General features: G+C 39.5%; 2 protein-coding genes across 7 annotated transcripts; one reads left to right on the forward strand and one right to left on the reverse strand.

Moving 5' to 3' along the window:
- Positions 1–19749: 19749 nt before the first annotated feature.
- ALDH1A2 (aldehyde dehydrogenase 1 family member A2) lies at positions 19750–84047 on the reverse strand. 5 transcript variants are annotated; one of them, XM_035553950.2, is made up of 16 exons: positions 83990–84047; positions 82271–82296; positions 80424–80496; positions 76598–76696; positions 50705–50809; positions 50331–50471; positions 48719–48848; positions 42934–42995; positions 40134–40262; positions 39890–40003; positions 30502–30604; positions 27352–27536; positions 26477–26641; positions 25904–26061; positions 25030–25104; positions 19750–20364 (listed from the first exon to the last, which is right to left on the reverse strand). In XM_035553950.2, exons 6-16 carry the CDS (start codon positions 50403–50405, stop codon positions 20292–20294), a joined length of 1269 nt encoding a protein of 422 aa, XP_035409843.1. In that variant the 5' UTR covers positions 50406–50471; positions 50705–50809; positions 76598–76696; positions 80424–80496; positions 82271–82296; positions 83990–84047; the 3' UTR covers positions 19750–20291. The 5 variants fall into 5 exon arrangements, with proteins under 5 accessions (XP_035409843.1, XP_035409842.1, XP_050568964.1 ...); XM_035553949.1 differs by lacking the exons at positions 76598–76696; positions 80424–80496; positions 82271–82296; positions 83990–84047 and adding an exon at positions 75223–75344; XM_050713007.1 differs by lacking the exons at positions 76598–76696; positions 80424–80496; positions 82271–82296; positions 83990–84047 and adding an exon at positions 74713–74786.
- Positions 84048–84253: 206 nt separating this feature from the next.
- AQP9 (aquaporin 9) lies at positions 84254–113693 on the forward strand. 2 transcript variants are annotated; one of them, XM_035553953.2, is made up of 6 exons: positions 84254–84505; positions 97678–97804; positions 101406–101543; positions 103211–103329; positions 105001–105218; positions 109985–113693. In XM_035553953.2, the coding sequence occupies exons 1-6, from the start codon at positions 84404–84406 to the stop codon at positions 110142–110144; spliced, it is 864 nt and encodes a 287-aa protein (XP_035409846.1). In that variant the 5' UTR covers positions 84254–84403; the 3' UTR covers positions 110145–113693. The 2 variants fall into 2 exon arrangements, with proteins under 2 accessions (XP_035409846.1, XP_035409847.1); XM_035553954.2 differs by lacking the exon at positions 84254–84505 and adding an exon at positions 84598–84656.
- Positions 113694–121896: the final 8203 nt, after the last annotated feature.

Genomic DNA, 121896 nt, shown 5'->3' on the forward strand with positions numbered 1-121896 from the left:
GTGAGACAGTGTGGTGGGAATGTTAAGGGTCAGCCTAGCAAACAGTGAGCACGGAGTAAATTGTATCTGTGTATACAGAAAAGGGTTCCCTCACTGTGGATGGGAGAGCCTATGGAATTTTTACATTTTGAAACAATAAACTTAATAGTATACACCATATTCCCAGTTTCTGCCTATTCAACTGCTTGCTGCTACAATAGGATGGGAGCTCTCTTACTGACCTGCTCTGTGACTCAGTTTGAGCCATTTCACTTCTCTTTATCTCTGTTTTTCCTTAACTTCTTGCTCATCTTATCCATTAGGCTGTAAGTTTTTAAAACAGGAACTTTCTCTTCCTGTGCATATTTATCTTGTGCCTAACACAACGGCCTTAATCTTGGTTGAAGCCTCTTGGTGATACCAGAATACAAATAACAATAGCAGGAGCAGCAGAAGCAGTAACAAAGTAGGTGGTTTAACCTTTGATGTTCCTTTCCTGAGACATCTCTAGATACTGGAATACAGTCACTCATCCATTTATTTATCACTGTGGTGACTTTGGCTTGGCATACTGTCACACTACAATGACATGTCACCAGCAGTCCATGCATTGACTGGCTCTTTCCATCACTGATCATTTTTTATTCCATGTAATTGCCTTTCATTTGCAGTTGTTATTTTAAAGGTGACCCCTAACCCTGCTCAGGGAATGAAATAATGGATAGATTGAGATCTGAGGCTTTCTTATTATTACAACTCAGAGCAAGTGAATATTAGCAGGGGCTGGTACTGCTGCTCATCTGCACCTGCATGGAAGGAAAACTTGAAAGCTAGGGTGTGGTGTTGGTGGGTGTATTTTTTTTTTCCAGTTCTCCCCCCCACCCTCATCCAGCTGGTCCCTCATCCTACTTCTCTCTTGTACTGCAGTTCCTCCTGTACTGTTTCTGTTGTGTGGAATTTGAGGTTTCTCAATGCACATTCCCTGCCCCCAGCCCGCACGCTCCCCACGGACCCAGCTTCCTCTCGCACATTCCACACTGGAGCGTACCACTCTGGAGGCAAAGTGGGCTCAGGGAAGAGTCCATCCAAAGCTGCTGTGTCCCAGGCTTGCTCCGTCACCGTCCTCACCGTGCGAGAGCACTTTCACTAGTGAAAATGCAAAGATAACAGTTCTCATGGCACTGTGAATTAGAAATTCCTGAAATATTTCCAACATCAGCCAGCAAAAAAGCAGGGTGATAGAAAACAAATGGTGACAGGAAGGCAACAGGGAAATAGGGAAGGGAAATTCAGGGCTGTAGAGGCTAGGGCAAAAAAAGGGAGAGAGAGAAACAATAAAGTCAGGAGACAAGGAAAAAAAACAGAAAGAGATGAAAAGCTGAGAAAATGTGAAGGAAAATCAAAGAATGAACAAATGAACCATGCAGACTGTAAAATGAAATTAAGTGCATGGAACAAATATTCGGGTAGTGATCAAGGACAGAGAGCAGATGCTGAGTATGAGTGAGAGCCAGAAACACAACAGGGATTAAAAAAAACTGTCAGAAGATTTGGGTAAAATTCTTGTTCAGTTCGTATTTGGTTTGATTTGAGTAACCCATCCCTCATTTTCATTTGAGCTTGTCCTCTAGGAATCTGGTTTATCCCACAGCAGATTATTTTATCGAGGGCTGTTGCTGATGTTTTGCTTCTTACTGCTTTTTTAACCAGTACTAATTGGGCCTGTCATCTGGGTAGGTCCAGGATGTAAGTGTTGTGACCTTTGTGGGAGAGGGTTTCTTCTATCACTTAATGTGTTTATGTTTGAAATCTATGCTCAAACACACGGTCATCCGAACCTGCCCGCATCTCAGAGTACACTCTGTTTCTGGGAAGTCTTGTTGCTGAGTATCTCACAGTCATTCCCTGTAGCCACCCTGTGAGGGGGGAAGCCCAAAGCAAAAGGAATCGGTGTGCTCCTGTGTGTAATCCTGCATTAGGAAAAGTTGTTATACAACAGCTCAGAGTGGCACAACGAGCAGCAGAATGAAGCAGGCAGAAAGGAACTGAGCCAAACAGAAGAGTGTCTCCCGCACAGACTTAAAGACAGATACCATATAAAACTTCATTTATGAGCTGCCCCCAGTTACATACCATCTCTAGATTGGCAGCAGCACCTTTACCATACTGCTTTTAATAGAAGCTGTCTTCCCTTGGTACTGAACTTTTCCATACAAGCTTGAGGGGAAAGTAATTTAGTTTAATAGAAGCCACCCTCATTTTGAAACAGGCCTTGATTTAAAGCCGGAAGTAATTAAATGTAATGAAGCCTTTAGCTTCTGCACTAGGATCAGAGCCATGTTATTACTTAGACGTCCCTGTTGCTAATGTGTCACTAGTCTGTTTTTTCCAATCGTGGTCGATTGTGTTTTTAATTCCTGCTGGCCAGATTGTGATACAGTATCTGTAAAGGTTAGCAGCTTTACAGTAATGGTCTAAAAACAGAGGAAAGGCTCAGCTCCGGGCTGAGAAGTTTATGAGATTTCTGCTTATGATCTAAATGAGGCATTTTGTGTTCTATTTCTTTTATTGCCTCATGTAGCAGTGCATTGTCAGTTCCCAACTCTAAGCAAAAGCCTCTGAGACAATCATTCCCAAATTTCCCTTTCAACAGCAAAATGTAAAACAACAACAAAACAACAAAAACAGACAAACAAAAAAACACTCGTATTTTAAAGCAATTGGCATACTACTATTTCTTCTCTTCCACCAGCTCAGTAATTTCATCAGATTTTTCTGGGTGTTCCTTGGGCCTCAGCTCAGCTTGGTATCTACAGGGCTCCTTCTTTGTGGCTTGTTAGCGCTTTGGGGCAGGGAGTCTGGAAACTTCCTGAAGTCACTGGGAATTGTGCCATTGGCTTGAACAGGGACAGGCTTTTTAACCTTGTGTTAACACACTGGTAACAGTAATTAAACAAATCTCTCACTGTCCCTTTCAACTTCCCAAGATCCAAATATCAGATGTAATGTGTGACAGAATCCCAAAAAGAGGGTCATCAAAACAAGCGAATCAAGCAGGAATGCTCTGGGATCCACCCGCCAGTGTAAATAACTCTGTGACCTCAGTTCCATTATTCTTCCTTTCTGATGTCAATAACTTCCCACCATAAAAGTGTACCATGAAATGGAATACATTTGAGAAGTCTGCCTGCCAGCATAGCTCTATATATTCAGAGGTTAAGTAAAAATGTATCTTTCAATAACGCGCATGTATGCATGCATGTGCATTTCTATGCAGTGAGGCTGCATATGGACTTTAATAAACTGTTGATTTCAATTTTTAGAATTTTCTATTAAAAACAGTGTCATAACATGGGGCTCTTACTGCAGACATTCAGGAGAGCAACCTGACCTATCTCCCCATTCCTTCACCCAGCAGACCTTGCCTAGTTAGTCCTAGGAAGAGACTTCTTTCCTTATTGTAACCATTAGTAAGGCAAAAATAGAACAGTGCCACAAACTCAAATCTCAATGCTCATCTACATTGATTGTGTTGATTTGTTTCCCCTTACCAGGCTATCCTGTAAAGAGCACTATGAGTTTCTTCACGCAATTACTCGAAAAGCCTGGTCCCAATATTTTTAACAAGCAACTTAACCAAAACTACTCCATCAGGCTGAGGATCTGGCTTAGCAATGTGTTACACTGTCAGGATCAGAAGCATATTATGAGTGGCCAGTACTCCATTTTGGTGTCAAGTGACAAAGTGGGTATTTCCTTCCAAAGTTAGAGGTGAAGCATGCAAGTAGATCAGAGATCACTGCTACACCTTTCTTTTATCGAGGCAGCGCTTCCAGCTCCTGCTGATTTCCAGATGCGCCAGCTGATGGATGGCACAGCAACTCCACACGGAGCTGAATTCATGGCAGCTGGAAGCTGCTTCTTTCCATGGATACCTTTCTTCAGTTTTTGTGACTTTAGCTCTCAGCCACACCCTGGCCTTCCTATATGGTATTCAGTATTCATCCATGTGCTGACATTTTGACAAATGCTTTTGGTTATTAATACCTATTTTTATTCATGTAATTGTTTTTGCATGCTAATTGGCAGGACAGTGTGCATATTCTAGTGTCTCTTTTGAAAGCATTGACTTTTCAGAGCAGTGTCAGTGTGGGTTGATATTCATGTAGATTGCCTGTTATGCTGCAGGTTAATTTAGCAGTCTCCTTGCTACCAACCTGCATGCCTTACCTTGTGCCAAAACAGGTCGATCTCTTAGTCGCCATCTGAGAGCAAAGCTGATCAAATGGTACTTCTTTGTTCAGATGCTGATGGATAGCCAAGATCTTCCCCTTCACAGTAACAGGGTACTAGGTCAATTTCAGGCCAAAGATCTGCAATTATTGCACAATGAGCCACATGTAAATAAGCCTGTCTCATTTCTCTTGTGCCTGCTTAAGATTACAGTTCTCATAATGCAGCACTGAAAAGATGGCATAACTCTGTAAGGCATACATATAGTCTGTGATGCATATTCCACAGTATTTCTCACAGCACAATAAGGAGAGTGTAATACTATTCTATTTAGATCTATTCTAGCAAGAGCATTCTTTCTTCCTAGGTTTGGAATACATTCATACATGCAGAACAATTGAATTTCAAGGAAAGTGCTCTAGTATGGCCCTGTTACTTGACAGGTCTTCTTATTGTTTCTTCCACCATATGCAGAGATGCCTTTCCATTTCAGTTGATCTTGAAAGATCATTCAGAGGAATAACATCAAAGCATACCTTGCATAGCAGTAGAGACCCTTGTCTTTGAGACATACTTTGCATCTCCCAAGAAGTGACAGCTATGCTCTCTCCACAAGAACACACGTAATTGCTTATCTGACCTCCTGCAAACTCTGTGTCTGCTCCAGCCTGCTCTCTCCAACCCTGCTAAACACGGTAAGGCCCTGCCGGCCAGCCCGCAGCTCCCAGCAGCGCACAGCAAGCCGCTCCTCCTTCACTGAGCACGGGGCGCACACACGGCCAGAAGCACTCTCCATCTTTCCTCATGCTGACACAGCAGAGCCTGTTGAAAAATTAGGGTTACAGGAACCATGCCTGAGCCATCGGGGGAAAACACCAGGCTCTGGCACACCGTGGCAGGCATCAGATAGGCTGCACAGCCAGAGGCATGTGTGCTGGCAGTTTTTGAGGTTGTGGGTAGTGTTGAGTTTTCAATATAATGTGCACACTTTCCTTGGTTGTATGAATTTCTTGTTCCCATGTTTGCACATTATGTAAAAATTTCTGTAAGAAAAAAAAATAACCCCCTATGGATTTTTTAATACAATGTAGTGATACAGAGTCTAGGAAGGTATGGTTCCTGTAATGTATTCCTAAAATCCCTGCATTTTCATTAAGTATACACAGAAAATGGATATAAACATACAGGAACGTAACAGCATATCCAGTCAAATCTTGTCTTACCTGAATTTAAGTGAAAAAGTGTTTATTCGGAAGTTATAAGTTACTATAAATGTTCAATTTAACAGCAATATTTGTGTATATAGACTATTTGTTATATAATTGTGGTGATGTTATTAGCTACAATCTATTAAATGAAGCATTGCAAGTTGAACTTAATCTGGTAAAATTAAGTTTACTATATATAAAAAGTTCTTAAAAATGAATGTATTGTCATCATATTTCACAGTTACCACGAGCATCTATCTTTATTTTTCCAAGCTGGAAAGCAGAAATGAAACACAAACCAAGTAAGGCAAACTAAAACCCAAGCAGCTCCCGTTCTCAAGGCAGCAACACAAAGCACCTAAAAATACTCCTCCATATGAGCAGTTTTTTTTCTCAGTTTGGGGAAGAGTCATCTCCCTCAGCCCTCGTGGTGCTTGCGGAGGTCTCTGCAGTTCTCGCTTGCTGCAGAGCTTCCGACAGGGGTGGGGATGTGTGCGGGGGGTTAGTTTTTGCTGCTTTATCGCCCACAGCCCCGCAGGGTGATTTCATGTCCGCCTTCCGCTGGAGCGCTGAGGCCCAGAGCCAGGGGCCCTTGGGGCGCCTTCCCGAGAGAGCGGCGGCAGTGCGCGGCCGCGAAGGTTCCAGAAGGGCCCCGAAGGTTCGAGAATCCCCCCGCCGTCCCCACACGCCTCGCCTCGCCCCACCGCCTGCCTGCCCTGTGCGCGGCTGCCAGGCAGGCGCCGGCCGGGCTGCGGGCTGTGGCAGGGGCCGGCAGGGAGCCGGGGCGGCCTGGTAGCGCTGCTCCTCGCCCAGGTGGCCCTCCTGAGAGGAGTGCCTGGCCAGCCTGTGGGGGGGCACCCGGCACAGGGCTCTGCAGCACAGGACGTGCGGGTGGGGACCGTAGCGTTGCTGATCAGCAGCTGGAAGGCCGCTTCCGTCAGGGCGGGCACGGCCTCAGGGGAGGCCCAGCCCCGGCGGGAGAAGGCCTGGTGCGGTGGGAGCTCCGAAACCCGCGAGGGCTGTGCGAGTCGGGCACCGGGGAGCTCAGGGCAGCTGGAACCTGTCGCCGGGGCAGCTCATCCTTTTCCTGAGCGGGCTACAGCCAGAGCGGGGTCTTAACAGGAGAACAGCGTGGCAGTGTTGGTAGGGGTGGGATGAGATAGGTGTATAGAGGGGGCAGGAGGGATGTGTTTTCTCCGACTATGGAATTTTTCTGGTTATAGAAGTGCAAAGGCTGAGGAAGCTTTCTGCGAGAGGCCCCCAGGGGGCTCCTCGCTGCCGTTCTTGGAAACGGTACCAGGGCGCAGGGCGCTCGCAGGCAGCAGGGCAGGCAGGCCGAGCAGGTGCCTGACACCTGATCAGGCACAGGGGCTGCGCGAGGTACACGGTGACAGCAGTGGTGATCCGTTCCAGCACTGGAAAGAAACCCTGCAGGTCATGTATTCTCTGACTGCGTGTGTTTCCTGAAAGCAAGATAAATCATACACGGGTCTGCTTTATTTTTTTAAAGCATGCACTGAGTGGTTAAATTTCTTAATAGCAACTACACACAGCCTGACAGCTGATATTTTAATGATGATACAGGGGTGGCAGACCTGTTAAATCTGATAGTCTAATCCCCGTAATAAGTTATTAAAATCATATAAGTACATGATGCAAACATTGTAGTTGTTTTCCCTGTTTATAGCAATTTTACAGCTGTTGCTTTGCTGGGATTAATTTGTCTCCACGGGGTTTCAACACTATCCTCCCAAGTGCATTTTGAGAGCCTGTAATGTCATGTAATCGGGACCATATTATTTTTGTCGAAATCTCTGGGAGTGATGTAAGAGGAAAAAGGAAACTAGCTAACTCCCAACCATTTGACCAAAGGTTAAATTAGTCTTGGCCTTCTCCCAGCTAGACCTGAAGCTTTTCAGTCAAACATTTGTTCTGCCCTGCTCAAAAAAATTGAATTCATATCATTTCTTGTCTTTTCTCCTGCCTTCCCCCCTCCTCATGTTTTTTATTTGTTATTTACCCATGTCACATGTTTTCTTTAATATTATGTCCTTACTTTTAAGGGAACATGTCTTTGGGACAATAGATATCACCTATTAGAGGGGTTGACCTTTGGTTCATAATTCCTATATATTCTATGGAATGAAATGGGCAAAATACACATTGTGATTGAAATTTAAGTAGGACATGTTACACTGTACAAGAAAACTTATTGTTTATAGTAGCTGCAGAATTTCTGTCCTGTCCAGTGCAAGTTGCCCCAAGCATGGCCCGTCATAACACTGCAGATGCTGTTTGTCTGCTTTGTGTGATGCTAGAAAATCTTGCAGCCGCTGTGCTTTGCTGGTGGTGTGAAAGTCTCCCTGCAGACTGTTTCAGACCATGTAGTTTGAGAAGCTTCCAGTAGTGAAAAACAGCTAGCATCTGTTGTGTGTATTCTCATGTCTACTTGTACGTACAGTGATGTATTCTGGTTTGGAATTTATTTATATTTGTGTGTACACATAAAGGGCAAAAGATTATGAAGTTTGTGAAGTTCTTTGCGTTGTTCGGAAAGAACTTTGATTTCATTGCAAAAGGCTGGTATTACAGTACTTTGTGCCATGAGCAAGTGATGTGTGAAAGGATCAGAAACAACATTGGCCTGGTCATTAAGAAGTCTGGTAGCTTATCGCCGTTCTTTGGTGTGGAGAGTGGGTTATGCTGCCAGAAGAACAGATTTCTAACCAGAGTCAGCTGGACTGAGACAGGCATGACAAGAAAAAGTTACTTGGTGTGCTGAACTATGAAACAGATTCAAAACGTGAATGAAATGGGAATTAACAGGAAAAGATATGTATTTGGACATTAAGCCTTGATGAGAGTTCAGCGATACTCAACTTTTTGGAAAAGTTCAAACTATTTCTTAATGTTTTCTAACTGCTTTTCTGCTTATGCCTAGTTATATATTTTAAATATGTATTGACTTTTGTTTGCGTAATCTATCCTTAAAATCCACACTATTTTGAAAAACTGCAGAAAGCCTAAATCCTCTTGGTGGCCGACAAAGACATAGTTTGGCTGTTCAAAGAAGAGAGTTGTCATCAAAAAACGCTATTTATATAAATCAGAGCAGCAAATGTAGATACTAGGTGGTCACACGGTGATGGTCATACAAATAAACCTTATCAATAACTACTCTGAAGAATTGCTACAATACTAATCCTGTCAAATCTTTTGTTGCACTACATCTATTCTAGTGTTCTCTATTTCCATAATACTTTAAAGAGCAAAAATTATGGAAGTTATAATCTGTTTAGGGAGTGTGTTTTTCTTTTAGTTAAGCCAGTTTCTGGATGATAGATTTGCATGGGACTCATCAGCAACTCTTCTAGAAACAACAAGAAAATAATTGAGGCTCATGCACTTGGAAATGGTACCTGACTTATACATTGATATGCCAGCATTTAATTCAAACTTCCAAATAAAGTCACATGAGTTCAGTACTAGTTGTGTACCTTTTCAGATTATTTAGGAGAATCTTTCAATCCTTGCAAGTGAAGCTGCAATTAATTAGTGTTATGTATCACTATATGTGCTAGTTCTTGTACTTGTTATATGAACAAAGACCAGAGACTCATTTTCTGTTCCCTTAGCTCTGCTGGGCAGACTGTGGCCACCTCATGGGAAGTAAAGGTTCAAGACTGACCTTGCAAATTGTTCTCCTTGGGAAGAAACAAGTTGCAAGCCTGTCTGGGGGATGCTTCCCACCCTTAGGAAAAGCACAGCTTGCCTTGCATCACTTATTTGCACTGGCTCAGATACATTATTGTAGTTGTGAAGGCAGCTGAATTGTCTGTTGTGCCTGCTACCTTCTAGGATAACAACTGTACTACAAAAAGAAAATACCAGGAACTAATTGCAAGATCAAGCAGCTGGTGTGACTATATGCAGTATTGTTCAGTATTAGGCAGCAAAACCAGTACTGAGATTAGTGATAAAAGAGCAGGGAAGAACAGCATAACTCGAAAGGACTTTGGTTGTGACTACGTAAGTTTGTTTTCTCTATATACATTTTTTTTTCTAAAATTACAGCTTTCTTTTACTTCATGCTTTCCTAATTTTTTAAATAGTTTTGACATTGTCAAAGCCCTGTTGTGCCTGTGTTACAGTGCAGTTGTATATTGCCACCCTGATGTTGTGAATCCCCTGAACTCCACAACAAAATTAGTAAGAGGTTCTAATTCAGGTTTCAGCAGGGTAACCCAGCAAGTTGCATACATAGTTACGTAACTTTGATACCAAATCATCAATAGTTTTGAGATTAAAAAGTGAAACATTGAATAAAATTTCTATTGATCTAGATAAGGATGTAGTTTTCTAGTAAGATTCTTAAGTTAGGAAACTGGGCAAGATGAATCACACCGTAAGTTGAAATGTCTGTGCCAGAGGTATTGGCATCTGATCTATGGGCCCAATCTTCCATTGTGTCTCTAGAGAGCTGGTCAAAAGGGTCAGCAGGCTAGATATAGAGAAAATTCATCTCAGCCTAGAGCTCTGTCCTGAATGCCACCACTTGTGCTGGCTGGACCTCTGTTAGAGATCTCACCCAATGACTCTAGACTCAACCTCTCTAGACTCAACTTTTCAAAGGTTTCTAGATGGGCAAATTGTTGTCAAGCATAGCCAGACACAAATTGATACCTAATGCTTAATTGCTTCCCTGAGCTAAAGCCCTGCAAATGCCATAATGCCCTAGGTTTTCAGAGGTGCTGAACGTTGTCAGTTCCCAGTGAGCTCAGAAGGGACAAAGCAACACTTATGTCCTCTGCAAGCTCACCTCCTTGTAGTGGTGAGCAAATGCAGAAATGGGGAGAGAAGGGGAAGGCAAGGGATTGAACTGCGTGCATCCAAAGGAAGAAAATGCAGCCTGAGCATGTGTGTGTGTGTGTGTGTATAAATAAATAAATAACTTACCATCGCATCTAAGTATTGAACTTGCCACATGGCTGTGGAGAAATGGGAAACAATACACCAAAACTGCAGTAAACTGATACAAGCACTGAGAAAGCTCATTTGTCTACAGTCAAGCCCTGGTGAAAGTTGACGGTATTATTTATTAGCTGAGAGATCCTGCACTGAGTATAAATGTGTATAAATGAATGGCTGGTGTGGCTATTTGTAACAAGAAAAATCAGACCCCATACTTAAGGTCTTAAAAGATCATTAGTTCCTAAGAATTTCAAGTGCTTTCTCCAGCTCAAGCATGTCAGAAGTGAAAAATTTTTCAATTCTTCTCCTGCAGATTTTTAGGCAAACAGAATTCTTCTTGTAAAAGTCTTATCAGTCCTCAGTGTATGCGTTTGCATGTATTATTTGTTTTCTTTATAGTAGTATGGTTACAGTGTTTATATGCAAGAAACATGGCTCAGGAAAGGAGGACAACTGAGCCGGGAGTCAGGAGATCTTTGTTTGGTTCCAGCCTTTGAGGCGGATTTTCCTCTGTAATCTTGGGATGAGTTGCTGCATTTGTTTTTCTCAGGGAGATCCTTGTCTGCAAAATGGCAATAATAATAATTTTCTTTTTTTTCCTGTCTTTTCATTTTACTTGCAAAACCTTCAAGGCCCAGGCTAAGTCCACAATGTTTGTAGAGGACAGTGGGGCCATGGTTTTGATTGACTGTGTATAAATAATCAGGTGATCAATTAACCCCCTTTTTTTTTTTTGCCATGATGTGCACAGAACATTGACAAAGATGATGCAAAAGAAAACAAATATTGTTGTCCCTGCAGGCCACTGCAGCTGAAACAACTTAATTTTATTAGAACTGTCAAAAATGAATGCTTACCTTGCAACTCTAATTCTCACTCCTTGTAACGTTGGTTTGTTACCATCCAAAACCTATTTGTACTGTAAATATGTTTCATAAGGAGTGTCCATATCTGTACTTCTATGAAGAGAGGACAAGTTTCTCTCCAGATCTGAATTCTGTGAGCATCCCTGACCTAAATGAGCAGCTGAACCAAATCTGTGGATTTTGATTCTGTCTGGATTCTGGAAGTTTTGAATATTATGTGAGGTTTATGTAGCTTGATTTGTTATACATAGAGGAGCCTTTCCATCTAGATTTCTAACGTTAAGATGTCTTAAAAGAAACTCACAGCAGGTTGTAGAAGAGCCACGCAGGAGGTATAACCAAGTGCATGACCAGAATCTAGGCACGAGGCCACACGAGGTATGCCAAGGACTGGGGGGAAAAGAGGAGGTGAAAGCCTATTTAAGCCACCCGTTCCTGCTTCCTTTCCCCTTCCGTAATTTATCCTGGTTTATCAGTTGTTCTCTCTGCTCAGGAATACCTGCAGCTACTAATTAGCCCATGACGGTAATGGGAGATGGATTGTGACTCAAGCTAAGGTAAGCAAGCATGTCTTCCAGAGCTTTAGTAACCTTCAGCAGGGAAATTCTAAATTATGGATGGAAACCTAGGATGTCTTTGTGGTTATTTATTTAATAATTTAAAGGTTATAAAAACATGTTTGAACAATGAGTTCTGGCCATATAGTACCTTTGCTGCTGCTTACTTTCCTGATAAAAACAGATTACAGAATCACTTGCTGTAAAAGGTATGTTGTACTGGTCATTTCCAGTTCTTTAACATAGTTTTTTGCAGGCGAGACTAATTCTGATTTACTGAGCACTGCCCACTGTGACCGAGTCCTGAAGGTCAGTTATGTTTGCTGCCTTGGGCTCTGCAGTCAAAATTACCCAGGAGCACAGTGTGATGAGGAGCTGCTGCTCAGCTTGCCCAGTGTTTAATGGCAGAGGTGGAAAATACTAGCAGAGACTATATGCACAGTAAAGTTAAACATCCAATGCTTTACACAGTTAGAACCTCTGAAGAGGCACCAGTTACTCCAAGAGGAGTAAAAATTAAGAAAAAAAAAAGTCAGCTAGGGAGAATAATGAGGAAGAAAAATTGATTGTCCTGTATAAAAAGAAGACAAATTGGAAGAATCCCATCAGTTTATTCTCCTTTGTCAGGCTGGTGGTTCAACATGCTGTACTGCTCTGTGCAACGTGGTTCTTGCTGCTGAGCACAACTTTCACAACTAAAGCATGAAATCTACCTTCTGTCTTCTGAGCTTTGTGTAGAAAATGCTGAGAACAGCATTTGGAGTGACCTTGGTGTGGTGACTTAAATTGCTCCTCCAAAAAAAGGCTAATAACAATACAGAGCAAAGCATGTTTTTTTCCTACTTGGGTTTTCAAAGTTCTAGAAGCACCATGAAATCTCTTGCCCATAATCTTAAACTTTTAGAAACTTACAGCAAAGTGCCCATACCCAAGCAGATTCTGCAGTCCACAGTATGAATTTTGCATGAGAAAGAATGGGGGGCCCCAAATGTTTGAAACTGTATGCTAGAAGGCTAGCTGGTAATTAGTCTTCCTAGAGTGGACATTGTAAAAACAAATCATCAAGCCATTTGTTGCTGTTCTACCTAAGAACACAGTTAAAAGTCTCTACTCCAAAACCCTGAGAAAGAGCTCAGAATGTTCTTTGTGTTTTTAAAACAGAAATCATCCAGCAACTCTGTATTTTAGCAAATCTGTGCTCCAGCCGTTCTATAATACATTTGCAGATCACTGTGGGGGAGAAATCAGGTTGAGAAGCAGTATTTGTGGTGATTTTATCGTGTTTTTATGTCTATTGGAATATGAAATTAACTTAAAACATTTGGCCCAGAGCCTTGGCTATAAAACTGCTACAGATGCAGGAGATGGGAGCATATTTCTGGGCCTTTATGAAAGGCATTGGGGCAGCTGGAGTCTACTGTCATTTTCCCAGCAGAGCAATCTGAAGTGGTGGTATCAGAGAGGTTCACAAAAAGGAATCTAATGACAGTTGTGGAGAGGGTCAAATGTACAGCGTTCCCCAAGGAAACTCCTTTAAAAGTCCATTTTACCAGTGGCATTTCCTTGGCATTTTTTCCCATAAATATTTGGCAAATGGTGTTTGTCCTTGGAAGGCAAATGCTGTAAGACTTGTAGAGAGCCAGGACTGCGGCAAAGACAGAGCAGGGACTGCAGAGGGTTCTGCTGCAGTTTCATTTATGGGAGCAGGTAGTTCTGTCTATGTTGATGGGGTCACAGAGTTGGCCAATTTATCAGCCCCCAGGAGCTCTCTAGCAGTGGCTCCCTGTGGCCTCAGGTGTGCGTACACACCGTGGAGAAACCTGGGATGGATTCTCAGAGCAGAGTCCATTGCCCCAGCTAGGTTTGATGCCAGGACAGAAGGGACATAGTGCTCTCAGCAGCCTCACCAGACTTACCCCCTCCCCTGCACTGGATGTTTGCAGGCCCCTGTGAAGAGGCAGGCCTGCTGCAGTGTGGCATCCTACGGCATCTTAGCGTACGGCTCAGGAGCTTTGGGCTGCTCAGCAGCCATAGGTTGGTAGCTCTAGAAATGTGTGGTTCTTTGCAGACAAGGTGTTCTTCTCCTGAGTTTAACAGCCAGGTTGTCTTTAAAAGAGAATATGCATGTGACACTGGAATAATAAGGCCAAAGAGTATTTGGTGACTTTCATGGACTTTTTCGAATGCTTGATTTGAATAAAGGCTGTCTGGTTAGTCCCCACAGCAGTACAGCCTGGGAATAGGGCATCCCACTGTCCAGCCCCGTGTGAGAGCCATCCTTACACTGTGAATGAAGAAGCTGGGAGTTGTGTCTATCAAGATGCAAGGGGAATGCTTTAGCAATCATTCCTATTCTGCAGTTTCTTGGTGAGGGCGAGGAGTACCTTTCCATTCAAAGTCCCAGAAACCTAAGTACTTGTGAAGTTCTGAATTAAAAACTTGAAGGAGGCTTCTCTTGCCAGGCACAGACTGTGCTTTGGAATTGTATGTCACGTGCCAAAGACTGGGCGAGGTTTTGGACCAATAGAAAGCAGGAAACAGCAGAAAGAGAGCAGAGAGCAGAAATAGAGCAGAAGAGATCCTGCTCTATGTCCCATCTTGTGGTCCCAGGAGAGTCTGAGAAAACCAGTGGACTGAGAGCTGGAACCCTTTTGCCAGGGGAGGCAGTGCAAACATTTGATTTTTGTTTGGCAGTGACAGTGAGCTGCATACAAATGTCTCACTGCTGTAGGAAATAGGAACTCAGCCATGCATACAAAGAGCGGGGAAAAACCCCAAATGAAACAAGTTAATATTTGTAGAAGTTACACCAAACTCATCATAAGGAGAAAGAGAGTGGCTAAATAAGGTCGCTAAAAATGATCGAATTGCGTGTGTGTATGTGCCTGAGTTCTCTGACAAAAGCTAGCCATGGATTGTTGAGAGGCCAATGTAGCTAAGTTCTTGCTTTCTTACATAGATAAATTGCCAAAGGAAACATTATCCAAACAGTTCCACTTCAAAGGCAAGACGACAAGCTTTGGGGAACTTGCAGTACTTTCAATCTGGACAATAACCAAGTGTAAAATGTAAAATATACATGTTTAGGAAGTAGGACACATGCCGTTCAAGACAGGCCTTTCCCATGCTCTCAGACCAGTGCAGCTTCATTTGATGTGCAAATGCATGATGTGTGATCTGTCCTGGCAATGTGCTGCCTGCCAGCAGCACAAACATTTCACAAGCACCCTTTTGGGTTACTTCAGCATGCTGTGTGCACAGCCTCCTTGGCAACCTCTGCAACTTGAGCTTTTCTTACAGTGGATTGCTGTGGTGGTTGCACAATCCAGGTTTATTTAGCAGGTCTCACCAAGAGACACCAGGCAAATAAAACCACCTCAAAACTAGCGTGGAATTGTAATAGTGGATGACAGATACTGGGATTAAATGTCAGTAGAATTAATGTTAAGCCAGGTTCTCACAACAGATGTCCCAGCCTTCCTGTGTGTTGGAAACTTCTGGGCATTACATCTGATGGCAAGGGTCCTCCATCACATGTTCATAAATGTCACCTGAAATTGGGCAAAACAATGTTCTCTGGAGCGCTTCCTGGAACTGCAGGTGCGGTCGTAAATAGACGTACTGTATGCAGTGCGGGGCAGCCTCTTACTGTTTGATGGAACTCATCCTATAAGACTGTGGAAATGCTCACTGTGCAGAAGCAGTGGCTCATGGGTGCAGTCCTTGTCAGTACTGGCTTGAGTGGTTTTAAATTTGTTGATACCAGAAAAAGGTAGTTGGGGTCTTTACAGTGCGAACAGGCTCTGTTGTACCTGTGCTGGAGGCAGGGGAGAGCTTGGCTTTTATGAGGGTTCAGGATTTAAACTCAGCTGGCTGAACTGCTTAAGAGTTAACCATTCTTAGGAAGCAGCAGTATGTGGATGCGCTTTTTCTGTTCCTCTGACAGTAAACTAAGGGGATTAGGGACACCAGGCAACAGCTCTGGTGTCTTCAGCCAGCTGTACGAACAGGCGAGTCATCTTTGTGCCTCTGTTCCCTGACAATACGTTCTTTGGGGCAACTTCTCAGTCATAGGTGTGTGTAGCCTCTAGGTCTCGGTCTTACCTAACCAAGCATGTGGTGCTAAGCAGTGCCCCGACAGAGCAGCTCTGGCTGCACAGACGGTTCGACCTGCTCTTCACCACTAAAACAGCTGAGCTTGCACTGTAGCCAGATGTAATAATCCGTTGCTTATGTTACCCTTGAATTCCAGTGTGTCAGTTCTGGTCCTCTGTAAAAAATCAGGTAAGTGCTTATGGAAACCAGCATCCTAGCACTCCACATTGTGCTGTTTGGAAGACGAAAGTGGGACTGCAAAACCTAGTAGTAGCATATTCTAGTTGCACCTTAGTCCCATCAAATAGTACCACTACTCTCACATCACCCTAGCTCATTCTTCCAAATGGCCCAACTTCAAAAACGCTGCAGTCCCCTGCTTTGCTTCAGAATTCTCCAAGCTTTCTGGCAGAGCCACACACAGTTCTTTGGTACCTGTGTGCTGTCAGTGGACAAAGAAGATACAGTGAAGATACAGAGAGAGTTAATAAACTACGTTTAACAAGGAAAAGGAAAAAAGATGCATTTTATGCAGCTATAGCGTGATGTGCTCATAGAAGTCTGTCTGAATTGGTTGGCAATGCTTATGGCATCTAATAGCTACAGAGGCTTTTCCTGCTTCCTGCTACAGAGCGCTCTAGTTGTACAGCACTGTGAGTGTCAGTCTTTGTGGTATAAAGATGTTACAAGAAAAACCACTTCCTGTGTTGATAGACTTCGCATGCAGTAAATGGAAGTATATGGATACAAATGAAACGTGGTTGTAAATGCAGCTCTCCAGAGCTTGTGGTGTAACCATGTGGAGAGCTATGTTGGTGTCCTGAATTCAGTGTTGTTCTGTTTTTTTGTTTTGTTTTGTTTTTTCCAGGAGGAGGAGTGCTCTTTGTAAATGGGAACAAATAAATATGTTAGTGCTATTCAGGTAGTATCCGTATCCATCACTTTGTCTGAAGGCCACGAAACTAAAATTCTGTTTGCCTTTGTTCATAGCCTTTTTCCAGAAGCAATGCACAATTATTTCTGAACTCTCACTTTACTACACCTGTATACACATTTGTTGATACATTTATTCTCACTGGTTGGGGGTCCATGGGTTACTTATTCACTATGGAGTGAGTTTTGCTTCCTTCCTAAGATGACAAAACTGTGTTTTCAGTGGGTTCCAGAACAACCTTTCTTCCTTCAGTTTTCTTTTAGAAAAGTATTCCATTGCATGTGCTTCTGTAACTGCGTGGGGTGGTGAGATGGCTTGCAACTAGGTCAGAGAGACAGAAGGTAGGGGATATGGAAAGTGCTCATTGTCCACTCGCAGTCCCACGACAGTGTTGTGCATGCCGCTAGTTATGGCAAGTAGAAGAGAAATTTTGCTTAATATATTCCTGACAACCCAGACTTTCTGGAATAGTACTCCTTTTTGAGAATGCAATTTCACTCCTATTGTTAATTTTTGTTCTCTGCTGTCCAATCTGTTTTAGTCAAGTTACTTTATCTTCAGTGATTGCCTGTAGAGTGTTGATTAAACCAACAGCATTATTCTGTGACACTGAGGTATAACCAATGCTTGCCATACAATGAAGTAGCTCGGAGCTATTAACTGAGTAGTTACTTTATCTAAGTAGGCACCACTTCAAAAGAGGAATTCTGTTCCTAGCAGTGAAAGTAACCCTGGAATTAAGGGATTGCTAGAGGGGGAGTTGTGTAGTATCTGGCCGTGTGAATTTTACCGGCTGTCAAATTAGCATTTGGTCTGTTCTTTTCCCCTGTTTCGGCATTTTGAAATTAACATAAAAAAGATCTGAGTGTTAATTTAATCATCTCTGTGACTCATGTACTGGAGGAAGAAAAGACATGGTAATTTTTTTTTAAACATTATCCAAAACTCAAGCTGTGATGCAGCAGTTTGCAAGTGTGTCCCACTGGTTCTGGTGATTTCAGACCTTCCCCAATAGCTAAACTTTACGACCACGAGGGTGAGGATGAACTCTGGCTATGACCTAGATCTGCAATTCACAAGTGTTTTTCATACAGCTGCAATAATATTCCAGAAAATGTAATTGGCCTTTTACTTCATTCACTTCTGCAAATGAAAATAAAGCTACTGTGAGAGCAGATCTTTTGCTAAGAAAATATTTTTTTTAATATTTTTATAGCTCTGTCAACAATAAAGGAGTCTCACAGTCTAAAGTCTTTCTCTAAACCTTTTTAATGGAAAAAACTTCATAGAAAATATCCTTTTACTTTTTTAATAACATAACTATATACATGATTAAAAACTGTAACAAAAAGCTGCAGGGACAGGAAGAATGTTTTGTTGGATCCATGCAGATGGTACATTTAAAAAAGGATTTTACAAATCCATGTACATCAAATGGAGCTGCAGTGACAAGGTTGAAAAAATGGCAACTCTATATTATTTACCTGAATGTACAGGGAATAGAGCACAGACATACAAAAGACACAGAAAGAATACAAAAGAGTACACAGTATAAATGCTGTTACCACAGGAAATCTCTTTTTTTTTTTTTAAGTAAATAGGAGAAAGGAAATAAAATCTCCTTTTTCACATTTTATATTGCAGTTTAAAAGGTAACTAATTTCTTTATTTGCTGTATTTTGTTTTTCTTAACTCTGACACACACAGTAGAAGTATATGGCATCTGCATTTAACAACTCAGGTATATTTTGATTCATTTCCATGTCTGTGAATGTACTGTCATTTCTGAATAACATCGTGTATACAATATTACTTTGAAAACACATGATACATAGATTGACACGAGTTAGAAAATATTGAGGGCTACAACACTACAAAGTGCTGTATACCATTGTCCTGATCCTGCAGTGTATTTAAGGGCACACACAAGTTCAAATCTACGAGGAATTGCTCAGAGAGTAAAGAAAGTTAAGTACGTGCAGAAACGATTTGCTAAATCAGGTCTGGAGTTTTCAACAGTTCGTAGTATACACTCTGCAGCCAGGAGAACTGTTACACCTGAGGCCATAACTCTGTCCTTACACCCCACAGAATGTAGCTACAGTAGATGATTTACTGTACTTCTAAAATACATTGTCTTAATTCTAAGTTAAAATGTAAAGTGAAACCTTAAAAAAAAGTCTGGGGAGCTCTACATCTAGAAAGAAGGGGATAATGTTTAGTTCGTTAATTGCAAGTTGGAAGAGATTCTGTAGGCAGCAGGAAATAGTGTGTCAGGTTTTAAACATCTTACTTCTAAAAGATCATGTTCATATTTTTGTCCTGGGCTCAACAAAAAAGAGACAACAATGAAAATACAGTACTAGCCAGGAAGTACACCTAAGGCTCACAAGCATGGCGAGGATGGCAAAGCATAATTTAATAAGAAAATAAAATCAAGCTAACTTCTTGACAGGTGGGCTTTCACTAGGTTCTTCCTGTGGTAATGAATACTTAATGATTCTCAGTGTAATCACAAGCAGTTTACTAGCAGACAAATAAATGGAGTCTGTGTGTGCATATACTTGTTTAAAAAAAGTGAAAACAACAACAGTGACAGCAACAACAACAACAAAACTAAGCAGGCAATGAAAGTTGAAATATTCTGTGAAGCCTTGGGATCTGTTCCTGTTCTTAGCACTCTTCCACCCTGTCTGGCCATGCTCTTTTGGCAGGCAGGTAAAACCTTTTAAGTCCCTGTAAGTGAGGGAGGATTTCTGCTTGTAACAAGCCATAAAATAATTATTAAAATAAGCTTTGAAAACCAAAACACTCTGGGTCATGAAAGCCAAATCTCATGGTATTTGGATTTCATTGTCCATATAATGATTTAGTACCTTCCCCAGTTTAACCTCTTTATGTGAGCATGCTAATTGGAAAGTTGCCAATATACCAATTTTGGGCTGGTACAGTTCACAGTCTTACATTTTTTTCAAAACATGAATGGTACTTTATTATGTTGTTTTTTATTATGTTTTTTGCTCCTAGCATTTTGGGTAAATCTGGCTTGTAAAGCCCTGTATGAAACAAGAATGTCAGAAGAAGGCAGGTCTGTTTGAGAAGGCAACTTGAAAGCAGTAAGACTTATTTTGTTTATTTAAAGAAGAGATAAATGTGTGTATGCATGCATTTGCATTTAACAGTTTTATAGCTAGAACTGTTATTAAATGATGTCCAATAGCAACTTTATCTTGTAAGTTTTATAAAGATGTAACTCTCAAGAGAGTTTCATGAAAGCATGCAGAGTTGGTTTGCATTCCTTATGCAATTATGTGCCCAGTATATATGCTGCAACTTAATTTCTTAAATACATTTTGTGTAACGATTTTTATTCCTGAGTGCTGGTCTCCATAAAGAATAGAGAGGGTGGCATCATGTGCTCTTCTGCACAACATGGTCTTCCATCATTTTAGGAATTCTTCTGAGGGATCTTTATTGTCACAGTTTTAACTTCAGAATATTCTCTCAATCCACTTTCACCCCTAAAAAACAAATTGCAGGTTCATCTTAGACCAGAAATTAATTCCGTATTGAGCAAAACCTTGTGAAGTGATTCCTTGATGAAGTTAAGATATAACCTACGTTTCTAGGCATAGGTTTCTGTTGTACATTGATTTTGTACTGGTTTTCTTTTCATGCTATCTTTCAGAAAACCTGAATATGAAGTTGCAGGCTATCATGAGATCAGTGGATGGTTCCAGCATTTGATAAGGAGATACAGAATGATATTAAATGCAGAAATAGTTACTGTCCCTTGATGGAACTATTGGAAGTGAACTGATGCACTCTGTCTTTTCCAGATCCTGAAAATGTTCAAATACCAAGACCTACACTACTGACCAGTGAATTTACTGCTTGTATTTGCACCCAAGAAAGAGAAGGTCCAAACAGTACTATGGAAAATGAACTGCTCACAACTGTGGATAAAGGTAACAATGACTCCTAACCCACTGGTCTTTTTTCCCTGACAAAATGTTCAGCAGCAGAAATCAACATTTGCACTTACTGTGAAAGAGAATTCAGCCTGCTCATATTTCCACTAGGTAACTAGAAAACCTGTTTTTGTCCTGGCACAGCATCTTACCTAAGATCCTACATACTTTTAGAAGCTAGTCACTTACTAGGTCCCCGTCATCTGACACAAGACTCTGTGGGATACATGTTCTCCTTTGCGTAAGTGATGCTCAAGAAATGTGTTTCTGAATGCTTTGTAGATTTTATTGTAGTCAGCTCTGGCCTGGCTCATCTCGTAGACAACTCTGCTGAGGTGTAGAGCAGCAATGGCATGGCTTCTTGGACGTTTTGCCTGTCTCCTCTTAGGTACAGATACTTGCACTTTGCTGTGCATATTTTGGGTGATGGAGAAGTGTGTTCTAGTCAAGTCAAAAGTTATGTTCTGCTGGCTGCTGTGTATGTAAAGCAAACAAAGTCCCCACCTCAAAACATCCACAGTCCAAGTCCATGAATGGAGGTTCTCTTCTATATGAACTTATATGAGGATTCTTTTGCACAAGCACTTACAATCATTTGCTTCTTGGTTAAATTCTTATCCCCACCCCTAAAACACACCCAATACTGCTCCCGTATATTAAAACTAAAAAGTGCTGACACATGCATATCATATTAGCATGTTTAGTGTTTGACACTGCCTTCCCCCTGGATCCAGCTATGCAGAATTTAAAATCCCAGCTATACCATAAAGAATATTTCAGGGGAATTCCTCAGAATCCCAGTCTAGTAAATGTTGCTTTCAGAATGGAGTGAGGTGCCACTGTTCAAAGCAATTAAACCCTTCAGTCAGCCCCCAGTGTTGCATAGCCTGCTTTGTGTTTCCTTCTATACGGTATGTTTTACACAAAACATAATGTTGGGGAAGGAGTCCTGTGACCTTCCCTGGAAAGTTAATGAATTTGTGCAGAAATACAGTATTTACCATCCCATTTCACACTACATGCAGTTTTGAAAAGTTTCCAACACGCTTCAACTTGGTAAGCCTTACACGTAGTTGATATCTAACTCACTAAGGCTGGTGTTTTACTAGGCATTTTAAGATTCACCAGAGCCTAAGTACAAGCAAGGAAACGTATTAGTAAAGATACTTTAGCATGAGAAGGGTTCCGATTGAGTTGGACCACCTCACCCTCAGCTTTCAGGGGAACATCTTAGATTTGTTTCCAAAAGAATGACCAAAACACTTAGTTATTTATCAGACTTACCTGAGACACAAAACCATTCCTTTATGGCATAGTAGAAGCTATCACCAGGAGCTGCATGGAACCCAAAAACTAAAACTAGTAAGTCCCTCTGCATAAAAGTTTCTGCTTGATTTGGTAGTGATGCAGCTTGGCTCCAGACATCTGTTGAATGCATTTTTGCAAATCAATATATAACCTGCCTAACAGTATCCAGTGCCTCTGTGTATGTTCCAACTGTCACTTTTTGTTTTGTTTTGTTTTTTCACCTTGGTCTGGCAAACAAAATTAGTTGTATTTATTGGTCTAATTCTTCATCTCAAGGCTTCAGGGCCTTATGCATTTGTATTCTATCTGAAAGTCTGGAAGCAGGCAGTTGTGATGAATTTTAAGCCAAGTATTTTTCTAAAGTTAAAAAGGTTTTTGTGCTGAATAGGATGAAGGTTAATTCCAGACCATCAGAGCAGATGAGTCAGTGCATGTTCAAACAAAGGGCTTGGTTGTCCCCACAGCCTAATACAGGGAGGCAGGGAGCAATAACATCCTGTTCTATGGCAACTTGGTGTCTGTTTGAATTGCAGTTTGGTATCAGGGTGAGAACAAGGTTTATGTCTGTGAGAGGGAGGAGCCCATAGGTCAAGTTTGCATGATGCTATCCTTTGGTTGTAGAGGTGTGAGGGAAGGGGAACAAATTGCTCTCCAAAAAGAAATTATATTACATACCCTCCTCCCTCCCTCAGGCAAAGAGAAGAATGGTAGAAAAAAAGAATTACAACTCCAAGGCCTTCTCCTACTTGCACTTCTTTTTGGAAATGCAACTATGCACTGCTGTAGCTCAGAGTCATACAGAGAATAATAATTCCCATGACAGTAAATGATAAGTCTGAGGTAGAATGGCACCTCCTTCCCTTGAAGATACTTGGACAGAGACCAGAATTCTGGGGGACTTGCCTGATTTTCAGTTCAATTTTACACGACTCAGTTACTGATAAGGAGCTTTAAAGAAGTGTAAATGTAAATGAATCACTCCTTAAAACTCCTTTGAGAATAAAATAATATTATACTTCTTTAAGAATAAAAGAATATTGTAGCCTTAAGGTAAACAGAAATCAGTTCCATTCTGTACAAGAGTTTGGGTTCTCTTTTGGTATGCACATACTCTGGTACATTTTGTGGGGAGTATAAAATGAGCGTAGCACATCTCAACTTTCTGAGTTCCTATTTTCCCAACGTGTGATAAAAATCTGTGAATTTTAATGCAGGAACAAAGTAAGTCCCAGCTAATACATTGCTAGCACAAATATCACAGTGGCAGAATTACAATCTGGCTAAAACATCATATTAGCTTAGCAACGGCACAGATATGTATGAACACTTTCTTGTCTTATTTTTTGTTCTTTAATTACCAGACTCAATATTATTTATGCTGTAAAATGTATCACTTAAAAACAGGGATCTAAGAAACCTTGGCATTTTAATAAAACATATGCAGATATAAATCTGGGGGTGAATTAGAAGGTGGTATCTGATCAAAGAGGTTGTGAAGTGGGTAAAATAATTACTCATAAGCAGGTTTTCAGGCATCTTGGTGTGAGAGAGATGATTGCCATTCCAAACATTGCCTGTTTACGTTGAGTATTGTCAAAGCTGTGGATGAGAATCAAGTGTACAGCTATCACAGATTTTTCATTGGGAGCTGGGGTGCTGCCTGATTCCACCTCTCCTTCCCCCCCACTTTCTTTTGCAAAACTCTACAGTACTAATATGTGAGTATTTTGCTTGCACAGTTAACCTCCCTGAAGTCAGTGGGGTCACTCTTGGGTGTCAGGTTACTCATGTGCTCTTTCGAGCTTAGTAGTTTTAGAATATTTTCACAATGATAAGAGTTAGATGAGCTGACATATTTATGCCAGTGTGAGATCACCTCATAACTCATGAATGTGGAGAATAGTATGAATGTGTTATTCAAAGTACTCCCTAATGAGGGAAAATATTTCAGACTACATAGAGCTCATTTTATAGATCAAGTTGTATACTTCAACATATTTAAAGCTTTAAAGAGTTTGACCTTACTTTAGTTTTACTGCTGAGTTTGCCATTAGCCATAAGCTATTTTGAAATCTTAGGTGAGACATATCTGGTATACATGCCTCCTGCACAGAAATTAATTGAATCCTTTGTATGCACAACCAATCTGGGGCTGACGCAATTGCTAAACATGTTTGTGATTGTAATGAGAACTAAAAACTGCTAAGACTTTCAGTGAGGTACATGGGACAGTATTTGGGAAGGGAGCTCCGTTTCAAAATATTTGTAACTTTGTTTTAAACGGAATAAGAAAAGACAGAAAGCTTTGTAATGGAAGGTGATTCTTTCTAAGGAATATAAACACATTGGTGTATTGTTCTGTAGGCCTGATTTCATCTAACATTGTTGATAATTCTGGAAAAGACAGACACCTTTTTAATTAAATTCAGATGATCCTATACTAATAAATGTAGCAAAAGGAACAGAAAGGAAAAAAATTGCAAGAAAGCAAAATACATGGCAAAACAACTCTGAAACAAGTACGACAAATGAGTCAACAAGCATAAAGCAAGATATGAAAAAGAATCTTTCTGCAAAATTGCTGATTAATACAGAGAAGGAAAACTTGGAAAACACAGGTTTCAGTTTAAAAAAATACTCAGAAATTTTCAGTGTCTTTCAGAATAAGAAAGGACTCCTTGTAACTCATTTTGTTGTGTCTAAATAAATAAATAAATAAGTAAAGAAATGGTTTTACCATATAAATCGTTTGCATTTAGAGCTGGCAGTGGTTATGAGTCATCTTATACTATGCCCTGATCCTCTGATGGGACTATGTCCTGATCTTAATTTGCATGGAAGAATTCACTAATGTTTGTTAAGTTGTAGAGCTCAAAATAGTTTAGAAGACAGCCGTGTAATACTTACATCTCTCTCCCATTGCCAGACATTTTGAATCCTCCAAAAGGACTTTGGGCATTTAAGGCATTGTAGCAGTTTATCCTGTAACAGGAAAAGGCATTAAGTCCAATTGCACTGTCAGACATTTGGACAACTCAGGAGATACTGAAACTCATGGAGCTAAGGATACTGTATAGCTCTTAGTAATAACAAAATGGTCTCTTGTTGAAAAGAAAGGAGGGACTTATGCCACAAAAGCAATGTTCTACTCCTTGCTTTAAAGAGAGTGGGATTTAGCTTGTGAGGACTGGAGGAAGGCACTGAACACCTGGATACAGCTTCAGTAATGGACTGTTAATCTGCTGACAAATTTTAGTGCCAGTTTATAACACAGAGCTATTAGGTTTGAATTTGTCCTTTTTCCACCTGATTTCTCTCGGATCTTTAGTTTATCCAGGCTTGACATATCAAATTGCAAGCTATTAAACGTTAGAAGTGGCACTTCCTACACCTAAATACAAGACAGAAATAGGTGTCCCTTTGGTTCCTTAAGGTTGTAGAAAATACACGATTTCTTATGCCTTCAGCAGAAACCTCACAGGCTTCCGCTGCTCCACAGGAGCATTTACACTCTGTTTTGTTTTCGGCAATGCTGTTCAGCAGTGTAACTGGAAGGTCATGCTAACAGAAAGCAAGGCACTTTTCCACTTTCAATAGCATTCAGCTGCAGTGAGCAGACTGACTACATTCTCCAACAGCTGTTCTGTATCTTGGTTAGTGATTCACCACTAGGATGGTCTAGATAAACACAAAGACAAAGGGTGCAAAACCAAGGTAACGTAATGATAATGAGCTAAACTCTTTATCTCTGAGAGCAGGAGTGTGATAACTTCTGCCTTACCAGACTGTCCCAGCCTGCATTGCTGAAGAGACTGTCAGGGCTTTGTTTATGTCATTTGTAAAGACAGCAGCTACCAGCCCAAAGTCAGAATTGTTGGCTCTCTCTATAACTTCATCCATGGTTTTAAATCTCAGTATTTCTTGAACAGGCCCAAAAATCTGCAACAAAGATTAATCATTAATTTGAAAAACAGCTCACTCAGAGGCATTATATTCCTGTTGTTCTGCTTTTTAAATGGCCTGCCCTCTCCTGTTTTACTCTTTACAGATTTTATTAGTAGTAATAGCTGTCTGTAAAAAAGCATGAATTTCCCAAAGCAGTCATCATAGTGAAACATAATTCATTTCTTCCTTTATCTTGTCTTTCAAGTCTGAGACTCTACAGCAAATGACAAAAATTAAGCTTCTTGACCGAAACTGATGCTGTCAGTTGCTCTATGAATAAGTTCTGAGAAGATTTTACTCTTTTTTTTTGGTATAGTGGTCATTTTCACTCTAAAGCTTTTGTCTCAAGAAGTAAACAAAAGAAACAAAATCATGTTTAGGACATTCTAAAATGATCTTGCCCATGTACCTCCTCCTTGGCAATCCGCATGTCATCTGTTACATTGGAAAACACCGTAGGTTCAATGAAGAAGCCCTTTCTTCCTAGCCCTTTACCCCCACATTCAAGTTTTGCTCCTTCAGTAATGCCACTTTGAATCAGTTCCAAGATCTTGTTGTATTGTTTTTTATCAATCTGAAAGAGAGAAGAAGGTGTTTGACTTGCAGGCCATGCACTTTAGATAATCAAGCCAAAATAATTTTTTTAGGCAAGTCATGTCCCAGAGAGTAGCCTCATGCATATTTTCACTGTTTGAGCTTGAGAGGCCAAAGATCTACAGATAGCTGCTGACTGTAACCTGGGGCTCAGTCTTCTTAAGGATGTGTCCCTGTATGTATGTGTCTCAACCCACATTGTTGCTAAGGGAGATGGTTTATAAGAACAAACAAACCAGGGCATTATTTTTTTTGTCCAAAATTAACTTCTTGACAGTGGTATAAGCCCAGCTGGTTATTAGTATCAGGAACATCTTTTAAAGATATATTTGTAATTCTGACCATCTTTTGCTTACAGTTCTTTCTTCTGTAGCGCTCTACAAGCACAGTTACAGTTGTAGACAATTCTTGACAATAAGTGCCTGCAAAAAGACTTTTGTGAGCCTTTCTCCTATGAATGGTAGCACTATGCAATTCGCAGCTGTGTCTTGGGGGCTGAAGAGCACAACCTTGCTGTTAAAACTGTGGGGTGAACTTACTGATATTTAGGATGAGAGTTTTCTGTAAAACATCTCTGATCTAGGATTTCAAGTGAATATGCACTGACTGAACTTTGTTGTGCTAGAGTTTAAATGCTTCTGGGCACCTGGGCGCCTTCTGGGCTCCAGAGCTGAAGCACTGTTCATTTACCTGTGGACCTTGTTCTGTAGTTGGGTCAAAAGGACTCCCCACTACTCTCCTCTTTGCACGTTCTACACTTTTTCTTACAAACTCTTCATAGATTGATTCTTCCACATATATCCGTGAGCCTGCAGTGCAGCATTGACCTTGATTGAAGAAGACTCCTTGGTGAGCTTGTTCCACAGCATAGTCCACTACAAAACCAAGACAACATGCGTTGCTCTGAAACATCATAGACACATCTGCTGTTGCACCAATGTTATGGGTATGACATAGTGTCACATTCCCAAAACTTCAAAGCAGAAGTAGAATTTGGTTAAAAACACCAAAACACTGAACAATACATTATTGTTGTGCCAGGCCATAAGTGAAGATGATTAATTTTATTTTTTGTTTTAATCCTTGTGAAAATAGGAAGTTTTAATACATTTTAACATGTCTGAATTTGATTTTTTTTTTTGGTCATTTATGCCAGCCTGGACTGAGCTATACTAGGGGGATATTAGGAGCATTACAACTGTTTCAAAAGCACCAGATTGCAAAGGACCACTTGGGAGTTCAAACACCATCAAGTTAAAGAAGTGTCCATAGATAATACATTCTACATGCCATCCCCTGACACAAGCCACAAAATACAGCTTAAGATCCCACTGCAAAAGTTAAATCAAGCTACAGTTGTAGCAGTCAATAGAAGTAGGACATGCAAAATAGCTTCAGCAATCTCTTGCACATTAACAACATGTAATTTATTAACGAAAACTCTTAAGAGGACCCTAGGAAGTGGATTGTGCCCCATGCTATAGAAGTCTGTCTGACTTAAAGTCAGTAGGGGAGAGGAAAATTTCTTTCTCATCTTATACTTGCAGTTGATTTAATCCTGTGTATGTGAGGATTACGGTTAAGCAAGTACTTGAGAGAATTTAACTTTGATAATGGCAAGAGTTATCCTTCCCAAAGAGACAGGTTATTTTTCTGCAAGACAGAAATATCTTCCTGGCCTATACAAGTGACTAGGTGAGGCTTTAAAAATACAGGCTAATTATGGAACAATCAATCCCTGATTCCTGTTCCAACTTCGGAGGTGCAAGCAACACATCCAATATCCAAGCAGAAAAGGAAAAAAACAGCCATATTTAGACAACAAGAGCCAAAATCTCCCACGGCATATAATAGCTGACTAGAAAAGCATTTGGGCCATGTGGCACTGAATTTATCATCAAAAAGTGATGACCTGCAGCACTGCAATACCTGTTATCAGCTGTAACACTTTGGAACATTGTTTAAAGTATAATCTTTTATGGCATAAACAAAGCAATGATGCTTTACTTTCAGCATGGCCTAAACAACTCCATCTAACAGCAGTGTCTTACTCTGTGTTCGGCATGGCCATGGAAAAAAAAATGATGTGGGGTATTCCCTGGACCACATTCAAGTTTTCCCAGACAGCTCCATGGAGACTAAAAACAATAGTGGATAGAACCGATTAACTGATGTTTCTTTCTCTTAGCAAAGTTTGGCACCATGAAGGGGCTCTAACCATTTTTCTCTCTTTTGTGTGTGTGTGTGTGCGTGCGCGCGCACTAAACTTCAACAGCTTTGTCATGCTTTCTGCTAACTTTTGGCACACAGTGTTCCTCAAACAGAACAAACAGCTCCTTTGGAATTGTGAGCAAACTGTCTGCTGTTCTTAAATAATCAGAGCTTTGAAGACTGAATTTCAGGTCAAGTGCTAGTGGTTGTAATTATGGGAAGGCCAGAGAGCTTTAGTATGATACACTGTGGAACAGACAGTCCTGGGGAAGACTTCGCTCTTCTCTGTGCCCTGTTATTCCCTTGTTGCCTGCAACTTCTCACCAGGTCTTCAACCTTATTTGGCAGATTCAGGTCACAGATAAACTTTACCTCTGTGTGGCAGCTAGGAGTGTTTGTCCTTCCTCTGTGGAAAGGGACAACACAGACATGCTCCCAGGATATATTACTCTACTAGAAGTGTTCAGGTGATCCAATCTGAGCTAGTAGGTAAAGGACATTTGAGATGTGGTGATTTCTGGTGGGAGATGGAGATGGATAACTGGAGTACAGGGCTGTAACATCTGCACCAGACTCTGGTTGACAGGAGCCTTTTTCGGTTTACCAGGATGACTATGCAATTTAGACTCCTAGCTTGATAAAACTTTCTTAAGTAGAAATGACTTCAACTCCTGAGAATTCTTAGTCTTTTCCTAGCGTTTGAACATTGATAAGTTCTGAAAATGAATATGGGATTGTAATCAGCTCTTGTAATTCATGCTATTCAGATCATTCTTCTGTTCACTTTCTATTTTTAAAACTAAAAGACCAAATCTTAAATGTCTGTTTCTTTGAGTTACAAAGTAAGTTCTCAGAAAATGCAGTAAGTAGAGTGTGCCTGCACACAGCCTGAAACAATAGGTCAAGGCAAGGTGTGAACTGTCCCATTCATCTTAATGGGGTGTTAACTTCAAAACCTCCTGCTGACGATTTAAATATCAACATTGTTAACTATTTCATTGCTGATCATTTAAGCAGAAACTTCCAGTTTGTGTTTTTATCCTGTTCTAAACTGCTGTCCTGTACCTTCAGGTGCCAAAAATCCCAGCTGCACATCATTCAGTTGCCAAAATCTTCAGCTCCCTGCTGACAATGGCATTGAGGATATTTCAATACACAGTTGTTCAATTGTGAAGATTTTTTAAATGGAAGACTCTCCATTTATAGCTACCATCAAAACAGCTTAAAAAAGTACTGCACTGGGTAGGTTAGCCACCCAAATGTAAATCAAAGCCCTCCCTTTTTATGATTACTATGAATCTATCTATCACAGAATTTCCGTATTTTAAGCACTAGGCCACCTTGCTGCAGAATTTAGAACAAATACATATGGGACCATGATTTTGATTAACACCATATCCACATGCTTGGTTTTAACTGTTTTTCTGTTTTGTTGTCCTCTGTGAATCTCTGGGTACAAATGTTGTCTTTTTATAAAACTACCACACCCCAGGCTGTTTCTGTAATATTGAAAAATGCAATTAGTTACAGCTATATTGGTCTATTTCACTTTGTCTAAAAGATAAGCCCTAAAATGAAAATAGAAAAGCCACACAAACATTTAAGAAAAATGTGGAAGTGCTGACTTACAATCCGCATCTGCAAAAATAATGTTTGGGCTTTTCCCACCCAGCTCCAGTGTAACTCTCTTCAAATTACTCCTTCCAGCTGCTTCTTGGATCAGCTTCCCAACCTGAAAGGAAATGGAGACACGTTTTACAGGCAATGTAGTCATACAGTTCACTTTAACAGCCAATGCTGGACATCACTGGAACTGAGCCTTAAATAATCCAACAGGTTCTTCAATCTAAACAGATTCTCATAATCAGTGGACAGCTTTCCAGTTCTTTTTTTTTTTCTAGAATTGGAGAGGGGACAAGGCACAGCACAAGGTGTCTGTACCCTTCACCCCTTTGTGTCTATGCTAACATGGTTTCGGCTTTATTTTAGGGTGCTTTAGGAGGGCTGAATTAAAAATCTGAAATCGACATAGCTAGAATTACTTCCATCCAAACTACTGCCCTGTTCACAAGGTTTTACATACCATTGCCAAGAGATTTGGTTATGTGATTTTAAGTTTCACGTGGAACAAAACAGATCTGATACCACAGTATGCATTAAGCCTGTACTAAGCTTACTACTGTTCATTAGTAATAACTGTTATCACGCTTCTTTATATAGTCCAGGCATTAGTTATCCCAAGCGATGTGTTAGTAGAATTTATTTCACTCTTATTACTTACAGTTTCTAGAGCGTTAGCCAAACTGTGGGAGGGCATTTGTTTGCTTCAAAAATTGTTTTTCAGCACTTAAAGTTTTAAGTAATTTGACACTGAAATCATGATTGAGAATACATCAGATTCTGAGGAAATCTTCAGCCTTTTCTGTGGGATTAGCAGCATACAGCTGAATACCAAGCAGGGCAAGAAGTTAGAAATGCACCATCCCAGATCTGACCTTCAGCTGCACCACAGATAATCTTAATATGGGTTGAGGAGGTCAAAAGCACCTCTAAATATCTTTGTAGATTGTGGGGTCAGCTGGAGCAGAATGCAGCCCAATGAGGAAATTGGAGCAGCCTCAAGTTGCAGATCTCACCAAGGAACACGAGGGTTGAAGGAGTAGCAGTCTGACAGCTACGTATTTGACATGTTTTGTGTACCCTGTACAGAGGGGCCATGGCATATAGTTGGAGAGGCAGCTGTACTCTCTGGAAATTCTTCCCTCCCTGGATCAATGAATGAAAAATAAATCAGATTCTGTACTGTTGAAATGTAACTGTGCCCATACTAAGGAATTATCACAGGTAGATTTAAGACCACACACAGTAAAGCACAGGATTAAGTGTCTGTTTACTAGTGATAAACTTGAGAGCTTTCATAAGTACTTTCTTTCAAGTGGGACACTTTTTAAGATCACACGGAAAGTTAGATGTGAAGAGAGATGTGAGTGAGTCTGCAGTTGGACTTCTTTCTCTAGTATAGTCTATATACTATAGAGTCTAGTATAGTCTCTAGCTGATGAGATTTCTCACGTTTTCTATTTCTAAGGCCAGGTGAGTGGGATTCCTAGCAGTAAGGGGTTAATTGATGAGAAGCCAAACCTACTAGAGAACTGAAGTCAGTCTGCTGGAGAAAGTTAAGTCAGCACTGGAGTAATCAGAAAGCAAATGAAACAGAAACCAGGCCCCCCCCAGAAAAAAAAAAAAAAAAAGAACCCCCCCCCCCCCAGGATAATGAAGGAATTGTGAATGACTTCATGTACAATTGTGATTAACTGTGTATCTGGTGATACCACAATTGTGTATGAGAGGCTTTTTATTTATTTATTTATTTTAAAGAAATTAACATTAGCTTCTTTTCTTTACCCCTGTATTGATGGAATAGAGTGTTGACATTATCACAAAATTCCTTGCATATCCCCTTAATTGGAGCTGATTTTATTGCTGTATTTGACTGACAGACAGAAGTGAACATGAAAAAGAAGGACCTTTCCTGCCCTCTACTCCCACTACTTATATCAAGCACGTCATCTGCAAATTCCAACCTCTCAAACTGTGCTGGAAATGTACACTAAACCAGCGAGAGTGCTGTGTTTATAGCCAGTGCCAGCCAATGCCATTCACACCCTCACTGCCTTGAACCTCCCTCTCTCAAAGAACAACAATTACCACTTTCCCCACAAAAATCCACAAAGAGCAGAACAGACTGAGGAAACCAGAGCAAGGTGTTCAGCCCTCCATCCCTTCCCCCCCTTCCATTCTACCACTTCAATGTCAAAACTGTTCTGTCTGTAAATACAGACTTCAAAAGAACTATATGCAAACAAGTGACTGGCAAATATGTAAGTCCAAATACTATGAATGGCAAATACTAAAGTCCGTGAGGCTTGGAGACAATGGTGTTAATTTGAAAAAATGTGTCCAGAGTACTGTTATACAGGGAGGTTATTGTTGATTTTGCAAGTATAAACTTAACAGCCTCACTGTATCCTTCCCATCAGAAATCAGCGTAGACATGAGGTTGGTACGGCTCAGGCTGCTCAGCATTTTTCTTCACTGCGCTCCTTTTGTGCCCTACGTACACAGGTTGAGAAAAGTCTTAGGGAGGGCACCGGAGCTGTGATTATTTAGCGACAAAGACAGCCTTTTGTAACCGACCCTCTCTTTATGGAGAAAGACAGCATGAAAGGGATAAGTGATAGTGTTCCAATCTGTATGGTCTTTCAGTACATGCTTCCTGTGGAGTCTCTCAGATATATCTGTGAGCTCCCAATAGGCAGTACAGACTTGCAAGGGAACACTGGAAGAGAGGACTCCCCCACAGATAATGGAGTTGTGCATTTATTCAGCAGGAATGTTGGCAGAGAAACCCCTGACTCCCCATCCTTGTTTTGAATAGGCTTCAAGATTGATATCAGGAGTATCCCTGGATAGCTTGTGAAGTACCATAACCTTGTAAGCTGCATGGAGGGTGAGGCAGATGTAATTTGGCCCATCTCAAAGAAAACAATCTGTTACTCAGAACAACAACAACAAAAGATTAAAGAAACATTTTGGAACACCCCTGTGCAAAACAGCTTCTTGAAGAATAGTTTCTGGACTGTGAACTGTAGAATGTTAGGAATTGAGAGTATATTGTGATAAACAACACTTGCTTGTTGCTTATTTGTACATTATTTGTACATCCTGTGTTGGAAGTTTAATGTCTCTTTCAAGAGGATGCTCATGCAGTCATTTTAAATACTTCTGTGCAGAAATTCAAAAAAAGTCTATTGCCTTTTGTGTTCTCTTAATTCTCTGTTTTCAGACAGAAATCAGTATCTAAATGGTACAGGTGTTTTTGCCTTTTAAAGCACTGGAAGTCTCACAAGTCAAAAGCAAACCTCCAAGGTTTGTGATACTTCCTCTACATCTTTGTCAGAACCTCCAGCTTCTCCTCTGCTCTGAGCCTCCTTTCGTCACAGATACATGTTAAGCTATTGGGGAACACCTGAATTAAAGGGAACAGCAGCTTAGATGAATGGCAGATAATTTTCTTGCACTCTACCATAGACAAGACTGTCAAGGGTTTGCTTTGTAAATTAAAAGATTCCATGAACAGTGCAAAAACTGATGGAAGAAACATAGCACATCAGCTACGTAGATATTTTAAGTAACTGGGCTACCCATCTTTGCTATTATAGTGTTCTTGGGTTATTGGGAAGGTTTCTGAAGAATGGTAAGTGTTGTAAATTACAAGAGATTGATAAGCTTCTAGGAGATGGTATGATCAGATACAAAAATTCCTCTGTTTTCTGGCAGAAAGTCATCGGTGTTCTGGCAAAACTTTCAAACCCATGCTTGTACTTAGTCTATGATGTTTGTATTATTATTATTAATTTTAAACCCAGATTATATGAAAATGTAACATTTTGGGACAAGGATGTTTGGGATGTGTCCCCAGATTCAGCAGAGACAAGTGTATTTTAAAATGTTGGCATGAAGAAGAGCAGCTTTATTTGACTGTGCAATGCCCTGTGTGAGGACCAGCACTGAAGAAAGCACAGTGAATCGTTCAGCACGTGAAAAGGGAATCCCAAACAGAAATCCCTGGAGAGAATCCTAAGCAATAAATGGCTTATTTGTTCCTTGGGTAAATAGTGGTCCTGTGGAAGTCTGCGGCTAAACTCTTACTGACTGAAAGGGTTTGTACATCACCCCATTTGTTTCAGTTTTAAAAAGGCACATCCCTTTGACATAATAATTGTTGTAGGCCATAGTCATCCAAGGACAGTTCCCTAAATTCTTCCAAAATTACCAAGGAGGGAAAAAGGAAAGAACAACTTTTAATTCAGGAAACATAGTTGTCCAAGATACGATCAAACAGGTTAAGCAGAAGCAAGAATTAATATAATAAAGAATTAATATAGACTAGAATGAATAAATAATAATATTGCCTGCCTAAACTATTCTTACTTTGAACAGGGCATGTCTGTAGCATTGTTAGCTGTCTCAAAACAGGACAAATCACCTTTAGGATTCTTGTTGAAGTGGAAAATGTTAGGATGCAATTCCTGATGTCCAAAACCAGCATGAGATTGTATGATCCAGGAGAACTGACACAACTCATTACTAGTGCAGTAGGTATTTTTTCTGTCTACATCATGCATTGTGACATTCGTATCACTTTGGAAATGAAAGGCGAATCCTGCTGAGTAAATTAGAATCAGTGGTAATACAGCTGTTAGCTACAAACATTTGTTTGGCATGAATCAACCTCGATGCTCCTGTAGTTTGCTTTGATGGTCTCTCTAGTATCTTGTTGACTAATGATGAGATCATGGTTTGTTAATCTAAGTGCACAAAGAAAACATTCTGCCAAGCAAAATGCAGACTCTTTTGTTATTTTTTTTTTGAAGTTGTTTATAGACCCTTCGTTTACACAGGCATCCAGAACAATTTATTGGATATTTATTTGGGTTACTCCACAGAACTGCATGGACATAGATCTGAATCCTATCTTTAATCTGTCTGCCTTTTAATGGGTCATAGTTTGAACAAAGTGGAAAGCGGCCACTTAGGATAAATTTCTAGTTGGCCAAGGCTTCAAATATTTTGTGTACTATCTATGATTCTCATCTCGAGAGCATCTGACAACTGGAGAGAGTTGTAAGCCACTCTGATTTGGAGGTAACACATTTGTTTTTTTGAATAGAAGTTATTAGAACGCATTACACTTTTGCAGCAAACAAGATTTTTAATCCAGTCAGTCCTTTAGATGCTCATTTTCTTAGATGCATAGCGTCTTACTCTCCATAATCATCTCTAATCTTAAGTCCAAAACAGACTGTGCCTAACTATTCCATGTGCACCAGGAACTTATAGGTACCCTGTTCCAGTTCAAATGGAGCACACATACAGGCACGGCCAGAGAGCTCACAGCAGTCAAAATATAGCTGTATTTGCAGTGACTTTGTATTCACAGTCCTGTGTGAAAATAAAGGCATAAGAAGAGTAAAGCAGCTTCTTTATGGCTGCTTTTCTATACTATTTGTTCATCTTTTACTTTTCACTACTTTGCAAAAGTTCTTTCTGACAATAAGAAGGTAACTGGAAGGTGAAGAAGAACCTCACTGCATGTGTTAGTATGTGTAAAAATTGTCTCCTCATCAGTAGTTGTCTTGGAAATCAGTAAGGTCTGCCGCTCATTTAACTGTAGGGGAAGAGACTTACATAACCTCTCCTGTACTTCTTTGCTTTGCAGCCCAATTACATGGGTGAACCAGACATCCAGAGTTTGGATCTGTTCTGAAGCTCAGAAAATAAAATGGACTGAATTTTAATTAAATTGTTGGTAGTAAGTCCTACAGGAAAATTTAATTGTTAAACAGAACTAAACCAGTTCCCTTCAGCTAGGGACCTGAAAGATCAAGGAGAAATACTGTAAAATGTAATGGGATGCTTAAAATGCTTATGATCTTTCAAGGGAAGGTCGGAAAGGAATGGGAACAAGCGTTGACATGGTCAGATTGGTTGGGGAAAGATTATTTTGGGCAGTTTAAGTTCAATGATTGTGGAAGATGAGGAAAAAACATGTCGGTGAAGCCTTAGAGGAGATGGCCATAATTATGGAGTCTATGGATCAGCTCTGGTTCACTAAAAACAACATGGTAAAAATAAACACTTCTGTTAAAAAGCTGCTGAAGAGTATGAACCAAAGAAAGCAAAGAAGCCAAGAAAGCTGCTGGAACTTAAGGAGACACAGTATTTTTAAGCTTGCTTTCTTACTCAGTATGTTTTTCTTTATTTTAGTGCAACAGTTGTCAAAGTGAAATTCGTAGCCCACTGGGTGTCTGCAGAGCCCTTCCTTCTGAGCTTTAGAGGGAAGAGTTTTGAGAGCCATGTACTATGGGACTGGGAGAGGAAGTGATCCATGGAAGGGTGTTCCACAAGAAGTACTCTAAGGGAAGAAAGAGCTGGAAGACTACTGTTCTTCTCTGCATAAACTAACCCATAAAAAGAAGGGTCAGAAGAAAAGAGAGAAGTGGAATTTAACAGTGATGGTACCACAGGAAAATAGGTCTTTCTAGATGATTTTTCACATAGTACTTGAGAGTGTTTGAAAAGTAAATAGTACGTAATTCTGAAAGCACCAGAGAACCTGAGAAATTAAAAAGAAATAGAGCCAGGGTACTGTCCCCAAGCATGACTTTTCTTTTTCCTGCTCAGAGTTAAGCTTGGACTTACTGAACTCCTTAGAAGCAAACAGTTCCCATCAATGTTGGAAACACAAACTCTAAGTGCACACAGTTCAAAAACTGTGAAACTTTCCATTCCTTGCTACAATATGAAGGCAAATCTTGAAGAGATTGCAAGGATGACATGGCCATCGGTCACTACATTAAATACAATACAGTCGTCCACTCACATCTTTAGGCTTAGGAAGTATTTAAATTGTCAGCTACCAGAGGTTGTGAGGCTACAGCAGGGAAAGGATCACACATGCTCTGTTCTTCTATAAGCAATCTGTTACTGGTCATATTGCAAGATAAGGTACTAGGCTGGATGGATCTTTGGTGTGGCTATGTCAGACTTTATTGAGATAAGGTCATGAACTTGGCCGTCTTGCTCTTGTTTCTTTTGTCTGTGGAATGGAGTCTATACATTTTGTAAAATGTTAGCATTAAAATTATGTGTAAGAAGAGCAGCCTGATTTCTGCTGCTTTCTTTAAAAAAAAAGCAACTTTGCAGGAAATATTTAGCAATAGCCTTTTCTGCGTGTGTATATGTGAGATTTCTACAGGCAAATAGAAAGTTTTCAACAGGGAGAAGTATACATTTGAAAGGTAAACCATTTATATTTTTCTCTGAAAGAACTCCATGGTGGAAATTTGAGAAGAAAACATGCTTCAGATATCTAAATTTGAAGATGTTTGCTATTGTATTGATTGGTTTTACTATTAACTTGCTCATGTTGAAAGTATTAACTGCCTTAACTAGCACCTGGATGAAAGGCGGAAATGGAAGTTAGTATCTTGCCATTTACATATCTGATGGCTATCGGAAGTCCACATCACTGAAATGTAAAATTGACATGCCTCAAGACTAGAGAGACAAAATATTTCCATTATTATTTCATTAGAAATGGAAAACTATTTTGGAGTAGTTACACACTCCATTGTTCAGCGCATATCACAGCATTGTGTTTAAAATGTTACAATGTTGACTTGCTCTTACAAAAAATCAGTGTTACAGGAAATCAGAAACAATATGGAATAGTTTACACTAACCCTGCATTAAAACGTTCCATCTGTTCTTGCTTTAGGTTCTTAGAGAATGTCTTTTTCATCTCTGTAATGCTTTTCACTTCCTATTAGTAAGGCTTTTAAAGGTAGGCACTGAGTTAGTATAAAACCCACAGCTTTTGAGTTTAAACGCCTATTAAAACTAAAGCTGTCTGGAGCTACAATAAAAATTTATTTTGGCTACAAAAGACAACTTTGAAACCTAACCCATCTGTATTTTTCCTCCTCCAAACAGTGCAACATCCTGTATAATAGAATATTTATCTTAAACAGAGACCACATATCTTTATGAAAACAATTGTTTCAACTTAATTTATGGGGGGTAATCAGCTCGTATTAAGGTTTTCAGTACTCTAGGATGCTAATATAAATTGGTTACAGGAGGTGTAAAGACTATAGTAATTCCTCAGAATCATCTGAAATCTAATGGTGCCATTGACTTAGTATATAACCAGTGTATGTTATAATCTAAAATTGCCATAAAAATTCTTGTGCATATAGTAATTGAAAGATAACTGTGTATGCAAATTAGGCATACAGCTACATTTTACTGATAATTTAGGCTCATGTGGTAACTTCAAACAATTACAGGATAATTCCACCAAAATTATTTATTTGAAAGAGTTAATCTAGTGTCTGCAATCCCTGGGCACACCAGGAATGTACACACACATCTCTAGTAGGGCTGTCTGGTCAGTCTATTTATTGACTCAACAAACTTGACTCAGTATGAAGTGCAGCATCCCTGGGATGCATACAGCCTGCAACTGCCATGAGTGGGAGTCAAGCATATCAAAGAGAGACTGGATTCCTGGGGTTGAGCTCCCTCCATACAATAGCTTGACAGATTTTGAATTGAAAAGGGCCTGTTTTTAGCACCCTCTAAATATAACCAGCCCTGAAACTCCCATGGAGATTCCTTTCTGTCTGCCTTCAGAGGATGAGATAAGGCCCCTTCTCCTGTGACTTCAGTCTGGAGTACCTCTATCATCCGCTCCCCCCCCCCGCCCCCAGCCCAACCCTGATAACAGCTGGCTTTGCACAATCTGACTTGAGGGATTTGTTTCTCTTTCTGCAGATGACAGCCTTCCTCTTCAGTCCTAACCTCCTCTGTAACGTCTGCATCATTGAATCATTGCAAGATATTTTGGCATCCAGTAGACCATTGTCTCCATCATCTTCTGGCCAGCGTCTTTGCATCATTCTGGGAACAGATACCTTGGACAATTTCCTTTTCTCCCTGCAATCCTTCCTTTCTAGACCTCCTCCTCCTCCTCAGTATACTTGAATGCAGCATCGAAGCTGAAGTGTATTTGCCCCAGTTTGCCAGCTTCCTCTCCCCTTTTCCCCAAGTATGCCAAGATACACAAATTATGAATGCTAAAGCAGAATTTATGTATGCTGTGATATACACTGGATGTTCTGCTTACTTGCATGTGATTCACATCCTCCTAAGCCCACAGGAAATCCCAGCAATATTTTTCTAGCCATATCTCCTGTACTGAGGTGCTGGGCACAGCAGGAGCTGGAGGAAAAGAGCCATTTATGCTGTGATAGTACTACAGTATATAAGCTTAGCTGGGAGGGACAGACCAGTGTTACATAAATGCATCTCTTTTATTCAGTGACAGTGAAAAATGTAATGCAAGGACTTAATTCTATCTCCCTAAGTATTTATCTGGGAACACTCTTACCTCAGTAGATCCAGTAAATGCAATTTTATCAATGCCAACATGAGATGCTATAGCTGCACCAACAATTGGACCAAATCCTGGCAAAATATTGACAACTCCTGGTGGAAAGCCAGCCTGCCAAAATAGGAATGAATGCAGGGAAGCATGATTTATGAAAACTGACAGAGCATGTTAAACCAGCCATGTGCTGGTAGTTCCTTCTCCATAAGGAGAGATGGACATTATTCCTGTCAATTATTCTTACCTCCTTGATGAGGGCTCCCATATAGAGAGCGCTGAGTGGTGTTTGTTCTGCGGGTTTAATAACTACTGTATTGCCACAGCACAGAGCTGGAGCAATCTTCCATGCAAACATCAGCAGGGGGAAGTTCCACTGTAGGAAAAAATAAAAGTTGATAGATGGAAAAATATTGCAGTGGTGTTTTGTTTTCAAGATGTCAAGCTGCTACCTCACTTACTTCTCAGGCCTATCCTCAACATAAATCTTGCCCAGCACAAAGCAAGGATTTTTTTTTTTTAAATTACTGCCATTAAGAAAGTGAGAACAGTGACCTTTTCGTTCTTTCTCTTCAGTTCAAAGAAATAAAGACCCGACCCGCAGTCTTTATAAAATAATCTTCTGCTATCTGTTATTTTTTTTTACTCACAGCTTTTTATTTCATTTACTGTTTTGCAGTTGGCACTTTTAACTCTCACAACAAATGGTTCTTGCTACTGATACATTCAGAATGAACTGTTTGTTCATGCTGAAGCATTTTTAGATGTACATTTCCATTCTTAGAATACATCTTAAGACAGAAGATTTATACTCAAATTATATAATCACTAAATGATGAAATTACAGTAAAACTCTTCTATAAATGTCAATATTAGGTGAAAGCATTTTATTAGTATCTTTTCTCAAAAATTTCTTACCCTGTAGTTTATATGAAAGGCATGAAAAGGAGAGTGCAAAGTTGACAAAAACTGCTGAAATAAAAATTCTGCATCACCATTAATTTCAACTTCATGTAACTGCAGCAGAAAATGTAGTGGGTTATATTAATTTGGTGTATAAACAAGTTGTGGGTAAAGATAAGGGTAACAAGTCTTTAGCTTTCTGCATCTAGGTCTGATCCTAACAGGTTAAGTGGATAGTTCCAGTGATTTTGGTGAAAATACTAGCATAATAAAATAATTGCATCACTCTCATAAAGGCATATAATAATCTCCTTTAGAAAGAAAACAGAAACTATCAGTCAGCCACTGGCCAGAACATGTTACTGCCTGATGCATATCAGCTGCCACTCTCATAGACATCTCTCTAGCCCCTGGCTAGCTTGAAAAAATACACAACTGTCTTTTCTTCACCGAACACCCAATTTTTTACTCCCTCAGTTGTTTATAAACTCCGGAGACAAAGTGATGTTTTAATTCCATCTCTAGTATATAAACCTAGGAGGGGAGCTATTGGGCCAAGAGCGTGCTGACAGCCTGCACTTGTAATGGTATTGCAAGGAGAGCTTTGACGAGTTTTATAGGGTAGTACGTAGCCCTGTTTATGCTACAAAGCTGCCAAAGAGGGTATGTTTTGATGGAAGCTAGGATGTGAATGAAGACGAGGAGTTTAGTGCTAGGCTTGCTGTTTAATTTTATTTTGTAATAATTTATTTGGTAGTGCAATGGCTGAGTGCATGCAGCGGCCCTGGGGCTGTACTCTGTGACTGGTAGCTGTGGAGGAAATATGTAACAGATTAGCAGTAGTGTTAGAGTAGATGTGTATGACAGCCGTGTAGAAGTTTCAAAGTAGAAACTGGGGGGAGGGGGGAAGGGGAATGAACAAGTGTGGTAGATGTTTGGGTACCCCAGACAAAGAGTTTTACAGATCTAAACTAAGTAAATCCTGCTTCAGACCTTGGCCAAGGTTTCTTCAGCAGATTTGTCAGTTAATCTCAATGAGACAATCCAAAGAAATGTCTAGCAACTTTGGGGTTAGCTGTTGAGGTTGCCATTTTGCATCCATGCACTGAACTGAACAATGGCCACAAAGGTTTGAAATCATAAAGATGACTTGTGAATGGAATTGGATAATGCGTAGATGTCTGCAGGATGGCTGTAGCCACAGACTCTGAGCTTCCGCAGCGTTTTATGCCTTAACAAAGGCATAAAATAACAACAAATATAAATAGGGAATACGGGCTTAGCATTGTTAAAGTAATCTTTTCTGGCTGCTCCTCATTTAATGGAAATACTGCATGTTGCTGTTAAGTGGGTTTGTGGTTAACATGAACAAAATAACATGAACAAAATTTTCAGAGAATGTCTTGATTAGTTCCCCAATGCTTTGTCAAGGAAAAAAGCTTCCACACGATATTTTAATAGTTATATATGAGCCTCCCATTGAAATTTCTGCCAAAGCCTGTTAACTAGTTCTTCTGAAAAAGTTAACTTTTCAGTGTAATACCCATGTCATGTTCAGCAACAGTGTGTTAAGGATGTATATTGGAGTGTAGGGGCAGAATTATATTTGATGAAACACTGTGTTTCTCTCTCATAACAAATAAACATTTAATGTCTCTTACTAGCTACGCAATGTTAATTGTAATGATATATCTCCTGGAGTTTCTTCTTCTCTTCCAGCCTTGTAAAAGAAATAGCAGGAAAGAATAGAATTAAAATGCATCACATTCTCCCAGGAACTGAGAAGCCTGTTAAATCACAGTAAAAACTAACTAAATAAAAAGACTGGCACAGCAAAGCATCAATTTTCTGTAAGTTGTGTGAACATCCATAACCACAGCCAGCATATTAACACTGTGTTTTGCTTTGCTTGTTTTAATCATGAGAATTCTATGACTTGAGAACTTAACTCCTAATAACAGCCTAAACCCTATTAGCATGTTCAAATAAGCATTTGCAGGGAGGCTGTTAAAGATATGTCAACAATATGAGCTCAGCTTTTTTCGTAATGGAAAACACACATAGCTGAGGACCATGTTTTATGTGTCTTTAAAGAGAGCTGGTTTAAATGAAAATAAATAGAAGGCGCTGGTAGAGATACTCACAGGGATGATCTGTCCACACACTCCGATGGGTTCATGTCTTGTAAACGTAAAATAATCTCCATCTGAAACAGATGAGCATGGTTACTCTCAAGTGCAGTTTGACTTGGCAGAACAAACAAAAAAAAAGCTCTAAGGATCAGCCTTTGATGGCAGTAAAAGAAATAAAGAACTCATGGAAATGTTTTTTCATGAGCTAGCATGGGAAACCTAGGTTCAGGAGCAACCTAATTGTTCTTTCTGTAGAACAAAGGAAGCAGGCAACCTATCAGAAAGTAGCCTGCTTTGTTCCTTGGGAAAGAGGACAATCTATACAGCACAAAAAAGGGCAGCAGCAAGGAAACCACTTACTGGCCTCTACTGATTTCAGGATGAGAGAAGGAGTCGCAAAGTTAATTTCCTGAAAGGACTGACTAGAATAAAGCAATATAAAGGCAAATAATACAAGCAGATATGGGAAAATAGTGACATACATCTCATTCATCTTCCACTGAAGACAAGGGGAGTTGAAAGTAATGGAATGGTACACCAGAATCCGTAGATGTGGCATAAAGGTGGTAAGCTTGTGATCGATGTGTAACTGAGCACAATTCACTGCAGAACTCAACACTATGGAGAATACAGGGGTCATCACATAGCCATGCCTTGTAGAACAAGGCCTGTATCAGATGTGACCTCAAGCTAAACAGGCAGTCAATTTAAGTTGACAGGGAAAAGCTGAATGCAGCTGGAAAACATGATGAGAGAATAAGAAAAGTTTTCACCAACCTTTTGGACAGACAGAGGTAGATAAATAAATGAAGGGATAAAGCCACTGGAAACTTGGAAATTCTGAGCTTTTCTCACAGGACTTCTGACAGAAGTAAGATTATGGATTAATAAAGATCCTAACAACAAACATGCAGGAAAAGCAGAATGGACACCCAAGAACAGGTGTGGATGGTGTGAGGTTTGAGGAAAATACTTATTTAGCTTTCTGATCAGGTAATTATTCTTAAGGTCGTGATAAACAAAAATGGCAAAAACCAATATCCAGAGGTGAGACGTATCATTAATTAAAGCACATGCTGTTATGCTAGATCTGCAGTCTGTAACTGAAGAAAACACTGTTGAGCTCAGGGCAGCCTGAGTCAGGTCATGAAATAAACAGATCTGTGATTTGGGGTCAGACCTGTGGTCTGTGGAAACCTTTCACATGGCCTGGCCTGCTTAAAGCAGCAAGTCTCTGCTGGCTCATTTTGCACAGCTGGTATAGGGGCTGATGGAGTTCATACTCTTTCACAAAGCTGCCTGATGGTTGCTGCCTCGGCCCTTGCCTGTGGTCCAGGATTATGTGCTGCAATTATATATACTGTATTATGATGTAGCTTTCTTCTCAATTGATAAAGAGCAGGATAATGATGTGTGTGCTGGGACTGATCAAGGCATTGACTAACCATCAGCTTTGTTAATGTGCTTGACCAGCCTCTGTGCAAAGTAGTTTCATCACTTTTGTACCTAAACCGATTCTTGTAGCTGTATAAACTAGCCCAGACTCAAACTACCTCTGAATTTAGGTCAAAAGTTTTTCAGTGAGGCTACAGCTGAAGGAAGGGTTACAGTAGAGATGTAACCCAAATGTGTGCCTAGGCTGACAGTGCTTGGTCATCTAGATAAATTTGACTCTCTTTACTTTAAAAAAAGCATTTCAACTAAGAAAGCATTTGAGAGCAATGAGAACGTTACCTGGGATCAATCACAGAAGAGGATTTACCAGGACAGGAAATGGTCAGAAGGAGAAAGGGAATAGGAGGAGGAGCAGTTACAATGCTTTTGCTCCCCTTGTCACAGTGCAGGTAGGTGCATGTGCTTTCCTTCACATGGCATGAGAGCACCCAGGCAGCTTTGTGGCCTCTACCCCAATCTGGAGCTACAGACAGCCTTGTTCAGTATTGGGTGAAGACCTAACATCACAATGGAGAGTACATTTTGGGAACCTGCTACAGTGTACTTCTGGTGACAGCAAATGGTTAATCTATAAAGTTTCTTGCATTTAAGTAAGGACTTGAAATTGAGTTTGATTAGAAATAACTTCTTTTCAGGTTTGCTCATTTCTGTACATCTACGTCACAGAATTTTCTCAGTAGAAATCTGAACTAAAGTAGCTAACAATACATCAGCTGGAGGCTAGAAAGAGAACAGTTATGAGACAGGTAACAATACTCTATAACCAGGACAAGGGACAGAACAGGGGAAACAGGAGTTTCACATCAGGCAAGAAAACAGTCCATCAGTCAGTTTGCTCTGCGTTGACAAAATGTCATTGTACTATTTCAATCTCATGATTCCTAACAGCTTCTTTGTGGAGATGAGAATAGTTGTTTCACAAGTAGAGATGATCAGTTTGATTTTCATATTTCACAGATGTGGTTCACATACCATGAGAAGACTCATCAGACCAGACAGAAGTAAAGTAGAAGTCAAAATCATATACAGGCAAAATTGTCCAAGTGCTCAAGAGGCATATAAAAGAGACTGCTAAAAATACCAGCTTGTAATTGGTATTACTGTGAGAGGTGGATTCTCAGCCAGAAGGATGGTGACAACATAACAGTAACACAGTTAGGTTAGCACCGTATTGACTTCAGATCGTCACTCCATAATCATTGCCACATGTCTGTGTGCTTCATAGTATAAAGTTATAGATAAGCTGAACCTGGTCGCCAAGTCAGACAAATTGTGGTTAATTCTACCAAATGTGGGCAGAACTTTCTTTCCTTAGAGCAATTACTTCCATGCAGAGTTGCTTGTCCTGCTTTCTTCCACCACTGTAGACAGTTGCTCTTTTTGAAACCTACTTCCAAAGTTTATCATCCACAGGTACTACTAAGACAGGATTTTTTTTGATTGCTTTCTAACAATATGTTTGTGAACATACTTGGCTTCAAGTTATTCAGGAGCTTCAGATGTCTCTGGACAAGCGAAAGATTTATCTAAGAGCTGCCTCATCCATAAGGTAAAATAAGCTGTTAACATGGCAAAATAACTCAAGTTTGGGGAAGTGAATCATTTTTTTCTGAACAGTCAGCATGGAAAGCTCCCTGTGCTCACAAATGAAATGAGTGAGCACAGGGATGAAATGAGGGAGCACAATGAAATGAGTGAACTTCTAAAACTCTTCTTATTATACAACTCATGCTAATGACACAGTCTAAGGTGCTATTGCTGATGCTCATTACTCAGCCTTCTGCTAGCTAGCTGGCAGCCAGAAGGACATTGCCTGAGGAGGTTCTGACAGTCTGATCCCACATCCAATCTAAAAATTTATTCTAAAAGGTTTGTAGTTTTTTTTGTTTGGTTGGTTGTTGTTGTGTTTTTTTTAAAACATTCTCAGCTGATGTACTTTAGCCCTCATTGATAATAATAGAGCCTGATCAATTTGCAGCTGCTTAGCATCTGGTCCAGAGATTTGTATTTTCTAAACAGAAAGCCTCATTTATCCAGGGATCTTACTTTGCGACAGCAATACATTCTACAGATGTGTTTGCTGAGATTTCCATCAGATTTCTCTGTGATAGATATTTTATTTGCCTAACAATCGTAGTATAGCCACATGCCTCATACAGCAGCACACAGCAAACTAGTGTGTGAGAACAGCAGAGTTGGTTCCTTAAGCTATATTATACCATATATATTGTATGTAAAGATACCTTTTCACTTGCATTCAGTTGATTAGTTTAACAGCTTCTAGTCTAACCTGATTTCTGTTTTAATTTAAATTATCAAGCCTTTATGAATGGGAGCAAGCAAAGGGCAGTCTGAAGGTTTTAGCAATTTTTGGAGCAAAAGGAATGTGACTGTAAAAACCACTGTTCTTCTATTTTCTACTTGTCTATCACTTGCCTATTGTTATTTTATAGGAAAAGAAGCCTTCAACAGGAACATAAAAGATTGGGAGGTTTCAGATTTATTAACATACTAAACAGAGAAAATCTAACTGGGCTTTATTTTGTTGTTGTCTTGTTTGGTTTCCTCTGACAAGCCGATGGAAAGTGAAGGTAAAGAGCACATTGTTTAACACTGGCCTTCAGAACTGATAACCTGAAAATCTGTGAATATCAGAAATCATAACTTATGATTGCACACTACTGATACCTGTGTTAGCACTTAAGTTTGCATTTAGGAAAGCCTGCTGAAAATGTGGCTTCCTCTCCCCCTGCATAACCCATCAACACTGAGAAATGCAGGGTTTTCATCTGTTTCACCATTTGAGGACAAGAACAATCAGAGAATATTTATTCTCCTTAAGCTGGCAGTGCCTTTTGGTGACTGACCTAAATTCTGTGTTCCTGCAGGGCTAACAAGTGAGAAGGAAGTATTTGTGGACCAGGGAGAAAGGGATTAGGGAACAGGAAATTTGCTGAATATATGAATTTATGGTGCACTTTGCACTTCTGCATGTTTAAATATGAAATGCAAGCAGTAAAACCAGGATTTATGAATCTCAGCCTAAATAGCTATGGAAATCTTCATGAGTCCTTACAGGAGAGGCTACACCAGAAATACTAATTTTGTCATTTCTTGGGTGAAAATATACTAGTGATGATAAACATCAGTCAGTACACACTGACATTTTAATAAGCTGAACACCATGATGATTAACACTGTGATAGTTATGATCTGTTTGCCCTGCTTTGGTAATCTTGTGATTTGTTGTACAGAGGCAAAATACTGTACTGCAGCTATCAGGTTACATTATGTAGTTTTAAGGAAATAGATGGGCAGTGTAAAGGTGCCTACTGTACAATGACAAATTCATTTACTTGTGAGTGGGCTTTTTTGGTCTCCTTCAGTAATGTGTAGTTAACATGCATGTGCAATGAACTGTGTGCACCATGAAGCTGAAAAGAATCCATAGAATATATGTTGGTTTTCCTTACTGCTTTCCCAAAGATTTACTTTATGTAGGTAAAAGATAAGTCATTTATCTCAATGACTGCACCTGCATAAAATCATTCTTTGCTATCACGTGCCATTTTGTATAATTATAGCAGTTGGTATATCTAGTCCAGACTGTAAATGAATTTCTTTGCAACAGAAAATTCAGCCTGTATTGGTTAAACAGCTGGGAGGGAGGAGCAGGAGGAGGAAGAGACTTGTTGAATAAAAATAAGAGTGAGGATTTCTTCTGTTATCGTTTTACCAAAAAAATCAGCAGAATAACTAGTTTCTTAGCAGTCATAAAGATTACTCTCATACATAAAGTATAAAACTCATCCCACCACACGATTTGAGGAAGCATATATAACAAAATATATCTGATACGCACGTACAGTTCTCTACAGTAACACTGCAAACTCTCTCAAAGTATAAATTAGTTTGGATCCAGTGTTAGTCTCAAGTAGAATGATTTGCATAGGCAATAGGAAGACATATAAACAAGATATATAGGTAAGCACGCTGTTTCTTAATCAGGCTGTTAACACTGTATTTTTTTGTGTTCTCATCTATTCTTATGAGTATTACAGTATTTCATTGCAGATTTTGAGCCATCTCCTTCTCAGATGGGCATACGAAAGAGAAACAAAACACTTTTTGTAATGTGCATGTAGGACAGAACAATAGCAGGCCCAGCCCTTGCTGACTTTCAGATGTCTGCTTCTGCAGCATACTACACACTGGAAAAAAACAATCTGATTTCATCTTAGCCAGGAAAAGAAGCTTCTCTTCTGTCTTTAATGAAGTAATCTATTAAGGCATTTGGCCATCAGAAGGTTTAGGTGCACACCGATGCTGTAATCTCCCTTACCTACAGGAATGGTCATTCCATGGATTTTGTCTGCCCAACCAGCATAATACCTCAGGGTTTTTATGACTCCTTGAAGATCTACATAGAAAGCTTGCAAGAAAGGTTTGCCACTGTTGAGTGATTCCATAGTCTAGAGAACAAGAAAAAGTCAATATATAAATACAGTAGCATTTTTAGTCTATTGTACTTCAGTATTCACTGTCCACCAGCTCTTCAATCATGACAGAAAGATTTTAATGAAGACCAACCAGTTACTCTAGAATGACTATGATTTTTAAGCATGTGTGTCCATGTGTGTCTGTGTCTGTCTGTCCCGTGTACTTGTCTGCGTGTATCCACATCCACGTACATGTGCATGTTTGCATTTTGGACCTAATAGCCACTGTGTTTGGTCCAGATATATAAACACTAAATTGTTCTAATCAGGAGCCAAGATAAAAATGCCTGTCAAACTAGGTTCTGTTATGTTAATGATAACAGCTGAAAAGGGGCTCCTTGTAACCCCGTATAAATGATTTGAATCCATAAAGGGAAGAATGGACATATTCCTCCATACAATTGATGTGAATATAAAAAATTCTCTATATGGCTGCCAAGACTCCTGCTGAGGCCTGAGATATCTATAATGTACAGCCAGTTTATTTATTGCCATCAAATAAACAAACTCTCCTCTAGGGAAGCTCATAAATTAACAGCCTGATGTCCTTATTTTTAAGTTAATATTCCTATTTTTAAAAGTATCTTATAAGCTATCCTCAGGGTTCTGTAAGATCATTTAGCAAAAAGAATGCAATAAAATGTCCTAAGATGTGGAGTAGCTTAACTGACTCTCAATAGCTGCCTAAAAGAAATCATTAAGAACGGGTGAAGTACGCCCATGTGTAACACACCAACCGTCAAATGAATTTCAATAGAGAAGAATAGAAGCCTAATTCTGTGCTGACTTACATCCCCACGAGCAATTAATGGCATTGCCTGTGGTGCAGTTCAGTAAAGAGCTTGGCTGTGGAAATACAAATCAAATGACAAGCAGAGTAAACTTGATTTGCTGTGCACTTCCTTCTCCCTGTGGCGATTTTACAGTATACACTGGTGGTAAGATGATTTAAGTGTTGACAAAGCTGGAATTAAGATGTTCAGCAGCTTAGTTCAAAGCACTTGACATGCGGAAAACAACATTAACAATGCCACTGTTTAGATGGCTTCACATGTGAGCTAAATAGCACAATACCCAGAATTTATGTTACCAGTTCAGTTATCAGGAAACATTACACCTGATTTTTCATTAATATCTGCACAAATCACTTCACTCAGTCTTCAGATTTTTATTTTTTATAAAAGTCACAAGTGTACATGTCAGGCATATATGTGCGTGCACAGCCACACATAACCATTCATTTCTTTTGCATCCAATTTAAAGCTCGAAATTAATTGAAAGGCTGTTGTTGATTTTTATGAGCTTTGGATCAGGTTAGGTCTTGAGTAGCCAGTCAGACATCAGGCTAACTGTAGTTTTCAAATATTATTCATGCTAACACGTTTATGAGTTAATTTGCTCTCAGAATGTAAAACTGACAGGTGATTTGACTGTTAATTTTTGTGTGCCACTTACAGCAAGAGTTGCCCTGTCTCTTTCGACCAAGTCTGCTAGCTTATCTAAAAGATGGCCTCTTTCTGATGCATCCATTCTCCTCCAAACTGAACCTAGAGAAAAAGCAAGGCGAGCAGCTCTCACTGCTTTGTCTGTATCAACCTGTCAAGAAGGAACAAATAACAAATAAAGGTAAATAAGATTACTAGGCATATGAAATCTGCATTTGTACCATCTCTTAGTCACGTGATGGCTTTTGGAACTGGGAATAATAAAAGAACTGTCCAGCAGTGGTATTCTGGAACTGTTGCTATGATACGTACATATATATATTAAAAAACATGCACATATCAACATACATGTATACATATATACCAGTTCATGGGATGCATTACCTTGTCAGCTTCCTGGATCTCGCAGATCTGCTCTCCTGTTGCTGGATTATATACTGGGAATATTCTCCCACTTTCAGAATTTTGCCACTCATTATTGATAAAAATCTAGAAAAGGAGAAAAGTCATCAGTCCCCCTGCATAAACAAACAGTAAAGCATACAACAACAAACTCTGGGAAAGGCTGCAGATCCTAATACAGAAGAGCTAAAGCTTCTTTATGACTGTGAGAATTAGAGTTTTCAAGAGTTCAGGCTAAGGCTCAGCCCATGATGTCTCTCTGTATTCTGTGGCAGTGTCATTATAGAAGCAACATTAAACTCTAAATAACTTGTTTGACATTAAAATTTAATTCAAGCACTGTAAGCAAAAAACTAAAGAAAGAAATATTGGTATTAGAGAAAAAAGCCTTGAAACTGCTGGAGCCAAGACAAGGGTTTGGCGTAATCATTCAATACCCATCTCAGTAAGTAAACATTTGGTCATTGATACAAACCAGTCAAGACTGAATAATCTCAAACATCACAGTTCTTCAATACACAGTCAGTTGATTATGGCTACAGTGATGGTTTGCAGCACAGAATTAATGTGCTTATCTGTTTGGAACAATGGAAATGGTTAAATTCCCTCAGTGTTGACATCATTTTAATTGTCGTAGGCAAACCAAATTTGAATTTTAATGGTGATGACAACAGCTGTCTTGGCAGAGGTAATGACAAATTTACTTAAAGTAGATTTTTACTGGTGACTACAGACATACAAGTGTTCTACTGAATGACTTTCAAGAACAGGATGAAATTATTTATCAGCAAATATGAAATACGGCACTCTAGAAAAATGACCGAGTGAAAGGTTTTCCTGGTATTCAGAGTCTTCCTGCCCTTGAAATCTTTCTAAGAGAAAAAATGAAAGTGTTCAAATAGTTCAGGAACCATATGGCTGCCTTGGATTTCAGGTATTAATGTTGTTTTGCTGCATGCCATGAAATACAGCTTTAAATGCTGAAGGGGAAGTCCTGGCCTCACTGATATCAATGGGAATTTTGCCACTAGAGAAGACACGGTCAGAAAGTCCAAGATAAAAAGTTGCAACACCAAGGGCTATAATGAGTCTGTAAAAGAAAAGATCATGATGAAGACACTGGGGTGCCCATGCATTTTAGAGAAAGTAAAGAGGCTACACACTCATATTTGCATGAGAAGCCAGAGATGCATTTGTAGAGTTTTCTGTTACCAGACACGAGCTTGTTCAGCCTACTCCAAGCCAAATGGAAGCCACATAGTTGTGTTCTCATCAGGCTTGGTGCTCCACTAACTGCATTGACACAGCTTCTGGTTCAGAGCTGGCTCAGGACATGGGAGCTTGCGCCTGCCTCAAAAAGACCTTGCAGATATAACAACTGCACACAGAAACGAATGATGACACACTTTTACTTTCATGGTTATGTTTCCATTGCATTTCCATGTCTGTACCTCTAACCTCAACCATTTTGCTGTGTGCCCTTCCATCCATTTCTGAGTCCATCTGAAGTAAACTTCATCTTCCATCTTCCCCCTACTTTTTCGTTTTGGTTTTCGAAGGTAATTGAACCCAGGACCCACTGAATCATTTCCCATCTATCGCCTACTTCGAACACTGTATTTACCTTGAACCTGTTCATGTCCTTGGACTGTAAGCCCCTTGGACTATGGGCAGTGTCTTTGTGCTCATTGATTGCACAGCTTTTCAAACTGAGGTATTGGTCCCTGTTAAGACCAATGGAGCTAACCCAGACAAACGAGTTTTGGAGGCAACCAGCCAAAATAAGTCAACAAAAGAATCATTGGTGTCATCTGTAGTGACTAACACCATAAGCCAAAATTCCTCCAGCATATCACCATCACTTTTTAGATCATATGTAAGTGAAAACAAAGGAACTCAGATCTGTGACCTGTGTGGAAGAAGGACTTTTACCAGCATCCTTTCCATGGAGTTCAGTGGAGTTAACTACACAGGCAGGGTGGGGGAGTACACTAAGGAGGGAGGGGAGGGGAGAAGAGCTTGCAGCTTCAGGAGCAGATGGCCAAAGGAGATGCAAAGATGTTTGTTTAAGGTTACATTATGTACATAAACACAAAGGTTTCTTGTGTGATCTCTGTCTTGAAAGAATAAAACAGGTTGAGTAAAACAACCTAAGTGAAGGCAACCACAATTTACTGCTCTTCCTATACAGAAGTGGTCTGCTCTTTTTTAAAGAGATTTACAAATGTTAACTACATTCTGCTGAGATGAACACCTGATCATCAGGTTGGCCTGTACAAAGGACATGTTTAGGTTCTTAAAGTACGTTTTACCATAGAAATAAGAAATAGTGCCTTGGAATTGCAAAAGAGTGTTGCAATGCTAGTTGACTGGAACTATATTTTATTGAATACTCCATTTATCCCACAGGCTTAGAAAAAGAATAGCAATAACGAATATTTCAGATAGGACATGGGAAAGATCTACTTGGCATAAAGTTAGAGTTGAAGGCAAGAGAAATTGCTACTGTTAATGGTTAATGTTAGTTTCTTCCTGTTCCACTTTCTATAAACAAGGTATTGCCTATACAAGCTCATTACTGTAAACTGAGCACATTTAAATTGGCAGTAAAATCAGAGTATTTACTCTAGTGCACATATAAAGTACCTAGTCCCATGTTTTGGAATGGTTTCAAGTCTTGAAATCCAGCAGCTGGCGGCTTTACAAGCAAAACCTTACACTTAAATAATTCACTTTTGAAAGTTTTAGGTGTTCTGTGTCAGGTAGTACCATTCAGCAGATATTCCTACCACCAAGACTTAGATTCTTTTGCAATAAATTTGCATTCACAGGGGCTTTTATAACTCTTCCAGCACTACTGGCTCCAATGGCTGTTGATTAAACATATATATCCTGTACATTTAATCTGACTTTCATTATGGCCACTTCGTAAAAATGCCATGAAATGGACAAGCGATGACACATTGCAAGAACAAGGAATCCCTGCAAAGCCTCAAATTGTTTTTTTTTCTCCCTTATTTATAGTGACTGTGGTAAAGGCTAACTCTAAATCAGAGAGAATATTTGACAGCAAATGTTCCTATCTATGGATTATATATAACCCATCCAAAACACCAGATGAAAAAAGGATAACCCCAGAAAAAAGAAGGGCTTGCTTCCATGTAAATCATGCTACAAATTGGACAACACCCAGTGAGTTCATTGTTCAACCTCAATTGTGAAGGCTATTCACATTTACTATTCCCCTGGAATCAATGTTAATTAAGGCTGACTGGGGCTATAAATCAGCCTTTGGTTTTTACAACTTAATTCAGCATTAAGCATATATATGTAAATAAAAGGTAACTGATTAACCACTTGAGTTTTCCAGGAGTTACTGAGGTAATTTGTTTTTGTTTGAGTCCTAGTGTTACCTTTTGTGGTTTGCAGTAGGGAAAAGAAAAAGTGTATAGTATGTCATGTATTTGCTATGCAGTATTGTGAGTAGTTAAATAATCTGGCCTGTTGGGTGCTATCAACAAAACTTTGCCAAAATGGAAAGGGAAGAAGGGAACACTTGAAAACTTTTGGAACACAGGAACATTGAGTTTGCCATCTCCTCTCAGAAGAGCCAATTACTGCAGTAATGTCCAACCAGTAAGAGAAAAGGCAACCCTTCTCCTTTACTGAGGTGTCCCCGTCAGCACAGTCATTTGGCTAAGAACAAACCCAACAGGCAGAACAGACGCTGCCTCCTGTAAATGAGGAATCTGGATGTAGCTGGTGTCCAGTAGTCTAGAGAGGAAGGCAACCACTGTTTCTTCGCCAGCAGTGCAGCCTGAGGCAACCTGCAAGACAGGGCAGTAGCTGGGGTAGCAGATGGGTGGGTGTGTATGTGCACCGGATGGGGAAGCCTAGCAGGCAGGTACCTTGCAGCGCAGTAACTAACTAATCCTAAAGGTATCTTGGTAATTTCTGTTCCTCTCCAAATAAAAGGTAGAGAGGATGTGGCTTTTCCTAAAAGAACAGGCACTGTCTCCCTGGTTCTAATAACCTCTTCCTCATACACACATGCCTTACATAGACTTTTTGGTATTTAGAACTTTGCAAGATAATGGTGCCACCACGTAATTGCTAGATTCAAATTCTGCCCATGGTTACTTATGTACAACCACTGTTGATTCCTTTAAGAGATGCATATGACTAATCAAGGAAGCATTCTGGCTCATCACATAGGGTACATGACTGTTCAGAGCCTACGAGATACCGTAACATACAAACCTGTATACAAAGGAAAAAGAACATTTAGAGTTACCATGTAAAAATTCAAGTTACTTGAGACTCTGCTGAAATGTAGTTGGAAGGAAATCATATATTGCACTTTGAGTAAGACCTGCATTTAAAAAGCACTGGGCATTGAGTTCAATAGCATTGTTGTATGCTCATCAGCTTTGAAATCAAGCCAAGAGTAAATGTCTTTAGTTTAAAGCAAAGCAAATAAAGCTTTGCAAATGAGCAAATACAATATCTTGTATAAGTAGCCATCTGACCCAGTTGGCTTGCTAATGGTTAGCAACTTAGTGTTCATTTCAAATCATGGAGGTAATTAATTTCTAAATAGGAGTGATAAACATTCAAAGAGAAAGGGATGTGTACAAAACATCTGCAATGCCATAGTAGCAAAATTTACAGCAGGGAGGAAATATGCAGGATTTTATGTTTTCATCACTATTTACTACTGAGGAAGTACAAAACAACAGTCGTTTCGGGTGTGTGTATAAATACAAAATTAATTAAAATGCAGCACAGAAATAATACCACCTTTAGAGCTCTTAGCTGAATAAGACTTGGTTTTCTGGCACTACAAATTCCGTCTTATGTTCACCCAGGGGCTAGCCCTGGATTTGGAAAGGAGGGCTGATTCTTAAGTTCATTGAGGATTCCTGCTTGCTCTCTTTTTTGTATCATCTCTAACAACACAGGAAAAAAAAAGTAATTTGGGTTACTTTAAGTCAGAAGAGCAATCAACACAGGTGGCAACAATGTAACTTTCCATTTCCTTCCTTGAAAATATTCTCAAATGATGTGCAAGTGAAATGATGATCTGCATTCTTAATTTGATATTGCTTAGTGATGATGTCACCAGACATTTTCTTCGGACTCTCCAGCTGTATAAGTAAGAACTGCAGCCAGTGGACAGACAGTGGCCTAGCCTTCAGCTCTTTAGAGGTGGAATTATTTTCCCATGAATTTAATAAACAATGTTTTTGTACTGTTGCAGATCCAGAAATGTTTTTTTGGTACAGGAAGAGGATTTTAACATCCAAATAATAATGGCTTCCCACAGGAGATATGGTTCTGGATGAATGGAGGAATGAATGGGAATTTCCTAACTCAATTGATTTAGTAGCTGGTTATAGTTTCATTCCATCAAAGATCTTTTTTTCATATGTGGCTTCCTCCTTAGAGAGCCTTTGACATTAAATCTGCAAGGATGGGGGAGGGGGCATCAGATGCCAAAGTACTTTATAAAAGAATCACAGCTGTTCAGCCTTCAGCATCTTCTCATAGCTGGAGGCATTACAAAATACATATAATGGCTTTTTTTTTTTTTTTTTTGTGATGGGGTGGGGGACATACAACCATTTTAGAGGCATGCAAAAAATCTAGCAGCAGCATTTCCCTTGGTAAATACTTCATAACATCACAGATACCGGGCACCTGTGCCTCAGTCTGGTCAGGAAATTTCATATCCTTTCCCATCACAGCAATTTCATTTCCTCTCCTTTGGAAACAATTCAGGAGTCCTTATGATTAGTACAATTGCAAGGGAATGAAGTAGAAGGGATTGCCAGTCAGAGGTGCAGATTGTTTATTTTCTCAGGCTTTGTTTGCCTCCACTTTTATGGCTGTCTTGATACAACAAAGCTCTTACTTTCTAGCCAGAGCATTTTGTGGGGCACTCTTGGGATTGACTGGAAACCAACAGCTGGCTACAGAACCAGCAAAACCTGGTTTATAAACAGGCATTAGGAAAGCAAAAGCCAACCAAAGCAGACTGACTGAGGACTGGCCAGCAATTGATTAGCAGCAGTGATCTGTTTAGAGGGGGATTGTTCAGGTCAACAGTAGGATTGCGATGCTCTTTGCCAGGCAGTTCACAAATTGGACTTTGAAGCCAACCTTCCCAAATGTTCTCAGTGCTGAGTCCTGCTTCTTAAGGCAGTCAGAACGTGAGCTTTTCATCGGACAGTGCCAAAGACTGCATCACTTTCCTACTTAAATTAAGGCTTACTCTGGCTTGAGCATACAACCACAAATGGTTATCATGTTTTTCATTTTAGTTACCACAGAGCAATATCACTCCTGCAAAAGTGACCCAGGCTTTGGTTCTTGTAATGAGATACTGCTCAAATGTAGAGGAATTATAGTTATTTTAAGAGGAGCAACAGTGAACTATACATGAATAAAAATGACCTTTGCACTAAGTTTAATTCTGGCAAGCAATCTGCTATGGCTATAGCTGGTTTTCAGCTATTAAAGGTCCAATCCGTTCCTCATTAATCAACAGGAAAACTCCAACTGGTTTCAGTGGGAGCTGGATCAAGCAACAGCAACAGCCTGCAGAGGGGTGTTTATACTCAGAGACAAAGCTATTTCACTGGAGACTTGACACCCACTCCAGAGCCTGTGAGGTCTGCAAAGGCCAAACAAAAACAGAACAGACTTGATTTTTATTCTTCTTTGCCCATTTCTGTTTCTTTGCTGACATTCTAGTTCATTATGGCTCCTTCCCTCTCTCTACCTCACCTGCCCTCAAAAGAGAGTTCTTTTCTAAAACTGTGTGTATTTGGGGGATTTGTCATGATTGTATCTTTTAACTCATTTGGTCCCCAGAGTCAGAAGGACCGTGCAATAGCCTCTACAGATGGTCTGCTATAAAAGAAGGTTTCCTTCATAAACTGAAGCTGGAAATTTCACTTAAGAAATACAGAGTGTAAAATTCAGAGTGTCCTGAGATGGCTGGAGAATTTTAAACATTTACAAACATACTACAGCAGGAGGACCAAAAAAGCAGAAGTGGACAGGAAACACAAAAGTGAATGAGGCTGCTCTGGTTTCACTGTCAGTGCAGAGGTATGTCGCAATGTGGTAGAATTATGTTTATGCAACCTGAGTCCTGTGCCCCAGGTACATGTCTGGATGAGAAGATGGGGCGTTCATCTTCTCTGGATATAACTTCCAAGTAACAATGCCTGAGCCAAGCCTACTGAAATCATAGTCCTTGACAAACAGTCCTTGACATCAGTGGAGTTTGGATCAGAAGCTGAGTATTTAAAATAGGTGACTACATCAAGCTCAAGACATTTCAACATGTGTAAATGAACTCAGACACAAAGCTGGAGAAGGATTCATACGGTCTAGCACCTGATGGTGGCACTTACTGTGGAAGTTCTGGCTCTTTGCTGTCCCTGTGGGGCGGGAGGAGAGGGAGGCATTCCCCAGGACTGTAATTGTTGTGCTGGCCCAGTAATCCAGACATCTTGTTTAGGTGCTTAAGGACAAATATGCAAGTGCCCCCCAGCCACTCACAGTTGGTGTATGTTTTGTGAACAGTATGCTAGGAACCTGGTGTGAGTGGGAGGAGAAATTTGGGGAAATGCAGGTTCACTGTGCAGCAAATGGAATCAGAGAAGACTCGAAACCTCCTGTCAGTCTGCTGTGAAAGTGGAATGTAACATGATTTTTTTTCTCCTCTGTGTCCCAAGTCCCTCACACCAAATGTTTGATCTGCCTATCTTCCTGCCTTAATTAGTCTTCTGTCTTTCTGGGAGTTGAGTCTGTTCTTTTGCAAATGGCAGCACATCAGACAGGGGAAACCTGTCATGTTTGTTTTCTAAGCTGTAGGGGGCACCAATTTGAAAAAGACTCATGGCTTATCTAAACGTTTTTGTTTGTATGATTTTGAATTAGGAAGTTTGAGTAATTAGTTGAGGAGATTAAATAAGTCTTTACAACATGCAGTAGCATGCTTACTTGGCTTTTCTTTTTTTTTTCTTTCCCCATAAGTATGTCCTGCACAAAACTCGGGCTGCCAAACAGTGATGACATCCTTTTCTATTTTAGTTTCTCACTGTGCCACATTGATGTAGCATCCATTATTTCAATTTAGTCTCATTGAAGGGACTACTTTGCATCCGGTTGTTCGAGAAAATTAGTCTAAGAGAAGAAACTTCAGATTGTATTTTTGTTGAACTATACCCACCACAAACATTTTATTCATTTTGGCTGTCTTCTTAAGATTTGTGGGAAAAAAACAGCCTTATTTACAGCACATAAAGACTGTAAGTGAAGTAATTTCTACTTTTCAAAGTAACTGCAAAGTAATTTCTTTTTTTTTTTTTTCAGTTAAGGAAGAATTTTTGTACTGTTAGTAGCAAAATACAGAAGCAATAAGTTTCCTGTAGTTCAGGTAATATTTTATGCATTCCTAAGAAACTAAGCTCCCAAGCTTCACTCATCCTTTCACTTGTGGGGTTCTCCTTAATTGCTGAAGAAAAACATATACTGTCTTGCTCTGTGCTGCATCAGATTTTTTTTCTGAAGATAAGATGCCTAAAAAATTGAATATGCTCTGGATTTCTACTGATAACAAAGAAAAGCCATCACTGAACAACGTGGGTAAGGATGACGGTGCTTTTATGCAGTATATGATCTTCGGTGGCACTTACTGCAACTTAAAAATGAAATAATGAAAGATTTCTACAAATCCATTAAACCAGGAGAGAAGGGGAGGGAGTATTTGTTTACAGAATCAATTATTGAGCTGTCACTGGACTTTAATGAAGTTGTGACTATTAAGAACTTGATCCTGGAAACCCTTCCACAAGCACTCATTTAAGACTGTGGGAATGAGGAAGGGTTTCTAAAAACAAGGTTACTATTAGTCTGTAGTATTCCTGTGTTTTGCATTGTTTGTGCATTGCAGGTGTTGTGTGCTCATTATGTGTAACATAAAACAAGGCAATCTTTTCATTTGTACATGGGAGACGTTCTGCCATTTAAAAGAATGTAGCAGATTATTTGTAGGTAGCTGTTTGCCTTTAAATGCTCATCACCAAAGAACAAGGTCTTAGAAATTAGCTATGCTGTGTAAATATATACTCCTCCTAGGATTTCACACTATAGGCAACAGAGAAAAATACAACGGACAAATACTTTTTGACCTAAAAGCTCCATCTGAGAAAATTACCTTACACATGAGAAATTGCTGGAATGTCAACTTCATTTGCAGTGGCCCCTTATGGCCTGATCACCCTCCCTGGCATGATAAATCACTGGCAAGATCCTTACCTTAACACGTTTGATCTCAGCTCAGCAAGACTTGGTTTTGATGTGAAGAACTCCAGATCTGTTAGGTCAGAGACAAATAGCAGAGCCACTGACCTGCAAAGTGCTAACTCTATATTAGACCCAAGTGAGCAGCCATAAGCTCCTGGTAAGTTTGCCTTCACTTGTACTTTGCATCCTGAATATTTTCAAATACTACTGTTAGAATGCTTTGTTAAATGATGCCAATGACATTTCCTTTCACGTCATTCTGCACATACAGAATCCACAAAAAGTCAAACAAACAAACAGGCACTATGAGAAGCATTATCTTGGATAAACTGTTCAAATTACCTGCACTTCAGGGCTACATGAAATCAAACCCAGTATTCATCAATTTATTTGGTTTACATAAATGGTTTGCAGTGTCCCTTTTCTGTCTAAACCATGTTTACCAATAGGTATCATAAGTAACTGTATTTACTACTACACTCGTTGAGGTGATTGCAAGTGCCTGTATGCACGTCTGTACATACAACTTCAAATTACTCCTAAAAAATAAAAATCTGTCTTGTGAAGTTTGTGTTCAAGTCCAAACTTTCACAAAGACCAGATGTTGCTCAAGTCTTGCAGCCTCAGTTTGAAACTATTCCTTATTATCCTGGTTAAACAGTCACTTATCTCTAGGATAGTAAGCAGGAGTGTTAGTCTACCAGAAAATTGGATGTTCTTAATGGGCTTTTGGGAGAGAATAGCTTTGCATCATCAGCATTAAGTTAAATCACATTGAGTACCTACTTACAACATAGGGATTACCACTTATGACATCTCTGGTGAAAGCCTTTAAAACAAATTGTTGTGTTTGTTAGAAGAAGCTGTGAGATAACAATTCCCAGAAGTCTGATTTATAACCTTTTTGCTCTTCAAGAAGATGCAAAGGAACACTACACCTCTCCTCTTATTCAATACTGCAATGAAATCTCTCAGGCTGTAAATTCTTTTCAATAAAAAGGCTTGGGAAATCTTGATTTATTTACTGGAGGATATTCCTCTGGAGAGAAGCAGCCTTTAGCTAGATTCCTTTGCTTCAGAGTTCAGTTCTTATTTCTTCTCCAGTTCTTTCTGCTGATTAGACATTGACTTTACACATACAAAACTGGAATAGGCCGTTCTACTTTTTATTATTCATAAGGCTGATCGGGGAGAACCGGGCTTAAGCTGTCAAAGTATCCTGCTGTGCTTGGATACCTGACAAATTTACACCCTAAAGTACACTGTGGTGCTAAGACTAAAATGGGATGTGTCCTTGCAAGTGCTGATTACAGTCCCAAGCAAATAAATCACTTCAGGGTGTAGCAAAATAATGCCAGTATTTTAATAGAGCTTCACATTTTTATATATGGTTGGAAAGCTATTCCATATAGAAATGTAGGCCTGCATGAAAAATGAGATCTACTTATCTTTAAATAGAAGCAGACCAGTAACTCTGAGCATGTAAATTAAAAACACGACCCTCACCTTTTGCCAAACATGAAGCATTAAAAACATGGACTAAGGCAAAAACAAAGTCTAACTACACGGAGATTTCCTTAAATGAGCAAACTTGTAAGTCTTGTCAATAAAAAGCCTTCCTTAAAAACAATGTTCATATACATAGTTCTGAGATTTTTTTCCCCCATTTCCTTTAAAATTTGTGTTTCTCTTCCCCTTTCTAACCAAATTCCCTTTTTCTCTGCTGGAGCCCCTTGTAATGATACCAGAATGTGGGCAAATCTCATTAGTCTCCCTGCTGTTTACAAGACAGGATTTATGCTCAGTGCAGTGAACACAATGACACATGGCTAAAAACCACCATCAGGACTTAAACCTGAGATATTTTTTCACCTAGACATTGAAAATACTATTGGCATGTACAGGTATGAAAAACAGTATTAATGACTGCAAACATAAGTCACCCAGCTTTCTGTAAAGAGTATACCAATAACTAGCAATTTGTTAAAGGTTAATTTCATGCAACCTCTGGCAGTTATCTGGTATAAGATATGTCACCAATTCAATCCATTAAGTAATAACTAAATTCTCATGGGACCTAGCTGAAGTCAAATGTTGTTATTCCAGGTTCACTGCTTTTAGTCTCCCTGAAGACCATTTAGGCAAACAGCTGGAAGAGCTGACTACAGAGGTTCCCAGTCACAGGGAATCACTCTAGGAAAGCAAGTAAAGGCTTCTAACCAGGAAATAAGTTATCAAGGATTGGTCCTAATGCTCCCTCAAGGGGAGAAATAAAATGAGTCTGAGCAAGAGCATGAACACATTTGTGTTTTCAGCTAGAAGAATCCAAACACTAAAAGCAATTGTCTTGGCTGATGGCAGGGAGAGCTATGCTGCACCAATTGCTGGGCATGTTCTGCACTTGGCTCCTGGTTGTCATCTAAACAGCACGGCCTTCCTTCTTTCTCTGTGTTGAAGTGCTTTACTACAACAAAACCTGTGAGAAGAAACTAATCAGATGCAACAACCTGGTATTCCAGTGTTTCTTCCACATTGCACCAATGGCAATCCTCCTCCTAAGAGGAAAATAGAGAAGGAAGCAATGCCGCAAGCTTCATCTCAAGTCATAACGCAGATTTTCTAGCAAGGAGGGCTCTGCCTCCCAGATAACACTCAAGGGAATAACGAGAGACAACAGCTGATACAGCCAGTGCTCCAAGTGACACCGAAAGAGAGCAAAGAGCATGAAGAAAGAGATCTTTTCGTCAATATTGTGTGTACATACATAGGTGAGTGCAAAGAAAAGAGCATAATAATTGTATATGTGTAAACACAGCCTCTGAAATTCATCTGTATTTCCATTTCCCCAGAATAGTGCACAGAGAAAAAGAGGTTTTTCTGTTCTAGTAGTCTGACTGGTTTAGCAAGAGATCCTGTCTCTGACACTGACCTACTGTCTCAGATAGTCATGGTTACACTCCCACAAATTTTAAACTCCCCCATCCGCGAAGAAACTTTGTCACCAGTTTTACAGTGAGACTGAATCAATTAATGCTTTCTAAAAGCTTTGATGGAAAGAGATGAATATTAACATTTGCAGTTGTGTGATGCTAGCTAAAAATGTCTTTACTAATGTAAGAAATGGACTTTAAAATCGCTTTCAAAGGGCTGGACCACCAAGGTGAGGTCATCTGCAGCACAGCTAGCAAATTTAGTGTTAATTTCATATCACAGATTCAGAGGACAAGTGAAAAAACAGAGCTTGATTATCACCTCTTAGGACAACAGCATCCCAGAGACATCACAAAAGACAGAAGAGGCCATTAGGTAGCTGTAGTAACGAAAGTGTGGTAAAGACAAAAAGAGGAAAACTAACAAAACATCAACACTGATGGAAAATGTGAAAGCTTAGCCAGATGTCCTGAAAAAAACCTGTGCATGTTTCTCAAGGTCTGTGCAGGGCCATTCTGGCACAAGACTGCTGCAACCATATGTCACAACCAAAGAAACTGGAGAAAATAAAATAAACCTCCTGATTTGGAAAGGCAGATGGTAATTTCTTGATAGTTTCTAACTACTCAAAAATAAACTACTTCTGTTACAACTGAAAAGACACATGAGGAAATGTAAAAAGTGTATGTTATGGTATACTGGTAAGTTTTGAAAATACTCACTGGAATGAGGACAATGCTTTTATTATGCCTGGATGCAAAGAACATTTAAAATAAACTCCAAATAAGTTTCAAATAACAAAATTGTTGTTAAAAAATAATTCTATGCATCCAACTGTCAGTTACGTAAATGCTTCCTCATATGACTTTGACAGTGTAAAGAAGTATTAAAGCTAGTTTAAATGTAATTTCTATTTTAAGGACTTTTAACACTGGCAGAGTGGTAAATGAGAATGAGGTGCAATGTCATGGGAAGTGCTTTAGTGGCTAGGCTGAAAAGACTTTACAGGGTTTTTCAACTAACTAGATCACAATTTTCATCTAGGTCATCTTACAGTTATGAAATAAAAGCACAAGTGCCAATAAACCGGCATAAGAAACCTAAGTGTGAAAATGGGTGGTCTGGACTGTATCACAGGGAGGAAAAAGAAATAGCCTTTTTTGAACATAAGGGGATGAGAATTATCAGAGGCATACCACGATTTCTAGCTATAAACTTAGGCAGAGAGGACAAGTCAGGCTCTGTAGAGGGGGGATTAGCTCTGTATGCAAGGATTTCCATGGATATTCTATGGAACAGAAATATTTGGGAGCCAGAGACATAACATACATCCATGCATGTAGAGGCAGCGTAGGTCATGAAGTATAATAGCAGGAGCAGATACTGACTTCTGGATTAGAACAACTGAAGTGACACTGAAGTGGAAAAAGAACAGGAAGGCAATAAAAGATGAGTGCAACAGTAACTGTATGTTAGGTCAGTGAGAGCTGCATTGATAGTGTCTAGTGAACATACAGTTCTCCATATCCTAATCTAAACAACATTTGACATAGTCCTGTCAAGGGCTAAAAATTGTGTCTGAACCCCTGAGAAATGGTTACCACATAAATAATTTCAGCTTCATTGCAGCAGAGAAACACATGAAGAAGCCCTACTGTCTGGGATACTAAACTTCAAGAAGGGGAGTTTTTTTCAAAGGAAGTAACTTAGAAACTCCCTGCTTGAAGCTAGGAAATTAAAATCCATAGAATCAGCATGGAGGCTTAAGAATGTGAAAGAGTCAAAGATTTGCATTCCCAAGACTAAAAATGGGAAGCAGAAGCAAGAAAATAAATGGGGTGGCTAAGCAGAAAGATACCAGAGGAAATGCAGGCCAAAAGAAAGACCAAAAAAAAAGAAAGAAAGCACTAACTTTAAAAGGCTGCAAAACACAAATTGAAAATGAAAAATTGTTACCAAATATACTGAAGAAAAATATACAAAAAAGATAACACAAATTAAACAGCCAAGAGAAGACTACGTTTAACAAATAAGTAAATACAGTCTGTGCGAGAGCAACTGGATTTTTAGAACAACCTGGTTATGAAAGGTAAAAGGAGACTGAAAATATTTCCAGAAATTGCTGCTCATTTGGAGTGTCCTAATTTGGCTATACCAAAGTAGATGATTATTCTGGCCAGAATTTGATGAGCTGTATGGCCAAGGGAAGACAAGCAGAACCATGAGTTTGTACACAGATGACAGGTAAAATACTCGTTCTGGGAATGCATCTTTACTAAAAATCTAACAACAACAATACACCAAAGACCATGCCCAAGATCAGGGTGCTTCAGTCTCAAGTGTGCTGCAAAGAGTCGAATTTCAGTTCCTGAAAGAAATCCCAAATGCTAATTCATCTCAATTCTTCCACTTTACAAGGCTAAGGCATCAGGAATTGCATGAAAGCCACCAAAGATATCCCAGGGTGATGGTGATGATGATGATGTATTAAGTGGTGTTTTTCCCAGTGAAGCATGAGAGAGCAATGCTACAGCACAGACCTGAAAGGTCCTTCTATGTGCAGAGGTCCTATTTCAGATGAAATGTAGACCAGCAGACCTGACCGTGTCTAGTCACTTGAAGCCACATTTAAGGCTAGCTGACCTATTCACATGAGGATAGGATTAGCTTCTATATGACTGTCAAATAACACCTGCATTTACCTGAAAAACAAGTAAATAGTTCTGCTTTGGAAATAAATCAGTTTCACTTTAGAGTGCAGTTTTTGCCTGTGTAAATACATGTGTTTAAATTTCAATAAGGAAAGGCACTTCCTAAGAACTAGAGTCAAAACTGAGGGGTTTTGTGTAATCATTGCTAGATGACCAAAGCACAATATGAGGATAGTGTCTTCCTGGCATCCTGTTTCCATCTGAGGCCGCAGCCTGTTCTTCTGTGCACCACTTCCTATGTCTTTACAACTGTCCAAATGAATTTTTGTAACTCACTTATTTTAAATTGGGGGCATATTGGAAATCCACATGGGAATTAGCAAAGTATGTCCTTTCTGTAACCACAACACCTGCTGTTGGCCTCTGCACAGCTGTGCCACTGGCTTCCGTTTAGGTTCTGAGTACAATTCAAAGTCTTGATTACCCATGAATCCCTCACAGATTAAGGTCTATATACTTGAGTGGTCAGCGCAGTCCCTGTGTTTTAACCTCCAGCTGAGGTCAACTGAGATTGAACTGACCTTAAACATTTTCAGGTGGGTCACAGAATTTGATGTAGATGGTTCTCTGCTCTGAAATGTTTTCCCACTTCAGTCCAGCAAAGCCGGAATGCATTGTGTTTCAAGTCATAAGGTAAAAATCAAATTCACTAGGCTCTCTGGGAGAGGAACTGATTTCAAGTGAACAAGAACTAAGTCCTTTCTTTTTTTTAGACAGTTGGAGAGTATTTCGGCAATGATATTGTAGCAACACTTTGATGTGGCTTCATGTATCATACTTTTAATAATGAAACGTTCCTATATTTAAAGCTTAGTTGCACTGTATAACTTAAAATTGATGTGTCACATTCACATGGTGGAGGTAGATTTCTATTAAAAGTAACAGACAATACTGGTTGGTAGAAATATGTTTTTAGACAAATTCTGAAACACAGAACTTGTGTTCTGGGGATAAAAAAAAAAAAAAAACACCAACTGCAAATACACGCATGCAGTCCAAACAGGAATTCATCAATTTGTTTAAATAATCATAAAAGTAATGAATGATTGGGTCCTTAGATGGCAATCATTTTTAAACCTCATCTTTATATATGTGTGTGTATATATATATATATATATATTTGGTAATAAGTCTTCACATAGCTATTTATGTGCTTATTTGTGTTTGAATAGGGATGCCAGCACTTGTCTGAGGATTCCTCAGCAGAATCATCAGAAATCTTGGACAAAATGATAACTTTCTGAACATTTTTCACATCTTTACATATTTATGTTTACACTTACATAGCTTCCTTAAAATGCTGTCTCTGTATAAATCCATTTTATAAATGCATTTCTTTCAGATGAACTAAATCTGATGTTTTTTGTTTCAGAGAGTAAGTTCTACTCTTTAAAAAAACCAAACAGATAAAAACTTGTGCTTTTTAGAAATTGAGAGAATCAAACAATTTGCAAAAAATATATAGCATAATAGTACAGTTCAGTCTTAGCAAAAAAATAGCTGCAAAACTGTAATAGAAGAAATGTGACTTCATGTAGGATCTGACTAGGAATTTATTATATGGACCAATGAACTCATCTTTTGTCATTTATCTCTGTAAACCTGTGAGATTTCTTAGAAGATAGTTAGTTAAATGAGGAGCAGAGATGAATCAGCAGATATAATTTATTTAGACTTTAAAAAGGCTTTTGATGATAAAGTCCTTAGCAAGAGGCTATTAAGGAAAGTTAGTAACCATATGGTGAAAGATAAAGTTCTGCCATGGATTAAAAAGCGGTTAACAGATAAGATAAAAAGACTGGAAATAAATGGATAATTCCTCCCTGGAAAGAGGTTAATAGCAAGGTGCCCCTTCATTACTGTGACTAGCAATCGATATCATGGTTCACCTGCTTTAGCAGATCATTAATAGTAAGGTACATAACTTGTGGATAAAAATACTCAGACTAATCCGAGTACCAAAGAAAGGACCGCTAGTACTGAAATTAAAAGCTATTTGGACAACTTGGGGGTAGATAAAATTTGCCAGAGGTACTAAGTGCAAGGCAGAGTGTGTTGGAAGGAAGGGTTCAAATTACTTTTAGATGGTGATATGCTCCCAATAAGCTGCAATGGCTACAGTTAGCTTATTGAAGGCAACTGTTAACATGCATTGTAAAGAAGGGAAGAGGAATAGGTAAAAGTGGTTCCAGTGTATGCTGCTTGCAGGAACAAGCAATTTATGTTAGCAACTAACTTCAAACTGGCAGAGCCCACTAAGGTCTGCAGGGAACAGTCTTGCACTGACAAAGAGATGGGCTAGCTGAGCCCAGATTATGAAGACTTTTTGGACTGTTGGGATTTTTTAAATCAGAAAATGCAGAAACATCAAGACAGAAATTGAATATGGAAATGTATCAGGCTTCATGAAGCTCTGTAGGAAAGGTTTCTGAAGGACAGAGTGGAATGGATAATTTTTATCAGAATTAAATTGTGTGTTCAAGACACATTATCCCAACTCAGCAGTCTAATCTATACACATCTATATATTTTAGATCAAATCCTTGCTCTGTCTGACATCAAGAGTATTCCTGGGAGCAGAGACCTGAATTCTGCTTTTCCTGCATGACAGTCCTGCCCACTGGGCTGCCAAGTTCCATCCTAATAAGTACTTACAAGTGGATTATCCAACAGGAGAGAATGAGAGACTCTTCCCAAGGACGGACAGAGCTAAAACTGGGACCTGTCTATAATCAGAAAGTAGGGATCCATACTCAAGTTTCTGCTATGTTTGCTTCAGAAAAGGGGTATGAATTTGGCTCTTCTTCAACTCAGGCATGTGTTTTCATTATTACTGACTTCCTGGCTTTGGTGTGCAAATAAATATATACAACTTTTGTATTGGAGATTTGAAATCATAAACATTTTTGCAAACATTAGAAAAAAACCTAATACATAGCTCTTATCTTTCAGTGTGTCACTTGACATTATCCCCTGGACAAAGAGAAGATAATTTCCCCTAGCCAGCAGTATTGTCTGGTACAGCTTGATGCATTGAACCAGTATGCATTTTCCTTGAAGATTCAGTCTTTCCCTAATATTCAGCACAGTGAGAGGCCACTGCTACAACAGTTACCTACTCAATAATATACTAGTTATCTACAGTAGTTCGGGGAGGAAAGAGAGAGTCCTATATTCAGTCTGTTAATTGGAATGAAGTGCATAAGTAGTGTGCAATTGCTGTATGGATTGATATGGATCGATGTTTTGTAATACCAACCACAAAGTACACACACACTACACGAGAAATTTAAACCATATACAATGGTAAATGAAAATACAGTATATACAATAAAACTTAACATATAACAATACAGAGAGACACGTAGTGTCAGCATAGATGCTGAAATGCTCTACAAAGTGAAAAAAGTAGCTATTCTATTTGATTACTTTTTGTACAACCATCTCTAGTTTTCTATGTTTCTCTCGTAACCGGACAGTGCTCACTGAGCTAACCAGAAGGCTAGCTAATTTCTTCAACTATCACTCACTGAATTTGTCTTCAAAAGAAAAGCATTCAAATAGTGAGCTTTTTCAGGGAAAGACAGGTGGAAATAGTGCGTATTCATCAGTTACTTAACTAAGTTTTGCCAAAACTTGTCTCCAGTTCAAAAAATGAAAAAGATTCAGCATATTTTTTTAAATGAGGCAGATTTCTCGCCACCTATCTTAATGTCAGTCTAGAATTTTATCTGGGAAACACATGCAGGAAATTTTGGTGAAAAGAATTTGCACTGCTTTATAACATTCATTTCTTGGCAATGCCAAGAAAGCACAATGAGAATGAAAACAGAAACTTAGTAACAAAACAGGTCAAACCATAATGCTTATTATATGAGAATTTGAAATGTATTTGTTAGTTCTTGTTTACTCAGAATCAGTTCGCCCACACTTAATGCAAACTGCTGTCTACTGTTAGTTTCAGCACTGGGTAAGCTGACAGTCTGGCTAGTTTACCTGCTCTGTGTTTAGAAACTGAACTGGTTTCAGCCGATGGTGTAAGAGTAGAGGCCAACCCTTTTACACAGGTCAGAAAATATGGCTGTCAATCAATTCACAGGTTATTAGTATACAAACAGTTCTGTACCTCTTCACTGCCACAGCGCTGTAACTTCATCACTTTAGAGCACTTTTTACAAAATGCTCTCAAAGACTGCAATTCTTAAACTTTTCCTTACGCTAAAATTCTTCAGGTCTTTCTCAGACTTTTATCAGTTGGCAAGGAAGAAACAAAACTTAAAACATCCAGCTGGATTAGTGTCCCCAACATGATGCAAACTGAGCATGTTTGTTCACTGAGTTAGATGAAGTAGTGACAGAGCTAGGAACACAACAGAACCACAGGGTCCTCATTTTATACTAGCTGTCTTTTTAAGTCAGTATGACTTACTAAAACCAGTAAGAAAGTACTTTATAAAGCAGATTTGAATATACCGTAACACTGGAAGGATAGCCACATCATACAGAAATACCTTTTGCCTCTCGAGGTAGGAGGAATTTAGGGGAAGAAAACACTGCAAAGGGCTCAATCCATAGGAGTGGTTCCATATCTACTGTCTGACATATGGGACACTTTTGAGTCTCAGGAGAATGGAGTTTCATAAGAACATGAAGGAGTAGGGCATCAATACTAAGCTTGGAACCCTCTGATCTCCCTCAGAAGCCAGGAGGTTCTCAGAGACATCAATTCAGAAGAGTGTTTGCTGTACAGAACATGCTAGTAGCTGTCCTTGCTGGATGTCAAGCTATGGTGTATCTCACACAGCTGATACTTCTGAAGGAGCCCATTCTGGGAGAGTTTTTGGCACAAAGTTGATACTTGTAGCAGTATAATTTGCTGCCATGGAGAGCGCTATATCCCCCTTGCAAGCCTTCCTACTTACACTCTATGGAGCACAGCACTGCCAACAAGCTCCTGACAGGTCTGAAGAGGGGCTCAGTGTGCCACAGGGCTGTGCAATAATCTATTTCCATGCAATACTGGAAGATCCCCTGTACTGTAGAAGCAATTCCTCTGCAGATATTAATACTAAGAAGTAAAGAATTAAAGAGTCATCACAATGAAGAGGGAGAGAATGCTGCATGTATCAGTTTTAGTACTTGTCAGCCACACAGAAAAACTTAACTCTGTGTGTTTGAACAATGATCTTCACGCCTGTTCAGAATGTGGCTTTGCACATCCTATTTGCCAATTATTATTATGCACATCTAAAATGCATTATTTATCAGAGACCATACCAAAGTATTAAAAGGTGGGAAAAATATTTCCAATGTCTCATTTTTTAAAGAAGCACAGACTGACTCCCAATATTGAAGTCACAACAGCGTGCTGCACATATTAATATAAAAACAGGCATCATGTAATTTCCATCAGTAATTGGATACATTTTTTCTGACCAATGAAAAACTACATTGCCTTGGTGTTCTACATCAGGTATAACAGATCAGAAGGACTTAACACAGTTTTCTGCTCATTTCAGAGAGCCCAAAGGAATATCACAGAAGTTCTATTAATTCTGCTAAATAATCGAATACATGAAAACTGCAAATACATGGGAAGTATTCTATCTGTGTTCTTGAAATAAATTGTCATAGTCTTTGCAAGGATACTGCAATATTTTAAAGGTTAATGAGTAATCTTATTTTTTCCACTATACATTACATATCTTAACAAATCTTGTTTAGGGATTCCTGGAACTTTAATATGTTCTGTCCTAACAAAATTGTCTTAACTATTTTCCAATTTTAGAATTCCAAAAATCGAATTTAATTAGCAAAGCATATTTTAAAATTACTTTACATTGTTTAAATGTCCACAGGTACCTCTATTTTTTTTTAAGGAATTAAATCCCAAATGGTTAAGATTTTACATTCAGAGACAGCTGTAATAAAGAGTTCAAGAATTCTGGGTCCTGGATGTGTATTTAAAATTCTCAGCTAACAAGCAGGAGAGAGGCCGCTAGGAATGCTTACATATGTCTGATTTTAAAAGGTTTGAGTTTTTTTGATTTTGTTTTTGGTAAATTTATTTAATCTAATGTTATTTATTGTTTATAGCAGTTGTTTGGCATTTAAGACATGAAGTGACCACTCCCCCAAATGAAAGAATCAAGTTACAATCCCCCAAATGAAAGAATCAAGTTACAATCCATTATTTCATTTTTGATTGTTTTTCTTTGTAATAGGTGGGAAAGGGGATCCTGGATAAAAGTCCTGCCCAAGACAAGACTCCAAACTGAAGACTCCTATTATCTATAAATCACTTGTATTTCCTGCAGAGAAAAAGGAGGGAAGAAAGAGACAGAAAAACAGAGACAGAGTATATACCAAGTGAAATATTCAATACCTGTCCTAAACCCAATTTGTCTCATAAGCAGTAAGGAATTACCTGATACCTCAAAACTAAGCCTAGAAGAAATGTGTTGCTGCTGTTTTTGGTTTAATATTAAAAACAAATAACTTTTTTTTTTACTTGTTCCAGTAGGATAAGATGTGTAACATCTTACATATTTCTGAGATGATGGCAGTATATACTATGAATCATTAAAGGTTACTGTCCAGCTTACATCCTCACAAAGAAGATATGGCTGTTAATGACTGCTCTATTTTTGAAAGATTTTTGAACGAATTCTCTAGTTTTAAAATGAAGAAATGCAAGTACACTTTCTGTGTAAACCGACTGTGATACTACTAGCAGATATTACCCACTGAGGCTTATTTTAAACTGAAACCAGCAATAAATAAAATTAATGCCACGTCTGTTTGCATAGTATCATTGCTCCCAAAGTGTAACACCACACAACCTCAAATAACTACATTCCTAATTTATTTAAACCATTTTCAAATAAATTATATGCAAGAAAACCTGCATCTTTAAATTTGCATATTGCAATTCTCATTAAAATGTAACAAAATCTAAGAGCTGATTTTCCTCTGAGACATTCTTCTAGAACATGGAATAGCTGTAACAAATTAGAAGACAATTTTGGCACCCACTTAAAAAAAGAGAAAAGGTGAAAAGCTTTCGAAGTGATGATATGGAAGACAAAAAATACACTACATTGGCCAAAATGAGTTTCCTACCAGTTTTAAAGCTCCTGAAGTTGTATTTCCAGTAGATAAAAATGTTGTCACCTTTTTCCAGGGCTGATGTGCTTTATTTTCTTAAGTTTCTCAGCAATTAGAAACAAAGTCTGACACACTGTAACCTGTTCACACATTTGAAACTTCTCCAATAGGAATGAAAGTATTCTTTAATTAAAGGTACTGAAGATGCAAAGATTCAAAACATAAAAACAAATTTATAAATTCAAATTGCATTGACAAACAAATGACCATTGTTAAAGTCCATTTTAATCTACAAAAACGATGTAGTCCCATAATATAGCAAAGAAAAGTAGCAGATTTTTCTACATTGACCCAATGGGTTGATTGTTAACCCCCTCTTTATGAAAATTAGTCTGAAACGTTAGTAGGAAAAAATATCCCCTCTCGCAATACTGTTCAAGGGTGTATTCAGGAAGTTAGTAAAGAGACCTGTTCCAGTGCTGTAACAACCTGGCAGTGTTAAGAGTCCTCCAGGAATTGTAAAAGAGTCCCTTGGGTACACAGGCTAATTCAAGAAAGAAAACATTTTTATTTTCTGATTGAGAAATATGGGTACGTATAGTAACTTCCTCTGAATTACATCAAAAGCAACCAAAACATTAGAGGGCTAGTGATTTTGCACTGTGAATAAAGCCCAACAGCTCTGTAGAAAATGCTACATTTAAAGGGAAGTGGCAAAGCCAGTCCCAACAGATCTCATTTGATTTTCTATTATCCTGTGTTTTTTCAGATGATTAGAGGGCTAAAAATCTGTTTCCCATATTACAGATTCAAGGCAGTCTTTATACATATATATATGTTTTGTTTTGTTTCGTTGCCTTTTTGTTTGTTTGTTTTTTGATCTCAGAGCTGAAGTTGGTTAGGGCAGACTGAAATTGATTTTAAGCAAAATCCCGTCTTTGGAGGGAAAGCCATGAATCTCCCTGCCAGAACAAATGAACACAACTTACCTTGGTGTATTTGATTTCAAGGTTGAGAGTGGGAGAAGGCAGCAGATGCAGAGATGCCATCAGAGCTGCAGGATCTGCCTTCACCTCCCCTGGCATCTCAATTTTACTGGAAGTCATAGTCTTGGGGGGGGGGGGGGGGGTGTTATAGTACAGCCGAGCCCCCCGCTCTGACCTGATGTTGTGTTGTGCTTTGGGTTTTCCCCCCCCCCCCCCCCCCGCCTCGAAAGCCCGGCGCTGAAGATGTTGCTCTCGTCCCCTGTATATAGGCAGGTGTCAAGCAGGGGCTCTTCTTATTGGACATGGGGGCAGAGGCAGGGGGGCAGGTCCGTCCTACCTAGGGCGAGAGCGGCACAGCCCCGCTCACACGCGCGGCGCAGCCGCGGATCCCCGCAGGCCTCCGCCGGGTGCTGGGCTCCCGCCGGCCCCGCACCATCCCGCACCGGCCGCCGGGGACTTCCCCGCCGATGCTCGTGGGGACGGTCCAGAGGAGCGGGACCGGGGAACGCCGCGGGGGGAGCACCACAGCCGCGGTGTCCCCGCTCGCCGCTCCGCGCCGGGAGACGCCAGCCCCGGCCCCGCGCGGCCCCGCCTGGGGCAACCCGCGGGAACGGCACCGCGCAGCGCCGGCGGCCGGTCCCCCGCGCTCGCGCTGCGGCGTCCCCTCAGGCGCGGAGCCCCTCGGGCGGCGGGCAGCGGGCGACCCCTCACGGCGCCGGGCGGAGGGCGCTGCCCCCGGGCTGGCGGGGCCGAGCCGGCCCCCCCGGGTCATCGCTCCCGGCCCCCGCCCGGCCGCCCCCGTCCTCCCGCCGCTCTCCCCGCGGGACGCGGCCCCTCCGCGCCGGCCGTGAGGGGAGGGCCCGGCCCGGCGCCTCTCCTCGCCGCTCCCCGCCCGCGGCCCTGCGGCAGACGCCCCCGCCCGCCGCCGCCCTACCTGCCGCCGCGCCGGCCCCGGCCCGGTCCCGCTCGCGGTCCCCGTCCGCCTGCTGCCCCCTGCCGGCCGCGCGCCCCCCGCCGCCCGCCGCTACGGCAGGGGGCCCCCGCCGCCCGCGCGGCGCCGCCTCGCGCCCCGCCGCGCCCGGACCCTGCGCGCGCCGGCGGCCCTGCCCGCCGCGACATGGCCGCAGCTGCGGGGGCCGCCTCCCCTCGCCCCGGGACACGCTTCCCTCCTGCTGCGCGGAGGCCGCCCCGGCCCGCCCGGTGCACGTTGCCCGCTTTCCAGAGGCCCGCACGCTGCGAGTGCGCGGGCTGCTGCAGGCCCGGACCCCCGCGTGGCCCCAGAGCGAGGGGCTCCCGGCCCCGTCTGCGCCCGCGCTGCGCTCAGGAAGGAGAGGAGGCAGCAGGGCAAGGCCCGCAGCCCAGTCGCAGCTTTCTCCGTTCCTTAAAGTTCTTTGCAGAAGGAAGAGGACTAGAGGCTGGAACAATTTGTTCGAGCAACAGCCACCTGTTCCTTTCTGCGGGAGGCCACATGCTGCCCGAGGCCGGGCATGTCACGCAGTGGGTTTCTGAGAAGCCCGCAGCCAAATGGAGCCCGGTGCCGTGCTCCCCATGTCAGGCTCATCACGCGCACCCCGAGCAGCACGTGTGCCCTGGCCATCTGTCCCGGCTAGCTGGGTGAAACAGCACGTGGCAGTGGGCTGAGGGAAGTCGGAAATGTGTGGCCAAAGCCCTATGCTCTCTCTGGTCAGAACTTCTAGGCAGAAAATATGTGCAGTGCCCACGATTTTTGTCACTTTAGGCAAAATCAGTAAGTTCTCTTTCCTGATGCAAACACTCCCAACGTTTTGAAACCGATCAGATACCGTGTTTGCAGACAGTATGTTTGCAGTTACAACATTGCAGGTAGATAAACAGAGAAAGGACACCAAAGCATACAGCTGTCCCAAGCTGGCACAAACAAAGCAGCAAGAAATATGCCACATGACCTTTTTATTGACTTAGTCCAGAATAAACGAGGATCTGGCCATGTTTTGATTTTGTTACAATATCCGTTATGTTGACTCCATGGATATTCCTTGCTCCTTGTTTTACTGGCTCACAGATGATTAGAAAGACAGCCAGTGCACCCTTAGTGTTTGTACAGGAGCACGGGACAAAGATTGCTTCTGCACAGGCATGTACACAGGATCCAGAGTGCCATTTAAGGCATTTCTGCGTTAACCTGTACTTCTGTAAATCTCCAGCTCAATAATGAAGAAGGAAACCGCAGATTTTGCTTTCTGTCATTTTTCATACTTCTTCCTTCCCCCCCCCCCCCCCCGACAGAGGAAATGGATCCAAAATACTGTGCTGTAATGTGACAAGCAGAGCTGTCAAATTGTGACACTTGGGATAAGTGAGACTTTTAAACGTCAGAAATTCAGTTTTTAATGGCACCCTGGCAACAAGACCTAACACTTCATCACAAGGATGACAAGTTCTAAAAGCTGTTTTAAAATAAATCAGAGTGGAGATGTGTTCCTTCAAAAACGGACTGAATTAAACAAGTTTGAGGAATGAGAGAACTGTACAACTGTTTCATTCTTAAATTGAGTCAATGAAGTTTGCAGGAGATTTTGGTGAGACCGGATTCTAGTGCATCTGGAGATGCAGTTCAAACCCACATAATTAGGAGTAGCGTAAACTCCTAATTGTCACCAAGCTCCTATGACTCTGTTTCTCAGCATCCTGAGCCTCCAGCGACACTTTGTTGTACAAACCATGCTTCTCTTACGTCTAAAAGCAATTCTGACTGCAAAAGATCTCACAGCTGACTCACCTGCAGACTGCCACCTAAACCCCGCCAGCGTTCCCCGAGTGGCGAATGGTACCGCACTTACCGTGCTGCAGCTCCTGGTCTACAGTCAGCAGAACATGGCAGACACCTGCCTTCGCTCTTCCCAACAGTGGGTGTCCAACTGGTTTTTCTCTTCCTCCACCTGGAAAGACAAACGATGTAGGCCTTAGAGCCAAGACTGCAACTGGGTTCTCATCAAGTGCAACAGCAGCTTTGCCAAACAGCATTCGGAGCGAGGTCTGTGACACGATGTGGGACACACTGGTGAATCCAGCTTGGTGAGCTGGTTCAGCCCTTCAGCACTACCCTGGCTTCTATATGATAGCAAACTGAGATATGGCTTCAGATCATGCAAGTTAATAGTTAATTATTAATATTTAATGCAATTTCTTTGTAGGAGGGATTGCTACCACTATTGCCTTGGACATTAGGACAATAACTCAGTAATAACAATGAATACAGAGGTAAAATGATCTAATTTGTGGAAGAAAAAACACCACTGAAATGGACAGTGGATACAGTGACCCCAAAATTACAGAGGTATTCTCTCTCACTACTTCAATTCCTTGCTCCATTAATATTTCTTATGCTCCTTAGTGAGCTCCAGACTCTTTCTAAGCACTGACACACACAAAGGAACTGAATCACATCATTTTGTCAGACACTTCCAGTGACTCATTTCAAGATCAACTTCAAAACCTGTCCCCCAGTGATTCTGATCTGACCCCTAAGTTCTATTTTATACATAGTTCTCTCAGCTGTCTTTCTGGTGTTTAGCAGTGTTATCTCTGGCTCCTCATACAAATTCAGTATTGATTGAGAGAGCCTACTCCTCTTCACCCTTTGCCTTATGCATCAGTAAATGTCCCTCCCATTTCCTGTGTGCTTTAGAAATCAGTTCTGGGGAGAAAATAGGGGCCAAAAAGAAACTTCCACTAACTTATTTTTTAGCTCAGATTTGCACTTTTGAAATCCGAACTTCATGTTCTGATATATACAGTAAAAGGTTCAGCCTCAGGTGTCCTATTTTAATTGCCTGCTATTTTCATTACTGACTATGATGGCAGCAAATGCTCTTCAGGAGATAGTTGTATTTTAATTTATCTGCAAATATAAATCACACATTATAGCACTTTTTTTCCTCTAGGTTAATTGAATCAATTCTCTAAATGTCTCTAAGCCTGATCATTTGAAAGAGGTTCGCTGTTTGAAATCTTTTTAAGAATTATGGCCCTTGAATTGCGCACAGAATGGTATCAGTCCTTGCTCTAGATAGAGGTATTTTATACAAAGAAGGTAAAAAGTAATACATATAAGCAATATTATCTGTAAAGTAACACCCATAATACTGGGATGAATCTAGAAAGATGTTATGACAGAAATGTTTCAAATATCCCAATTAATTCATTGTCTTAATATTATAAGTCTTGTTAATAATTGCTTAATAATGGGTCTGGATATATTTTATGTTCTAAAATCTACTTTTATTTTCTTTATTTCTACATTACATTTAACATTAAAAAAAAAGAAAAAGTAAAAGCTGATATCAAGAACAACCATTTTTTATTACTGAAAATCCAGGAATGGCCAGTGAAGAAAACTTGATTTAACGTAGTTTTTACTAAAAGTAAATCCAACAGATCAGTTTTCTGTCCTGTGATATTGGTCATTTTATACCAGTAGAACTGTAAATTGCTGCTATGGTAAATTCAGTCCTAAATTTAAACTTGGATTTAAGCAAGCCACACATAATTCATGTACAGTGACGGTGATGAAACAGAATGTGCTTGGAAAGACTGTCAGTGTTTGGCTCAATTTTAGAAATGAGTCCGTTTCAAAAATTAATATTATGGTTTAAGTCCACACTTGAAATGCAGCATGTCCCACACCAGACAATTGTGCAGAAGGCCCGTTTTGCCTGTGATGGAGTAAACCCAAGATGCAGCTCCTCAAGTCTGAAGTCTTCCTGAGCCCATCCAGCCCACAGTGCTTGGCTGGCCACCACCGTACAGAAGCTCACCACCTGCTCTGCAAAGCAGCACCCATCTTTTTCCACAGAGTGGACGGGTGGTGAGGGGCTGTGCCTCAGGACAGTGCTGTAAAGAACACTTGCCAATAACTGGGAAGATAACACGCAACATGCTTCTGAGCTGTAGGAACTCTGTCCTGAGTTTAAATACATAACACACCCTCCTATTGTGAATTTCTCTTCAATTTACCTGTTTGAATTTATTATTTGTAAAACACATCAAGCCTCAAATGGATTGACCTTCTGCTAATGTACATTACCTAATGAATGGATGCAATTAACTAATTCATATTGGACTATTGCACTTTCCAGGTCACATTTATCATCACTAAATGTGTGATCTAGTTTGCAAGTTTAAATTTTTTATTATTACCCTTTAAACTAAAGAAATAAGTCTTATATTTAATTACCTGAACTTACATATTCAATTAATAGCTTAATTAACTTAATGAATATGGATACAGCACAGAAGTACCAAAAGATTGCTGCTTGGATGTGCTCCTAAGTACACTCTGTAACGGGCATGCTCTGAACCTCAGAACAATTTTTTCTATTATTATTATTTTTATTAAAAAATTTTGGCTGGGGAATTCCAAAGGAATTGGGCCTGACAATCCAACATTCCTATACAGGGGCCCGAGACAGTTTTATCATCTATATTGTTAGCATTTCATATGTAAAGACAATCCCAGAAGCAAAGCTTACATTTCTGCAAAGAGGATTTAAACATTCAAATGTGAATCATTCTGACTGAAAGGGAATTAAAATAATGAAAAACAAGCAGAACAGCACCTCACTTACTAAAGGACAAAGGACAAATGTTTAGAGCATGGAAGCAAAACAAACAAACACTCTCCTTGTGGGACTGAGGCAAGAAAGCACCAGGAACAGCATCTCTTACAGAAAACACTTCTGTAATGGAGTGCGGAAATGTGGCTAGATGGCAGTGAATCTGGGGGGTGCACTTGGAGTGGGAGAAAGCTGAAGGTAAGTGGGTTGGCAAGTCAGATGAAGGAAACACTGTCATTTTCCTGTGGTTCAGAACCATGAATCTGCTGTCATACTTAGCTACGTTTATTTGTTTGCCAAACATTATTTTGTCTTTTTGCCAATGGAGTCAAATCTGTAATTACCATTGACTTTTATATATCTTTTTTATTATTTAGGTAGGTTCAGATCTGCTTTTCACAACCCTACAGCTCTACTGGTAGCCATAGTAAGTCACAGGGTGTCTGTTGCTATAGGGAATGTGTCCTCGTAGAAAGGTAAAAGGTTTTGACGATGTGTCCCATTCCAGTTAAGAAAACACAGGGCTTAGATCAATGCAAGCCCATAGGATATACTTTGAGCTTTTCTGCATACAGCATGGGTACAGTTACCAAGAAATCTGTTATTTTTAAAAGCAAAGCTGAATTTAAAAATTCAATCTTAATTTTGAGGGCTTTTTATACAGAAACATGATGTAGAAAAAGTTATTCTAAAAAGTACATGCTGTCAATCACCTTTCCTTGCATTTACTTTTCATGTACATTAACTGTTCCAAAAAAGGGAAAGCGCAAAATGTTTTATCTGGACACTGAGAATACAGAAACAGAGAAGAAAGTACAAAGAAATTCCCAATGGGTCACCTTGTGTGCCCTACTGCTCCCTCCAAGGTGGGCCCAGCTAAACCTGAGCTTCACATTGCAGATGCTTGCTTCTATGAGCACTTATTCACCAGGGACTAGACCAGAGACAGAAGATGATCAGAAAGTACAGGAACTAAAGAAATGGTTTTTTTTTGTGTACTCAAAAACATTAGAATGCTGAATTGCAGTACGTTCAGATCATCCTCACTTACATTTTTTGAGTTCCCCAGCAGCAGGTTCAATAAATAAAACAGAAAATGTCCTTTAGGTACCACGCAGCAGTTTCTGTAGGAAAATATAAATATAAATATAAATATAAATATAAATATAAATATAAATATAAATTAGGCAAAGGCATTTATAAAGGAACATGTATTATAGTGGACATACTCATTCAGATTTTATCCAATTCAACTAAAATCAGCAGATTTAGACAAAAATAATTTGGCACATATTATTACAGTACAAAAAAAAAGTGTTATATTTATAGCCTTGGTGTCCCCAGCTGTGTTGGTTTAGGTTTTATTACATCAGTAATAACAATTTATGTGATACTCCGAATAATGTAGTTTTAAAAATTCAGTACAGTATATCCTGTTACTCATGGGCTTTAAACTGTGGGAGCTATGTGTATTATTCTCTACTTTGCTATTTCTGTAGGAGTGAAGATTACTCATAAAAATGGTTAGGTTATATACACTGTTTGAATTCCTACTCCACTTGAATCCAGGTGAGGAGAAGAAATAGTTCAGTTCAGACTGCCTTGGGGGTAAGGGTCCCAAGGGTCTCAGTCTTCTGGTCTAAGGTCACACATTCAAGCATGAACAATAATATCAACATGCTTTTTGACATCTCTAAAGAATGCCAATAGATTTGTGAGGCATAACCTCCCTTAACAGAAACCATTTGATGCTTCTACGGACTATTAGCTTTATCTGTGTCTATTGGTTTTTTTCTTTACTACAGTTCATCTGATTTCCCTGGTATGGAAGTCAGACTGACAGTTCTGTAGTTCCCATGATCACCCTTGGAGCCCTCTTTTAAGAGACCAGTGGATCAGTGCTAAATTTCCTATGTTCCAGTTTGCTGGCATTAAGATCGGATACAGGAAAAAAAACAACCCACTGGTACTAGCACTTGAATAACAGAACATTTGAATTCCTTGAGGGAATTCTGCACAGCTCCAGCAATTAGTCACTGTTTAACATATCAATTTCTCCTATATTCTGTCCTACTGAGAATTCATTTTAGGACAGTTCCTCATGCTCAGCCCACCTGAAGTTTGGTTCTTTAGCAAGGCAAAAAAATTCTTTTAGCTTTTCTGCTGAGTTGACCACCTTAAATGCTTCTTCTACACTTTTCATCCTCTATAGCTTTACTTACTTTCTTCCAGGACTCCTCTGTGGAAGAAATTTGAAAAAGTTGGTATCACTCCTACATTCTTGTCAAGGTGCTCCTTAAAATCTTTTTGGTAACCTATGTTGTGATTCCACATTTAAGATGACAGTTTGTACTATTTTCTATGATCCTTGTTTATATATGACTTCCATTTTTGAAAGTTGTCCGCAATTTCTTCCCTCAGACTACACAGCTGTTACTACTTAGAGGTGGCACAGCTATTATCCTTACCATTGTGACACTGGGAGCAGGGCCCAGGTAAGGGAGATTGGCAGAGAACAGTAATCACTGTGCTATTTTCTTTCCATTGTTCAGCCAGGTTGTCCAAGTATTGTATGTGACAAAAAGGCAGTATCAGGGAACATGGATTAGTAATTAAGGTCAAAGGTTTCCTGCACTTCTTTCATCTTTACATTTCACTCAACTTTCACATAATGCCATGTAAATATTTATTAGATTTGGGAAGTGTCTTTAGAATCTCATTTTGAATATAATGAAAGGATATACTGAATTCAAATTTTATGCATTGCCCCTTTTTTGCATTTGAAAAAAAATATTTAAAAGTGCAGTAGTGACTTTAAATTGCTGGTTGCCAAAAGCTGGAAAGATTTGCCAAATTATTGAAGAAAATCTGACGAAGGCAAATGTAAACGGTACATACTTGTGTCAGGAACATGGTTCTCCACCCTGTAAAGAAAAAAAAAAATTATGGGAAAGGCAACATCATCTGGACAAATGAGTAGGGGATTCTGTCTCTGTCACTGACATGTTATTTTGATGTCATTAGTTGAAAAATAGTTAATGCTTTCATACCTGTTATGAGACTAAACTAAGAGGTAGTTGCATACTACTTTGTGAAGGAGACCTGCATCTGCACAAGAGAAAGATCTGCTATGGACAAACAACTAAAAATTGCTCTCATAAATGTATTTATTTCTCATTTTCCTGGAAGAGAGGAAGCAGTTTATCTCATTCTTCCTGTAATGAATGGCCTCCTCAGGATCCTCCCTCAGCTCTACTGTACCCATAATTCTGCAAGACAAATTCTCTCACAGACATAATAAACATATACTTTAACATCCTGTGATAATTAAGGTCCTGAAAAATATCTTTGTTTTGTGGCCGTATGGGGTAAAGGTTTTCAAACTGCAGTACATAAGCTGTTTTCTGTGGCTTCCCAGAAGCAGCTTCAGCCATCTCTGTGCAAGTGCAGACCTCCACTGCAGAATAAACCTCTGCATCTGTGTGTGCCTGCTGCTGCACAGGTGCTCACCCAGCTCATGCAGCACCAGGACAGATGCAGTCTTCTTGCAACTCATCACCTATGTGGCTCTCTACAGGCCAGCATTTTCTGAAGCAGCTACTGGCGAAGTGGTATTTGAATGCTGAGGCAGAGATAGCAAAAAGAACATGCAAAAAGGCTTAAGGATTAAAATTGGATAGTGAGGGTAAACTGGGTGGTAAGAGGGATAAACTGGTGGTGGTAAAGAGGCTACAGCTGTAGTGAACATTCAACAAATCCTAGACTGAGAAAAAGATGAACACTGATGGGATTGTAGAAGTGACCCATTTGCCCAGTTCCATAAGTCTTTGTCCTGTTCACAGCTGAATAGGGCAGTACTGACAGACCTAAACACATTTGCCACCAAGGTAAAAAAAGGAAGAGGACAGATACAAACTGAGGCACCGGACATCTACAACACATGCTAAAATAACCTACCACAACTGGGCTCAGCTTTTGGTGTTAAGTCAAATGACAGAAAATATTTGTAAATCAACCAGATGACATATCAGTGAGGTTAGTATCACATCTGATAAAAGCATTCACAATGCATAAAAGATTAAAAGTGTAATATTTTTCTCTAAGAAGTCCAATTCTTTGAGATATTCACCAACTTCAGGTCTTAAGATAATGGCCAATAATAATATAATGCTTCATATTATAGCACCTATGCGCTTTTAAGCTAAATATAATTGGGAGCATACAGTCATTCTCAGTGCTTCATTTGCCTATACTGCATTATAGAGAGCCACTGGACCAAAGCAGATTTCATTAAATGTTCCTAATTTATTCTGCCTTGTTGCTCTTTTGTAAACAGAGCAGGTCACTAGAGAGCAAGGCATTGAGTCCAAAAAGAGCATCGTGTGTGAATGTACAAATTCAACATACAACCAAGGTAAGATTCCTCATTAGCCACTAAAATCCCTCAGAACTGACCAGGTAAGAGCTTTTATTTACAGGGTAGAGCATAGCATCCTCACAAGCATTCAATCTCTTTTACAACTTCCCCTTGAAAAGGTTTCAGACAGCCAATAGTAGCATGGCTTAAATCCCAATCTAGGTCAGAGTGAATTTTTCAACCATATTTTGACTCCTTACTTTGTGGTTTCTCTTTTTGCCTTTCTTCTCGATCAGGGTGACAGGAACATTTTATCCATTTTTACCAGGAAGAAAAAAAAAAAAAAGTAATGTAGCCAGAAAGATAATGATTAATCCATTCTGCAAGAAAAAAGAAAAGTTCTGATTGTAAACTTACTGGTATTATCTAACCAGTATAAATAGAAGCATACTCACACAAGGCACAGGATGGAAAACTCATGATGAATTGTTAGGGCATGTTGTGTTGGTTCTGTCAATGCCTGCAGTCAGATGATTTCACTGGCTGTACAGGATGAAATCTCATATTTCAATGTATAAGTAAAAGTGTCAAAGTTCAGCTGAAGCAGGGACGATTACAGAGCAAATTTTGTGTGTATTTGTAACTAGGGCACCAGAGCAATAGAGGAAGCCAAAATGAGCCGGAAAAGCAAAAGGAGTTTAAAGGAGAAATTTGCCTTGAAGAACAGCTTGGTTAAAGAAGCCCTTTCAGAATTCCTGGGAACTTTTATATTGATAGTAAGTGTCAGCTGCTTTCCTTCCTTCCTACTAATTTAATGTTGGACAGTGCTTGTAAGGGGACATGTATGCTTTTTCTTGTACTATACCAGCAGCGTGGTTACTGCCTGAAAAACAATGCACACCCTTGAATGAATTGCTTCTATTTATGGTAAGTTTGTAATTCCTTTCTTCACCTGATGTAATTATCACTGGCTATTAAAAACTCATAGCTTTATATATTACAACTGATAAACATTTGATTTTTATAGAAGCAGAATTTCATCGAACAACTATGTTTTAAAACATCTAGATATACACAGTGAATATTAACAACTCTCGTATTTGTTTTTTAAAAACTCAGCATTTTATTCTACTTTCACTTCTATGCACAACTTCCATTTGCTTTAACAAACCTATTGTATTGCACATTTAAAAGAGAATTTTAGCTGAGTTATTTTCCTGTGCTACACAGCGATTTAGCCATGTGACTTGTAGTGAATTTATTCAGTTACACTGCTGAATCTTCAGAGATTTTGTAAGCTAACTATTTTTGGTTTTGTTTTTAACTATATTACATAAATTATACATTTGTTTGGTTCTGTAGTGCTGTTACAATATTAGGTAAATAACAAAGCTCCATGTTTCCATATCCCCAAAGCTTTTTGACTTCATTTCTTGCTCAAGATTTCTGTGCATTTTGCACTGGGAAACAGAGCTGTCTGGTGATTTACCAGGGTAGAGAGCAGGCTCAGTAGCAGAGCTGGAAGTCAAGCAGCTAGAATATTTATGCCAAACTCTTTCTTCCTCTTCTTAGTCTGAACAAGACAGTCTTGCTTATTGCTAAATATTTCATCATAGTGAAAGGGCAGAAAAAATAAAAATCGGGCATAGGAATGACATAGTGTATTTTATAACTGTAACTATATTAGCTAAATTTCAAGTAAGCCATCTAAAAAATTCCAGTAGCTCATAAAATACATGAAAATAATGGTCTTTACTACACTTCAGCCAACTGAAGTGCACAGGCACTAAAGTAACATTATTCTCAAATTTAATACGATCCATAAGACATTACAGTAAGGAGCACATTTAGAAGCAAGGAGCACAAAGCACTTTACAAACATTAATGAATTAAGTGTCACAACACCCTGGTAAGGAGGGGAAATGTCATTATCTTCATTTTATATATTAGCAAACCTGATTAGAGCAGACTGCACAGGAAGCCTGTTGCAGAACTCTGAATATAACCCAGATCACCTGACTTCCATTCCTCTGTCCTCGCCACAATATCATCCTCCTCTGTCCATTAATACAATTAAGCAAGTGAAGAAAACGTATTAAAGTGCAGATTAGATCGCAAATGCTATTATTTAATGTCCTGCTGCACAAGACTAGAAGGAAATGGAAACGCAGAGTCCATTTTCTATTATATTCCCCATATGAATATAATAGAAAATGAAGCTTTAAAATTGTTGTTGGTAATTTGACTGAATTTCTTAATTCTATTTTACCCTTTCTAGTTTTATGCTTGGCTTAAAGCAGAGAAGATCCTCACATGGATTAAACTGCAGCTTTCCAAGTGCTCAGATACCTCGATTTATTTTTAGACTGTGCAAGTTAGCAGCAGTACAAAGTTTATTGGGAAGAAATGGACTTTTCTGCTGTTATTTATTGCTACTGCTTTTAGGCTCTGTCAGCTAGTAAGTTGTTTCTCTTAAAGAGCAGACAAATATTAAACTTATTAACTTAAATTAGAGCTAATCAAAGGGGCACCCTGATAAGTCAGGAGGCAGAAATCCTTGAAAAACAGACTATGTATGCAAAAGAAGTGATAGCTTTCTTCCACTATACTACAACTATGTTTTAATCCTGTTACAAACTGAAAGCGAGATGAGAGTTCACAGCCTACAGCACTGTTCATTTGAATCTTTCCTGAAAGCCATTTTTTGCCACTGTGATGGGTTTTACAGCTTGTACGGAGGACCTGTGCCAGGGAGCAGGGCAGGGATGAGCCATTCCATTATCCACAGGCTCTCTCTGGAAGTCAGTGTTAACTGATGGTACCTAAACCTGTGATCAGCCCAGTACCTCTAGAAGCCAGCTGGGTGAAACTCCATCCCCCTGAATCACCTATTTCTATTTCTTCTGGAGAACGTCACAGACCATGTACTATTAAGAGCTTAAGTTACCATCTTGGGTAACTCTCAAGTCTTGCAATATTATTTTCCAAACTGTAAAGTGTAAAATCTGTAAGATTAATTTCAGGACACCTAGAACATCAGGCAAATAACAAGCCTTCCCCTGGCGTTGAGAAGGGCTCCACCTGCAGAGCTGAACAGAATTGAGACGACAAGCCTTGAAAAAGTCCCTGGGTATAGAGTTTGGATAACATCTCCTGGTTATCTCTACTTAATATGCTGTGGTTTGCCTTGCAGCATAGTCTCAGAGCCTGCAAACTGAATTCTTTTCAGATGAAACTGAAGTGGAAGGAGAGCTCCAGAAGCACAGCAAAGGTGCTGACCATTAATAGATGCTCAGCCACTGGATCAGACTAGAGATACGGCTAAGCAATCCCCACCCTGAGATGTCCATAGTTAGGTCCTCTAAACTGGCTGCTTCACAGATCTGCTTATATTGCACAGCATGCCTTGGTAATATGGACTAGCCGCTGCCAGCCCCTCTCTCTGCTTACCAAAGCACCTGATTTGAGGCTTTCTGAGGGTTCAGTGAACAACACTATACTGTACAAATCTGGAAGTCCTCTGCTGTATAGGCAGATCCAATGGTATACAGAGCAGCTGCTGTTATCGCCTGGCTGGGTAATCCTGTTGGTGATTAGGCTACTTTACTCTTAGACCTATTCTTCCAGGGGAACAATATTTCTTTCAGTATCAGGCTGTGAATTATTCCCTAAGGCACAGCACAGCTTCTCCAGTTACATTCTGGGACAAGAATTGGAGCAGTAGAAAACATACATTTTTCAGTCCATAACCAAATGCAAATTGCATGTGGTTTTGGTTATACTGAGCTTTTGGTTACTGTCTTGAACTATATCACATTCACTTTATGAGGTTCCATCAAGCTGAGAAAATGTTGTGCTTAAACACATATGTGTTTTCTATTAAAAACAAAACAAAACAACAAACAGTGATGCATTTTTAATATATCTAAGTTACACTTGCAGCATAGGCAATGAGGAATGTGCATTAGGCTTGGTATTTCTGTTTTCACATTATTTGTGAGCTCCTGTCTATGCCTTGCATTTGCCTTGGTACGTCCCATGGCAAACCCCCAACCTGCAAAGTTTCATTGTGCCATTTGTAATTTAAAATGAATATCCTTACAAATACACAATCTGCCTATAAAGTTTTTAACGAACATTTGAAAAGGAAGACGCTTTCTATGAAGCAGATATTGAGTATTGTAGTTTTTGCACAGTGTGTTTAGAACCAACTTCTGGGACAGGTCCCTCCATCCCACACCTGTGCAACAGGTCCCGCAGGTGGGAGAATGCCAGCCCCTTTGTAGTGCGGTGGGCTCAGAGGCCAGTGCATACACACATCAGTCTCAGCCTCAGCCTTCTGTAGTTGGGGCTGTCCTGAGGCCTCCCTTGAGAAAGAGCACTCTGGGGAGCTTTTTGTTTTCCAGCGTGTCTCTTGGTTCAGTATGTTTCCTCTCGGGGCTCCTGTGGGTTACTGTGGGAGGGACCAACTGGGTATCAGCACAAAAGAGTAAAGAAGCCATGCTGAATCAGATAGATGGCTTATGTGACTTTCCAGGGAGTCTGCCTGGAACTCAACTAGCCAACTGCCTCTGTGCTTTTAATCATGTTTCTCTCCATATTTCTCCTTTGGGACTTGGCTGCATTGCTCTCAAACAAAATGGGATTTATTCTGGCTTATGCCATTAAGTATATCTGAATTGGAATAGTTCCAAAAAGAGAAGCCAAATGGGCCATGTGGCTTCCTTTACCAGCTACTGCTCACCTAACATAGTTTGTATTTCATTTTCACTCTGAAGAGCATCTTACTAAACAGTTTCCCAGAAAGGAGCTGCACAACAGCCAGTGTCTCCCGAGTCCAGAGCAGCATACGTTTCTTTGATGAAACAGAACACAGGCTTCCATTTAGCATACAAAGACGAGTAGGCAGCATATTTGCAACTTTCTATTGCTTCTCTAAGGACACAGTCAAATAAGTGAGTATGACCAACACTGAGCAAATTAAGACATCATCATCCTCAGTTGTTACTGTTGTACCAAGTGGAAAACTAAATGAATGTTCCCACAATTCTCACTGTGCATTGCCCCACCCAAAGTAAACAGGGACACAAAAGCCAGCTAGCAGTGAGAAGGATTCCTTTTCTATTCCAAAGCCCAGACCCCATCTGGAAGCAGGGAGCCTCTTGCAAAAATCTCACTGAAGCAAACGTTTGTGTGTGCAGAGGCTGCAGTGCATCAGCACCTGCATGAATTGAGTGCATGACATCGCCCACTGCAAACAATCCAACTAATTAGAAGAATGGCTATTTACCTGTTGCTCATCAAAATCTTTTTGTCTTGTTTTCATATTCTGACCACTTCATTATGTAAGTTATCATTTCTGCTTTCTTGGGGAGCTCAGTCTTGCCTGAAAAATTTTTAAGTGTGACATTTCATGGATTTTTTCAGTCTAGAAGATTAAAATGTAAGCAACTGTTCAATATCTTTCTTTTTGTGGCCCTAGATTCCAGTGCATGTTACTTACAATACTGTACAGTAATATATATCCATTATTCCAAGCATGCATTAGAATCCTCATTACATATTATTACATGAAAGCAAATCTAGCTTTTCATCATTTACTCCTTAGATAAGTGTTTAGTGTTTAATACAAAATTACTACTTAGAATTTTTACACAAAGAAAATAAATTCTTGTTCTAAATTTTTGTGAAATGGAGACTTTGTATAGAATGAAATGGCTTACAGCAATAGTAAGTAGGAGTAATCTCTAACAAATTTGTTTGAGATTAGCACTGACTTTCCTGCAGTACAGAATCTTATATAATTGCCTGTTAGACAATGAACTTAAGTTTGTCAAAGGTAGACAAAAAAGATTATTAAAACATTTATAATTGTGATATATCGCTCAACAGATTTTTAAATATTATACAATGCTACAAATACCACGGGTCTCAGCCATGGTTGTACTCTGAAAAGTGGTTCATATTCCACAGAGATCCATAAATTAGGGTCTCTAGCAGTAATATTATAGTTCAACCACTAAATAATTGAAGTCACTCATGAATCTGACGTCACAGAATTTAATCCTGAACTTCCAGACCAAAACCGCTCATTTTATGGGAATAAGAGGCTTCCTTTCCATGTCATCCCAAACTCAGAGTCCTTTCTGTTTCAGTTAATGTACTGGTTGTATATATTTTAAGACCTTACATTTTGCTAATGATTCTGTTGAAGATGTGCAAACTCTTCCACCTTCTTGCAACTGTATAAGATTAGCATTGTAAACAGAAGTCAAAGTGGTAATAAAGATCCTCAGGTGGGCTCAGTGTAAGGAGGTGTTGTTGTACAGTGCGATTATTTCTATAATTTTACATTATCAAATAACTTTTTTTTTTCTAGAAAACACTTAGATCTCCCTGAAGTCATTCTTTAATTCAGCTAAATAGTTAGCAATGTGAAGGAACTGAAAGGAAGGTTACCCAACCATTCTTCTACCCTGTGTGTTCATTACGGCAAATAATTCTGAAAAGTCACAGGAAATTCTTTGGTTTCAATACAACCTGAAGCGCAAAAATTATGGTTATTTGTTTTTTTTCCAGTATATGACATTTTAGACTTTCAGGTGACTCAGATGTTCTGTATTGCATGGAAGACTTAGAAGAGAGTTATCTTGAACTTTGCAATATCAGCCCTAACACATAACGGCTCTCATTGTTCAACCAAGAGGTTCCAGTAAATTGAACCTGATTTTGTGAGAAGTTTTTCTGTAGATGCTTTTTATTTTTTTCCCCCAGAAAGTCTGCATCTATAGAACTGAAGTGTAGGCACTCTCCCTTAGCCTCACAGAAGATTCACAGTTGGAATCTTTGAAGGAATGAGAGTGCAAAATGTCAGTTTAGGTTTTACAGGCAGAAATTTACAAGCTTTTTTTTCAAACCTTTGGCCAAATTAAAAAATAGTAATAAAAGTAATCACTTTTTAAAACTGTCATAAACTGTTGGAGAACAGAAGAGATAACAGATGTGGTTCATGCCATACAGTGAGTTTATGTCTCTGTGATCTCAACACTTGAGATGAATGAACCACTCTAGCTAAAAATGCATTCTAGTGAGGTCTCCAGTCCATGGTCTGTTTTAAAGGAGAATTTGATTCAGTTCCTTCTAACCCATCCCTAAAAGGCTTCTTTACTAAAAAAGAGGAAGCATTCAGCTCAAAGAAACATTTTTTTTCACCAACAGAAAAGAACTTAGAAATAAAACATACTGAGTCTTTATCGTAACTGTGCCCCTCGAACATGAGGGCACAGCAAAGCTCCAGCTGCCCTGCTTCTGCACCCAAAGGAGAGTCAAAGAAAAGATATGTACCATTATATTGTTAAGAGATGATAGGAAACCTCCTTTCTCAGAAACGTCAAAGCATGCTCCTGTATTCTCCAAGCACCATTACAAAGACTAAACACATTTAATCCTAGTTTAGAGAGATTTTAATCTTTTCAGTTGGTGTAGGAAGCAAAGCAGAACAGTACACCTCAGCTCAAGAGTAAGAGTAACCTGGGAGGGCAGCAGCACCTGACTATACTCCTTTTTTATGAGGCTACTAGGTAAGATTTTCTTCCCTTGCCTCATCTTTGCTTCCTAGCCCCTTTATAAGGGGCCATGTTTCACTCCTGAGAGTTTGCATCTAAACATGAAATGTTTCATTTCCTTTCTCTCCTAAATTTCTAAAACTTAGTAAGAAAATAAAAACAATCTTCTCTTAAGAAATTGACTCAAGCCAGTTACCCTGTATAATTTAGGAAAGAAAAGCATTTTAGCTTTTCAGGATGAAGAGTGCAATATTAATCATAATAAAATATGAGAGAATGCAGACCTTTGCATTTCAAGTGATTTCAAGCTTTTATTTGTCTCCTATTGCATGTGCAAAAGCAGTAATAAAAATTTAAAGGCATCAATTTATTAACGCAGCATAGTCTGTACCTCAATATTTTCACTATTTTTTTCCCACAGAACAGTTTGAGTCAAATCTTTGTTTTAAAAGCTTTATGTACACATTTCATCCAAAGCCTTATTAAATTTACATTCATGTCTCCAAGTAGTAATGCTTTCCGTCATTAAAAAAAGTTTCAAAATGGCAATCATTTGAAGGCTTATGTCTATAATATTTAATTAACTAAATGATATTTTTTTTTCAAACCTTTATTTTATTAAACAGTAAGTCTGAAAAAAATAAAGGGAAATCCATTTGAACCTAAGAGGATATTGGTTGTGTCCCAGGGGATCGTCAGGAGAATGGATGTAGTGATTTTTTTATTACTCCAAGTTTGATTAAATTGTAATGTACAAAAATCCCCCTGCCCCCACCAAAATATTTAATTAATGATAAAATAAAAGCCATGTGCTTTTAAACTATTTTAAAATTACTTGCCTGTTAAGCTCTATTTTTATCTCACCTTAAACTTTTTAAGTACTATCTGATTTAACAAAAGATGGCAAATATTAGACAAGAAATGAGATGAAGATTGCTTTTTCCTGGAAGAACAGGAATTTCCTCTGACTTGAATTCTTGCAGAGCTCATGCCCTGAATTTCAGTAGATCTAATGCATCTCTGTTTTTGTTGCTGTTGGCATTATTATCTCTATTGAAAGAATGCTTAACAGCCCAGGCTGAATTAAGGCTATACATAATACACAAACATAGCAAAACCATGTCTCTGTTTGTAAAGATTTTCTAATCCATGATAAAACACCTTGTTATGAAATGCAAACAGATAAATTCTTAATCAGAATTGTTTTGTAAATAAAGAGATTAGAAATGAAAGTGAGTTCTAAAATACACTCCGAATTAGAGCCCTTTAGAAGGACACCATCAATTTAGTAATTGGACTTTCATCTGAAAAGTTTATTTACTGCTTTTATAAGCAACACCCATTTGGGTGATCATGCATGGAAATATTAATGGGGCCACAGGAAAAAACTGCGTAAGACTACAGAAAATCACAATCAACCCTCTAATGTTTTCATGGGCAGTTTTGGCCAGGGAGATCCCTACCTGACGTGAAAGGCAAATGCAACCACTTCTCCCAGCCCTCTCCCGTTTTAAGGGCCTAGACGCTTGGTGCTGAGCCTGGCTGTGTGGAGAACCTGTGGCAATCTCCCTTAGAAATGAAATGCCAGGGCTTGCTCTCATGTCCTCGAGTGTCCCAGCAGTACTGCTCTGCTTCTGCAGGCTCAGGACAGGTAACTTGGGACAGCAGAAGAGTGCTTGCAGCAAGCACACAGCTTTAGCCTAACATGCTGCACAGCACCCGAGCCTGTCCCCTTCACAGCACGGCGCAGGAACCTAGCATGTGTGGCAGGACCCAGAGCAACGCTGCAGGCCCATCCAGTCTGGAAAAGGGGAGCAGCCATGTCACTGACTAGCAGCAAATGCCTGTCTGGGGAATGGGGAGATTACAGGTGGGAGTGTGGCATGGGAAAGGGCAGGGTTACCGCCTTTCCTGAACAAAGGCATCCTTACAGAAAATTGTGAAGTGGTGGAGAGATCGTTGGAGATTCTTCATGATTACCTGTAGCTGTTTAACTATGTCTTGAAAACTAACTAAAATGGAAATTCTGAAAGTATTTTTCTAATATTTCTCTATTGAAAGAGTACATCTTATAATTAAATTATTATTATTATTATTGTAACAGCTGACTCTGGATTCACTGTATCACACTGAATTCTTGTATTCTAGCAGAATATCATCAGTTGTGGAGCCACTGAGGCCATACTCTGCCTTCATGAACATCTATGCTACCCCACTGAAGGAGTTTAACTCACCAGAGCTTGGCAACTGGTGATGTACAAGATAGAAAAAAACACACATCATTGCCTCCACACTGATAAAAAGCAGGAGACTTGGCTGCTTCTTTACTGTTACAGTAAGAGTGTATAGCTATGAATGCATGTTACCAGTAGATACATTTAATAAGAAGGGGTCTTTTTAATATAAACTTTATGCTTTAAGATGTCTAAGGCTTTACAGGCCATATAGAAAATTAGATTCCCTAAAATTCTTGATTCCAATCTTGCAAGAAATCCTATTTACACTGAAAAATGCTATTTCACGCATTTGTAAAATAAAAAATGAAAATAGTGCAGACAGAGGCACTGTGATCTTCAGTCTGAGTGGGATAAAGTTCTGCAAGCTGCCAGAGAATAACAAGACATTATGCTCACAAGAGGCCAGTTGTTTTCCTTTCTTAACATTAGCCTTCTTACCCAAGACAATGGGAAGGATCTAATGTCCATGAAGCAACTTTTTTGGCAGAGTTTGCAGACAGCTATTCCACACCCAGACATACTATTTATGACAGCAATCTAATTACTTTGTGAACAAAAAAGTCAGAACTGATACTACTTCAGTAAATTTAAGATCAGGAGATAGACAACTGGTAAGATGAAAACCTGGTAACGTAAGACAAGATAAGATAAAGATACCTGACTATATTCTACTCTAAATTACAGTCCCATCAAATTTGTGTGCTTGGGTTTGTGTGGGTGCACTGATGGCTGAGCTTGGCCTAGAAATTTAGAATATTTAGTTACAACTTGATGATCAAGTTGGTCTTAACTCAGCCAAGCAGAGATTCACAGGGTATTAAATTGCTGCTCACATAATTACATGATTAGGTGATAGTTTCCAGTTATGTCAGCCTAGTAGTAGTAAGTATGAGAAAAAAAAATCTTTCTCTCCTCCTGAAAATGACAGCAGATAAAGTATTTCTGTGACATGGTTCAGATTTGCAGGTTTAGTCCCCAGTTTCCTCAACTCCAAATGGGTACACACGGACTGTGCCTGCCTCATTGGTCATACATGAGCAGGCAGTCACTCACTAACATCCACTGAGCACAAAGCCAGTGCAGCTGTGCTCAGGCTGGCTTGTATGCCTTCTTGTTTGCAGATTCAGTTTTCTGAGACCAGTCAGCACAAAAATAGAGCATCTGCAGTTGCATATTTCCCTGTAATATGTATAACAGTAGCTGTTATGCAAGAAGACTACACAGCTGTTTCTCTATGATTCTTCTTGGTTGCAGTAATCAGGGAAGGGAGGCCACAGCCATCCTCTGTTATTTCCTTCCCTCTTCATGTGAATTTACAGTTGATGTACATAGATGTGGTTACTGTCCCTTATCCTTTTCTATAACCATCTCTCCCACTCGTGTTCTCTTTTTTCAACACCCTTACAGAAAAGGTCGTTATTTTCAAAAGAATATCCTTTTCTTTTGAATTTGCTAACTTTTGTCCATGCCATTTCAAAGCATAAGTACATACTTGTAGACCTAACTACTTCCCTAAAGGCAAACTGTACCCCAGCTCACACAGGGCTGCAGACCATCCCATACCGATCCTCCTCCATATCTGAGCCATACCTTTCACTAAATATTGCTTGGTGCAATTCCTGGAATACTCCCTTTGAGAAGTCTGGAAAAATGAAAGCTGGAGCACGCTAATTCCACCTCCTCTAGCCTTGTGCCATAATCTTAAACTTTATAAATTTCAGCACACCCATTCTTTCCATATTCATTAAACATATAAATATATGATGTGTAGAATTCTCATATGAAGTTTTAAAAAAAAACATGTAATTTCGGTTGTGAACAGCTGAAATGTTTTTTGTTTTGCTTTTATATCTGTATGTGCATTTGTGCTTAACATTGGAATAGTGAGGTATGAGATACGAACAGAAATGAGAGAATGCATAACGTAGTCGTATGTCATCCATTCATTGCACAGCAGTTGACTGCAGCTTTGAATGTCTTGTAACTTTCAATTATACAGTCCAATAAACTACTGCTATCTAACACCACCCTATCCTCACATATCCTGACAGCTGTAATACTTTGGCACCATACAGTTCTCTGTTTGCTCGCATGATTATAACCTCAAGGCACGAACTGCACCTGGATATAACGACACATTCTTGGGGCACTTTTATAACAAACTCTGTCTGCATTGCAAAGCTGGTTGAGAGTAATTTTACTGAGAGTTTTCTCTATCGCATTTTGGAATTAGTTAAAACCTTGGGGAAATAATGGAAACAAAAGTTTGAGTTTGCCTGTTTAAATTGCATCTATTCTAGCAGGACTTGCTTGTTAAACTTCAATCACCAAATCTTTTTGGTATAGTCTATTTCTAAGGCAGGAGAGATTTTCCCATTACATTGTTTCTCATTACACGTTTCTGAATGGAACTGCCTCGCAACTAAAAGCAAGCCTTTCTCCAGCAACTGTATTTTAGGTATTCAAATATGCATAGTTAGGAAGGTCATTTACAACACAGTCATGGGTGACGTGCAGTAATGGCAGAATGCTAAAGTGAAGCAAGGAGATAGATCAAAGCAACTGCATTGGATAAGATGCAATACTTTTGTGAGAAGGAGAAAAACCAAACAGATTCCCACGTACCATAAAAGGAGGAAAATAAATATCTAATTTAGCATCAAATTAATTAACATTGCTCAAGATAAATCTCGTCACATCCCAGAAATGTTATGATTCAGATTGCTTATACCTGCAGAGGAGCAAATGACTTCAGATTACAGATATTATATGGTATCTTCCATTGAATGTTGGGTCCTTATCCAGAAATAGGCGTGTATTTAAAAAGAAGATTTTTCAAAGAGACAAATTGATTTCTAGCAAACACAGACCACCTAGTCCATCCTAAACTAAAGGCCTTTTGTACCTTTGAAAATATTTCCTATTGACTTCAATACATACTTGAAGCTAAGCACGGTTTTTAGAACTAAATAAAGATTATCTTAAGCATACATTTAAATGTTTTGCTGAATTTCATTCTGGGAAGAACCAGCATAAAATGGAAGTTAGTTTAAATCTCTTGAGTACACTCCATCGTGGACTATTCAGGTATCCCCACTTGAATTAACTGTTCAAATGGCAAAGCCCATGAAATACCCTGAAGCTTCTTGACTCCTGTGCATCCTAGAACAGCACTGAACCAGCCAGATCCAGACTTCCACCTGTGCTCCACAGCCAGAGCTCCTCTCCCTTTCCCTACAATATACCCTGCACTCAGCTTTCGCAGAAAGCTAGCTGAGCACAGCAAGGGGAAAAATTATACCTCAGGAGTATAAGTAACTACTTACTTTTAAGTCTGTCTGAACTATGATGCTACAAACGTTATTTGTCTGATTTCACTATGATTTGCCCTAACTTGTCTTTTCTTTGCCTTGGTCCATAACAGCTCTTAGATTTTAATCTCTCTTGCCCTTAGTCTTGAATCTTCTTGCATGGCTCAGAGTCATACTACCTGTTCTGGCTTTCTCCCTCATTTATTGTCTTCATTTTAAAATCACTGACAGTAAGGTCTAGCAGTTCATGTTTTGACAGAGCAATATATGACATCAAGGCAGCGTAAGAGTAACACACTCTCTAATCTTCAGACAGCTGTCTCATTCCAGAGTTTCAGTATTAAACATTAAGCATTTTTGGACTATTTTTCATGACTTTTATCGTAAAAGTCTTTTATAGTTTTTTTGTTTTTTTTTGTGTGTGTGTGTGTGTCATTGCTTATAACTACAATCTGGAATTGGAAACTTAGCACAAAGAAATAATTCCCTCTTCACTTCCAGATTCAGAGATTTGTTGTGGAGACTGTGAGATCTTTTCCAGGCTCCAAATTCAGAGTTGTATAACACCATTATAGTTGAAAAGTGTTTTCTGTAGAGAGACAGAGGTTCTTACTAGCAGACATTCTTTCTGGTCACAAAACAGGGGAAAATAAGGGCAAATGTTCATTGTGGTAAAGGCAACAACAGTACCCATGCCACTAATGGCAAATTCTAGCATTTTTTCAATACTTAAACAACATTTTCAGCTATACCTGGACATCAGCAAGAGCTGCAAACTAACCAGTAACATTTGACAGACATGCTTAAGATTTCACATTTTTCTTTTAAAATACAGGTGCTTGGATGTGGGTGTGTGGCGCAGGCCATCCTTAGCCGAGGAGCTCATGGTGGGCCCATGACAGTCTCTGTTGGATTTGCAATGGCAGTCACCATAGCAGTGTACGTGTCTGGGGGGATTTCTGGTAAGTGACTTCTGTTTTCTGATATAGCATTTATTGCCACAATTTTAAGGCTACCTTATTATATTATTTCCAATTCATGGAATAAACAGTGATGTATCTGTCAGTAACAAACACCATTACAACAGAATCTGCATCAGAGTTTTGCTAGTAATTATTTTGTGTTCTTGTTTCCTTCTATTTTTCTGTTTGATAACCACTTCCAACAAATTCTAATCCGAACTACAATGTGGTAGTTCACACTCTTGGCACACCTCTGGCCTTTATGAGCAGTGGTCTGTGCAAACCAGAAATCTACTTGGTGTTGCTTTGAGAATTCTGTCAATAATAACCAGGAAAAGATTTGAGAGAATCCTGCATTCACCAACTAAAATGGTTGCCAGCCAGGTAGGAGGTAGGACAACCCATGAAAGGGTATAAGCAGCAGAGTTCGCTTTAGAGTGTACAATTCAACTCTCCATGTCTTATAACGAGCAAGTCCTCTCCTTGCCCCAAATTTTAAAAGAAACTCGCTTTGTTTGTTCTCAGAAAAAACAGATTAGAGAAAGCAGAAACAGCAAAAAGATTCAGTACTTGAGATACATTCTGTGATACACTATCAGTGTACTGTCATTGTCCCTTTGTTTCTGCTTTAATGTTTCCTCTATATATTGGTCAGGAATCCTAAGAATGGCTAAGCCACAGGTGTCTTTGTGTGCTACATTTGACATGCCTTGCTTCTCTACTATTCTCTACTACCTCTACTATTCAATTTGACCCAGTTAATACCACGAACATTGGTATAACTGCTTTAACATTTTAATCCTCCCTGTAAAACAGAAACTCATGAGTTGTAATAATACATGGTATATGTATTACAATACATAATACTCTGTGTTGTATGTGGAGTTTATATTGCTCTTAGAGCAAATGGTTCCCTTGTAGTCCAGTTCCCATAGAGGAATTTCTGACCATTCATGAGGGGGGTAAAGTTCAGCTGGGCAGGTATCTGTAGGTATGTATAACTGGTTCAATAAATAGCTGCCACAGCAGAAACTACTGCGGCAATCTCTCTTCTACAGAGATTATAATTTCTTTTACAAAACAGCAGGCATGAGGAAGTTTTTAAGTTCCTATTAGAAAGTGCTTGAGGTACTGCAAAACATGCAGTCTTGCTACTGTCATTGAAAGTGAGTAGAATGGTGCACTGATACCATGCAAAGTTAATTCAGCAGTACGTTCCTATTATCTGAACAACTTTAAGCTGCAGCTCTTGGTTTACACATAGGCAGGTAAAACCTTCTAATGCAGTATCATGAAAATAACCTGTAAGGACACTAACCTTTCCTATATTTGCTTCTCTAAGGGCATTCATCTCTATTATACAGAAAATTAGAGTTCAATTCTAGCAGGTCTCAGTGGCTGCAGAGGTTGCAGTATTGTGCATCCTGAGTTTTTTTCCCACGACAAAGGATTCTGCATGCAGTGCATTTTCTCTATTAAAGAATAGGAACAAACACTTCAATAGGCTGGGACAACATCTGATTACTGGTAGACATTTTAGAATATCAGTTCCCGTATATCCTTGTTAGCAAATTCCATGGCTCTTTGGCCATGAAGTCTCATGTTTATGTATTGGTAAAATATTTTGCATCAACTCTTTGTGGAATTCTAAACTCACAGTAACACAAAATATATTGTCTTCACTTGGTGAACTTGAGCTCTTTTATCTAGGTAAATTCCCTTTAAAGCTTTTTTCCATCTCATTTTCCTCAATCTCTATATAATTTCCCACCATTTTTTCAAATTTAGCATTTCAGACAAACTCATCATTGTGATCACTGTAACTAGAAAAAATGGGGAAGTTTCCAAAGCAGACTTTATTTATTTTTTAAATCAAGAGACTGCCAGGGGCACAGGAACCAAGAATCTTTTAAGTCCTCTATGTCAGCATGAGAGCCTTCAACAAGACTTTTCCTTTGCAGATTTAATGTTAATCAGACTGCTAATATTAATATGACTTGTCCTGACCATCATAATCACCCTGTATTATATACAGGTGGGGAACAGTATCAGGTGTTGAAAGAAAGTAAAATGATTCATTCCAGCCAGAGTAAAGAACAAAAGACAAGACAACAATTTATCAAAATTCACATGAAGGGCTGTTAAACAAGGTGCCATCCATCTATCTGCTCTGCACTGAAGAATTTGAAACACAGTGAGGAATTCAAAATTAATTCAAGACTGATGCTACCAGGTCAGAGTTTTGGAAATGATACAAAGAAGGTTTTATCCAGCTTGTTATCTGTGTTTGTCAGTTCTTTATGTATCAAAGGTGCCTGGATTTCAAAAGATAATGACTCAGTGACCTGAAGTGCAAGCAAATACAGAAACTGTACATAGAGGCCCTTTCTCCAACACTATCCTTTGACAGACAAAGGTCACTCTCTTTTATTTATTTTATTAAAGGCAAAGGCCATTTTTTCTGATAGCAGTATGGGCTGAAATGTGACTTTGCCTGGAAGGTAAGCAATGGACTTGCTACATCCTTGCAATGCTTGTGTTTTACTGTATTTTTACCATGGAATACATCTGTTTATTTATTTGGCAAGAAATTTGGATTTCTTAAGTATAAACTACATATTTGTGAAAACTGAAGTTTTCCAAAGGCATTCAACACTTCTTTTTTCCTATGTTGATAAAAGATATTGAGGAAAGTGACTAGCATGTAGTACGATAATAAATACATTTCAGAAATTAAAACCATCACAAAGACTTCCAGTGTTGCTGAAGTCTCCTATGTGTGAGCTCAGGTGTAGCTACTCCTAAACGTGAAGGAGGGAAATTGCACAGGAATTCTCTGATTTGGTACAGGTGCCTTATCAGTTCCCTCACTGCGGAACCTCCTGCAGGATGTAAGAGCTTGATGAAAATGTGTGATAAAGAATTATGCACTGCTTTCCCCTCTCCCATCTGGGCATAGCTCACCAGCAGTCAGCATGAAGCTGGGCAGCCCTAATATTATTTTATGTTCACGAAAACAGAGCTCAGAGGTAACCCCTTGCTGAAGAGAGGGACATGAACATGACTTAAATCCATTTCCCTTGAGTGTAGTCAAGATCTAGCTCAAGATTCAGAATATGATCCAGTTGGTAATCGTCCTTACTTTCAATACATGACTGTTAAATTGAATCAATGTTTTGCTGCCCCAGTCCTCCCTTAAAAATGGATAAAAAGCCAAAGTTCTTGAGGAGAGAGAATACCTGCAGAATGATGGACCCTCCCATCACAACCAATAGGACAGATTCAGGCTTCTTCTAGAAAAGTTATCTGTAGATTCATAGATTATATACTGCAGGACAGCATTCTGATACATAGCACACTCTGCGAACATCAGTAGGGAAGCTCTTAGTGGATCTTGGTGGATACCGGCTACCTCCTCCTCCCCCTCAGTTTCATCCAACTTATTTCAGTTTAATTGCAAACAGCATTTAGTCGCAAAATAACCTCTGGGAAACCATGTACATGGTCTCATGCTCAAAAGTGCCCACGTTTTTGCAAATCCTTCACCTATTCTCATGTATCTGAGTCATTCATATGACTTACTTTGTGATTTATTTTTCAGGTGGTCACATAAACCCAGCCGTTTCATTAGCCATGTGCGTGACTGGAAGATTAAAATGGACCAAATTACCAATTTACATATTAGCACAATTCCTGGGAGCATTTGTTGGAGCAGCAGCTGTCTTTGGGATTTATTACGGTGAGTATACCTTAGACATGGTCATGGGACAAACTAGAGGTCAGGCTGTCTCTAAGGCCCCAGTTTTTCAATAAATGCCAAGCAGGCAGAGGACTGTTAACACAGAGCTAATGGCAGGACTGAGGCTGAAACCATAAAGAAGAAAGGAGGAAGTATAAAGAATTTGAAGGAAAAAAAAAAGGCTCAAACGTTCCAGATATCCTACAACTTTTCTGAAACACTAATACTGCAGGAAATGTTCTGAAATTTAGAAAAATTATTCATGGGAAATCAGATACTCTGAGATCATGTATTTCTCAGTAAGGATTTTAAATTACTTAATAGCCAGGATATAGGGCTATTCATCTTCCAGGCAAATTAGAAACATTAAAGACGTGATCCAAGTGCCTGTAGGCTAGTATCACCAATGCCATTCATTGAGGTTACAGGATATGAGTTCAAGTCCCTCCTGACTAAACTGCAGACCACCCTAGACAGAGAACTCTCCAAGGCAATGAACTCCAGGTAGTGATGAAGGGGTCATACACTGGGGGGAGGCGGGAGAGATTACTCCTATCCTTTAGGCATGTTTCTATTTTATAGTGTGCCACAAAGGGAAAAACAACTCGGTAAATCTTTGACTTACATACACAGGTGTCCCTGAGTTGATGAATCCATGCAGTCAGATCAGTTCCTTTAATCACCTCCTCCAAAATTCTGCTTCTGCCCCAGCCTCCCTTCTCCAAAGCCCCTCTTACTGCATTGTGTCTCCAGAGTGCTGGGTCTGGATGCAAGAAAATAAAAAAATAAGAAAGGAAATGCCTACTGTAAATCAGTTAGGTGCTCAGTACTGATAGAAATCAGGAGCAGGAAAAAAAAAGAAAAAAAAACAAGTTAGGAATTGTGGTTACTATTTTGGGCTTGGTGGTATTTTTTATTTGATTGTTTGGTTTTGGTTTTGTTTGTTTAAGGTTAGTGTTAGAATTTGGGAACTTCAGGGCTTGCTATCAAATTATTCTGATGCAGAAGTCATAGTATACTATTTAAAATAGACTTAAAATATACTAACATAGATGCATGTGGACTTACAAATACACTAACTTAAATAAACAATGAAGTGAAGTTTTGGGCTTAGCCCTTCCCTTCCCCTTGTGGACGACTAGCATAGCAGTTGGGTGTTAAGCTCATGCAGAGTGAAAAAATCAAACTTCTTTAGAAGACGAGATCTCTCAGGAGAGCTCATACCCAGAACAAGTCATTGCACAAGTGTCAAAGAGAATAGCAGTAATTCCTCCTGGCTGGGAATTCCAAAAGTTTACAAAGTACAGTCAGGATGCTATGCATTTCTCAGGGCATTGTGCCAAATATCGCACCTCTTACAGAATAATGCAAATGTGCTCAGAATCAGAAAATTCTCCCTTGCGCTGATTTTGGAGCAATGTGCAGGGGGGGAAAAAAAGCCCCATTTTGAAGGCTGTGGTACATAAAACAAGTCCTTCAATGCACAGGAGGAGAGATGAGACAGGAGGGAATGAGCACATCACCTTAAATCCATTAACTATGCTCCCAGATAAAATAAGCATTTTCAGATGAGAATATGAAGTGCATACATCTATCACATATATTCTAGTCCAAGAAAACCTAATGTTTATGGAGAAGTGCAACCAGGTAATTGCTGTTTTCTATAGATGCCTTTATGGAGTACAGCAACGGAACACTTGAAGTCACAGGACCTAATGCCACAGCACATATCTTTGCAACATATCCAGCTCCATATCTATCCCTCATAAATGGATTTGTAGATCAGGTAAGTGCACTTGCTGTCTTGACTCTACAAATTAAACATACTGAAAACTATAAAACTAGGCAATAAAAAATACATAGCTCTTTAACGGGTCTGATGACTCTCACCATTTTGGTCATACATCACTATGTACAATAGCAATGAGAATGCAATGCTGTTTGTGGGGGTTACATTTTAGTCATATTTTACAAGCACGTTAATTTCAAGTTGTTCTTTCCACATACATCATATTAATTGTTGCACTCTACATGTGTTTAATGTGATACGTGTAAGAGGTTTTCCCCAGCATAAATCAGTGTTTCTCCATAAACTTCAGCAGCACTATGTCTATTTGCATCAAAAGCCAGCTCATTTTGTGGATCTGTTATTCCTTAAGAAATGCTTAAACAGCCACGGTAACACGTGAGTTTTCTGCTACCATAAGCCTCATCTCCAACCTTCTCTTTGCAAATAGATTTGTGATATTTGTTATTCTTTCAAACCACTGAATCTCCAAAATTCTCTACTTCATTTCCAGTCTGTATCTTCTAGTCCCACTTACCCAACAGTGAAAAATACAGCTTCATATCTCCTAACTACTTCTAATCAATTTACCTGTTTTCTTCAGGCATACATGAAACAAATACTGCGCAACTGAGCTATGAAAAACTAGGGATTGCTAGAGCACAGGAATTCCTCGTGTAAACGGCAGGACAATTGTGAAATCTGAACAAAAACAAACAAACAACAAACCTTAACACCTTCATTGTGACTTTTTGTGACAATTTCTGAATTTTGTTTTGGAGCAGTCAGCAGATTTTTCTTTCCATTAAGATCCTTTTGCCAATGGATATTTTAAAATCAAAACCAGATGAAGTAAAAAAAAAAACAACAAAACAAACAAAACAAAACCAAAAAAAAGCAAAAGAAAGCCCAAACTTGTCACTTTAAAATCAATGTAAAAATTGTGTTTTGACATTGCTAAAACTTCTTTCTGTTTTTCCATAAAGTTAATTATTAGCAAAATCAGCATTTACAAAACATTTGATTTAAGCAGAGCAGCACTTCCATCAGAAAGTCATTCCAAGAAAATTTCTTTCACCAGCTCAATTAGTATATGCAATAGAGAGATCATGAGATCATGTTACAGTCACACATGCAACCTTAATGCAGGTGATTTGGGTAAGTTTTTAGCTGCTCAGTTTTGATGTTGTAGACTTCACTTTTTTCCCCTGTGCTATGAAGTGTCTGGATTAAGAGGTGCATATTTAGTCTGGTAATTTATTAGAATAAGCTACTGTCACATAAAGCACTTTTTATCAACGTAGTGGCAGAGCAGAACTACAAAAAAAACCCTGTTGAACTGAACAGAAAAAAGATGTGGAAACAAAGCATTAGACCTCACACAGGAAATACCTTTTAAATCCTCTGTTTTTCCACACCAGGTTGTTGCAGAGTTTTTGCTATGTACTCAGCACATTTCTTGTTCTTTTCTTTCATCACACATATGCAAATTTCTCATTACTGTGAACTAGAGGGAGACTGGGGTTCAAACTTTGATACTTTGTATAGTGGGATAGATCTAAATACCAGCTTTAAGCCACCACAATCCACAGAGATGTTGTAGCTCTTCTTTTCATTATTAGAAGCAACCTGCACATATTTATTCAATATTCTTTTCTTCGCATTGGCCAGGTGATGTCAACAGCTGTTCTTCTTCTGGCTATATTTGCTATTTTTGACACCAGAAACAACAGAGTACCAAAGGGCCTGGAGCCAATTGCAGTTGGACTTCTTATAATCGTTCTTACTTGCTCCCTGGGAATGAACAGTGGCTGTGCCATGAACCCAGCCAGGGACCTTGGCCCAAGGCTCTTCACAGCCATTGCGGGATGGGGATTGGAAGTATTCACGTAAGTAAGCCTGGATATGAAGTGAAATGCTTTTGGCTGAAACTGCTTCCTAGGAAAGTAGGGTCCTGATCCAACATGGTACCAAGTCATCCTTTATATACATATAGGTAATTCTTTGCATACCAGAAACTACTCATGCACTTTGTCAGACATGCTCTAGGTACTGGGCTTTAAAAAGGATTTCCTGCTTCTAGGGCAAATCAAGCACACATTATCTCTAATATCAATCATTGCTTCAAGTAGACCCTTCCCAAAATATTAGAAATTCTTAGAGGTCACTGAAAATATAAAATAAGTGCTTTCTTCTCTTCTACTGCAGCTTTCGGAAAAAAAAGAAATCATGAGAGAGTTAGGTGGGAATATATACTGTGTGCTATAAAAACACAGATGTATCAGACTGATTTAATCTGTTATTACTACTGACTTATTGTAGAAATATACAACAACCTAAAAGCCTGACTTCCTGGCTGGGAGTGAAGGAGTAAATGAAAGAAAGCCCCCTTCATTTCCCCACATTTCAGAGCACACTCTCAAATCCCTGTGCATGTGTGCGCACAGGCACACACACACTCTTGGCTGGCCAAACACATAGCTAATTAGTTGCACATCAAATCCACAGTTTACACATATCCAGTGTAAAAGCCACTCTGGGAAATCTAAGTGAGAGTAATCTGTCATCAGTAGTTGAATCTTCTGGTTTATTTTTGTATGGTTTGTTTTTCCGGTTATTTACAAGTAAGAATCCCCAGAAGTACTGTAGACTGCTACAGAACCCTACCTAATAGAGATTTCATTTTAGCTACTTCATTAAGTACAAATAATGTGTATTTATTTAGTATGACTTCCATCTACACAAATCATGTGCCTTGCTAGAGGAGTACAGTAGCAAGGCTTTTCTCATACAAAAGAGCAAGATACACAGAACAGAGGCAACAGGCACAAAGTCACGCAACAGGCCAGCTCCAAGGCTGGGATGTAACACAGCTTTTGTGAGCCCAAGGCTGAAGTCTGCTCTCTAGCCCAGTTACCTCTGAACTTTTCCTCCTCAGCAGCTCTGACCACTGTGCCATTAGACTGCACTTCTTAGAATGGCAGCCTGCAGAGTGATATCCCATGCCAAGCATCCAATACCACTTATTAGTTGTTTACTATAATGTTAACTATAGCATTACGTGTTAGAATCTGTAACATATTATGAAGTTTGCTATTACATTGCTGAAAAGTTTGAAAGCCTGATTGTACTGTGATCTAGTCACAGAATACCTGTGAACTGCACTCCTCTCCAAAAGTAGCATCATATGACGTTACAATTTACGATACTTAAGAAATTACAAGGAAAGTCTGCATCTATACCAACATGGGCTCTTCCCTAAATTAGTTTTAGGATTTATATACAAGGCAGAAATGTATTCCCACTGTAAAAACCATATTAAGAAATCTAAAAATGGGAACATAATAAGCGAGATATGATATCTCTGGTCATGGCCAGAATAAACTTATAGCAGTCTCAGGGAAGTATAAATTGAGGAAGAAGTTTTCCTCTCTACCTTCAGTTAGAATCCTACAGCTATAACCAAGTTCAAGGGAGTGGTACAACACGAATATTTTCTCATCCATTTACAGAGCAAACCCGTATGGGACTTAGGAAGAACTTGAGCTTTGTTATGTACTTGGAAGCCTTGGATCAGCTGCAGGCCACATGAGAAGTCTATACAATCATAGCTGGGATCCTGAGCCGCCTTGTGCTCTGCTGGCATCACATATGTACAAGGGACTTAAGTGATACAGCCAAAGTTGATAACTAAACCTTGGATGTCTCAGCTTAACCAGGATTCACAGCCTTGAGACGGGTGTTTAAGCTCTCTGGTAAAAGGCAGGAACTGAGACCTAAGCATGAAGCCTCTTCTGAGACATGAGGAAAGTGTTGCACAAACTGAGCAATAGGAAATACTGAAGAGACATTAAACACTGCCTGAAGGCATTTCACGGGGTGACTGAGTCACTCTGTCCAGGTCAGTGAATGCTCAAGTGGTGTGTACAGAGTAGCCAGGGACCACCACAAAAGCATCACTTTGGACTAGGTTAAAGAAGGATGAGACTCTCTGACACCATGCTCCATACATTGAGATAATCAGTTCTCACAAGGAAAGTCCACTTTACCCTTTTTCATGCTTGACAGACCAGTAAATTCTAGTTTTTATCTGGCAGAAAGCTGTAAGTACACCTGAGGGAGTTCTCCCACTGGACCATGGTTGTCCAGAGGTTTGAGAGGCAGCTGAGATGGGGGTCTATAAATGTTGCTGTTACTGGCATGCACACACCTGAAGGAGCAGTTTCCTCAACACCTGCTCCTGGGAACACAGGCTGTGGCGTGGTTTCCCTAGCCAGTGGGACCAGCCTAGCTTTGGTTAGAGGCTCCCTAAGAAGCTGTTCTGACTGGCTGCACCTGGATGGGCGTGGGTGTCCACACGGCCTGCTCTGCAGAGCTGTGGTCAGCACGGCGGCTTGATCCTGCGCAGGCTGCCCTGCTTGGTGGGTGCCTCAGAAGCACTGTCCCTGTCATGGGAGGCAACGACAGGCTTTAGGGACCTGCACGTTTCTAGTGATTTGCCTTGTAACGACGGAGACAAACAGCAATCTTCCTTAAGCACATACCTAATACTCGAATATGCTCAGAAAAACCCCACTTTTGGTTAGCGCAGTTTCGACTGTCGCGAGAGAGCCGCCGGAGCTGTGGGTACGAAGCCCCGGCCCGGATGGTGACGAAGGTATCAGCGTGACGAGGCCGCGGGAGGGCGAGCGGCAGCCCCCGGCCGGCCGGGCCCTGTCAGGCGGCGGGGCGCGGAGCCGACGCGCGGGAACGCTGACACCTCGCGGCCGGCGGCGCTGCTCCAGGGAGCTCCGCTCACTGCTCTCTGTGCTGGTCACAGGGAGTTCTTGCGCCTGTTTCAGTGAAGGAGGGTTGAGGGTCATGGAAACTCGTAGCTCAGCCGTGCCCCGATCTCATTTCAGCTTTGGCATCACGCTCTGCAAAGGCTTTGCAGCCACCGTCTTAGCAGAGGATCTCTGAAGCACAGCTGGGAACAGCTGCTGCAAGCCTAGGCCGTGGTCCGCAGGTCAGGCAGGAGCCGACAAGGCACAAGTCAGGCCGTGGCACAAGCACAGAGAGAAACCTGCTGAGAAACACCTTCATTACACGCCCACACGTACACACATACACAGGGATTATATGCAGGTAGCTGATGTGGAGTGTGTTGTGCTGATTAATGCGGTAAGACCTTTGTCCATGCTTGTTCCAGAAACTCAGGGACTCAGCAAACATTCATGACTAAGCAACAAACAGATCTGTAAACTCAGTAGAACAATATCATGAGTTACATTATACCCGCAGGGCAAAATTTAAGTAATTCTAAAGGCAAAATACGCACACATAAACACACACAAGGCATTTTTACACAATAATATCATCAGTAATATCATCAGTAGGGCACTGTGAGATAAGCACTGCTCTGTTCTTGGATTGCAACAAACACATTTACTCTTGCATAAATCTATACAACTGAGTGCTGAATAATTATCCATACAGCTTCAAGATTTCCCTGGCAGCTTCGTGTAGAGTTCCTCTCACAGATGAATTTGTGCCTTGGTATTTCTGTGAGGAAAAAAAAGTTACTTCTCCATTTTCAATATGCATGAAATTGAGGTGGCTGGGTTTTCACTGAAGGCTCACACATTGAATTAATACAGCATGCTATTGAATCAAAACACCTTCATGCACCAGTACAGTTAAGAAAGCCTGTGCTCCAAAAGCGCTAGTCAGCAAGTTACTGTCTGAATGTGAGCCTCCAGGAAAGGGAGAGCAATTATGCAGGAGACTTGGGCTTTTTGAAAGAGGCTGTTATGTATTGATTTTATGATGGACTTCTTTCTTAAAAAGTGTTTCTAAATCATAGAATGGTAGAATGGTTTTACACATTTTAAAATAAATCTTATCAATTGTGCAAAGTGAATTTAAACATTTCATTGGAACCAATGTTACTCTGCTGGACTTTTTAACTGAACACAGCAATTTTACGAAAAGTCAATTTGTAGGTGTTTAAAACTTGTGAATACTTGTTTACCTCTTACCGGAAGACCCCATGTTTTAAACACAGAGAGAAGACACTACATCATGAAATTGAATCTTGACCATTCTAGTCAAGTATTTTTTTCAAGTACTTTACAGTCTGTGCATTTTATTACATTCCTCAAGGCAAATACAGTGGAATCAAGTGTAATCTATTATAGGTTGTCAAGAGGAACGCTGCACATACTATTGCAGGCCTGAACCTGCAGATCTCCATGCAGATGAGATAACCCATTACTGCAACATGCATTGCATTAATCACTTCTGAAAACCCATTCATGAGCATCTGGCAATAGCATCATTCAGGATTGCTGTGCAATAAATATGTCCCAGTTCATTTCATTGCAAGTCAATGAAGCCTGTTTTCCACAAGGGAGAAATTATCACCTGCCCCCAAAACAGCCATGCAGTAAAGAGGCCTTATTTTCTAAGGTGCATGTACAGTACTTAGACCAGTGCCCCTGGTCGTTATTACTTAGTATTTCATTCACAATATGGACAGGACAGACAGGGATGTCATACGTTTAAAGACATGTGAGACAAAACAGAAAGGTCTATGGCATATTTCTTCACTGCCAAATAAAATGTAGGGCGTTAACTAAAGTAATGGATAATGATAATTCTTGTTTATTTCTTACAGGGCTGGAAATAATTGGTGGTGGGTCCCTGTAGTTGCACCTATGCTGGGAGGAGTACTTGGAGCTATTACCTATATCATTTTTATTGAAATTCATCACTCAGACACTCATCCAGGAGAAGAAAATGACGTATACGATAAATATGAATTGACAAACATGTAGTAAGAAATGAAGAATTTTCTTTCTCATTTTGTTGGATTGTTTTTTATGCAAATGATTGTTTGGACCATTTTATAAAACCCATATGCCTCAATTAGGTATTCACATTTCAAAACAGAAAATTTGTGTAGAAAACAAGTTCAAAACTGACTTCTTTTCATGAGACATAGGGCCGATCACATTCAGATCAGATAATTAAATTATGAAGGGAGGAATAAATTGTTGTTTCTTTCATACAGTTTTCAGATCCAGTTATCTCCTAGATGAAATTGTAGTGAGATGATACACTGACCTGTTAATTCAACACAGATGATCTTAATCATGCTGCCTAATTAACTGAAAATAGATGAGATTGTTATGAAACTCCATGCAAAGGTAGTTAATTGGTTCAGTGCTGAATTAATGAATTAAGAGCACATCTCACTTCTTGTAGCCATTATTGAAGAATGCCTTGTCTGAAAATAAAAAAAAAGCAATACCTGAATTGCCTAAACATCAATCAAAGTAGTTTTACTAAATCTTTATGCAGCCACTGGTTGAACAGTGAGGAGTCAGCTCATCAGTGATGAGGTTTAGTAATTCAAAATATGAACATGAAAGATTAAAAAAAAAGTGTTACAAGTTCAACACCAAAAAGATAAAGCTGTACTTCTGCACAGGTTCTTCGTGGCAATAACATCCAGTTATTTTAAAAAAATTTACTCGACCTTTTTGTTATCCAATATTAAAAACCTAACCTAGAATATTAGTCTGAATCTCTCCTGCTGTGCTTTCTGGGTAAGTTCCATTCCTGTGGAGATGGGCCAGCAACAGAGGCTTGTGCTGTGCATAAGTTAGCACATGGCCTGTGTCTGTACAAGCTTCTAAGAGGCCCTCTGCTGCTGCTGATCTACGTGGAGGGATTTCATCTGCTTACTGGGAGTAATTTTTATTTTGGTAGCAGTAATTAAAATTAGAAACTGGTCTCAGACCTACTCCTAGATCTGAATTCCTCATCAGACGTCAGCTCCACATTAGATTTCTGAAGCATGGGTTCTCTCTGGCTAAATGGAAGTGGTTGGGCATATGCTGCTTCCTAAATACTTAGCTGATGCTATTTCAGGACTGTGGTCAAGCTTCAACTTTGAAAAATTAAATTATTTCTGCTTAATCATTGTGAATTGAATGCATCCAATAAATTCAAAGTTCATTTCTAATATACATACATGCGTATATACATACATGTGCATGGTTGGTGGTGGTGATCATGAATAAATAGACATCCTATTCAGTGATGCTCCTGAGCTATTTTCAAGGCAAAATTTCAAGGTAACTCTTCAATGCACTCATTTTAGGGTCTTATTCCCTTTGGATTCCTACAGTTCTGCTTCCTAGAATTCCACACTGTTTTCTGATCTCACTCCTGAAGGAAGGAACCCTTTGTGTTGTCAGTAACAGCCTGTGCACTTCAGTGAGGTATCCACAGAAGTGATTTGGAAGAATACTGTTGTCAGAATCAGCCGCAGCATTTGGGCAGGTCAGGCCTGCATCACTGTGTGTCTTTATCACGCTCCCCGGTGTGCCACACTGAATTCATGGCAGCAGAGGGATAGAATTAGCGGGTCAGGCAAAGCTTTGTTTGCTGTAGCTCTAAGTCAGATGATGCTGTATACTTCAGGGAGTATAATTCCCATTTTAATGATGTTTTTGAAGAAAACTTGCAGAACTGTAATGAATTTAGGTTTCCCAGACACTGTATCAACCTTGTGCAAAATGCTGATTTGATTTACGCTTTCTCTGACATGGGTTAAAATTTATATAGCTATATAATGCAGCTGAATATGAAAGGGTAGGATTATTTGGAGAGCCACACCAACAAAAGGGGAAGGTCCACAGAATCAGTCCTCTATTTATCTGAGGAGATCACACCGGAGAATCAAGACAATGCTGCAGTTATTCATAACCGTAGATTTTATATTGACAGCACAGACAAGCAGGTTCATCTCTCCTGTATACACTGCACTACGTAAAACCAATTGGTGTGTAAAAGTGATTCAGACCTGTTCTGTTGCAGACTGAAGCTCCTTTTACCCCTCATTGCAGAGGGCACTCTTGTGTGTTGGTGGTGTCTGACAGTAGCTGCCCTAGGTGACTGCCAGCCACCTGTGTCTGAGCAGAGTTTATGAAGGTAGGAACAACCAGAGACTGCCCTGTATCTGAAAGGCCCTTGCTCTTCCACTAATGCCAGCACCTAACATGAAATATCTGTGCATGAAAATAAAAAGAGACAAATAGCCAATTAACCAGAAGAAACTGCCGACGTTGTTTTTTATCCAAAATGGTAGAGGCAGGTTTTATCACTTACTGTGCGAGAATTTTGCAGAGTCAGTAGGCTTCACATGCCTCACTGTATTGCTTCCTTAAATGCACCATGGAAAACAGGGAAAAGCACAGTACAAGTCAGCAATGAGAAAGGGACAGTTTGTTTATACGACATACTGAGTGACCAGCCCACACTTGCTGTGTGGCTGTTGGCCGAGGTATATAAGGTCTATGTTTTCTCAAAGTCCTTCTGATTAGAACAGGTTCTGCCTGTAAATCAACAGTAAATCTTGTTTCTCCTACTTAGGCCATTCCTGTGCTGCAAATTACTGTACAAATTACATCTACTTGTCTAAAATGATCAACATGCAAGTCATAAGTGGTGACACACTGATATGACAGCACAGCAATATCAAAAATATGCTCTGATCAAGTTGTTGTCAATTATGTTTGCTTAAAGAACTCACTTTAAAACTTTATCGTCACATATGTTCAAAAATTCTTTGAAAATGCATGGTACCAATACTGCAGTTTGTATTGACTTCACAAAGGCCAGAATTTTATTCAGGAAGAAGGTGTTACAGATCTACCTCAGAGGTGGTGATTTTCATTTTTAGCAATACAGATGAATTCCTGCTTCAGGGACGAAACTCAGCTGAGTCTTAACTATGGAGCCATGACCAGTATCTCCATAATAAAATGGGAACAATTATCATCTCGTACTCTAAGCTTTTGCAGACATCAAGATCGGTTTTGTGCAAAGAAAAAAAATGATTGTTAATTTGCAAAAACTATGCAATTTTCTAATATCGACTGGTATTCAGTGGTCGCACTCATACTGAATCAATGTAACACAGTTGGCAACAAGAAACAGATTTTCTAGCTGTAATATATGCTGGTTAATGAATTAATAGTAATCGAACTTGATCATACTAATGTTGAAAAAAATAATTTTCAGAGCATTGCTCAATTTTCAGTTTGCATTTGTTCTTTTTTGGGCAACGTGTGTTCTCTAGAGCTAAACTTAGTACTGAAGTAATGTGGAGAGTGATCCTGCAAATAGTACTGGGTTAAAGGTTGGCTACTGCATGTTTTTTCACAGAAGCCAGTGGAATTATTCACAACGGGGGGCAATATAGGTGTTTGGAGAATCAAACTTGGGGTATTGTGGAAACTGTACTTTCTTGTAGTTTTGACTGTGGATTTGGATGAATGTGTTGTTGTTCAAAATAAATACAGTCATTCCCTAATAAATGCATTCCAGTGCTATTTTTATTTTTGTAACCAAATAAATAAATAAATAAATAAAAATCCTCCCCTCTGGCATCTAAGGACATATTAAGAAATAAATAGCTGCCTGTTACGACCCACAGCATTTTACAGCCTCGTGCTGCAAGAACACATTGACTAACAAGCTGCATTCCCAGAGCACAGACCCCCTGTGGCAGATTTTGTGGGTCAGAGCAGTGCCAAAGCACAGAAATGCTCACGAGTGAGTAATGGCCACCGCTGGGCCAGGAGGCACCCATGCAACCCCTCGCTTCTGGACCTTCTCCTGCTTCTGCCTGGGGGTGCCTCCTGCCATGGCTTTCCCACCGGTCTGACGACAGCCAGAGCCTAGGGGGCTATTTTGCCTAAGTCCGACTTCGGAGACTGCTTTTAAGGCACACATATATCACACCAAAATTTCGCCTACAGTGCTTACAAAATGCCCCAAGTTAATTTATCTGTTTTCTACTCTGTTAAGATTAATGTTTGTTACAGAGTTGTGGTTTGCTCCTTTCATTTAAAAATAAAATAAAATAATAATAATAATAAAAATAAAGCTGTTCTGTGGGGGTGAAAGGAGAGAGAGCAATTAAGGAGCTTCAAATTTACTCAGGAAGCCACAAAAGAAAAAAAAAATGAAGTGCCAACAGGCATTTTATCTCCGTCCATCCTGGGGGTCTTACCTTCCCAACAGTCCTTCTGATTTTCTACATTCTCCTCTCTTTTTCTGGCCAACACTGCCTGCTCTGCTCTCTCTATATACAGTAATCTCCAGAGATTTAAATACAGCATGCTTTTCTCAGCCACTTACGAATCTTAGAAAGTTCTCATGAGAGCAAATTCAAGTTTCACCTCACGTGCTTGGTTTTTGGCAATTGCTTGCATTTTTCCCCCACACTGTTCCCACCAGGCAACCTTATGCTGGAAAATACAACAATTAAGTGCAACTTCCAGTAACAGCTGCTCTTTTTCTGTTTAGCACAATTGTTATTGCATAATAGATCACTTGTTTCAAACGCGCTATTTTTAAGAGCAGTTTGAAAGAGGAAGGCTTTAAAAGTTGTACAAGATCATCCAGGAAATAAATATTCTTTGCAAACCAGTTAAATTTTGGATTTTTTATCTTATTGTTTGCACTTGCATCTTGTTATAAAAATTTACACTTATTGCACTATGAGTGTATTTCTGGTTATTTGCACACTCTTACAGCATAGCATCAGAGGAGAGGTAGTAGATAAATAGCCATTGGTGTTTCTTTATGTATTTAAATCAAATAGTAAAGAAATCCATGTGGTATAAAGCTAGACATTAAACGTGTGTCATTTTTTCTCTCTTTTCTGAACCCCAGCTTCCTTCAAAGGATGTTACTAAGAGAGGGAATATGAATATTACAGCACATTAAATCATCACCTTAAACCTTCCAGCCGCTAGCTCCTTTCCCATGACAGGGGAGGACAGATTAGTGCTGTCCCTCTGACCTGCCTAGAGGCTGAGCACCCTGATTTAAATTGTTGGAAATTGAGCTTTCTTTCACATTACAAACATTGCTCCGACCATCCAGAAATCAAGAGTGAGGATTCAATTAGACACTACACCAACCAATAGAGGGATAATAAAGGAGAAATAGAACTTCAAAAGCTGGTGAAACAAAGCAAGCCCTTTTGGGGAAAGATCATCCAAAAGGCTCATAATGCCTGGTTACTTCAGGAAATACTGAAGATTTTACTGGGGAACACCAAAGGAAAGAGACAACAACAGTATGAAGATCAGAAGATTGTCTCTTTGTTCACCTATCAGAAAACTTTTGTCTATCTTGAATAGAAATTCAGAATTCCCAGTATTATCAAAAGGACCAGTTTGGACTCATTAATACTATTATTTTCTCAGCATTTGGCACATAATAGTCTAACAGGTGAAGAATATTTTCCGTATCCTCAGAAATAACAATACTCTCTTTCACTGCTTGACTCTTCTCATGAAACCTTGCCTGCTTTCCACATATTAACAGAGTTCTGAACGAAAAAGCAACAAAGCAATGAATATATTAGGATTTGAGAAGTCAGCATTGAAATGGAAGGAACTGAACATTATCAACCAAAACAGAACAGATGCAACACTTTCCATAGCATGACCGAGGCATCGAATAACAAACATAAAGCCAAAGAAGCAGCATGTGGTTGGCAGCAAACACTACTAAATTAGAGTTGGGTGTTTCATCAATACCTATTAAATGGACTTCAAAAATATGATATTTGAGAACAGGACTAAACTGTAACGATGTTGTTTTCCATAGTAAAGGAGCAAAATGTATTTGAACATTTTCAGATTAGTGAAAAAACAACAAAAAACAACCCACAAACAAAAAACAAATCTAGGTGGGAGAGAGGGAAATAGTAACTTCCCTGAATTAATTTCCAGCTCTGTGAACTCTGCTCCAACCCCTCAAAAGAGGCAGTAAGGCTCTCTGCATCAGAGCTGCACAGTACCAAACCCAAGATTGTTATATCTTCATTTCCAACAAGCAGGTGACAGCATTTTGAGTGCTGCTGTTTCAGATGTTCAAAATATTGGCAACTGATGCCTATACACTGCAGAAAACTTCTTTTACATAACCGTTCTGACATCTAAGGAAGAAAGCCCGTTTGGCTACAGTGCAGCAAGTATTTCATCTCATGTATGTGTAAATCCCCAGTGGTCTTATGTTTTTCAGGCTATAGAAACAACACAGGTTTTTGAAGATACTGGCACTGAAGAACAGCTATCAAACACAAGTAAATGAGGAGACGTGAATCCAGGTGCCAGACTGCCACATAATCCCAGGGGATAAAGCACATGCGAGGGCTGCTCCTGCAAGTCTTCAAGAATGACAGACACAAACCTTGGCTCAGAAGCACAGTCTTCACACCTCCAGGCTGCTCACAGAAGAATACTTCAAAGACACGGGCCATTTACAAATGCATATGCAAACACCACTAGCACTTCTAAAGCTTCCAATCCAAGAAAAGAGAAATGAAAATATTATGGCTGAACAAAATTAGGATGTGAACACAGACATTTCAATTTGCTCTGTCACAAGACAATGCTAAAAGCCATGGGACACTGGAAGCCAGTATAATCTGCATTTGCTATCGCAGGTGCTTCTTTGAAATTATAGCAACACAAGAAACTGAACAGTACAGCTTTAAAACAAAGGACAAAAATCTACCTAAAATAGTTATCCTGCCTGCAAGTAGAGCTGTATACTTTTCTTCTTCCTCCAAGTCTTTTATCTGGTTTTCTAATACAACTGGCAGCAGGCCTCTTGTTCTCTCTCCATGGCTCCTGTCTCGAGTGTGTGCCACCAGTCTTTTGTACCACTTGAGCACCAGCCCTTACCCACGATGTTCTACTTCCATGAAGAAGAATGAAAAAAAACGGGGAGGAGGGATTTCAGGCATATTTCAAAATGCAAACAGTTCCATGCAATTTCCAAATGTACGTTGCTAGTTAAATGGGCTTTCAGCAACTCATATGGCAATGACACTCTTTTTCCTTCCTTTTGATCAGCCATGTTGCGTACAGCAATCTGACAGGACAGTAATTATCTCTCTAAGGAACATCTAAACTACATAGGTCTGGACGACCCCCAGGGTAGTCCCTAGAACAAGAGACCTACTCAGGCGTTGGTGGATTGTTATTTGGTATAGAGGATTGACCCTGAGAAACTGGAGTTAGCTACACTCTTCAGTCTCTGCCACAGGATAGGATGCATAAATTGGTAAGAACCAACTTGGGTTCCAGATGCTGCATTGACGTTGTTTAAGGTTAGCACAGTTCTTATTTGTACATCTTATTTCAGATATTTTCACTAGAAAATGGAAAGCTAGAGACAAACATATATCCCATATAAACAATAAAAAGTAATTTTTATGGCACAGCCATTGTGAAAAAATATATCTTCAGATATAGAAACTTTACTCCATTCCCAAGTAGGAAATGGGTACAGTTTATAGAAAAGTTGTAAGAGAAGTCCTATGATCTAAGCCTTTTTGAAAGTGTTTTAACATTATCATGACCAAAATAACCATGCTCAAAAATACTTAAGTATTTTTGCTTTAAACTTTGCTTTGCTTTAAAAACTTATTTTTTCCTTAATGGCTTGTAACATCTCAGCCTCTGGTTATAGATTTTTTTTCTGTCATCACTTTTCTTGGTGCTCCTAGATGTGTTGAGCTCTGGTCCAAATCTTCTGATTTTTATTTTTTTTAATTTCTATTTATAGTTTGTAATAAATACAAATACAGTCCTTTTTTTGTTTGTGTGTGTTTTGTATTTTTTTTGTCTGATAATAAAGCAGCTTTGGTATATACATGGAAGCTCCTGATTCCATGCACATGGTGTCTAACCACAGAAGAGCAACCCATTATGCACTGGGCTTCTGAAAAACTGCAGGTGCTCAGTTAAGGAAGACCCTGAAGGCTTGATCCCACAAGCCTTATTACTGCTTCAGTGGTTTGGGCAAGATTTTCCCTGCCAGAACAGCCCTTTATTCTGTAGGACAGCTTTAACAGAAGCAAAAAAGCCTAACATAAAGGCCATAATGGCACCTCAGTTTCACCATTGGGAAAGGAAGAGAATGGACAGCCTACCTAAGAGGGTTGCAGTGTCCAGTTGTTCTGCAATAAGGATCAGATAAAAGCTGAGGCAGAAAAAAAATAATCTGTTATAGCGAATATAACGTTGCTGATGACAGCACTGATGCATAAGGAGGTACTTCAGGCACATGATTTCTCTGCTGAGCACCTTTGACCAAGGGGTGTTACAAATGCAGGGACAAGGTGAATATAAGTTGCCGAGGCTGCTGCCATAAGCATTTACCTGGTAAAGAGCAGTTCCTAGCAGAAGGCAGCACCTTGAAGAGCCCATTCTTTTTCAGAACATCAGCACTGCAACAGCACCTGGAATACTTTGCCAGTTGTGTATCAAAAGTCACAGCTCTTCTAAACTTTAATAATCAGTCCCATCCTCACTGGTGGATTAAAAAAAGAAAGTTTCTTTTTAAAACAAGTTTTATTTGTATAGGATGCTCTTTCTCACCATTATTTACTATATAATTTTCTGAAGACTGTGACACAGTGATCTAAGTGCTGCAGAAATATATTATCTTGATGTAAAATATACACAGTAAGTGTGTATATCAAGATCACAATAATTTTTAAAAAATATTATTTAGCTGCCTGAGTCTTGAAATACATGGACCATATCTGACTTTATTAAGCTGTTTGCTTATTTGATTGTCTTAATTTGAACATTTTTCAAATGTTAACAGCTTGTTAAGAATTAATTTGTAAGAGCAAGATCAATTGATTCCACTGTTTTCACAGAGGTGGCTTCTGTAGTCAGCAGCAGTGTAAGTCTGAAACAAAGCAAGCAAATGTGAGGCAGATAGGAGATGCCAGACTTAGATCACTTAGATCCTCTCTGCCCAGATGGAAGACGATTATTAGATCTTAAGGTCTGGGCACAGACTTTTTTTGTTAGGTGTTTGTATGATGCCAAGCACAACGATGAGGCCCTATAGTACTGGAGACGATAATATGAAGTCCTGCAACAGGCCTCAACCCTGAACTCAGCAGCTTTCATTGTGGGGAAGATAGCGTCCCCTACACCATTTCTGCAATCCTTGACCTCTCTGCTGAGACTGCTAATAATCCAATGAATGCTGAGATTGGTGGCTGCTTTTTATGACTAGATAAGTTTCTAGTAAACTGAGATCACCATACTCCATACACAGAGTTTCAGAGGCAGATTCTGGTCCTTTTTTTGCACAGAGAGAAATTCAGCACAAACCTACTAAAAGCAGAAACGAATTCTTTATATTTAGCAATGAAAACACAAAACTTATTTTTATCCAAAGGGAGAAGTCCCTTGCAATAATTGCATCAATAACTGCAGTATTTGACAGCTGTGGAATATGTGAAACAATCTTTTGAGCAGGACTTCTGTGTTCATATTCCATTACCAAGCTCCAAGTGCCCTAAATTATATTGTTTGCATGAGGCAGAATGACGTTATGCTACTCTCAGACAGTATGACTAGTATCTCTGGGGAGCATCACAGAAAGGTCATGTGTATCTCACAAGACTATTCCAAATCCCTAGATTTTTAATAAACACATTAATCCATCCTAAGTAGCTCACATTCCATCTACAGTTCTATTTTTAGGTTATTTGTTGTACTTATTTAAAAAAAAAAAAAAGTGTCACCGGTTCTGGAGGATTTTTTAAGATACAAAATAGCAGCTACCTTTTTATGTGAAAGGCTGTAGGGGGAGTGGGGTGCTTCCATTACAGCACAAGCTGCCAGCTGCTGGAGCTACAAAGGAACTGCTTATTATTGAAATAACAGGTTGGAATATCTCATGTTAGCAATGATCTGATGTAGCAGCTTACTCCTTAGTCAACGTCTGAGACTTTCCTAATGGATAACTACTTTTTCCCCTGTTGCAGGGTTAGAAGCTAAAATATTAAAGACAGGGGTTTGCTCAAACAAAACAAAACAAAACATAGAGTAGCCCCTTAAAAAGACTTCATTGTCCTGAATACTACAAAAACAAGCTCTCCACAACAGGGTGGAGAAAGGTGCAGGCCATAACTATGCCAGTGAGGGTTAGGCAATTTGTAATAATTGCAGACAAATTGCAAAGACATTCTGATTTTAGCATTCAAGTTCTGGAAGCCTACACCCAACTCTTTTCCTCAATATATTTATTGGAAAAAAACCATTTTATTATGAACCCTGGGTGATGTTTATATGTGTGCCCATATTCAGAAATAGATATAAAATAGTAAGGAAGCTTTGCAGGTATAAAACAAGCTGTTGGCATGAATGAAGTATATGGACGCATGACTGCTAAAATGATATTTATGCTAAAATTTTGGCATCAACTAGATGTGTGTTAAAACTGGGTCTTCATCTAAAATAACATTTTCTGATTTATTAGAAAGTTCCAGGATGAAAACGGTATTTTCCTGTTCAATTTTCAAAAATAGAATACTTCAAGTGTAACAACTTTGACTTTTCCTCTTTTCAGCCTTTTTTTTTTTTTTTTTTTGGGGGGGGGGGAGGGGGAATCACACAGTTTTTTAACCTTTTCCTTAATTTAGTATTTTTTCCATTTATCATCTCTGTATCTTCTCAATATTGAAGAAGTTTTGCAACAGTAGAAGAGAATGTGAAACAGTATATCATTGAGGACAAAAAGTTTCAAAAAGCAAATTCAGGAGAAAAAGAATTGAATATCTTGACCAAGCAAAAGACAATAACTTGGAGAGATCAAATAAAATAAAAGTTATGTGAGACCTAGGCAGTATGAAGAGAGAACTTGGGCTGTACGTTCACTACCCTGGTAGAGAACACTGTTAGGAGCACTATGAAAATGAAAACTTATCAAAAGAGTTGATTACCCTACAAGCAAAAATAGGCTAATTGGATAGACTAATAGTGAAAGATCCATAAAATGTATAGTTTTAGTACATTGCCTAGTGATGCTACAAATCAACATTTGATCTTATGGGACCACAAATTTCTTGTCATTGTAATTTCTTTTATCAACTAATGAATTTTAATCAGAGCAATGTTTGCATAGTAGCATTTACCAATATAGAATTATGTATACATAAGCACATCATTATGAGAAACAGGATAGCAAGTTCATTGCTTAATTACTTAATATAAAATTATGTTTAGACCAAAGATATAATGAGAAATTAATGAGTTCCCAGGATAGCTGAAAATAATATTAAAATACAATCTGCATATTTGTGTTCCAGAAGTTCTTTTTGTTTTGCATATGTTCAGAGAAAGGCTTAAAACTCAAATCAAATCACGCTCACAAAAATCCATCTTGGCTTTAATAACAGTGAGTGAAAGCAAACTGATTCACGGTTTGAAGTACACATAAGAGTATGAAAACATACTCCAAAATTCCCTGAACTCTGTAAATGTATAAAAATAAACTTATTCACTGTTTGAAGTTCCCAGAAGAAAATGAAAACATACTTCAAAATGCTCTAAATCTTAAGTCATACCAAATGGACTGAGCACATTTCCAAATCCAAAACATAAATTGGAATTTTAATTCCTGAAAAATCTCCCCATTCATTTGGAACCTGTCAGGTGGTTGCGGTTTTGAACTGCTGTCCTG

The sequence above is a fragment of the Cygnus atratus genome, chromosome 11 (assembly GCF_013377495.2).
Source record: "Cygnus atratus isolate AKBS03 ecotype Queensland, Australia chromosome 11, CAtr_DNAZoo_HiC_assembly, whole genome shotgun sequence".
In the NCBI taxonomy this organism is placed as follows: Eukaryota; Metazoa; Chordata; class Aves; order Anseriformes; family Anatidae; genus Cygnus; species Cygnus atratus.

What these genes read in the sequence shown, in the direction of transcription:
- ALDH1A2 (XM_035553949.1), bottom strand. Translation starts at nt 75,339, where the DNA reads ATGAGCCTGACATGGGGAGCACGGCACCGGGCTCCATTTGGCTGCGGG. An exon ending in AGATCCAGGAAGCTGACAAG is followed by an intron (nt 50,472 to 50,704) that starts GTAATGCATCCC and finishes CCTTCTTGACAG; the next exon opens with GTTGATACAGACAAAGCAGT. An exon ending in ATGCAGGCTGGGACAGTCTG is followed by an intron (nt 25,105 to 25,903) that starts GTAAGGCAGAAG and finishes TTCCTGTTACAG; the next exon opens with GATAAACTGCTACAATGCCT.
- AQP9 (XM_035553953.2), top strand. Translation starts at nt 84,404, where the DNA reads ATGAGCCGGAAAAGCAAAAGGAGTTTAAAGGAGAAATTTGCCTTGAAG. An exon ending in CGTGTCTGGGGGGATTTCTG is followed by an intron (nt 97,805 to 101,405) that starts GTAAGTGACTTC and finishes TTTATTTTTCAG; the next exon opens with GTGGTCACATAAACCCAGCC. An exon ending in TGGGGATTGGAAGTATTCAC is followed by an intron (nt 105,219 to 109,984) that starts GTAAGTAAGCCT and finishes TATTTCTTACAG; the next exon opens with GGCTGGAAATAATTGGTGGT.